At 38.7% G+C, this 144,179-nt stretch overlaps 4 protein-coding genes across 9 annotated transcripts; 3 read left to right on the top strand and 1 right to left on the bottom strand.

Annotated features, from left to right (window-relative positions):
• Window positions 1-31,255: 31,255 nt before the first annotated feature.
• On the top strand, window positions 31,256-40,342 carry six3b (SIX homeobox 3b). Of its 2 annotated transcripts, none has more exons than XM_057357912.1 (3): window positions 31,256-31,319; window positions 37,926-38,565; window positions 39,393-40,342. In XM_057357912.1, the coding sequence occupies exons 1-3, from the start codon at window positions 31,258-31,260 to the stop codon at window positions 39,519-39,521; spliced, it is 831 nt and encodes a 276-aa protein (XP_057213895.1). In that variant the 5' UTR covers window positions 31,256-31,257; the 3' UTR covers window positions 39,522-40,342. The 2 variants fall into 2 exon arrangements, with proteins under 2 accessions (XP_057213895.1, XP_057213894.1); XM_057357911.1 differs by having other exon boundaries at window positions 37,926-38,624; window positions 39,393-40,340.
• Window positions 40,343-45,702: 5,360 nt separating this feature from the next.
• six2b (SIX homeobox 2b) lies at window positions 45,703-47,880 on the bottom strand. Its single transcript, XM_057357916.1, has 2 exons — window positions 47,014-47,880; window positions 45,703-46,352 (listed from the first exon to the last, which is right to left on the bottom strand). The coding sequence occupies exons 1-2, from the start codon at window positions 47,571-47,573 to the stop codon at window positions 46,046-46,048; spliced, it is 867 nt and encodes a 288-aa protein (XP_057213899.1). The 5' UTR covers window positions 47,574-47,880; the 3' UTR covers window positions 45,703-46,045.
• Window positions 47,881-56,679: 8,799 nt separating this feature from the next.
• Window positions 56,680-119,638, top strand: prkcea (protein kinase C, epsilon a). 4 transcript variants are annotated; one of them, XM_057357888.1, is made up of 15 exons: window positions 56,680-57,788; window positions 75,405-75,468; window positions 92,309-92,474; window positions 92,937-92,971; window positions 93,091-93,179; window positions 93,928-94,057; window positions 94,167-94,309; window positions 95,042-95,132; window positions 95,359-95,564; window positions 95,671-95,844; window positions 100,976-101,130; window positions 112,700-112,838; window positions 112,978-113,166; window positions 114,829-114,975; window positions 117,355-119,638. In XM_057357888.1, the coding sequence occupies exons 1-15, from the start codon at window positions 57,441-57,443 to the stop codon at window positions 117,499-117,501; spliced, it is 2,223 nt and encodes a 740-aa protein (XP_057213871.1). In that variant the 5' UTR covers window positions 56,680-57,440; the 3' UTR covers window positions 117,502-119,638. The 4 variants fall into 4 exon arrangements, with proteins under 4 accessions (XP_057213871.1, XP_057213870.1, XP_057213868.1 ...); XM_057357887.1 differs by having other exon boundaries at window positions 95,042-95,141; window positions 95,362-95,564; XM_057357885.1 differs by having other exon boundaries at window positions 56,683-57,788; window positions 95,042-95,141.
• A 737-nt stretch (window positions 119,639-120,375) lies between these two features.
• On the top strand, window positions 120,376-139,277 carry epas1a (endothelial PAS domain protein 1a). Of its 2 annotated transcripts, none has more exons than XM_057357883.1 (16): window positions 120,376-120,744; window positions 125,017-125,207; window positions 127,529-127,671; window positions 127,790-127,874; window positions 128,984-129,102; window positions 129,215-129,417; window positions 131,572-131,678; window positions 133,551-133,698; window positions 133,914-134,131; window positions 134,963-135,180; window positions 135,625-135,726; window positions 135,851-136,263; window positions 136,824-136,950; window positions 137,034-137,148; window positions 137,245-137,397; window positions 137,522-139,277. In XM_057357883.1, the coding sequence occupies exons 1-16, from the start codon at window positions 120,719-120,721 to the stop codon at window positions 137,671-137,673; spliced, it is 2,520 nt and encodes an 839-aa protein (XP_057213866.1). In that variant the 5' UTR covers window positions 120,376-120,718; the 3' UTR covers window positions 137,674-139,277. The 2 variants fall into 2 exon arrangements, with proteins under 2 accessions (XP_057213866.1, XP_057213867.1); XM_057357884.1 differs by having other exon boundaries at window positions 120,377-120,744; window positions 137,037-137,148; window positions 137,522-139,276.
• Window positions 139,278-144,179: the final 4,902 nt, after the last annotated feature.

Raw genomic sequence — 144,179 nt, 5'->3', positions numbered from 1 at the left:
TTTAAGTGCCACGCTGTCTATCAAGCTGCCATTATGTTTAAAGGCTGTTCCTCTCGTGTGTGTTCATCTCATCACTTTTAGAGCAATTTCATAACAGAGCAATTTAATCCACTGTGTGCTTTCAATCCGTCGAATCCCACAGCGATATCGGTGAAGTATAGACGCGTGTGCTCACGGGCAGTGAAGCAGGAGAACACAGTGTTTTCCACAGTATGTTGATGGCCAGTGAGGTCACACGCTCTCTCTCTCTCTCTCTCTCTCTCTCTCTCTCTGATAGTGACGAGTGGAAGATGAGCAGGTCTCTGTGGAGTGAATAAATGTGTAAATGCAGGTCGTTCTTCTCTAATCCACAGAGGTGGAAAGGCACTGAGCCGTTAAATAAGCAGAGTGCTGAGCTGCTTTGCTCTTCGCCTGCATATTGACCAGAAACTTAAGATGATTAATGCAGCACTTTAGCACTGCAGAGGAGAAGGTGAGAGAGAGAAGAAAGAATAGAGACGTAGAGAATCTTAATTGTTTTGTTTTAATGAAAACGGATGCTTGAGGTGAGAGATGGTATAGATGCCAGGGTTAATAATGAACCGTAGTTTGGGGCAAAAATGCTTTGGATATTTAAACTCTGGGAGCAAAACATACTTGGCGTCATAAATTCTGCTTTTTTTGTCAGCTGTTATAGGGTTGCACAATTAGTCATAATTTTACCGTGATAACGATTTCTTTCTCCCACAATTAATAACGCAAAATCGCCCCACAAAACACCATCATGGTAAGGTCAGAAATTGTTCAATTTGGTGGTAGAATGTATGGAAGTGTGTGTGTTACAATTCAGTGTTGCAAAAGTGTAACTGTAATAAATATGCAGAAGTAAAATGAATAAAAGTTCCTTACTGACAGAATAATCTCGATTATTAATTGCGATTAAAGTTTTGAGCAAAATAATCGTAGTTATCATTTGAACCATTATCGTGTAGCCCTCATATTTATAATTTGATATAGGCCTACAGCCATTAAGAGACCATTCCAATTTTTAATCGTAATTTCTAGATGTATTGTGACCATTCCAGTCCAGTGTCTGTTGTATTTCAATGAAAATCAAACCATCAAACAGTAATGTGAAAGACTGACAGCATGACAAGACACATGAAAATTGTGAGGTTATCGAGGTTATCATATAAAATAATAGTTTAACTTTTCCTAAAAACATGTACAAATATTACTACTGTATTGCTTAAGAGTGAATATGAACTTGTTTTCCTTGCAGTATCTGAGGTCTGAAAAAATCTTTTCTGCTATTTTCACCTGTTTCTTCAGTTTTCATTTTCTGCAAATAAATGCAAATACAAACAATATTTTTATTTGAAATATGGTATAAATATTGTTAATTGTTCACAGAATGAAACAAAAATGACCATTGTACCTAAAATTTTTCTTTTAATTTTTATTTTCAGATAAACTGAAATGGTGCTTTGAAACTATCTATTAGTTTTTTCTGCGGCTGTATGTCAGAATATTCTGTTTTATAAATTTCTCCATTCATTCGTTTCTCCTCAGCAGGCCATTATAAAGAAACAGTCCCAACAGTTGACCCCACCATTCAGACTGGGTCTTTCTGCTGTGCCCATGCTGCCCCCATTGCTGTCTAACATGCCCTGCCTTTGCATCCTCAGTGCCCTATTCCTGATGGCTAGAAATGCGTCACCAATAGTGACCTGTAGTCAGTATATTCACTGTCACAGGTGAATTTTGTTAAATGTGGAGCGAATATGAAGTGGTTTTCGAAGTCCAATGTTTGCCCAAATATCTACCTTGGGAATCTACCATGATTCAATGAAATAAAGTTATTGCAAAGAGCTGTTTAATTTAACACTATTTATTTTTAATCTAACATTATATATTTTATGTTGGTCATAATTTGATTAATAACTATTGTTAATGATCAAATTGAATTATTTTAATTAATTTACAAATTTAAAATATTGATATTAACATCAGATTTGCCACCCTGTTTTTATGTGGTCAGAAGAAAATGCCCTTGAAAACGACACCAAAATTATTTTTAAATTATTAATAAATAATGATTAAAAAAAATCTCAAACACTGGTCAAACATTGCTCACAATAACCAATTTTGACACTGCTAGATAACAACATGGCCATCTGATGTGAATACAAGACCATTGGCGTAAAATTCACTGCTTGTTTGCACATAACCAAATAGTGAACTACTCCCAAGATCGTGAGATGAGAGAAATGACAACAGGCTAGTAAATTGCACAAAAGGGGACGAGAGGTTTTATGCTGCTTTATCTGAATTCAGGAAGTTGCTTTTTACGTCCCAATCCCAAGGTTGCTCCATATTCACAGAGAGGGGTTGTATTTGGCTACTGACAGCGGGGTGAGGGGTCAGATGCAATCGGGCCTCAGGTAATTTACTGGTGGAAGTGATTTATGTGTGTGTTTGTTTTTCATATTCACCACTCCAGAAATTGCATTTTTAACAGGGCAGGAGAGAATGCAGAACAGCTGGATGCTGATTGCAGATATTCTGTGTGTGTTTGCGTGTTTTCTATGTGCATATTTATGCGGTCGTTTTGCCAGGGTGTAGCTGCTAACACAGCCTCACGGACGCCTGTGACAAAGCGTTCGAGAAATGACTTTTGCACTGCATAAAAATCTGAATAAAGCGGTAAATCTAGCAATATGATGCTTTTTGAGGTGATAACGGTGGAATCGGAAATACTCAAAAGAGGGTAAAAGAATACCATGCAAAGCATTTGATAGCAAGCTTTTCATCGCTGCGCGCTCCGCTCTACAGTGCATATAGACAGACGCAGTTCTTTCAATGCGACTGCATGTCACAATAAGCTAAAAGGTGAATGCCAGCAGCTATAGACAGAACCATCCAGGCAACGTCAGATCTCGCAAAGCAATAAACCTTTTATAATAAGAGGTCATTTTTTCTGTCCCTAGATTACCTGTACAACTGCAGATCCATTAACCTTGCAGAGCACGTGACCATTCTCTGAGCCCTTCTGGTTTGGAAGCCAAATAAAACGTGTAAGAGAGAAAACTGGAGCGAATATCAAGCTGTGAAATATTGTAAAAGGTTGCTAATAGACCTTTTTTTTGTTTGCAAACAGTGTGACGCGATTCTGTGGGCGGAGCTGAACTGGTGGAAGAAAGCGCCAAGGGTCAGAGCTAAAATCAGCCTTACAACATAGGATTATGGATGGTCTGAATGCCTTCTTGAATAATTTTTATAGTTTACAAACAGAAAACCAATTGTCTTACATGAATAGGCCTAAGTTTACCAATAGCTACGGAAGTCGGTTGTCTTAATAAGCTAACTCTGAGCAACAGGTTTCCTGACGTTCTTACTCTCAGATCAACGGTTGAAGTTCATGTATGTTGTTTCTTTAGACTCTGCAACTTTATTAGTGATCATCTTATCTGTGCACGTTTTCTCTACAGTTTGTGGTTTTAAAAGCAGTCAATGTTGTTCCTAATACCTATAGATTTGGCTTGATGAAAACAAAACACTTAACAGTAGAGAATACCCAGTATACTTGATATGAATTTATTACATTTCCACCCTAAATGTTGTGTTTGTTTAACAAAATGGTTAGTAGACTAGAAACTGAAACATTGATTTGTGTTCATTTTAAAATTTTCTACATGAAGTCATTAAATTCAATGTTAAAGGGGTCATATGTCACGGCTAAAACAAATATTTTGCATCTGACTTTGGAGATCTTTTTGGGCGATGAGTTGGATAGATGGGTCTTGTTGTTTTAGTCAGGTGCATTGATTTGAACTGTTTTCATTTCAGAATTACTGTAATTGTGAGTTTGGATGGGTTTTAAAGGGGTCATATGACACGGCTTAAACTAATATTATCGTTTGTTTTAGATGTAATGCAATGTGTATACACGATTTAAGGTTCAAAAACGCTGTATTTTCCACATACAGTGCATGTTTGTATCTCCTCTTTGCTCCGCCTCTCTGAAACGCGCAGATTTTTTACAAAACTCATCACTCTGAAAAGCGAGGTGTTTTATGATTGGCCAGTTAACCAGTAGGTAGTGATTGGTCGAATGATGAGGTGAAGAGAAAAATATTTTTGAAGCTTTTGTGTTATATCGCAAAACTTTTGTGTTCCCCGAGAAACATTGCGTTCTCTCGTAAAACTTTTGCGTTCGCTCGCAAAACTTTTATGTTCTCTCGCAAATATATTTGCGTTATTTTGCAAAACTTTTGCATTCTCTCACAAATATATTTGCGTTATCTCGCTAAACATTTAGCTATTTCTGACAAACACTTCATGTTTAATGTCTCGCTGGCAGAATTTAAGACTAGCTCTGTACATAAACATTGGTCTATAGTCGCAGATTCCCTGACCAATAACTCGTAACAATAACTCGCTAAATGTTCTTAACACAAATGACACCTCATTCTATGTAACGTAAACAATGAACTTAATTTTCCACAAATCGAGCCTTGTATTGATCTCAGGCGGGAGCCGGCTGAGACAAGACCGAAGGGATCATCTGTAAAGTGCAAAACCCGAAGATCATTAGGCTACTAAAAATAGTCATTAACTTCAGTGCTACATACTGTAGCATAACTAAAACCAGTTTAAATTCAGCAGGAGAGCATTAATGTGTAAACTGAATTTGGTGAGACCACAGTGTGTAACATTTAAGTTATTAATGACTATTTTTGTAGTAACGCTTTTCGGATTTACAGTCACTTTGCAGACGGTTTCTTTGGACTTGTCCATGTCGCCTGCTCATATAGAGATCAATTTATATTCTCGTTTTGAGGAAGACTAGGTTGTAGATCATTGTCTAAGGAATTATGTGTTATTTGTGTTATAACAACGTTTAGCTCACGAGTTATTGGTCCGGGAATCTACTCTGAACCACTCCGTTGTTAATGTACGGAGCGGGACAACAGGACGTTTGAATGTTTTGCGAGATAACGCAAATATGTTTGCAAGAGAATGCAAAAGTTTTGCGAGATAACGCAAAAGCTTTAAAAAATATTTTTCTCTTCCCTTTCATATTTTTTTCCACCCCATGTCCCTAAAAGGGCTCCATAGAATACTGCAAGCATGTGACAGAAATGTAACGCCTCTTACCATATTTGAAGCATCAGGTTCCAAAGCAATTGTACTGACAGGTACGCCCACCTTTCTTGCGTATACATTTGGGCGGTCTTGGTCAAATCATACAACGAACTGACATAGATTTGTGAGGGTGTGGTTACACGAGGCGTTTCAGGCAGGTCTGGGTGAGCATTCGCTTTTAGATAGAATGTTTAAGGTAAAACTTTTTTATGAGGAACGTCCTCTCTACGCTTTATGTAACGCTACGTATTATTAACGTCACCAAATCAAAACTGACAATATTTGTTTTATTAATTGTATCTCTTCTCTGAATGGCGTGTATCTCACTGTGGGGGTGGGACGATTGTCAGTCCAATGGCCAGATTTCCAACTTCCAACGATGCAATCAAGTCCTACCCTACGTTTTTTCTCTTTCCAGAAGCCAGTTCACTATATAATATACTTCACAATACAGAAAAAACACCATCCAACTTTCTTTTCATGCTGACTTTAAAAGCACAACAATAATCATGCAAGTAATTTTTTTAATACTTTGCCCCTTTAAACTGTCTTTAAGACATTTTATGGGGTGTTTAAAGCAATCTTTCTTATATCTGTGACAACTGTTATACTAAAAGTTAGCTACACTTACAATCATGCAAGTTTCTGTGCCAATTGTGTCTCCTGTAATTAGGGGTGTAGGGAGGTGGAAAATTGTGAATGTTGAATCTGCCAGTCAGTGACGAGGAGCGTCTGTGGGGAATAGCTGGAAAGAAAAGGCAGGAAAATGCAAAGTGCTTGAGGGTCCCTGGGAGCCATTTCAGCACTCTCACAAAATCATTTCTGCAGATAAAATATTCAAAAAGGCAGTTTTGTTTTCATTTAAAACATCATGTCTCCTGTAAGTTCTGTTTAATGTCAAACCAGTGCTTGGGTTTATTTCAGAACTTCCATCATTTTTTTGTATCTCGCTGTTCACTATCCATTTTAACCAACTAACAATTGAATTGATGAATCCTTTGCATTTGTTTGGTTGTTTGATCTTAACACTACATAAAAACACTTTTGAGCGACACTAAATAAGTGTTTATGCTGTATTTAAAATGCATGCTCCATTATTACCATTCTGTGTTTAAAGAATTACAGTAGCTTTGCATGATGTTGTCTTATAGGCACTATCATTGAGAATCATTGTAAATACATTTCTACGCATATCCTTGTGGATGCAAAATATTTCATTATTTCCTTAACTTGAGAAGCAGGGATGCTTTACCTACCATAACTCTGTTATGAGTTTTTATTTGTTCATCATTTATCTTGAACGATTTTTGTAAGCTTGACGACAAGCAAATAGAATAAATAGATGAAACGCTTAAGAAACGAGACAAAAATAGTCGAATGTAGACAAAAATAACTCATATTCTCTCCCGGCCGTCATGCACTTCTGTCAAATGGTAATTGGGGCCAGTAATTACTGCAAGTGGAGGGTTAACAGGCAATTAACCTGAAAGAAACAGCAGAGAATGTAAAGGATCAAAAGAATGACAGACAATTGATGGCGAGTCCAAGTAGTGAAACACATTTTCTTTCAATATTCTGATCTTTGCCTCCCCTGTCAGCCAAAGGCCAGCTTTGTCATACAAAAAGAGAGCTCGTGATCATAAAGGCAGTCATCAGCGCTCAGGAAAATCTGGACAAGGTCATCACAGACAGGTCGGAGAATATGTGTTTACTGTGATTTTAAAGAGGCGAGTACAACCAGTGTCATCTGGCAGTCAGTGAATGTGCATCGTGTCAGAAAGCGATGTTTTGTCTGACCGTATATGAACATTAGATGTTTAATGAGCGGTCTGAGACCTTCTCAAAACCTTGCGGGTCAACTAGTAAAATGAAGTTCACTCTTGAGGAAGTAGAGACAGGCCTGTCTGTTTGTTAGCTATTGGCTGTAACATCTCAGAGAGAATTGTGGGATGTGTTCCCAAAGTGAGCCCTCGAGGTCCTTGACACACGGCAGAGCTATAAAAACCTTAACTTAAACTGATGTGAACGATCTCCCCTTGGCTCGATCCTGTGAGAATGTGTGTGTGTTGGAGTGGGGGTGGTTAGTTTATTGAAGCCGAAATGATTTTAGCCCAGCTCTATGTAAAGATGTGCTTTGCCAAGCAGACCGGCTGAATCTCAGCTTATTTTTATTCTTTATACATTTTCCAAACACTGAATTTAAAATCCCAGCACCTGCTTCGCTTATTTATTATTATTTTTCCACAGCCTCCCATCCACTTCATTAAACTCCGTGATTTGAATATGGAGAGCTGGAGATACTGTATATTGCTCTTCGAAAGCTCTCCCATAATCAGGATGTCTACAGACCTCTCCGGGCTTTGTGCGGTTTCATGAGGTTCTGTAATCGCGAGCATTCAGCGCCGAGCTCCTCACCTGTTCCCTCTCTCTGCTATCAGAAACTCATCCGTCAGTAACCTGGACAGTGTTAGACCTCCTTTAATGTATCTGCTGTGGCTTATTGTCCTTCCGGCTTTACCCCTCAAGTCCAGTGAAGTGTGGAGCAATCACGGGCCTCTGTGGAGAACGGATAGAGCAATTTTTTTGGAGGGGAGGGGGAATGGTTACAGTAGTTTGTGCATGCACATTTCCAGAGTAGCAATCTCCCTTCCCTTTTTCCGCTCTGAATAAAGGTGATGAAATCCCTCTCGCTGCCACTAATCTTGAACTGACAGAGAGGGGTGCTATACAAGACTCTCTCTATCTGTTGTGAGAAGCAGTGGACGCCTGCTTGTAAGCCGCTTATGATATTGACTGTCTGCTTCTTTTCCTTTTCACCGTGTGGCCAGGCCACTTTTGGGTATACACACACACACACATTCACATGCACACACACTCTCCAGCATATGTTGTCATGAGGAAATTCTTATTCGTCATGCACGCCTCAAACAGCTAAGCTACGGTACGAGAATGACTTTATTTGCTGTTGACTGGATTGCATTGGCTATTGATTAATACCATAGCTGAATGTCAGTCCATCGTTGCTTCTCTGATAATTCTGTTTGTTCGGATGAACTACGGTAAAAAGCCTTGAGTGGTGTTGTGTTATTGTAAGAGATGACTGTTGCTTCAAAGACAGTGATGACAAATAGGTAACTGTCACCCTGCTTCTCTCCTGAATGTCTTTCACGATGCTATTTCACAATGTCTGTGTTAAAGTGTCGGCTTTGGCATTGAATTGTTGAAATCATACTAAAAGAGCAAAAAGGACAAAGATGAAACCTTTTCTGCGATGATGACGGCTGGGGAGAGCGGGGGTTGGGGGGGGCAAATTGTCAGCGAAGAAGAGATGAGAAGAGGTGGGGGGAGTTAGAGAACAGGTTCATAAAACACAATCAATTCACTTTGGCCTGGGCTCAATTATCCCAATCAAGGTTAATTCTTTTGAACCTGGGCACTGCTAAAGGGCACGGAGACAAAGCGAGAAAGAGTGGAATGTAAAGAGGATTTGCTGGAGGAAGAGGGACACTGTGATAGAAGACCATAAATCAATGATTTCTTTTCAGAGGCACTCGGATCAACGTTCTGCTGAGGAGGGATGTCTAGAATTGTGACACCGATTGAGTCTGAACTATTGATGGGCACATTTACGTTTAATCTTTCAGTTTTTATGAGGATCCGCACATGCAGGAATAATTACTAAGCTAAAGATGAGACATTTGTTTTCATTGTAGACACTTTAAGAGGTGGCCACAAAGATTAAACAGTGAGGTCCAAATGTCTGAGATCTCAGTGAAATTTTTATGCACATGCAAGTGCTTTTTGTATGTACAATGAGAGATGTTAATGAGAACATTTGTGACATTGACCTTTGAACATAAGGTCAGATGTCCTTAATTCTATTCGAGCACACAATATGTTAACATTTCGAAGTCATGCTGTGATAATATGGATCATTAGGGAGTCAATGCCAGCTTAAGTGTGTGCAAAAGAACCAAAATAATAAAATGTTTGAACCTTTTTCAGTTCATTTTTTACTCAAATCTTTATTTTTGAATAATGATGTTGTTATGAATTTAGTTTTGCATTAAATGACAAATCTTTGACGTTTTCATCTGTTTCGTAAATTTGGCTTATCACATTGTGTTACCTTTTAAGTGACAAAATAATAATATAGTAAACAAATAGTGCACAAAAATACACTTTATTTAATTGCACTTAGTACACATCCATACGTTTACTTAAAGTGCTCTATTTTCACACGTTAAGTTTATACTTAAAGGTCCATTGTTTGAAATTTAGCGACATCTAGCGGTGAGGTTGCGAATTGCAACCAACGGCTCACACCCCCCTCCCTTTTAAAGCACTATGCTGGCTGACGCAAAACTAAGATGTCACGTTTTCGATTCTTTGCCCAAGGACATAACGTATTTACGAAACGCGCTCTGTAGAGAAGTTTGTCCATTTAGGGCTACTGTAGAAACAACATGGTGATTTACATGCAAGGGGACATGCAGTGTATGTAGAAATAGCTCATTCTAAGGTAATAAAAACATAACGCTTCATTATGTAGTCTTTATACACCTCTGAAGACATAGTTATGTATATTATATCGCATTTCTGTCAATAGATCCTCCTTTAAAAGGGTCATTTTACGCGGCTAAAACAAATATTATTGTTTGTTTTAGATGTAATGCAATGTGTATACACGATTTAAGGTTAAAAAACACTGTATTTTCCACATACCGTGCATGTTTGTATCTCCTCTTAGCCCCGCCTCTCTGAAACGCGAGGATATTTTACAAAGCTCATCGCTCTGAAAAGCGAGGTGTGCTATGATTGGCCAGTTCACTAGTGATTGGTGGAATACTGCAATTGTGTGACGGAAATGTAATGCCTCTTACCAGGCTGTGAATCTGAAGCGCTAGACTGTCCTCGCGGAGTTTTAACCGATGGAATTGCTCCACTTTTTAACAGAAGCTGCCGTGCATGGCCGGTCTTGATCGCTCCCATTTAGTGAAGCAATCGTCGTTAAAATGCTCTGCACAAACTAGCACTTTTTCATTGTACTTCTCTGGAACAGTGTTGAAAATAAAATGTAACCATTCGTTTTTTGTTGACTCATCTTTTGGCAGAGAAAACAAAGAGGCTTTCTTTTGGCAACGGAACACACAGCGTCTCCACGACATGGCTGCTCCGGCGGCGGTACAATGAGATTTACAAGACCGCCCACATTACTTGCGTGTAGATTTGGGCGGTTTTAGTCAATCACTCCATGAGCTGACGTCAAGTTGTGGGGGTGTGGTTACATGAGGCGTTTCAGGCAGGTCTGGGTGAGCATTCGCTTCTAGATAAAATGCATCTTTTGTTCCGACACTTAAATTTTTGCAATTTCACGTGTCTATTACATGCATGGGCAACTTATAACACACAAAAGACAAAGAAAATCATGTACTTCCGGCGAATGACTCCTTTAATATACAAAAATGAAGTCTTCAGTACTTCTATTGATGATGTCTCATAATAGCACAGTTGAGTACACTAAATGTTAGAGGTGTCTTGATCGAAAACAACTTGCACTGACATATCTTAAAATATATTGGTGTGATTGTTTTTTCTCAAGATGCACACCAGTAATGTTTTTAAAAACAACTTAAATATTCTAATTTAACTAAGGCCTAGTCCTGGCTTTAGGTAATCCTGTCCGTGAAACCTCCGCTTAGAGAAGTTTATCTTAAAAACAATTAACTTAGATAGAGCACTTTAAATACATTTATATATCGGGTAACACACTCAGTTTCTGCCAATCTCATATTAATCTTGAGTACATAGTAGTATTGCATATGTCGTATCTTTGAGGAGTATTTAGTTTGATCAAATTTATAAAAGAGAGATACAGCTGTATGATTATTTCCGTAAAAAACACGAGCTGCTGGAGGCAGGCAGTGGGACGGAACAACAGCACGAGTACACAATTATGCACGTACGCGCCGATTGTCAGCAAAACACAAACATATGACTTAATTTCACTTACCGTGTGCAGTTCATATCCGGCATCTTTTAGCACTGGGATACAGACTTTTAAAAAACTTTCCGAAACAAGTTGCAGTGCTGGGGGAGTGTATCAAGCACAGAAATGCTACGTCATACGTCCACCTCGTTTTTTAACAAGTTGACCATGTTAAATTATGAGAAGCCAGCACGTTCAACAATGTAAAGAAGTCAGAATGCATGACATAGCTTGTTACCTCCACTTTAAGTGTATTTTAGTGAATTTTTTTCACTTGGGTGCATTTGGCAGTGGACAGTCAAAAATTTCAGAAATTGCATCAGTGTTGGTATTAATCTGCCAACACACACACACACACACACACACACACATCTAGTATAAACACTGGTATATAAAGAGACCAAAATGAAAAAATTGCTGTCGCACAAAGTTACATGAAGGACATCAGGCTGTCCGAGCGAGCCGATGGCAGAGTGACAGCGCTGTGCGATGGCTCTAACTGATAAACGCTTACCTGCAAATAAAAGGCTCTTCAGTCCCCATCATCCCCTGTCACAATGCAATTACTCTACAGGGCGATAGCAAGATAGAGGCTCGCAGGCAACCAGATAATAAAGCTATTGACTGATGTGACTTAATGATTAGAATGTAAGAAAAAAAGAACATAAGGACAGAAAGTGCTGGGAGATTGACAGGATTGGTGACCGTTTTCCATACAGCTCTCTCTGACACAGATACAGTTTGGGCCAGTTGAACAATACTATCTCTGTACTATCTGAATATGTCCTGCCGTACTGAACTGGATGTATGAGACAGAGGCAGAGAGAAAATATGTGTAACTTGGTAGTGGTAGATATGTTGAGGGTCTGCGTTAGAGTGTCCTTCAGAAAGCTTTTGACTTTGAACTGTTGAGCGGTGCTCCGCCTCTTCTGCCACGCCCATCTTGTCATGTATTTACACTCAGAGGGGAGATTACAGACGTAAACGTGTAATTAGCCTCCATTGTTGTCTTTGCAGATTAGGAGTACTGTCGGAGCATGTAGTTTGAAGGGGGCCGTAAATTCGGAGTGTGATTGGCTGAAGGGGGGCTGGTAGGGGCACCCTGCCGCGGGCAGAAATAGTGTTTCCCCCAGGCGTAATTTTAGTGTAGTGAGTGTGAATAACGAGTGATTATTAATCAGAGCCTGGCCGCTTGATCACAGCTTCCCGTCTGAATGCTCAGGGATGATGTTTGAATTCCCTTTACTCTGTAAAGGACTATGATGGTACAGAGAAAGGGCCAATATAATTTGGGTGTGACGTCAGCCTGTAAATCAGGCCAAAATGAAGTTGAGTATTTTTTTATTATATAATAAGAAAGCCATTCAGACTTGTTTTATATTTAACATATTTACATAATACTTATTTATTTTATTGCACTGTTCAATTAAAAAAATTTGAAGTTACGTTTTAGAGAAACTTTCTGTTAAACTTTCTGGCTCTCATCTTGAACTTCTTTTCTGGTTACTTTTTACACCATGTTCATTGTATAATTCAATTTAAACCTCTTTTGTAGCTGCTTCGGGCAGTGTCAGCATGTTTACTCAATATACAGTAGTGGGCCAAAAGTGATGCCCAACTTTATATACAGGTACATCTCAAAAAATTTGAATATCGTGAAAAAGGTCAATATTTTTTGTCACTCATTTCAGAAAATGAAACCCATATATCGTCACGAATCGGGAAGGAAGAACCCAGATGCAGGCAGGCGGTGGTGCAGAAACAGTAATTTAATAAATAAACACAAAGCAAAAATCCACAAGGGGATAAAACAACACTGACAGATAAATAAATACACAAACTTGACAGGAACAATAAACTGGACTGGACTAAACTAACATAACACTTGACACTACTGACTGGACTATACTAAACTGAGACACGACTAAGAAAACAGGAACAAAGTATAACGCGTCGCAAGGTAACTTACACAGGTGAGCACACAGCAGGATATACGGACAGGTTAGCACAAAACGAACAAGCACAGAACAATGAACATGGGGGCATCTTATAGGGAAACAAACAAAGGAAGATAACGAGGGGCAGGTGAGGAACATGAGACACGGCAGGAAGGCAATACGGGAAACGAGAGGGGCGGGGCCAATGACGAGACACGAGAAAGCACATGGAATGTCAATGATAAACAAACCATGACTTTCTCACACAAAACATAAGGGATCTGTCACGATCCTGCCACAAGACTAGAAAACCATGAACAAGGCAGGACCATGACATATATTATATAGATTCATTACACATAGAGTGAAATATTTCAAGCCTTTATTTCTTGAAATTTTGATGATTATGGCTTACAGATAATAAAAACCCAAAATTCAGTGTCTCAGAAAATTAGAATAATACATAAGATCAATAAAGAAAAAGGATTCGAGAAAGCACATGGAATGTCAATGATAAACAAACCATGACTTTCTCACACAAAACATAAGGGATCTGTCACGATCCTGCCACAAGACTAGAAAACCATGAACAAGGCAGGACCATGACATATATTATATAGATTCATTACACATAGAGTGAAATATTTCAAGCCTTTATTTCTTGAAATTTTGATGATTATGGCTTACAGATAATAAAAACCCAAAATTCAGTGTCTCAGAAAATTAGAATAATACATAAGATCAATAAAGAAAAAGGATTTTTTAAACAGAAATGTAAGGCATCTGAAAAGTATGTTCATTTCTATGCACTCAATACTTGGTTGGGCCTCCTTTTGCATGAATTACTGCATCAATGCGACGTGGCATGGTGGCAATCAGCCTGTGGCACTGCTCAGGTGTAATGGAAGCCCAGGTTGCTTTGATAGCGGCCTTCAGGTCATCTGCATTGTTGGGTCTGGTGTCTCTCATCTTCCTCTTCTGTGGACTTCAGAAAACACAGTGGACCAACACCAGCAGATGACATGGCAGCCCAAATCATCACTGACTGTGGAAACTTCACACTGGACTTCAAGCAACATGGATTCTGTGCCTCTCCACTCTTCCTCCAGACTCTGGGACCTTGATTTCCAAATGAAATGCAAAATTTACTTTCATCTGAAAAGAGGACTTTGATCCACTGTGTTTTCTGAAGTCCACAGTCAACGCAGCCATCTACCAGGGAATTTTAGAGCACTTCATGCTTCCTTCTGCTGACAAGCTTTATGGAGATGCTGATTTCATTTTCCAGCAGGACTTGGCACCTGCCCACACTGCCAAAGGTACCAAAAGCTGGTTCAATGACCATGGTGGTACTGTGCTTGATTGGCCAGCAAACCCGCCTGACCTGAACCCCATAGAGAATCTATGGAGTATTGTCAAGAGGAAGATGAGAGACACCAGACCCAACAATGCAGATGACCTGAAGGCCGCTATCAAAGCAACCTGGGCTTCCATTACACCTGAGCAGTGCCACAGGCTGATTGCCACCATGCCACGTCGCATTGATGTAGTAATTCATGCAAAAGGAGGCCCAACCAAATATTGAGTGCATAGAAATGAACATACTTTTCAGAAGCCTGACATTTCTGTTTAATTATCCTTTTTCTTTATTGATCATCTGTAATATTCTAATTTTCTGAGACGCTGAATTTTGGGTTTTCATTATCTGTAAGCCATAATCATCAAAATTTCAAGAAATAAAGGCTTGAAATATTTCACTCCATGTGTAATGAATCTATATAATATATGGGTTTCACTTACTGAAATGAGTGACAAAAAATATTGACCTTTTTGACTATATTCTAATTGTTTGAGATGTAACTGTATATATATTTTTTTCCTAGCGTTTTAGTAATAGACCCATATTCCCTGAAATATAGTAGTTTTTCCAAATAATTTTGTCCAATAAATAACTTAAAAGATTAGTGTTTCGTCCCTGATGTACACTGTAAAAATACATTAAAACACTGTAAAATTCCGGCAGCTTGGGTGCCAAAAAATACAGTAAAATAACATTTTTGCAATCTCTTGAAAATCGTTTGTAAATTTTCTTGTAAATTTGTCTTTTTTTTCATTAGAATTTTTTTTGACCTTATTCAAAAAATATCAGTGTAAAAAATCCCTTACAAAATATAAATTTTCCCGCAGCTGGGGCGCAGGTTTTCTCACGTAAAATTAAATTCATGTTATTTTATACACCTATCTTGTAAATTTGCAGTCTGCTTCTGTAATGTTACATTTTATTACTGTATTTCAAAAATATGTGAAAAACAGTAAAATACCATAAAATTACAGTTTTGTACAGTATACGTGAAAAAATATACAAATTTAAATTTGTAATATTTTTTTGTGAATACTTGTTTACTGTTGTGAAACAGGCAGAATATCTTTGAAATAGTGCAAATCAGAACATTCCAAATAATTCAGAGCGGTATAGAATGATTGACAGACAGGCTGTGAATGTTTATTCACGTAAAAGGCTCGTCACTGTCAGTTTGTTACTTTGATGCCGTGTCGCTCTTATTCTTTGACACGTGCGGTGGCTGAAGGGCACTGTTGAACTGCCATCACTAGTTAAGACATGTTCTGCCACCTCCTCACTGCCTCGGGTGTCTCTCTAGCCCTGCATCTCTCGAGAAAGACATTTATCAGATGGTCCCTGTAACAAAATATATTGCATCACACCATTGCCCCTCTAGCTTGATATGCCATGAAAGTCATTCTTTCTTTTTTTATTCTTCATGCATCAGTAGGCTGGAAACAACCAGTGCGTATGGCAATATAAAACAGACGATTACGCAAAGGGGCATGAGGTCAACAGAGAAGCGAATGTGTTAATGGCGCGTAGAAAAATGTAGAGAAATCATTGAAACTATATTACTGAAGACCTCTCATGGGCACAAGTGCAAAGGAAATATTTATTATAACCTTCACAGAAACCTGTGACATTATTAGATTTAAAGCAAAACATGATTGGGCTGCTATATAAACCTTTTTAGTGGTGAAGACTATGACAAGTGTCCTTTTATACCTTTCATCTTTTGAATGGTTTAGATGTCCAGTTGTATAAGTAATGTCTTATGTGCTTCTTTCATGAAGCGAAGGACATTTTTACGCTCTTTGCTCAACACAAACCTTGGCTTTCCAGTGAAGACCCGGCCTTGTGGTGGTGTTCCAAGTATGAAAATGTGAAGCAATACTCACATTTAGAGCTTTTTAGACACTTAAGCTGTCTCTAGTAAATGCAAACAATTTTTTCTTGAGAGTGTGAGATTCATATCACAAAGCGTGTTAAATATGACACTATAATGGAATTGAATGTCAAAGCTTGGCTTTCTTTGGCAATGGAGCTACCTGAGAAGGGCCGGAGATTGAGAGTGTAATGGAAAAACAGAATGAACTGCAAGCTATTACTGTACTATCATAAAAGTTACTGTTGTCCACGTCTGCACACCGAGATGTAAACAAGAGACGATTATGCAAAGAAAAATGAGATCACTTGATTTATAATGTATTCAGTGTAAGTGAATGAACAAAACCAAACCTGTCAACCCAATTATTTCCACATGGCCACACATATCCATAAACGCCTAATCGCCCATAACATCAACTGGTAACGTAACTGACTGTCGTAAGTGTCTTTAAGCAGAACCATATGATTTTAGCTGAGTAATTTAGTAAATGCTCTTCTCGCCCATTGTTCCCGTCGATCACTCCGGTTTCATCGCTCTGATTAGGTGAGCAGAAGAGAGATTAGAACAGATTATGGGGAGATGTGCGACCAGCGTGGCATACATCAGAGATGACCTGACAGCGCCTCCTCTTCCCTGCTGAGACTCGACACGGTTGGTTTAGGGGTCCCTGGACGCTGGACCGGTCCCCCGCTTTCAAGGCTGTGGAGGTCAGAAGGTGTTCTAACACATTTAATGATTAGTTTTTAGTCTTTACAGTAGTTTAAAGATGTAGGGACTATATGTCGAGCAGCTGTGACTGGCAATAGAAGTAGGCGCTAATAGTGCCGGCGGTCTTTGATTCGTGTGGTGTAATTCCTCTCGAACCCATCACACGATGAGGTGTCCTTATTGTACCGAGCAGCTCGCTCACTGCCACTCTGTGATTAAGATAAATAATGCAACGACCAGATTAATACATCATAATGCTTTAATATTTTTCATATGCAATTTGGATTTATAGTCTTTATCTGTCTGATGCCTTTCGGCTAATCTACGCGGAGACCCTTGGCACCCAGGCGGCGAGATAAGAGAGGGCTGAGTTGGGTGCAGTGCAATGGGAAAACATTAAGCGCTGAATGAGATTATTGTTTATCTTTCCGAGGTTGGACTATTCACTTTGATAAAGAGACACATTTGTCTGAGAAAATAAGAAGCAAATTGAATACTCTCTGGGGGCCGGCTCTCTATTGTAACCCTTTTTTGAGGTACACACACACACAGAGTGAGAACAAGTTCAAATTTACCTCTCTCGTTTCTCATTTTTTGCACTCGAAAATCAAGATCACAAATTGAATCTGTATTTTTTTTCCTCAGCGAATGATTACATCCGTCATGTTTTTCACTTGGACATTCACATGGAAATTTGTGTAGATCGTGTTTGATGAAGGAGCAATCTGTTATCATGTCATGAATTTGACCGGCATAAAATAATTGTATTTTGATTGCTGGGGTTTATACTGCAGCCTGCGAGTGTGCTTGGTGAAAACATCAAGGTTTTGGAAACAGCTGTGTGTAGACAGATGTTTTTGAACATTTGTTTGTCAGTCTTAAGCCATCCTATAATTAAAAACAGCCACAATAACATAACGTATCATGCCAAATGTACATTATTTTTTAAACAAAATCATTTCAGAACTGAAAATGGTAAACATTTGCCCAATCCTCTTAAAGAAGAAAACATATCAGCATATAAGAGTGAAGGATTGGCTTTAACAATTTTGTCTTTTAATCTAATTGAATACAATGAAAAATGAAAATCTGTTTTAATCTCATTAGACTTGTAAATAAAAAATCATTATAGTTTGATTTTTAAATCATGTGGAAAAAATGTAAATTGCCTTATTATTTGCCTTATGGCAGTTTTAGTTTATTATACTATAGCCTAGCTATAAACACGTACATTTAATTCTTAATCATTAGTATTAATATTACTGCCATTGTCATTTAATACAATCATTTTTTATATTGTTGTTATAATTTATTGTTCCTGGGAAATTCTTTGCTTTATCATCATGTTGTTTTTGTTTTTCAGGCTGTCAGATTCTTTTTATCAGAGGTATCAATTCTTCTGATAAAAAAACTGATTTTAAAATGATCTTATTTAAAGTGAAAAGGAATTATTTATTTTATGCATTAAAAAAATTGCACCTGCATATGCAAATGCTATACAGTAAACTATTGTAAATTAAAATACATTTACAAATCTCTTTACAAAAGATTTTGGGAAAAAACTTTTCCGAAACTCTGACTGTTCTCATTTGAAAATCAGAACAGGATAAAGGTTTGCAGTGCATGTATGGACTTGCTTGGGTGTGAGAGAGTGTGGGGAAAAATCTGCACCTTTGAATAGAGTGACATAGAATACCGTCAGTCAGAGCACTGTTAGATATTTTTGTGACACATGGCACAATGTGTGACACTTAGAAATTCACATTAGTTCACCAGCTAGGGTTACCCGCCAATTAGAATGCAGGATTAATAAGTCAGGTGGAGTTACCCTCCAATTTGAGCACAGGATCAGGAAAACAGGTAGAGTTTCACTCCAATTAGAGCCTGGGATTAAGTACCACGGTAAGGTTACCTGCACTTCTCTTCAGATTTGAGAAGCTGTGGTGGGGTTATACTTCGGTCAACTAGTAGTCACACTGTCACGCCATTTTGTATGTTTGTTTGTTTTCTGTTTATTCTTTTTCAGATAAACACACAGATTCCCATATTTATGCATTTATTCACTCATTCCATCCATTTATTTACAAACATTGGAAACTGGAGCCGTACGGACAGGATGCTGAGGTGAAGTATGCAGATGAACCCGAGCAGTCTGGCGCGGGCAGGTGAGGATTAGCCTCTGATTGAATCGTTCCTCTTATCTGCTGTCAGACAGAGCAGAAGGCAATACTGAGTCTGTTAAGATGGGAGCTGATTCTGTTTGCCTTGGGAATACATGCACACATAATGGAGCAGCACCTCTCACCGGTCTCTGGAGAATTGACTAACAGCTCCATTTTGCAGAGGTCACTAATATCAGACCTTAAAATTCTGCTTTGTTTTTTCCCCCATTGCTGCATTTATACTTTTGCGGTAGCAAATATAAATATCTTTATCATAGGTGACCTTTGATTTTGCATTGCCTAAAACATGATCAAGAAAAAAATGACTATTGTGCTGCTCATGCTTTTAAAAATGCTATTTTATACATTACATTTTTACTAAATGCCTAAATGAACATATTTTAAAGGCAACAAATGTTGTAAAAATATGATGATTCTTTTTAGTTTTTAAGATGACGTACCACTGAAACAGTGATGAAGTTATCCAAATGCCACAGTGCATCAAACCAAATGCACTTCCCACCGGGCCACATCCACAATGACCGGCTTAAACATTGAGGTAATAGTGTTGTTGTTTTTCCTTTTTTGTAATACCACTCTTGTTTTGTCAGAATTTGTGCTCTTGAGTAAATATTTCATATCCCCAGGGAGTGATGCAATGTCTGTGAAGCATGGAGCGGGATATGAGTGCAGACAGAGACAGCTGTGTGGTGTCCACAGGCACACGGTTCACAAGGGCAGTTATCCTCTTAAAACTCCAGTCTCAGCACAGAAGCGAGCCGCTCGTGCAGGAGAGAAGCTGATAATGCTGCTTCTTTCTCCACCCGGGCCCCACTTAATCTTTTTCTTATACAAATGCTGCAGAGAGAGTCATGAATTTTAATATTGCACCACCCCTCCCCGTTCCCCCATGTTTCTCTGCATAGTTATACGACACATTTTCTCTCCCTTCTCCCTTTTGAAACTTTTGTCTGATGTTGTTTTTTTCTGATGTTGTTTCTGCTTCTCCTTCGATAAACAGATTGTGGGGTTTTATCAGTTTTTTTCCATTTGCTTAAGTCTTTAATTTTCTGGGTGGCTAATCTTTCTCCCTCGTAACCTACGATGGCAATGTTTTTTCCTCCTGCTTCAATAATAGCATATCGTTTCAGCCCTTGCCTTGATAATTACCAGAAACAGTTGCATAACAAAAGTTGCCTGTTATCATCTGGGGTTTGTGGGACACGCTGGGGGTTCCTGCGGCGACGGCGCTGAAGTGGCGGTGGTTCTGCTCGGGCCCCAGGGGTCCGCTCTCCGCGCCGAGACCTCGCTAATCACTACCTCTAACGAGGCTGCTAATTGAGCGTCCTCCCCGCCTTCTCTATCTCTGAAAAAAACATTCAGCTTGAACGCTTGAGTCACCAGTGAATCAACACAAGGGCCCGCATCGCTAAATAGCAAGGCCGTCCATGGTAACCGCGGCAAGTGCGAGGCGGGGACGACCGTTACGTTCACCTGTTGTTGTTTGTGGGTGAAGTATCTTTTGGAGAGGGGTTTGGTTATTGAGGTAGAGCCTGCATTGTGAATGCAGCGGTGTGTGTGACTGCGTGGTTTTGAGCGTGTGTGTGAGAGAGAGAGAGAGCTATATAGGAAAAAGAAATAGAGAGTGACACGTCCTTTCTGTTAGCCTCCATCTTGACACAGCACACTCAGCCTAATCACACATAATTGGATAGGAGGAGTTGAGGGCTGCTGTAGCCTTTGTGTGCAAAGGGCATGTGGTCAAGTTAATGGGGCCCTCACTCTGAGTAGATAGAGATCGCTCTCTCTCTCTCTCTCTCTCTCTCTCTCTCTCTCTCTCTCTCTCTCTCTCTCTCTCTCGCTCTGAGAGAGAGAGAGAGAGTTAGTCTCTTTTCCTCGGTTTCCCTTTTCCTGCTTTTCTAGTTTTACCTGTTTGTGTTTGGCATGCTTTCAAATATTCCATTCTATATGTCAGAGTTTGAACTTGTTCCCCTTTTTATCGTCTTTTTGTTCCCTTTACGCTGATTCGATCCCTTTCTCCTCGTATTCAGTCCTTCCTCATATTTTCTGTCTCAACAGAACAGCGATAAGAGTGTTTCAATAGTGGGATAATACGCGACCTGTAACGCAGTCGTTCAATCCAGCCGGTATAACTAGAGGAGTATAAACAGGACGATAACGCTGTCAGACTGTGTTATTTTCTTTGTCTTACGTCTGGGGTTTAATTCAAATGCCAAAATGCAGCTTGTCACACGATGTCCTCCCTCTTCATCCAGTTCCGTATCCTCTTGTTCCGCTCGCTTTTGCTTTCTTTCCCCGTTCCATTCATCAGAGGGAGGGAAGGGAAAATGTCAGTCTCTCCGCGCTGTCCTACGGCACTTGTCATCTTAACAGCATCGGAGTGACATCTGCCCCCGCCAGGAGAGTTCCCCGAGTGACAAGCAGCCATCACGACGACGACGCCTGATTGGATAATGAACTGTAAAATTCCCCATCAGTCAATCAGTCCGACTTTATTATTGTATGCGTGACACCTTCCACAATTGAATTGTCACTGATTGTGTTATGACTTACACAAAGGCACTTGATTTCAAATTCCTTAAACAGCCGAGTGTACAAAAAAAGGAGGGGTTTAAAGGTTTAATCGGGAGCCAGAGATACGCGTTTAACTACTTCCTGTACAGAAGTACTCATTACCGTGTCCAGCCTCTCCCTTGGAAAGTTATGGGTCATATCCTGGGCTGTGTCCTCGGGGTTCAGACCCATGCTGCTTCCAACAATCGGAACCACCTTAAAGGGTCATGTTATACAATGTCTCTCCCTCTCTCAGTCCCACTCGGCAACAATGCCCTAACTGAGCTTTTCAGTCTGACCAAACAGAGCACAAAAGCAAAGCGGAAATTGGGGTAACTTTTGGGGGGCTTAGAGGGCCACTCAATGGAGACTGGGGCCTCTTGGGTCAGAATGGTGGTTAATTTGGAAGCAGGAAGTCATTGTCCAAATGGCAGAAAGAGCTGGGATGGAGAGGGGCTAAAGGGTGGAGCAGGCATTTCTTCATATCTTAAAGAGATGCGTTCTTTTTCGGCATTGTTTGTATTCCGGGCGTATCAGGCTTCAGTTGTCTTTGAGAATGTGAGATGCGGTTTGCTTTATGTTAGTCACTTCCTCTGAACACACACGAGTTTAAGAACGTCAACCAAATACAGTCTCAGTACAATACTGCTGCTATTTACAGTAATTTTCTTTCTTCCATTAACAAATTTTTATTTGTTTGTGAAACTGGTCAAATTATGAGCTAAACGACTCCTTGCCATGGCTAATTTTATATCATACTTTTCTCAGCTTGTATTTATTTTTGTACATTGTTCTTCACTAAACATAACACGTCATGACGCATTGTTTAATTTCGCAAACCCTTTGCTCACCACGCCATTTGCGGATTACTCACGCTTGCTTCATACCTCTTTGTGCCCCTTGTGTTTTGCCCAGTATTTGTCACCCTTTTGTTCGAGCGGGTCAAATATTTAGCAGCACCTCAGTGTGGCTAAATTGGGGCAGATGAGTCCAGAGTGGGTTTGAGGGTTGCTGGTAGTAAACAGTGAGCGTGCAGGCTGTACTGTTTGCCTGGCAGGTGAGAGAGGTGCTCTTGTGTTAAGTGGCCCATTGCAGCGAGGGGCCCGCCAGGGGCCCTTAAACTCGGCTCTCCACCGTCAGGCTTTGTCGAGCCTGTCTTTCTCAGGGTCCCAAAATCAGCTCTCCCCCTTCCTCCCGACGTGCTCGCCGGTCTCTCTCGCCCCCTTTTTCCCTCTGCTCATAAATGCCCATGTGAAGTGGATCATTACCGATGGCTTTCTCTCTCTCTGTTTTGGCCCCTTTGGATTTCACCACTCCAGATCTGTAACGGGAGGTCTGCAAGAAAAAGAGAGGTGGAGCCTTGAAAGAAAAACATTGCGTTGAAAGGTCCCATCAGCGCTTCCTCTGGCAAATTAACAGTCTTCCGAGGGGAGAAGTACAACTTCATTGACCCCGCGATTGTGCGAACGTCCCCCCTTCAATCTTTTCCTTATTAATCAAGTTAGCAGCAGACGTTGAGGTATGTGAGCAGAAATGTGTCTTTTGACAAACTGTATCTGGCCTTCAAGCATTTGTGATTCATTCAGATTCATTCATTCAGATTTTCTAATTAGCCACTGCTTATTGTATATTTACCATTATTCAGGGACGGCTAATTGTTTAACGCTCCCGCCGTAAACAATTTGACCTCCTCCACCTCTCACTTGCCACTGGAAAGGCCTAATAAGGAATTATAAGGAATTATTAAATAGGAAAAATAAGGTGACGTGTTACGTTCGGTTTTAAGTTGCAATTTAATCTGTTTGATAATAGAGTTTTGTTGTACTTGTTTTTATTAAGAAAGGGAAAGACATCCGTTTTACAAGACGCTGTTGGGGGGCAGCAGACGTACCTTCACAATGACACCGCAACATGCTGAATGAAAGAGCGTTACATGTAAGACCGGGCTTATCCGATGGGGGGTTAGGAATTTGCATACACCAGAAAATGGGATTTCATACCACATTAAGAAACAATGGCTGATGAGTTTCAGATGTGTGTATTTGTGTGACCTCAGGAGAGAGTGAGCAGGGAAATTAGAGCGAAAGAGATTTTGTATACATTTGTCATTATAAGCTTTAAATTCTGCTTGCTTATGTAGAATCACATGCCAATTTTTGTTTAGCTGACTAGCCCGTGTTTGCTGGTCGGCTACTAAGTTGCGTCACAGAACTAGATAGTTTTCTGTTGTTCTGCTGATCCACACTTCAGGCAAGCTGCCAATATATCTTATCTTTTAACGCCTTCTCCTGATCTTCCAATTAGCTGTGCCCCCCCAATAGGCCCGTTTTGGGGGGCTGTGCTTGGGTGGGAAAATGGGGGTTGGATTCAGGCGGATTCTGCAGTGGAGGTTATGGTGTAAATGAGTACGGCCCGATGAGGGGTGGTTTTGGGGGTCAGGGTTTTGTGATAGTTCTGCTTGAGAGGCTGTCTGAGGGTTTTTTTGTGCTCAGGGCAGGGGCTGGGCTCTTTCCAGGTTGCCCTGTCTCAGGGCTTGCCGATAACAGAGCCTGAGCCCTTGAGCCCCCATTCTGCCTGTGTATTAACACTGCTTATCTGCGCTCAGATAGAGCCGTGTGCCATTTGCCTTTCGGAGGAATTAGCTTGTCTTCCCTGGCTAACCAGGCTGTGGTGATTAACCTTTCCACTGTTCAATATCCTCTCTGCTGTCTCTCTGTTCAGATTAGGCCAGACATCATTACTGTAGGTATGACTCTAGAAATGAGCAGCTGCAAGTTTGGAAAAAAACGAGGATTAGTAGAAGAGTCCATATTGACCAAACACTTATTCCGCATGGCGCATTGCTCAAGTAAACGCATATCTCAATGAAGCACATAGCCGAGGCTATAAATATTTAGCATCAGCTGAATTTCACCTCGGCGGAATAAGTAATCAAACAAGCTAAATTTGTCGACTTGACACAACTGTCAATCACTTTTCTCCATTAGTCAGTAATCCATTAACCAGCCCTCCCTCCCGCAAGTGATTATTTGCTATTATTCGACAAATATCATAATACGTTTTTTACACACCCCGAGGCACATCCGCAAATCAATTATTTCCTCACAAAGACTTGAAAGGACTTAGCGAGATGCCTGACGGAAAAGCCGCGGGTTATATCAAATTGAACCTCTCATTTGTTTCTCGCGCACACACAATCTCGCAGCACAATTAGCTAGCACCCGCCGCGTTTGTTTGGCCTACTTTAATTCTGGCTGGCATATCTGCATTACTACAGAATAAACCGTCGTGAAAATACCATTGTTAAGGGTTTTAGGAGAATCAATAGGACGTGGGCTGTGAGTAGACTGGGTCGGTTCACTCAATCTGCTGTTGGCAGGAGATAAAGACCCAGGTTCAAATGCACCATGAGCAGATGTTTCCATTATTAGCGCTGCGCAAACAAAACAACGAAACGTGACGCTGACATTTGACATGTGTGGCTAATTGGTAATATCATTATTGTCTTATTCTTGAGCTTGTGTTGGGAGGTACAGGAATTACCTTTTGTGTAGGTGGAAGTGACATCTCACTCGTCACTATTCACAGAGAAACACTTAACGTCTACATAACAATTGTGTGTGCGTTTCAAACTCCATTCACAGGAATAACTGCAGCAACACGTGCAGAAGTTTGAAAAATTGGAAAAGTAGACCCACCTCAAAAAGAACTACCATTTTACAGCTCGAATAATGGCATTAAAGGATTTTACTGATAAATTAGTGCAAACCCATTGATTGTCACATTTCTGCTTTTAAACCTTACTTCCATCGTGTGCCTTACTATAACCGCAATTTCTGCTTTTTTTTAATAAACTGATGGATAAGCCCAAATGTATTTCTCTGGTACTCGACATATGCCACAAATACTTATTGTTAATATAGGAATGTATTGTATGATGTTATGTGGAGTGGGCTCATACACTTAAATCCGGATCTCGTCATCTTGGCTACTTTTCATTTCTACTTTTGTCCTTCACCTCAACTTCTCTCTACTGATTAAACTTTTATACAATGTGTCAAAGCCTTCAGGATACCTGGCTATTTATAAACAGCTTCCCTTGCACTGCAGACCCAGGTGAGAGCTGCTTTGTGAGAGTATTTCAAGAAGTAGAGTGACCCCTTTTTTTGTATGTCTAGATGTCTGGGGTTTGTGTGAAAACAATGCGCTTTGTAGAGAAACGCATTATTTACACTACTCAGACGGGATTTGTTTGTGAATTTATTTTATTTAAGATTCTTCGATTCAATGTACTGGTTTTTAGGGGTGAAGGAGCCCTTTTTGGGGTGCAGTAATTCTCGAAGAGGACAGATTTCCAGACTTCCGTATTTACACATTATACATTGGAATGATTTTCCAAACCCGTCTGGTCAGTTGCATCCCTAACAATATTTTAAAAAAGCCCTTTTTTATGTGAATTCTTATCAGGAATGTGTTCAATGCGCTTCTTTAAAAAACATCTCTGACCCTTTCTCTCTCCCTCAACACATTGTCTAACATGGTTGAAGCCTGGTGACTTGTTATAGCACTTCCTATGATGAATCTCTTTTTTGTTTTCCTCACTTTTGTAAGTCATTTTGGATAAAAGCATCTGCTAAATGCTATCATTTAATAATATTTATCCAATCTATTTCTAGTCTTGTGGTTTTTAAAATCTCATCTTAAAACTCATTTGTTTAGTCAGCCTTTTTATTTAACTGTATTGTGTACTAGGCTGTACTGGGTGTTTCCTGTTTAAAGTTTATTGTTTTTTTGTACTTTGTAAAGTGTCCTTCAGTGTCATGAAAGGTGCCTATTAATCAAATGCATTTTTTGCATTAATTATTATTACTATTAATAATAATCCTGTCCAAACAATGGTTCACAACACCTCTCCACTATCTCTTTCCCTCTAAAACAATAAAAGTTCACCTGATTTTGTCACTTTGCACCTGATCAGTGTGTTTGAAGAACACAGAAAATCCATTAGACTCCATGTGCTTGAGAACGGCAAGATCACTTGCTAATGTAACCTGATTAATATTGAACATAATTTATGCGTTTTAGTGACATTGTTGGTGTTTGTAATGGAACGTTATGAACTAGCTACTCTGGGGTTGTGGGGAGGATATTCAGCATAACTCATGCATAATTCCAACATACTCTATACAACATATATTCTAATAGTCCTGCATATTATGGCCATAAAAATGTATTGTACACCTAAACTTGAAAAGGATCTCAGTAACATAAGTTGTCCTTGTACTGTAGATATAGAGATACTCTTTGAAATGTATAGTGTATGGCTGCAATGCACATTACACTTGATGTGGACGCTCGATTGTTCTGTTGTAAGGTTCTGGATGGCTTTACCAAGACTTGATGAAAGTGAAACACATCAGTTGTGGGGTCAAAGACCAGTTTCCTATTGGCCTCCCTTTACTACGCTGGCTTTGTGCTCTTACTGCTGTATCAGAACTTTCTACTGTAAATATTTTAATACCACTAGTTAAACGTATATGTATGTAGAGTAATTGTATGCTCTGTCTATTAGAATGTGATTGTATATAAGACGGTCAACTGGCAAGACTTCCTTTGTTTGCACACCAACGTAATAATGTGCTGCCTGTACGTACTGTATAAAAGATTCCTAAATAAATGGTGGTCAGCTAAAGTACTCGCAGGCTCCAGTGTTTGCTGCCACACAAGATGCGTGTCTCAAGTATCTGTGACAAGCGTAATTTGGCCGTCCATAACAAAGCACGATGGGACAAAAGTCTGGGAAGTTATTCTTGCTCCATCTGGAGGATTTGCTCAAGGGCTCTCAGGGTTCTCAGCCGAGACAAAAAGAGCCAACAAACATATGCGCAAACTTAAAATAGAATGGCAACATATCGCCTTGTCCACCTTCTCCCATGCTCACAGAAAGAGCTTGGGGAAATGATATAATGCTAGAAAAGTTTGTCACACAGATCGCCAATAGTAACATCTGAATTGTGTCCTTCTGGGTCCTCCAGCAAGAGGCACCTGCACCCAAGAGCTGCAGGGCTGCCCTCTAACAACACAGATAACACTGTGTCAATGAGTGTGCCATTAACATTACTAAAGGAGACTCATTCAGGACTAATTGATCCAGGGGCTTATTTGCATCAGCTGTAGGGCGTTGACTGCTGATATGTTTACGCTAGTTGGAAATAACAGGTCTTACAGTTAACATTTAGAGTACGTTTACACGATAAAAAACGGAAAAGTTTTTCCTTTGAGAGTTTCACGTACACACGACAAAGTTATCAAAACGATCTGCATTTACATGGATCCGCGGGAAAACGAATAAAAACGATGTATTATGCATGCCAGGCCAGTGGATGTGGTGTTGCGCTATAAAGAAACCTTACATGCTTGCGCACATCTGCATACACTGTTTGTCGGCGTTTATGTGTGTTTACAGTAAGTGTGCATATAAAAACTGTCTCCGCTGGTTGTAGTGGTGCAGTAAATCTACTTTTTGCTGCATGTTTGCGGCACAAACATGCAGCATGGAGACCGCAATTATTGTTTGGGTGATAATACTCGCGTCGAGCATGCCTACAGACTGAACGCGCAATACGTATGACGTCATCGTTTTTGGAAAACTCCGCCTTCAGAATTTACACGGAAACGATAATGCCGTCGTTGTCAAAAACGTATACTTTGAGACCCGTTTTCAAAGGTACCCGTTTTCAGTCCCCCAAAACGCTGTTTTCGTGTAAATGGACAGCCAATACGCATAAAAAGTTCAATTTTTAGTTGAAAACGGTCTTGTGTAAACGGCCTCTTAGGGTTCAGTCTTTGACAGTGTGTGTATTGTGCTTGTAGTACCATTAGGTCTCTTGTTCTCACGGGAGCTTTTTTGGCAAGGGTTAAAAATGACCTTTTTTTAACTACACACTAATCAGTTACTCGCTTATTCATATTTTCAATTTTATAATAATAGTAACCTCAAAAGTATTAATAACACACATTGGGCATTTTGTTGTCACTGTAAAAAATCTAAACTAAATCTAAGCTTGTTATATTTGATCATCTTCAGTGTGGTCACCTTAAAATTTGCAGAAATGTTCTCTTGACATTTTTTCAAGCAGCTTTTTGAGGTCTCACTTTAAGATGCTCTCTAAACAATGTTTCCATCTTATCTGAACAGCTATTGACTGCTTTTTCTTCATTATTCAAAGTTATCCATTTAAAATATTTTTTTATTTTAAATTAAAAAAAATGTTTTTGTAATGAATAAAGTGCATCTTTGACTCATTATATTTTTGTCTACAAATCTAATTTCAGATATTTAAGCATAGCTTTTTAAGACTTTAGACCGGCAGTGTATATCTTTGATATACAATACTGTTCAAAAGTATAGACACATTTTCATAGTTTTTCCATATTTTAGAATAAAAGTTAACTCACCTATGGAAAATCACATAGCTATGATAAATATGTTAACATCAGTTATGTGAAATGTTGTTCAGAGCAGTTCTACATATTTTTCTTTTTAAAATATTTTTCTTTTATTAAAAATATTTTTCTTTTATTAAACATATTTGAGTAAAACATTTTTATGTAAAAAATAATCAACATTTTATTACAATTTATTTTTATATTATAAAAATATCTAGTTTATTTATTTGTTGACACCGCTGACGTTTCACATTTATGTTTCTTAAAGGCACCTTACACGTACTGTCTTTCAGATCAGAGCTCCAATACCAACTCTGTTTTTATTGATTTATCTATATCTCGCCAGATTATATGTGGCATTCTTGCCTTGTGTTTCACTGCTGACAAGCTGTCCACTTTCTGCATCAGCTGCACAAAACAAACCTATACCGCAAACCCTGTGGGTCATTTTCCACCTTCCCCACCACCGACACTTTTAAGAGTTTACATTAGAATTGTGATTCACTGATTCGAACCTCGGGCTAAAGTCGGCCCCCCCTCACCCTGGCCAACTTTAGAGTACAGAGAGTGCGATGAACTGTGACTAGTAAGAGAAGACATGTCCCCTGTGAGTCGTCTGTTATCGTCTCTTTGTCCTGCAATAGTTCGACACGATGGGTCATTCCCTGACTTCGCGCTGCCCTTGACGAATTCCCTCGCGCTGCACTCCGCGGCCAATGTTCTCACTGAGATCGCTGGCTGTTCGTAGCTCTGCGTCGAGTCGACGACGGCATGATCCGGGAGAATAGACACATGTGGCTCTCTTCAGTCTAGAAATGTACCCAGTTGGTCACTGGTTAATTATTTACATTAGCCGAGCAGAACTTGGTGACCTAGAAGCTGGTGTAAAAGATGGTAATTAAAAGACTTGTTAGAGAAGGTTGTGGTGAGAGAGACTAAGACAGATGCAATGTTTTATTTTTTATTTCGGCCTACTGAAGCCAAATTGAACCTCGTTGTGCGGTTTAATATTTCATTATCTTCCCGCCTGCCCCTTGCTCCTATGTCATATCTCCAGCTTGTTCTTCTGCACTGTAAACTCACACCCAGATGTGGCAGGATAGCGGCAAAGTTCAGTTTAGCGAGAGAAGCTTTTCATCAAGAATGATTTAAACTGCCTCCTGCTATCTGAAGATCGGTCAGAGCAGCCCAGTGTGAAGGTTGAGTACTCTGGCACAACAAGGTCAGTCTTAAACTTCTACTCTCTGTGAAGCAGTTTGAAATAAAACACACTGGGTCATCAAAATAAGCAAGACAGCCTTCTGTCAAAACTTCTGAACTGGACGTCCACACCCCCCCCATCCTTTGTTTTCTTGTTTCCTTAAACATAATGATGCAATCAACCCTCGCTGCTTGGTTTTTCTCACAGGGAGGCTGAACCGGGGGTACTATTCTCATCAGATTTGAGGGAAAAAACAATTTAAGGGCGAATGCTGTTTAATACATAAAAGACCTTTTGCTTGATTTGGTAATGAATTTCAAATGTCTTTCTCTCTTCAGGAGCGAGAGGCTGCAGTGAGGGCCTTACAGCTGTTTTGCAGAGATAATTGATTTTGGAATAGGCCGACAAGAGATTGGTTGACTGTGTTGTACAGCGGGGTCCGAGCCAATTTCCGTAGGCCTCGTCCCTTTAATTACAGCGGTGCAGGAACGTGGGACATGGCAGCGCGACACACTGGGCAAATTAAACCCCCTCACTGGTCTTGTCTCTGCCCTCCCCCCGCCATGCAAAGGTCTGATGAATTTTTCATGGATCTGCCTTATTCTACGGGTCTGTCGGCATGGCTGCCGGCGGCTCTGCTGGCGTCACTTCCTGTGACCTCTTGGAGTTGTCAGAAAAGTGTATTCTGAGTTGTCACAGAGAGAAATGACTGAGCCAGTGTAGAAGTTCCCTCAAAGTACCCATAGTGTTAGGCTATAATGTTTTGACTGTCACAAATCAGCTCAATGTTGTCACTGTGTTACTTTTATTACTGATTTAAAAAATATATATTTTTCATTAGGCAGGCTTGCGGTGGTCTGCAATGACGATTTAAAGGATGTTAAAACCCGAAGATCAGAGAGAAGCTACACAGAGATTGATTCATGGGCCTCAGTTTAGGTAAGCAGATAATCTTCCATAATGGTTGTGTTAGCTTACCATATTCCATATTGATCTACACAGCATGCCTGAATATGAAGATGATGGGCTAACCCCCAAATCTCCACCCCAGACTGTGTATATCACAGGCCCCTTTTGTCCTGACTCTGCAGGCTTCGGTTTTACTCCTGTATGTCCTTCGAGACCCCACAACGAGGAATCTGAAATATTGTCATACTCAGTGTTAACCAGATGAGACACAAGAAGATCAAGTTTAGAATCTCTTTTCACTCACTGAGCATAGATGGTGTAACCAGTACTTAATGATGTGCCATTGGAGTTCCATAGACAATGACATCTGAAAACCTATAAGAGGCTATAAGAGGATTTACTATGGAGGGAATTTAAAATATAAACATTTAAAATATAAACGAACAGAGAATGTATTTATTACCAATATAATTTTACTCACCCTTATGTTAATTTAAACCTGTATGACTTTATTTCTTCTGCCGAACAAAAAAAGAAGAACACGGGCCCCCATTGACTTCCGTTGTACAGACACAAAACCATTGAGACATTTCTCAAAATATATTCTTTTGTGTTCCATAAAGAGTCATGTGTAGCTTTTGAATGACGCGAGGGTGAATAAATGATAGAAGATTGCTTTGGGGTGAACTATCCCAAAAATCAAAATAGCCCATGGTGTCAGTATACTCATACAATTGAAAAGGCTGTTGGGCCCAGAACTATCAGTTTTATAAGTTTGACTTCTTCAGACAATATAAAGATCTTTACATTTGTGGTCCTGTCCTGCAATATGACACATGTTGTTCACTAAAGACATGATTTGTTTTAAGTCACCTCCAGTTATAAGAGAAGGCTGAATAGGGACATATCATTATTTTATGAGATCCGGGACCGGACTGACAGATGGGTTGTGGTATTGGGGTGCGCTTGTCCTCAGTTCAACAGAATCAGCTTGTCTGAAAAGTGCATTTCCATGTAGATCCAGGCTGTGGTTTCCCCCAGCACTCCACCGGCCTGCCTGTCCTAAGCTATAGCTATAGCCGTCCTGTTGTCGTCTCTAGGCATGCCCCCAGTCTCAAGACTTCACCAGAAACATACTCTGATGCTGAACCTTGAGCAGTCTGTCAGACTTAGATGCGTATTACAATACATATTTTAACAGACCTTAAAGGGATAGTTCACCCCAAAATGAAAATTCTGTCATCATTTACTCACCATGCATTGGTTTTGTGTCTAAACAACAGAAGTCAGTGGGGACCCACAGTTTTACCAACATTTTACAAAATAGCTTCTTTTGTGTTTTGCAGAAGATAAAAAGGTTTGAAATGTCGAAAGGGGGAGTAAATGATGACAGAATTTTCATTTTGGGGTGAACTATCCCTTTAACTGATCCTGAACAGTGACCCCAAATCAAAAAGCTGCAAATTCTGGGGGATAGTTCATGCAAAAATAAAAATATAGTTCACTTATTTACCCTAATATTGTTTAAAACCTGTATGAATCTTTCTTTTTTGAAACACAAAAGAAGATATTTTGAGAAATGTCTCACCGTATGTCAATGGGGTCCAGTGTTTTTGGTTACCAACGTTCTTCAAAATATCTTCTTTTGTGTTCTGCAGAAGAAAGAAAGTCATATTAAAATGACAAGAGGATGAGTAAATGATGAAAGAATTTTGTTTTTTCAGGAAAACATTTATTTAAGTGGGTTCATGAATCAGTTTGCATAGCATTACTTATGTGCATTATTCTTATGTTAATCATAGACTGAGAAAGCCGTGAAGCACCACGGTAAAAACCGGTAAAAATATGCATGTCATTTGATTTAGAATTAGCAAACATTTAAATTTAAGGATAAATCTTTATGTAAGTAAGGGATAGAGCTGCACTTAAACCAAAACTGTCTTTTAAGATTAATTTCTTATGTGATACCTAATGAGGCTTGCTCTGCTGTGATCTGTTCACTGAATTGAGAATTATTACACTCCTTTTCTCTTTATTGCTGTTTTCTGAAACAGCACGAGACAGTTCACAGACACCCAATATGCTTTTCAACTTGCTTGCTAAACCAACACGCAGCAATAATATGAGATAATTGTCATTTTTAAAATGGAGGTTGGCTCATTCTGCCTGTCTCCGGCTCTTTAGTATGCGTGTGGCGTTTCCACCTGTGGAGTGGTTTATGAGTTCACCTTGATATGGGTCCATCACAACAAGCAAATTATTGACCGAGCTTCGCATATTTAATGCATTTATAATGAAGCAAGCGAATATTCGCTTAACTGTATATTTAGTGGGGAGATAGCAGTGATTGTCATTGGCTTTGCTTTGTGCACAGCTGGAGGCTTTTTGCAATATTGCCTTTAAAGTGACCATGTAAACATCCCATCTTTAATCACGACGTGCATAGATTTAGTGCTTTGCACGACGTGACATCTGCTGCCGCTGTAAATTGGCATTAACCCCTTTAGTCGGACTGCTGCGCTACCACTGGTAGATTTATTCCCCGGTTTGTGGTCAGCAGTGTTTATTTTGTTATGTTACATTGCTGAAAATTTTAAAACTTCAGATGAATTGAAAAGCAGTTTGTAATTGTTCCATTAGTTGTGAGCGCTTTACAGTTCTCCAGATTGTTCAAAACACTCAATTAGCCTCCTTGTTGGCATATCCCACTATACAATTAAGCACCAGTTATTTCTCGAATGGGTCTGCCAATTGGGTCCTTTTTCATTTCCCTCTGTGTCTGAGGTTTGTGTTTCTCTGTTTTTTCTCAAACAACAGGAATGCTTGGGTCCATCTCCATTATAAATTGTAAAGAGGTTCATTGTTCTCAGATTTCATAAGAATGGTGTTTCACAGCAAACCATTCAGGCTAAATTAGATCTTACATAATAAATAAATATATAAATCTATACATCAAAATTTCAAACCATGCTTTCTTAACAAACATTATTATATATTTAGGTAAAGCTGTTTTTTAACAGCAGGTACATTGCTTGTTTTCAACTACAACTTAAGTGCATTGTAATGGTAACCATCCAAAGTTCCCCGCACCATAAAAATATGCATATCAATACTAATCTATAAAATAATATATAAATCATTAAAAAGAGATTTGCAGTTGTCACTCCCAATAATTGTGCTAAATATCCGAAAACCTGGGGATGGCATCGGGAATTATTGCATTTTAAGTTTAGGCTCAAGTGTGTAAAGACACGACAGTCACAAGAAGTTGTTCTGAATGGCATAGATTTCTATTAAAGTTAAGAAATTACATATCATAATCCATGTCACAATGATGACCCCCTGTTTAAATATCAGTCTATGTTTTCCCTTAGATGGCCTTGACTACAAAGTGTGTGTTTGTTGGTGAGAGAAACTATAGGCTATTGCAGAGCAAGGACAGGCAGGCCTTTGGCTCTTTCATCACTGAGAAACAATGATGTCTGAAGCCTCAGTTTCAGGTGCAAAAAAAAAGGATATTCCATTATATTTACTTTACTCATTTAAAAAACAGATTTCAACAACATACAACAAAAACATCCTGATGCACATGTCTCCTTGTGGCCATTACCATTAATAAACAAATAAACAAATTATAACCACGCTCACATGGATCTAGGTAAACAACACTGTACCACTAAGCACCTTGTCCCAATGACGTACGCTTGTTTATAGGCCACTGTTGCAGAAAATCTCACTTCAGAAAGGATGAGCTATATGTTTCTGTAAGTGGCAGCCACAATTGACAGAGGGGGCTTTATTCAATATCATATACCTCATTATCGCTAATGCTTACTTTGCATAGCTGTTTTACACTAAGGCAGGCCTTAAGTAATGTGGCAACCGTTTTTGATCACGGTTTTACAACCGCGCGCACGCGCCTGGTAGTGCGCGGCAGACATATTTTGCAGACGTGAGTGGATTCTGGTAAAGCTAGCAGGGCAGATATAATTAAATTCAATAAATATTTTAAATACGGACTGATGAATATGGTTGGTGGCTGTAGACAGCTGTCCAATATGAATCATTAATTTAGTGCTCAGGTAATGTCTTCATATCCGGCACAGCAAGTCATTCAGACGGCTCCACATCTGCTCTGTGGAAGAGTATTAACACACTACCGTCGTTAATTAAATATGCATGAGGTATCTAAAATATGCTTGGACAAAAAAGGGGGACGTGAGTTTTGATATCCCTTGTAACTCATTTCTCCTCAATTTTAATACACTCACAAATACATACAAGTTATGTGTGCATTATAGTTTTGGTAGTATCTTACATTATTAAAAAACATATTTAAATGGTAGCCACTAAATATTACTGATCTTTTTTTAAAGGTAATGATTACAGTAATATGCGCATACTGTAAATAAAAATAATTTTATTACTGCGTTTGAATAAATAACAACCATTTAAATAGTTTAATTTAAAATTCGTAAGTAGGCCTATTTGTTATTATGGTTTACTGTAGATGTGATTTTGTTGAGCGGGAAAGCAATGGTTGCAGATTATTCTTGAATGACTGAATCTGGCTCAGCCTCCTCCCCGTCTTCAGAGCTAAAATCTCGGTGTAACGGAGGACTTGTTGCATGATGGAGGTTAGCCTCTCCAGACACTGCCGTATTGATCCGCAGAGAAAAAATACGCTTCAACGAAAATGGTATTCGACCGTCGCAACTCACTCATGATAGACAAGTTTTTTGGGAAATAGCTTTCGTTTTTATTTTTATTTTTTAATTTTGAATCAGAACCCACGCCCTAAACTGATGGATTGTTAAGATTTATCCAGCGTCAAAAATCCAAACGTAATCGCAGATTAATTTTGTATCCTGTTATCTGTAACTTTAATAAGTGATTTTGACTCTTGGACTAATGAGGATTTTAAGGTTTTAGTTTTCCTCTGATCCTAATGAAGTCAAATGTATCTGGCTGTCCCCTTGACCCCCCCTTGACCGCTATCAAGTCAAGGTCATTTAATTCAGCTCATGAATGATGTCGGTTTATCAGCAGATATGTTATTTTCAAATACAGAATAACATTTTGTTGCAATACTTTAATTTAGAATTTAGAATTATAGCGCATCATTGTTAAATATGTAAAATATTTAAAATAGCTATGCCTGCAGTTGTGTGTAAAACAGGTTTAAAATAACGTAAATGAAAATGATTACAGCTTTAATTATTTGGTAGGCTGCTTATTTAAGACATAGTCTATTACTATTGTAAAGTTGCAGTGATCATCTAAATTATCCGCCCCCGTGGATATTTTTTCTGCTCAGTTCTTGTGCAAATAAAGGTTCATATTTGCAGTGAACACGGTATTCAAACAATTAACTAATCCTGATTAACAAAGCCGCCTCGTTACTTGTCTACGGGAAGCAAGATTAGTGCTTTTGTTTGCATGCCAACACCTGTATGTTTAAATCTTGCCTTGGAGCAATGCCGTTTATTCAAACCGTTCCATGTTATTTTATAGTGACAGTTTTTGCAAATATCCAATTAATGACAAATAACAAATCCGAAGACATGGCCGCCTTTAACTGTACACATTAATCTTTAATCTTAGACAGTAGTGTATCCACTGGAGAGAAGGCCATTAAGCGCTAAGCCCCAGGATAAACAGACAATTAGGCCAAGTGAATTAACTTGTTTGTGGCATTAATTACACGCTTTGTGCAAACAAAGGGCTTTGTGAAAGAATGTTATTTGACTCAAGCCTAACAAGCCGATCTTGTTTCCTATTGACATTTTATCTTGCCTTTTAAAATGATAAGGAGGCAAAATAACAGTAATGATGATAATTACGCGGAATAAGCGTTGCCAAAAATATCGCATGTGTAAATGTTAAAGTATTATCTTAACAATTGCATGTTGAACAAAGGCATTCTTAGAGGGCTTAAAATTGTTTAATGCAAACGTCATTTTAGCATCAAGTAAAAATGTTCCTTTAGGCTACAATGCTATAATATTTAAAAACTTTTTGGCGTAAATAGTTTTTCATTTATCCAGTACGCCTTTGTCTGTCTTTGTCCGTGGGAAAAAGTGAATGACAGCTGCAATGTATCTTTTCCCTGCAAATGTATCTTTCATACGCAAATTTAATTCTCTCCCTCTTTACATTATAGAAATATTTAGTAAATAACCATACCACGTTTTCTTTATTTGTTGCCTAGCTCGCAAACTTTAACTTCCGCGTAGTTAAGATTTTCGCCTTCAGCAATATTAAGCCCTTCGCAGTAATAAAGCAATATTCCACCTATTAATCCTCCTACCGTCGAGTGAACCGGCGCACCATTCGCCTGCTTAAAAACATCCCGCAGTGAGTGGCCAGTTCTGATTGGAGCGACGATAAAGCTCTGCGCGAGGCGAATGTGCAGTGGGGCAGTGCGCACTCGCTAATGACGGGCATGCTTGACAGTGATTGGCAGGGCTGCCATGACAACCACAGCACGACACCAGGAAGACCAATAGAAAAGCGAAACAAAATGTTTCTACGTTGCACTCGAAGTTGATTAAGGGTAGATATTACTGGTTCAGTGGCACTGCACAGATCGCAGCGCAAACGCGCGACTTTTCCCATCTGTTTGTCTCTCTTCAGCTACTCCATGGTTTTCCGATCTCCTTTAGAGCTTTATCCCTCGCATCTTTTTTTGCCCAATTTCGCGGATCGCCCTCTGCTTCTGGCGGGCACCATTCCCAGAGCGAGGTCCCCGGAGGACTTACCAATGTTTCAACTACCCACCCTAAACTTCTCGGCGGAACAGGTGGCCAGCGTGTGCGAGACGCTGGAAGAAACAGGGGACATCGAGAGACTCGGACGTTTTCTTTGGTCCTTGCCCGTGGCGCCCGGAGCTTGCGATGCCATCAACAAGCACGAGTCGATCCAACGAGCAAGAGCGGTGGTCGCGTATCACACTGGAAGCTTTCGTGAATTGTATCACATCTTGGAAAATCACAAGTTCACCAAAGACTCTCATGGGAAGCTCCAAGCGATGTGGCTGGAAGCGCACTACCAAGAGGCCGAGAAGCTGCGCGGTCGCCCTCTCGGACCCGTTGATAAATACCGGGTCCGCAAGAAGTTTCCTTTGCCACGGACCATCTGGGATGGCGAACAGAAGACGCACTGTTTCAAGGAGCGAACTCGCGGCTTGTTGAGGGAGTGGTACCTACAGGATCCTTACCCAAATCCGAGCAAGAAAAGGGAACTGGCACAAGCTACTGGACTGACTCCCACTCAGGTGGGCAATTGGTTTAAAAATCGAAGGCAAAGAGACAGAGCAGCAGCTGCAAAAAACAGGTCAGTTTAATGATTTAAATTAAAATAGGGTGGATTTACAATAAAACACAAATCTATTTACACAAAGAATTTATAAATGCCTGTAATGAACAATTACTGGCACTATATCACAGAATATGTTTGTATTCGATTTTGTGAAAACAATTTTTAATTTATTTTATTCATTAGAAATGAATAAGAAAATGAATTTAGGTTTTGTAGTCTTAACAATTTCAGCCACTTCTTGGGCTTAAAGTAGTAAAAGCTTTCTACATAAAAAACATTCTGCCATATTTATAATAAGTCCGTAGTGTACAGTTTTATTTGTTGTCAAAGATGACAATGTTAGCTCACCGCTGCAAAAAATAACAAAAAAACCTCAAATATTTTCGTTAGAAGTATCCTAAAATTTATATCTTTATTTGACATACTTAATACGACGTAATTTTCTTTAAATCTAAAACATATTTACAAAATCCAACAATTATGTAATTTAGACTGATTAAATTAACTTGATTTATTAAATATTTACATTTTTCTGTTCTAGAGCTCACCAGAATACAAATTTATCAAGAAAAGAAACAACCACATTTAAAATAAAAGCCCCCGTTGTTCGATTTTATGTCTCCTAATTTACCATAATTCAGGTTTATATAGAAGCAGTAGAAGGGATGAATGTAAACGTTGTGTGCCGTTTAATTTGAAGAATAGCCTATATGTGATATAGGTATAGTTATTTTATTGTTGTATTGCAAAAATAATATTCTAATTAATATATTTGTATTTTAGGCTCCAGCATCACGGACTGGGTCAAAGCGGTCTGCGCTCCATGTCAGAGTCCGGGTGCACACCGCACAGCTCGGCCGAGTCTCCGTGTGCGGCCGCCAGCCCCACTACCAGCGTCTCCAGTATGAATGAACGAGGCGACGCCGGGACCATTCTTTCAGTTACAGACAGTGACTCTGATTTTGACGTATGATTCACCGTCAGGCATATGGAACATTTTTGCCCAGAGAAAAATGAACTTGTGATAAAATGGGCAACAAGGGGCCGGCCATTTTGCCACATAATGTTCAACAAAAGGAGAAAAGCATGCTGTTTTTCCAGCGCTTCAACGGACCTTTCCTTTCATTTCCCAGGCCTACGACCATTTTGCATGTTCATTTGTGAATATTTTACATTTTTATTGAGGCATTTATGAAGTGGAGTCTAAGAGAGTAGAACTCGTTGCCGTTTCCAATGAAATGAGTGAACCTGAGAGGCAATTTTGTTATTTTGTGTTTATCAGACAATCGTTGAAGTCAAAAGCACCTTTATTCCCCCCATCTTTTACTTGACAGCAGATGTTCATACTAATTTTATCTCGAGATTTATATTGAATTGTCCATGTCTTATTCGACGTTTTCCTTAGATCTAGGCTTGTCTAGATATATGCTTGTATAATATCGCAATTACGCCACTCTTTTTCCTGCAATTTTCTTTATGTTGTGTCCATAAATCGTGTGTAATTGTCTGTTAAGTGCTTCGAGATTTTAAGTGTCAATTCATTCTGCTCGTTTTTATACTGTAAATGGGTTAATGGCGCTGAAAACACAGTGTTATGGGTCACTTTTATGCAAATAAATATAATTTAATATAATGACTATCAGCGTATTATTTGGTTATTAAGTGAGTTAGCACTGTGACGCTTTGGGTTAAAAACGTTGAAAATCACATATTCTGTCCGTAGTTTCGTTGTTTCCGTCTGGTGTTTTTTCTATATTTTTAAAAAGTTTGTATATGCACAAGGTTTATTTGTCATGTTTACAGAGAAAGTACACATAAACACTAAAAACGGTAAAATATTATTTTCTATAACTCGTTGTCTTCTTTTTCTCTTTTATTGCTATTAGTAGTAGTGCTATAGTTGACAAAGTTATAGTGGTATTGTACTGACGGAATAATACATAAATCAAATTTCCAGAAAATCGAGTTATAGAGAAAGTAGCTTACAGTTTTTTATTTGAACGAGGCTGGTAATTTCCTCTTCTTTCTTTCTTTCTTTCTTTCTTTCTTTCTTTCTTTCTTTCTTTCTTTCTTTCTTTCTTTCTTTCTTTCTTTCTTTCTTTCTTTCAGAATAAAAATATACGGAAAACAAGAGGCCCAAAAGTACAATTCTTGTAGTAAAGATCGTATGTTATAGCCTACCTGACATCCAACCAACTCATAAAAAGTAAATTAAATAAAACTTGCGTATAAAAAGGTTAAAAAATAATACATAAAAGTAAAATAATAAACATCGCTAGCAAAATAAAAAAATATAAGCAAATTAGAAAACCTTAAGAAAGTAAGAAATAAGTTTCTTTGACATAATGAGAGAATAATTATGTTGTTGTAATGAGATCATTATTTGGAGCATACATGAAAGTCCGGCTTATAAATCGAGACAAAAATATCTGCACTTTTTTACATCAGAAAAAATAACTTTAAAAACGTTATTATAAAACATGCATGTTTATTATTAGCCACAAAAATTAACGCATATGTTTAGACTTCTGAACTAAACACTGCGAAATAATATAGGTCTAATTAACTTTATATTTTACATTTTTGTTAGCGTGCTCAAGGTAAAATACAAGTAATTTAACTAATTCCGCAATATTAGCCACGCCAAAATCTCAAGATTCAAACATTTATCTCGTTAATAATGCAACTGACATAATGTCAGTCTTTTCTTTCAATGCCACAATAGGTGATATGAGGATATCTTACATGGAGTTTTCTATTAACGTTCCATACAAGAGAGTGTTTGTGGTTTACTGGATTCCTCTTCCATCTTCTCCCTTATGATTTGATCGCTTAACTGAGCACTACTTTTTATTCGTGTTTATTCACGCGGCAGATCCCCTTGACCTGGATTCATTGCGCTATACGTGGAGCCGCGCAATGAAATAATTTAGACGCCACTCACCTTTGTTTTGCACTCTTCCTCGCAACTAAAAAACAGGTTTAACACAAAGCCACACGTGAGTATGCTATAAACTTAAACCAACAAGTCAATAGATCAATCACAATCAAAGGGCCTACCGAATCTTCAATTCTGGTTTTCTGATGGAATCACGCCCTCCTTCCACAGTGCAGTTGGTCGGCTTTAGGACGCTTTGATAGCAATAAAACATTTGATTGCATTTACTTTGATAATCCTTTAATTGTTTGTTGCCTGTTTTATAGCATTAATCCAAAGTAACCGATTTTCGCCCTTTTTTACTGTTTGTCCTGAACACACGTGCCATGACACTAACTCTTACACACCTGACATTTATTTTATATTATTATGCATTTGGAGACACTTTTATCCTGAACGATTTATAGTGGATTCAACTACAATGTAGGCTATACATTTTACCGGCACGTGCCTGTGTCTGTGTGTTAGCTATACCCACCCACGACATTTGATCTATTAGTTAAGCTATATGAACAATTACACAATTAAAACTGGCAGAAAACAAGTTATTCTGCTTGACTTCAAATTCGTAGCAAAACACAAAAGTGAACATTTAGCCTACTGAACATTTATTAAGTGCAAGTCGAAAAGGATGTCAAGAAGAACTTAAGTTGGAACAGCATTTCATTCATGTGCTTATGTCGCCATCATGTGGTGAATTCTACAGTAGATGAGAGAGACTTTAGGTAATGTGCATTAGGCCCATGCGTTATCATTCTTTCTAGTAATCCTTTCATTTTTGTCATCATCATCACTTTTTTTACAAACTCGAAGTCCAATAAAAGTTTTACAAACAAATGACATACTGTGGCATACAGTAAGATAGTTAACCAGGTAGGCTACTCAATAATAAGCCTATGACCAATAATAATGGGCAATTATGTTAGTAGGCTATAATATTTGTACATTGTACCTTTCAAAAGTGCACTGTTACTTACGCATTATTTTCCACGTATTCGAATGGTAAACTCATCAATACTATAAAATAATGAAAATGGAACTACTATGTTGCGTTTAAACAAATTTTAAAATAAATGACATTTTGTTGTGGAGTTATCATATTCAGTGGTCACCTTTTGCCTAGAAATTGTAGATACATTCACCATTACTACAAACCCGATTCCAAAAAAGTTGGGACACTGTACAAATTGTGAATAAAAAAGGAATGCAATAATTTACGAATCTCATAAACTTATATTTTATTCACAATAGAATATAGATAACATATCAAATGTTGAAAGTGAGACATTTTGAAATGTCATGCCAAATATTGGCTCATTTTGGATTTCATGAGAGCTACACATTCCAAAAAAGTTGGGACAGGTAGCAATAAGAGGCCGGAAAAGTTAAATGTACATATAAGGAACAGCTGGAGGACCAATTTGCAACTTATTAGGTCAATTGGCAACATGATTGGGTATAAAAAGAGCCTCTCAGAGTGGCAGTGTCTCTCAGAAGTCAAGATGGGCAGAGGATCACCAATTCCCCCAATGCTGCGGCGAAAAATAGTGGAGCAATATCAGAAAGGAGTTTCTCAGAGAAAAATTGCAAAGAGTTTGAAGTTATCATCATCTACAGTGCATAATATCATCCAAAGATTCAGAGAATCTGGAACAATCTCTGTGCGTAAGGGTCAAGGCCGGAAAACCATACTGGATGCCCGTGATCTTCGGGCCCTTAGACGGCACTGCATCACATACAGGAATGCTACTGTAATGGAAATCACAGCATGGGCTCAGGAATACTTCCAGAAAACATTGTCGGTGAACACAATCCACCGTGCCATTCGCCGTTGCCGGCTAAAACTCTATAGGTCAAAAAAGAAGCCATATCTAAACATGATCCAGAAGCGCAGGCGTTTTCTCTGGGCCAAGGCTCATTTAAAATGGACTGTGGCAAAGTGGAAAACTGTTCTGTGGTCAGACGAATCAAAATTTGAAGTTCTTTTTGGAAAACTGGGACGCCATGTCATCCGGACTAAAGAGGACAAGGACAACCCAAGTTGTTATCAGCGCTCAGTTCAGAAGCCTGCATCTCTGATGGTATGGGGTTGCATGAGTGCGTGTGGCATGGGCAGCTTACACATCTGGAAAGGCACCATCAATGCTGAAAGGTATATCCAAGTTCTAGAACAAACATATGCTCCACATCCAGACGTCGTCTCTTTCAGGGAAGACCTTGCATTTTCCAACATGTACAATGCCAGACCACATACTAGCATCAATTACAACATCATGGCTGCGTAGAAGAAGGATCCGGGTACTGAAATGGCCAGCCTGCAGTCCAGATCTTTCACCCATAGAAAACATTTGGCGCATCATAAAGAGGAAGATGCGACAAAGAAGACCAAGACAGTCGAGCAACTAGAAGCCTGTATTAGACAAGAATGGGACAACATTCCTATTCCTAAACTTGAGCAACTTGTCTCCTCAGTCCACAGACGTTTGCAGACTGTTATAAAAAGAAGAGGGGATGCCACACAGTGGTAAACATGGCCTTGTCCCAACTTTTTTGAGATGTGTTGATGCCATGAAATTTAAAATCAACTTATTTTTCCCTTAAAATGATACATTCTCTCAGTTTAAACATTTGATATGTCATCTATGTTGTATTCTGAATAAAATATTGAAATTTGAAACTTCCACATCATTGCATTCTGTTTTTATTCACAATTTGTACAGTGTCCCAACTTTTTTGGAATCGGGTTTGTAGAAATATTCTACAGATATTTTATTCCTCTTGAGGTCTCACCATCCTTTTTAACACAATCTTGAAAGACAGTGTTTTATTAAATACAAATTTGTAATGAAAACACTAATATGTTTTTACAATTATGTTTTGTAAAATCCATTTTCAGACATTTAAGCTTTCAGAACGTAAGACTTGTAAGGTCAAGAGAAACATTTGACTTAAGTGACAATCTTTGAACGGTTGTACATATACACTGTACACTCATACACTTTATCACCATAATTGGAATTATTGTGAACATTTGTCACATATCTAACTCGTTTTTAATCACTTAAACACAACAAAGGGATAACTAGGCCTAATATTGTCTGTATGAATTCTCCTGTCAACAGAGCTGAAATGGAGCATTTGAAAAATCATCCGAAAGCAAGTTTAACTCACATTTGGTTTGCATAATATTGTAAATACATGTGTTCTACATGGATTTAAAATATGTTTTTTGTTTATTGAATATCTTCAAACTTGCAGATATGTGGACACATGCAGACAGTGTTTACACACTGAGGCCTTCTGAATAAGACATCAATCAATTGATTGTTTGAATTAACTGTATTTAAATTAAAGTTCAATTTAGGTGTAATTTTGCTGTTGTCCTGCAGGTGGCTATATGAGTTTGTTTTCTGCATTTAACCAGCATACCAGATATTGAATAACGTGTGCAAGTCTAAATGAAAAGTAAACCTAACATTACCAGTAGGGGGCGATATAGGTTCATGATAGCAGTCTCTGCTAGACAAAACGTAAATAAATTGATAAAACAAAATGATACATTTTAAAAGTTAATTGCACTTTTTTAAATAAAAATGTATAATCCTTAATTATGTACAATTTAATGCTATATGTCTGTAAACAGATATTCTGTAAAAAAGGGTAAGCCCCTTTTCTTTTTTGAAAATCGTCTTGGACACACAGTTCTTTGTTGTGTGAGAACTTCAAGTATAAGAACTTCACGTATTACCCCATTTTCCAAATGCGCGTCTCGGGATTATTACACATATTCAGGCAGGCACATTCCAATTAAGACCAGGATAACACTTTGAGACCTGTTATATAGCCTACTGCAGACGCATTTAAGAAAAACTAAAAGAAGCTTTAGATTTAGTTATTCACCTGCAATTTTTTTCGTGTTTTATTTTTCACGACAGTAGACAGAAGTACAGTAGGCCGTTCAATCGCAACGTTTTGAGTAATATCTTGATAACTGTCTATTTTACAACAATAATTAAATCCTTTTATATACGAATATAGAAAATGCAATAAAACAACAAAATAATATTTGCAAGACAGATAACTGATGGAAATCTCACGATTACGCTCACAACAATTTTTTAAATGGCTTTATTAATATGATTTTGTTGATAACATTATTTTATTGTGGTTATAAACAAAAGTATTTTACCCACTCTTCATAATAAAAAAACAGAACTGTAAATTAACAAAAGAACCGCAAATTTTTGCAAGGAGACAACACATTTTGACTTCATTAAATAGATTTATTAGTTTGTTTTGTTGCTAGACATATCAAAAACTATTCCTTGGTTATACTGAATTTGTGGAATCAGTGGTCTTCACGTAAGCTGGGCTTTATAAAGTTGGATGTTGCCCGTCATACGTGATGCGTCCTTTAAGCTTGACTAATAAAATGTCTGGTATATATTAATGTAGCTATTTATTGGGCGGAGTACAAGCTCAGGTATTCTGTTTCTTATTATCCAAGTTCCACCAGGCTGGCCGTCATGGGGTTGAGAAGACCGTCGTGCATGCTGAAGTGATGGTGGCTCTGATTTTCGGAGCTGCTGACGGGGATGATGGAAGCGTTTGGGCCTGGAGGAGCGAAGCTGTGCAGCGGAGGTAGACCTGAACTGGAGGGCATGAGGATGGCTGGGCTCATGGAGGTGTGATCTGGGGTCGCAGAAGGAGATTTGTCGTCCTCTGAACTATCACATAGAGATTTATTTTCGTTTACGTGAGAGGTCAGTTGATTGTGGCAGTTTGGATTTGCGCCTTCGTTTTCCCTGTTGGAGGAGATTATACAAATTCATTGGTAAACCAGCAAAAACAACCACCGTTTGCTCTTGCACATACATACAAACAACTGGACCCTCTCAACAGAATATCGTAGTCCGAGTTGCATTATTTTACCGTTGGCATTCAAGAGTTTTAAGCAACAGCGGCATATCAATACCATTTTATTTATCTTAACAACATTTATGTCTGGAAGCTATATTTTATATATCTAATCAAATGTTTTATGATCAAGAGTTTGTCTTCCGCTTGTCCATCCTTTAGCCACGTTTATCGATATTTTTGTAAATAACACTATGGTTAAACAAATACTTCAAAAAATATTTTAGGCTATTGTTTATTATTTAATTATATTGTTTGGTCAAAGAATGACTTTGTCTTCATACCTGGACTATAAAAAAATACAAACTTCTTCAATTCCGATATTATTTGTCACTAAAGCAGATCATTCACAAAATGTGCCTCTACAGTGACAGCTATTTGTGATTTTTTATTTTGTGATTTCAAGAACACTAATGGATGTCATTGTTATAACTCTACATTTCTGACAGGACTACATTTAAAAATATAAATAAATACTGGATTTTCCCTCAGAGATTACAGATTTAAAAGAAGGCCTATTCAGGTGTTCAAATGAATGCTTTTCCCCACCTTTCTTTTGCCTCCGCTGCCCGGTCCCTCTGTCTCCTGTTCTTGAACCAGTTGCTGACCTGCGTCGTGGTGAGGCCCGTGGCCTCGGACAGTTCTCTCTTCTCTCTCGGGGAAGGGTACGGGTTGTGAGTATACCATTCTTTTAGTACACATCGGCTCTTCTCCTTAAAACAGTAACTCGTCTCCTCTCCATCCCAGATGGTGCGAGGAAGAGGGAACTTTCTGCGGACGCGGTATTTTCCCACTGCGCCCAGAGGACGACCGCGCAATTTCTCTGCTTCAACGTAGTGGGCTTTCAGCCAAAGTTGTTGCAGTTTTGGGTGGTTATGCGGTGAAAACTGGTGGCTCTCCAATACTTTGTAAAGCTCCCTGAAGTTTCCTCGGTGAAAAGCTACCACGGCTTTGGCTTTCAGTACACTCTCGTTTTTGTGGAGGTGATCGCAAGCAGGTAAAGACCACAGAAAACGTCCTAGACGTTCGATACTCCCACCTTGTTGAAGCACCTCACAGACGCAGGCAACCTGCTCTTGGGTAAATCCAAAGCTCGGAGGCATAGACATAGTTGACAGCAATGGTGCACCTCACGTCCTGCAAGTATTTTGCCCACTATTAGCTGTTGTTCTTATGGCGAAATCCACTTTGGAGATATAAAATAGTTTCCCCCCAATCTTAGAACTCGATGTACATTTTCCATGAAAAAATGGCATCAGTCCATGCAAAATAAATAAAAGAAAAAAAATAAGTTAATACTTTCAAAACAAAAGCAAACTAATAGACTATTTTGATTCTGTACTTTGCGCGTCAATTACAGCTGGACTATCACGAAGCGATAATCATTCAGTCTTACGCGCTTTTGTCGTACAATAGTCTTTCCTCGACCGTCCTCAGCTATCAGCCCGCCCTCTGGTTATCATATCGCTTACAGATTCGCCAGTGTGTAAGGACGATTAGCGCATCCTCTTGGGGAGTCATACGGGCAAGCGTGGAGAGAAGTTGTGTAGCAGAAACTGACCCTGCCTCTTTGAGTAGTGACACTTGGATGTCCTGCACCTCGGGGGAAGGCGTGCGCGCAACACACTTTGGCCATGATATCCAAAAGCAGACACCGCTTTATTATATTCACAAAAATAGAGAAAATCTATAGCTAACATTCAAGTGCATTTTTTTTTCTTATTTATTCTTATAAGCTATTATTATTTTAAAAAACCTAATGTTTACGCCTGTGCACTGTTTTAGAAAATAGTTTAAATAGAAAATAACCTAGCTTGCTGATTGTATTTACTAACTAATACAAAATAAAACTCAGAATTAGAAATGTTTGTATTATTATTTTTGTTGTTAGTATTATTATTATTCGTGTTATTATTATTATTATTATAAGAGAGTTACAATTTAACTATTTAAATATGGCTTTAAGTTAATCAGTTTAGAAATTATGGATGGTGGGCACCAGAGGTTTGCTGGATTGATGTTTGTGTCGAGAAGTCTCTGGTGTCGTGTATCTGACGAGTTATTTTGGAATGTAACACGACTCCAGCGTACTTTTTCATATGGACATTGTAATTCTAGCATTCGGTTCCAGAGGGAAATAGATATTTACCAATTTCGTTTTATGGACTGCTAATACATCATCAGCTCTCACCCAGTCACGAAGATAATTTGATTTTGGTTAGATGAAAGCAAAACGTTTCATTTAAGGTTAACAAAAAGTTATTTTATTTATGTGTTTTATATAGATTTAATATTTAAATATTTTCTTACAAGACGTATAGTGGCCTCAAAATATTCAAATAAAAGTAACAGACTTTGTTTATTTATGTCCTTAAACAAATAATCATATACCCAGTTTGTGTATCGTTTAATTCTCTTATTCCATCTTAGATCAAATATGCTTAAAGTAGCCCTTATTTGGTGCACTCGGAACAGAAACATTATTACAGAATTTGTGGTCGCCTGTTTCCCTAAAGTACCTTCACATTTGCATTGTGCGCTATAGTATTACATATTTTACTTGTCTTTTTGTAAAACGTCCACACCCATCCCCATAGCCTGCCAACACACATGCTCTTTCATTATCTCACACACACACACAACCTCACACAGACGTAAAGGGTTGAGTTTTCAGTAAAAGGACCTGATTGATTATACATGGCCAGTATCATTTTCCAGGGAAGGGGAGGATGTGTCTGAGCAGACTTTAGCCAGCCTGAGACCTCCTGAGGGCAGCCACAGCAGTAGCGCAGAAGGACGATGGTGGAGGTTTAGTGAGTGTGTTCAGCTTGCAGAAAGGCAGTCGGTTCGAGTCCATTTTAAAAGTCATTCTTTATTCAGGGGAGCAACTTCACGCTATAGCTTTGCTGTGTCATTCTAAACCCTGCGTCAGAGACAGTGAGCCCAGCTTGGCTGCTGTCTGGGGCTTCAGCCTCTGACCTTGACGATGGACGAGTGTGCTGTGGATGAAAAGATGATGGAGAGAGTTAAAGAGCTTATACTTCTAAACTAACTTTTTATAACTACTAACTATAATTAAATTATAATGCAGTTAATGCCAAATTCTGTTTAAAGTTAATAATCGCTAACTATAATTAAATTATAATGCAGTTAATGCTAAATTCTGTTTAAAGTTAATAATCTTAACTTTAAGCACTTTTTGTTGCAATGATACCAATGACAGTCTCTTTGTTTATCTTGTTAGGAGTTGTTTGATAAATCTACTTTGAAAGGTAACTGTAAACTTGCATTTTGCACTGTGGCATTTGGTATTCTGGGAAATATACAGTACATCACCACTTCTCTGCACACACCTGCACCTGTCAAATGTTTCGTGGGCCGTGAGTGTGGTCTGCTGATCCGCCCACGCGACCTGGCTGCGTTCATTTCTACTGTAGTCCTGTTGCTGACCATGCAGTGGCCTGAGTCTTTCTTTATTCAAATCAAGGCGGTTGTGTAGGGGGCTATAAGACACCCAACACCCGGCAATCACACTGTCCTCCACTCACAGCGCACACTCTAAATGATTAATGAAGCTGGCTGGCTCACCTTCTCTCTCTGGAGGGACGCGAAATCCGATAGCGCCGGGAGAGGTTGCGCTCAGCCGCGCGCGCGTGTTTGTGAGTTTGTATGTGAGGACACCAGGAGAATAAGTGTAGGGCCGTCGGTCCATATAATATGTGACCCTGGATGACAAAACCAGTCTTATGGGTCAATTTTTCGAAATTGAGATTTTTACATCACATGAAAGCTGAATAAAGAAGCTTTCTATTGGTGTATGGTTTATTAGGATAGGACAATATCTGACAGATACAACCGTTTAAAACTCTGGAATCTGAGGGTGCAAAAAATTTAAATTTTGAGAAAATTGCCTTTGAAGTTGTTAATTAGAGGCACTGTAGCAGGCCATCCACTCACAAAAATAATGTTTTTATATATTTAGGGTAGGAAATTTACAAAATATCTTCATGGAACATGATCTTTAATATCCTAATGACTTTTGGCATAAAAGAAAAATCGATAATTTTGACCCATACCATGTATTTTTGGCTTTTACTAAAAATGTTCCCGTGCTACTCAACACTGGTTTTGTGATCCAGGGTCACATATACGTTTCATTGTTGTCTGGCCATTGACGCAGACGGAAGTGACAGTAGCGTATTGATGACAATTTTGTAACAGATGATAGCGCTCTGGAACCAACAACTTACAGCAATTTGATCACGTCTATTGATAGGCTACATCATATGGCATGAGCGCATGTTCTAGCATGTGCAACGTTTTAGAATCTGAGTATTGCACCATTATCTAAGATGCTAAATCATGTCGTTGCTTGTTGTCTCTCCTTCTCTTGTCCTCCTGTGTTGGCCCCCTGGGTGATCAGGTTTCAGCCCTGTGTCCTCCTGGCAGGCAGAGGGATTAAATGTTCATGCACAGGGAAGTGACACCACCAGTGTCTGGGCAGGAACATGCTTCTCAGACTGTAATCAAAGCACTATCTTTCATTCTCTCTCTCTCTCTCTCTCTCTCTCTCTCTCTCTCTCTCTCTCTCTCTCTCTCTNCTCTCTCTCTCTCTCTCTCTCTCTCTCTCTCTCTCTTTCTCTCTCACTCTCTATTCATCTTTCTTCACTTGTCTCTCTCTCTTTCTATTTATACTCTTTTTGGTTGCTTCTGTGTTTTCTTACTATCTTGTATTTTATTTGTATAATAAAAGATTGTTAAAAATTGTGTGCAATACGTAAATACGTTTTTATTTATATAAGTGTTTCTCTAAAATGGCATAATCATCTGTGTGGACATATTTGCTAATCCTGTACCAATTACAGTAATGTGTAATGTGTCAAACACCTGTGACTTATAAATCTAACTTTGTCACAGATCTTATTAACAGCTGATCCTCTGCATTCTCAAGTGTTTTATTGGGTATGTTGGCTTATAGCAGATGAGTGGCCTGGTCAGGAAGTGACAAACTCCCACAATGTTTTATATACATTTGAGGAATGTGTCCATATGTGCAGTACAGAGTAAGCATTGTACATTTTCCAGAACTGTAAACCGAGTTTATGAGTGTCCATTTTCTATTTTTCTTTTAAATGTTTTTTTTGCCTTGTTTCTCACTAGCATTAAAATCCTTTTAAAATTAGATTTTTGGCTTTTAGTATGAATATGTTAGCCTTAAGGATATCTATAAACCCGTATCATCTACAACATTGACTTAAATTTTTCTTTAGCTCTCTAGAATCTAAAGAATAGTGTCCACTCCCGCTATTGGCTATTTTAAAAGGGCGGGAGCTACTTGGTACGTCCCGCCCTAATTTCCTGTTTCAGAGGAAATTACATCAATGCATCAAACAAAGCTGCAGATTTCGAGACATTTTGGAGAGTCTTTAATAGGCTGTCAAAAATACTTAGTGTAACAATGCTTGTCATTATTTATCATGCCATCAAATGATTGTAGCAGATCTTTTGCATATACAAACATTGCAAACTGTGATTACAGGAAACATATTCCTCAACCACAGATCCAAAGTTTGTTTTATAAAAGGTTTAATGTTTCAAAAGTGCAGGCAGCACCCAAAATCAACAAACTGATACCATACGCTGTGTCTTTCAGAGAAGTCTAGAAAACATTCACATTAAATTAAATGAAATATGAAAGAATGACTGATGTCACTTTTGATTCTGTTCCCGCAGTCATGGATAATCTGTTTACACATGTGACTGTGGCCTTCTTGTTTGTTCACTCGGGACGCTTCTGCTGGTTCTGGCGTTATAAAGAGTGTTCTGTAAATATTTTGTAACCGTCCACCGTTTAAGTGAAACCATACACTTGCTACAATGTGGAAAACATTCTGACTACATACTCATCTTCTGCTTGCCAGAGACTGAAAGCAGATCTTGGAACTCAGGAATCAGTCCAGTTGACTGGGTCATCTGACCTGAACTGGGGCAGCTGTCCCGCTCGCCAGCCCCTTTCACTGCGCCAAATGAGGGTCAACACATTTAACTGTGAAGTTATGGGAGCAATCTGAAGAATAAGCAGACAGAGGCTTTTGCGAAAGCCTTTACATGAGGCTTTTTCTCACCATCTGACCTTTCAATCGTGACACTTTAACTGACAATTCGAATTCCGCCAGCATTTGCGAACCCTGCACAAATCAGCTCCATCAGAATTTGCATGAGGGTTCATAAATCAACAGCAGGGGCCTGCTTTTGGAGTCTAAAGAGCTTGGTGTGTAAGATTTAGTCTGCATTTGATGCACGTGTATGTTTGAAGTTTCCCATGTCTAAACAAGGTTGTTAGACCCGTGCTGATAGGTCTAAATGTGCGCTAATGATGAAGTGTTAATGGAGGGTTGCGTTGCAATTGATACTCCAACCCTTTTCTTTTCCGATTGGCAGGGTTTGATTCTGTGTTGTGCTTGTACTAGTGTGAGGATAACCTGTGTGTGTTTGCTGGTTTTGTTTTCTCATTGTCACTATGTTACCCCTCATGTCCCCCAGTATCTTGTATTATAAAACGGCAGTAACCTCTGTTTTAATGCAAACCCCTTTATAGAAAAAGAGGTTGCTTTTATTATCAGAATTTACAATGAGACTTGTCTTGGTGACAGAAGCTTCCAATGCATAAAAACGTTCTGATATTGTAAGTCATGATAAAAAGTATAATAAAATTACAGTTACAATTATACGCACACACACATTATCATTAGAATGTATGGTATTTCTATTATTAATATGAAAGACAAATTGTTTTATGTGTTTGAAATGCCCTCTTTACTTTACCACTCATTTCCATTTTTTTACCTGAAGGGAGATTTCAATGCAAATACATTTGCATGCTTTGGTTCATGGTTTGTAGTTGTGTTAGTTTGTGTGTTTAACAAAAATAAAAAATCTTTCTGATATGTTTTTTTGCAAAGATTTTACTTCAATTCTGACTGTCTATTTCCTAAAACCATGCATGCCTTTGTAAGAGGTAAATCATGATAAATCATATACATACACCGGACACACCAAACACAAATATGTATACGTATACACACATTTATTCATATACTGTATACAAGCATATCATCGCTATCCATCAAACGTAGGATGTCCAAATTCACTGCTTTTCAGGAAACGGGAAAAAACAGTGCATTTGGTTAAATACTTTGTTGTCAAAGTTGAAAAGCACTTTTAATACTTTTTATTGGTTAGATATTTGCAAAACCCAGTGACAAACATAAAGGATGACTAATAATAATGATTTATGGCAACAACAAAAAAACACAAATGCTACGAGGTTAGAAGGACAGCAGCTATATATGCTTAAAGATAAGTGGGTTTTGAGAGACAAACATAAGCAAAGTTTTCACAGGTACCAGTCAAGTGATCAGTTATTTCATTCAGAATCCCTGAAACATTTGATTAAAATCACAGGCTTTTTGTGTACTCAAGCACCCATGATCGCACAAACCAGGTATTTTTGGCCCAGTCGGTTGGACTGAAATGAGCCCTCTGTGATTCTCTGGAAGAGTTTGGGGTGTATAGGTTTACAGTGTATGCCGCCGGCACATCCTCTCGCTAATGTTACAATGCAATGTTATACCCCCATTGTTCAGATCCAGAAAATGACACTTCCCTTAAGGGCACGCACATCAACTTACAAGCTCCATTCAGCTACACACCCCTAGTGAACCAACCAACCAATTTGGTTAAAGTACTTTATTTTATAATATCTGTCCAGAGGCAAAACTTGCACAGAGACAGAATTTATCTTTTAGTAAAGGTTCATGTCCATTGAATTGCAGTGTTAAACAGTTAACATTCTAACATCATTATAACTTGCATACTATCCTTGGCTTTGAATCCATGCCTTATGGCATTCACTATGAAATTCAAGTTAGTCTTTTATTGACTACCACACAGTGTGTGTCCCAGTGTGTGACCTCTGTCTCCTGACTCTTCCACAGTAGACACCTGTGTGGACAGACAGCAGTTTTGCTCACCTGAGAGGAGAAAGGAGTGTGCTGTTAAAGGACCACACAGTCCAGAGCAGCTGAATCTAAGAGCAAGAGTGGGAATTACCCAAATCAATACACCTTTGTGCACCTTAAGCAGAGAGGAACTAATCCCGGCTGAGGTTCTAATAATGTTCAGCCTGAGAGCTAAGGAGCAAGATCATTTAACCTTTTTAAAAAACTGCTATTCTATATAGAACGTCAACTTTCAGAGCAAATGTATCTTCTGTAAACAAACCCTAACTTAACATGACAGATTTTGTTAATCATGTTTTCAAAACATTCCTTTTGATCAAACATTCTTTTTTAGGACCACCACTCCTGATTGCACAACAACACGAAAATTAGTTTCAGTTTTCTTAAATATGAAGTGATGAGTACATGTTACCAAACCCAAGGAAGAACAATGAGGAACACTGCAGTGTAGTTTTGTACCGTTCATGGGTTTACTAATCAGCATGATGGTTGGCATGGGTATGATTATGGTAGAATATATAATTCAAACAAGCTTCTCCATCTTTTTTTCGAACATTTGAGTACTCTGACAGAAAACCTCAAGCTGCAGAATGCCTAAATTTCTGAGACGAGAAATAAAGACTAGTTTTTTAGCTTTCATTGAACTCAATGCACATATTTAACTCATTTTCTCAGTTATCATTTCAGGTATCTGATAAATGCTTTGTTGTGGCAAAATTAAAAACGTGGTCTGGATACATCCATGCAAAGAAAGCATTTCAAACCTGTATGCCGTTATTTTTCTTGCCTTTTAAAATATTAATGCATGCAGAACTTGACACAATAAAAAGTTCATATAGCCTACTATCCACAGATGTCCAGCCTCAAAAACGACAATAATTTTCGCAGACATCAAGCTCTCAGTTCATGGAAATCACACGTGACAGAGTGCCGTCCATTTCTCTATACATTTGTCTATCTGATCTACATGATTCCCTTTTTGGAGTCTTAGCCCCCAACCCAAATTTAAACACAAGACACCATAAAGGTACTGCAGAACTGTGATGGGGCGAAACAACCCAGGTGTAAGGATTTGACTCGTTAGCTTGGGCCAGTTTATCCATCAGAAATTGAAGTGGAGGGCTCTTAAATGTATTGAACTGTTCATTTCTACGTTAATTTATGACAGCTCGCTGTACACTTAGCCTACTTGACTTCCCCGGCACCACCTTGATCACATCTGCTCTCTTTTATAATCTCTTTTAATTCATTTAAATGGGCTGCTTTGATCGTCATATGACTATCATATCTAAAAAGAGAGAGAGATTTGGAGAGAATTGGTAAAATCCGATTTAGAAATATGACAGAGGTTCTGACGCTGAGCAAACAGTGCCACCAATTGGAATAACGCTCTCATTGCAGGTCTTAAAAGTGAATATAATCACTACTGTTTGATATCTGTGCTATGACTGTATGTGCACATTTCAAGTATTATCTTTATATTGATTTTGTTTGTTTTTTGTTTATAGCTCCCTTGCAGCTATCAACATGCATCTCACCCTGTTGGGCTGGTTAACAAAAAGTAAAGCAATGCTTCCTGTGTAGCAATATTTTCAACCACTAGGGTTCACCAAATAACAGAAGGATACAACTTTCTGTTTCAAACAACCGTCGGAACTGTTTAGAAGCTTATTTATTGAATACCATTGTGGCCTCGTGCTTTTAACGAAAATATAGGTAAGCAAAAATCTCGATTTAAGAAGGAAGCCACTCACTTTTCTCCCAGTCACGCTGTTTAATCGTTCTCAGACTTTAAACAAAAAAAATATTTTGTGGAACAATAATGAGACAACAAAAGAGTACACTCGGGCAAAGTCTGGTATTTTTTGCCTGGGAGAAGTATTCAGTTTGAAGGGTTGGAATGAGCCCGTGTCGAGTAGCATGTAACGCTTGGCGAAGAGAGAGAGAGAGAGAGAGAGAGAGAGAGAGAGAGCGCGAGAGAGATGCACACTGATGCACTTGGCACTTTACATTATTTAAACCCTGGACCTCATAGACAACGTTGATTTGACATTAATAAAATATATTCCCATACCCAACACATGCACTAAAACAAAACCCTCTGGTGTATTTCTGTCCCCTTTCTCTCTACAGTTTACGATGCTGTCTCTCGCTCCTCTTCTGTCTGTACGCACACGCTCCCCCATCCGGTGTAGAGTGGACGCGGCTCGGCTTAAATCATCTGACGTGTTTTGCGCATTTCCTGAACTGGCGCTCGGGAGCAGGAGGGAGAGAGAGAGCGCGAACAGGGAGGAAGCCTGCAGGAAACCAGTGTACCGCAAACCACTACATGAACGAGAGGCTTAAAGCTGTTGGAGTGTCTTTTACAAACTAACAAAGAAACGAAGCAGCGCAATATATCAGCGAGTGGATGGCAACAGTCTTCGTCGGCAGACTGAGAACGAGGATTCCCAAACGCCTCTCCCACTCAGCGCCCGTTGGAAAACGAAGACAAGTACAAGACGAGCCCCTCTGAGGACCATCACATTTGGGATATTTTCCTCTGTGTTATTGCTCATATTTTGCATTTTGGACTCAATCGCGCATTGTTTCCTCTTCAACCGAGCGCTATTCCAGACGTTGGGAGTCCGTTTGTTTACGTATGGTTCCCATCACAAGGAAAGACGGGTGGTAAACAAACAGGATCAACCTCTGTTTTTGCATATCTCTATTTTTGTATGCTATTTGATCGTTTGCTCCAATGAAAGATTCGTTGGTTTCCCCCATTGCAAGTCCAAATTTCATCTCGTCTAGTGGTCGGGGGATTAAGTCATCAGCATCCGTCTATACGTGCATGTATGCATATTGATGGCGTGATGATATCTACGGACGTAACGGCTCCCTGAATTGAAATCTGCATTCAAACCCGTTTGATCTCGCAAATATAAGTCATTTGCATTGCACTTGAGCGTCATCATGGTGGTTTTTAATGGAGTATTAAAGATCAAGGTTTGTGAGGCTCTGGACCTGAAGCCCACCCCATGGTCACTCCGGCACGCAGTCGGACCAAAGACCCAGACCTTCTTACTGGACACGTATATCGCCCTTAACGTGGACGATTCCCGTGTTGGCCAAACATCAACCAAGCAAAAGACTAATAGCCCAGCGTGGAACGACGAGTTCGTAACTGAGGTTTACGACGGGAAGAAAATTGAACTGTCGGTCTTTCATGATGCGCCAATTGGCTACGATGACTTTGTGGCCAACTGCATAATTCAGTTTGAAGACCTGCTGCAGAATGGAAGTAGACACTTTGAAGATTGGGTATGTTGACAAAAGTTTATCCTAGAAATCATTGTTTTATTTACCTCCTGAAAAAAAGCTATGCACATTTAAATGGTTTCCATTGCAAATTACGAACCAGGGGCTGTTTACCATTAAAACCATTACAAAATTCCTTTGTAGTGTGTGTTGGGCCTTATATTCCAATATGATTTAATGCTTTCAACAAGTGATGTACAAGTTGCTGAAAGGTGTTCTGTTGGTTCCTAAATGCCAGATAGAGGAACATCCCACAAATGTTACCAGAAAAGACCCACAGATATCAGTAAAGCTTCTATTACAATATCTCATGATTTTATTGTTTTTCTGGTTACTGTGTTTCAAGTCTGGGCCCACTGCTTTGGGAATCTTAACTAATATTACACAGCCTATTCATGTGAGCAGTCATATACCTATTAGATTATAAGTGAAATCAGATGTTGTTGATAAGAGAGACAGGCAGGTTTGAGAAACACTGGGATAATCAATTGTGCAGGCCGTGGGGGCTGGTTGGTTTGAATTTCTCCCCAGCAAAGCCTCTTGTTTCCCAGCCTTCATCTGTCTTCCTCATGGGTTCTCACGCCCTGGGGTTTTTCCCATTTCTCCACAAAACATATTCTGCTGCTGCTGTTGTTGTATCTAGAACAACATTAACCTCGTCTGTCAAGTGAAGCTGTTTTCAAATTCCCTCTATAAAATGTAGCACTGTAGCAAATGTAGCAGAAGGAAATAATCAATGTTTCATTATGCAAGCTGTAGAACCAGTTTGCCACCGAGTTTAGTATTTGTATACGTTTCAACTTGTTGTAAATCTAGCCATAATTCATTTTTATGATCATTTTATGTTTCATTTTTTAAATAATTGTCAATTCAGATTCAGGTGTGACCTACAGTGACCTCTTTAGAGAAATAGGAATCAATACACATATAAGGACATGTGATTCTCAGTTACTGCCCTAATCAGTTAGTGTTATTGTTACGTAATCTATTTAATCTAATAATGTCTCTTTTTGTACATGTCTAAAATTAATAGTAAACATGACAAATAGAAAAAAATAGGGTGTTTAGGATGTATAACACACATACAGATGATGTTGTGATTTATTTTTACTGTAGACAATGGGGGCAATGAGTTTTAATGTCATGAAAATAAACTGGTAAGAGATGGAACACTTGGCATTCAAATGATGGGATTATGGTTTGTTGTTATATAATCTTAGTCCAGCACAAATCTGCAGTGGAGAGAGTATTGCATGTTTGGTTGTTAGGCACCAAGGCAGAGGTCAGAATATATTGATTATGATGCTGAATTGGTCAATCTTCCTCTCATGTCACTGGCAGCTCACGCTGTAAATTTGTCAGGCCAGAGAGTGAGAAGGAAATCTATTTAATCTCTGCATTCCCCTTTCACTTGAGTTTACCAACCTGTCTAGTCATAACACAGTGCACACCCTGAGCCTCTCTCTCTCACCACTCCACACACACTACATTTGTACTTTTGTGGTACTGTAAATGGAAAATGTGCTTACGTAAAAATGCTAAACTATCACAGTTGGTCTGAAGGTGACAGGTGAGAGTAGCTGCCTAGCGTTTTGACCTAAAATGCTACAATTCCTACTTTAAATGTCCAAAGTCTATAGCTGTGTTTTATAGGGGTGTTAAAGGGGGGATTTAACGTTGCTTTACAATGTTAAACGTGCTGGCTTCTCATGCTTAACATGGTCAACTTGTCCAAAAACGAGTTGGACGTATTACGTAGTATTTCTGTGCTCGATACACTCCCCCAAGGTTCGTATAGGTTTCGGAAAGTTTTTTTCGAACATGAAAAACCGTTACTTAACAACTTTTCTTAGTCCTTTATTGGGCAATTCTCCCAGAAAAGCACACCCATGGCAAGGCCAAAGAAATAGCCTGCCCACACATCAACCGACGAGCGATAGGAAGACCCGCCTACCATTAAGATTGGCTGTGCTGTGAAGGTGCAGCTGCAGATGGTTACTCTTGTGATAGTGAGAGAAGTTGAGGTGTATTTGTTTGTTCACGGCATTTCAGTGATGGATGTTATATAAATTGATGTGGATATAACTCTGGATTTGAAGATCATTTGAAACTGATAGATGGAGCAGTCCCAGCGCTAAAAGATGTCGGACATGAACCGCACGCGGTAAGTGAAACTAAGTCATATGTCTGTGTTTTGTTGGCAATCGGCGCATACATGCATGATGTAAACAACACAAACTTATACTGAATCATAACAGTTATGCAGGGTTAATGCTATAATGTATTGTGTGTTCGTGATCTAGTTCCTCTACCCGAACACCCACAGATGTCGTATGTTTTCGGAAATAATCCTAGAGTTGTATCTATCTTTTATAAATGTGATCAAACTAAATACTTTCTTTAAAACTGAGCCTCAAGATGCAGAAGTGCTTGTGAGAGGTGCTAAGATCTTAAGAATGGATGTCTTGGTTCTGAAAATAGTTCATCAATAAGGATGCACAACAGCACAAGATATTGAAATGATCAAAACATCTCAAATGAGCATATCTCAATGTTTGCAAACACAAAATGTGTTCAAATTTCATGAGTGCATGTGCAAGATGTGCACATGATTGTTGATTGATTTTACAAACTTAAAGCATTTTTGTATTGTATATTGCATCACGCAGCAAGTTACCACATCAAATTTTTTCAATATTGTACAACCCAATTCAAAAGTCTGTATAACATTGATTTGAGGTAGACGAGTTGTATTGCATTCACTATCATGAAGAAGACAGCTGAACAAAACAGCGGAGATATGTTAATAATGGCAAATACATGCAACCTAATTGCAGCCGAGCATTTTTCCAGACTTAATAACCACAGATGCGCTTGCTAACAACGATTCAGACATAGACGCTCTTGCATGTCTAATTTCCCAGAGAGGCGGAGAACTACAAGCATCATCATCTGCCATGTCTCATTTACGCAAATTAATACTGGAGCTTTTTAGCAAGAGCTTGATGACCATAGAGGGTGAAGGTTTCTGGTAATGTGATGTTACAGTCACTGTTATTGGAACATTAGCAGTGATATACTACAGTTGTGAATTAATCATCTTTAAGATTGAAGAGACTTCTCAAAGCATCTAGTGTCTTGAATGAATGAACAGTTCCGGGTCTAAAAAAGCAACTATATAAAAGTTATTCTTAGGAAGATGGTTGATTCTAGGCACACCATTTAGTCTGGGGAGAAACCTGCATGGTTTAAGAAATGGCTAGAGATCCAATAAGCTACATGTGTAAAGACACTCACACTCTTACCCACACAGGTGAAGCCTTATTCTCCCCAAAACAAGGAGAGCATGCTTTCTAATTTAGATAACTGCCTCTTATTTAACAAACACAAATATAACCTTTGAGAAACAGTAGCACCACTGTTGCAATAGTGTTCAGAGGGGGAAAACACAACCAGGCCTTTAAGACTTTGGTTAGAGTGATTTCTGTAAAGAAGACATGTTTGTTGCTTACCACTTCTCTTTTGGGTTTCTGCCCTGTAATCTTTTGAAAACCACATGTTGTGGTTCCCCGTACAATGCAACAGAATTTTCAGAAATTGCACCACTGTTGGGCACGCACATCTTAACTGAGACTGAGTTTGCTTTGTTTTTGCGAAGAAGTTCCCTACCTCGCTTCACCCCGAGCTGATACCAGGTTCAAACAACATGTTTGTCATCCTTGTAGCATTTAGTGGAAGAGGTAATTGGAGCCGGTTGCTAGTCTTTGTGGATGTGTCTCAGACACTACTGAGACACGGCCTCCTGTCTTTGTTTTGTGAGGCAGGAACGGACTGAATAATTTACGAGCCTTCCATCAGCTTCTTTATGGAATGTCTGACCCCACAGAGATCATCCACAACACCCTTAGCTCAAGTTAGCAACACTCCCATTATCCCCAGAGAAAGTGGCTCTTATCTATAGGGATATCTCTCTCTCTCTTCTATTACTAGCCTTTTACCGTCAGGTCATCTATAAGGGGCATGACAGATAATGAGGCTTTGGTAAACAGTGGTGGAAGGATGGCCTGTGGCATGGGAACTTTTCTCAGCTGGTCGCTCGGTTTGTCTTTTTTCCTGGGTCAATCTTCCCTCGTATTGCCCTCCTCCAGCAGTCCTTTTGCTTCCTTCTCATTCCTCGGTTTCCTTTCCCTCCGGTTTGCATTCAGAACCGTCCTTGTACATTTTTCTTTGACATTTATGGTCCTGACATTATGTCCAGTGCATTACAAACCAGCTTTGCAAGATCAGTCCAAATGCTTAAACCCCATTTCACTCTGAGTGTTGCTTTAGCCACAGATATTGAGCTTTAAAGGCCTGCAGTTTCCTTAATGTCTTCCCACTGTATTACAGCTTACATTACAGTTATCGATCGCGCTCACTATTTTGCAGGGTTAGGCCCAGTAGCTCTTTTTCTGTTGTTTCCTCTTAAATGTTGGTGTTGGCACTTCATTGATACTGGACATTGACATCATCAGGACCCACTTCACCCAACTTCACCGGGCATGTTGCTTGTGTAACCAAGACAACAGCCGAAGAAGAAGCAGCTTGTTGTGTACATTGATGGAGAAGCATTTAGCACTGATAGTGGCAAGTAAACAGTTTTGTTACATGTTTGAAGAGATGCGCGTCAGGCTACGGCATAGGGTACGCGGCACTGCGTAGGTCTGACACAGAAGTAAAAATTGGCCTTAAGTCAGATTGTGGCTAAAACGTCAAACCGTCATGGCAAACTGTTGATTAAGGAACCCACATCAACCTACTGCATAGCTGTGTTGAATGTCATGAGATTCTTCATAATTTGCTTAAGGTTGGAAAAGTCTTTAAAATAATTTATATAGAATTATTTAATTTTACCGCATTATGGTAAGTGCACAACAAAGCCATTATCAGCTCAAATCTAAGGATGGGAGGGGAAGGGATAAAGCCACCCAGCAGCACTAATTTAATTTGTCTATTACATTTCATCCTTTATTATTATTATTATTATTATTATTACATTTAGTAGTGTGTGTCCTCAACTGTTCCTCTTGTATATATTTGTATGTGTGCTTTGCAGCTTTGTGGATTCAACCACCGGTTATATCGCTTTCACATGCCGCGTTGAGTTCTTGCCTGGGGCACATTGAGCATGCTTACAGTGAAAGGGAACAATGCAGGTGACATATGAGGTACTCCAGCAAATATGCCAGATCCGCACTGCTATCTGTATGACCTAGATACACGCTCTCATCTCCACAGCATAATACACAAACTCATTCACTACATGTGCAAAAGTAGACAGTTCTAATGCGTTTTAAAGTAGTGGATCTTTTGATTGGATAAAGATGAAGTGAGCATGATTTACTGAATCTCAACCTTTTTTTACTTCAAAGACCCTTATTGTCCATAACAATATTTGAAGGCTACTCCTATTCCCAATTTTACCCCAATAGAACTTTATAGAGCTTGGCCTAACAACAAAAAAAAGGGGTATGTGGTAAACATTTAACATTTTTAGATGTTTGAGGTTATTTTAATTCTTGTTTTGTCTTATTTAAAATGATTTTAAGTCATCTTGGGGTCCCCTAGTTGGCTGTGTGTCCATGGTCAAGAAACATTGATCTAGAGCAGTGGTCACCAACCCTGTTCCTGGAGATCAACCGTCCTGCAGACTGCAGCTCCAACCCTGCTTCAGCACACCTGTCTGTAATTATCAAGCAAACCTGAACACCTTGATTAGATAGTTCAGGTGTGTTTGATTGGGGTTAGAGCTGAAATCTTCAGGACGGTGGATCTCCAGGAGCAGGGTTGGTGACCACTGATCTAGAGGAACAAGGTAGGGAAACAGAAAGATGGAGGTATAGCAGATGGAGATAGGGTAACAGATTCATGGCAAGGATGCTGTAGACCCCCTTTGGGACAAGATCCTGATTGACCCTCGCTTGGTCCAGAATCTCTTCAGGGGCCACCAAAAAACTCGGAAGCTCTCAACACCCTGTTCACACTCTGCATGTTCACACACAGCCCAGCGCAGCACAACCATCTGTGTATGTGTGCGCGCTCATCTCATGCTGAGATTAAATCTAAGTAATTCACACCCCGTGATGTTTGCCACACAAAGGCCCGTAGTCCATCGGGCTATTTCTGTGTCCACTTTTCATCTACAGACGTCTGTTTTCGTTTTGTCTGGCCTTTTGTTGTGCTATTTACTAAATTAAAGCTGCGAATCCCTCTTCGGACTGAGTGTTTATTCAAACTGAATTCCAATCAGACCTTCAAAGGTTCTCATTATTAGTCTGTATCATGAATAATGCACAATGAGCTCCGGTGTGGTGTCTTATTAGTAATTCATGGAGCTCTGAAGGTTTTGCTCAGTGTTTTTGCGAGTGCAGTTTGCTCCTCGAACGGTCTCGTATGGCCGCGTCTGTGTGTGATGGGAGTGTGAATGGGAGCCGTGTTTGCAGCCCAGCCGCCATGCTGAGACTCCGCTGTTGACAGATGGATTGTAGGAGGACCGTTGCTGAGCTCAGAACGTCTTTTAGAGAATAAGAAATAGATGGTTGGGAGCATCAAGGAGTAGAGAGCGTAATTGAGGGAAAGGAGAGGTGGAAAGGAAGATTGAGCGAGAGAAAAAGTGTTCGTGTGTCATGTTTAATCATCACAGAGAGATTAATTTAGACATCAGTGGCACATGTGTTTAAACCTTCTTAGACCTACTTTTCGTTTCCCAAATGATTTTTCAATCACAGATGAGTTGTCTTTCATATGTCAGTGTTTACTCTTAAACTACAGTGAGATTCATTGGAGATATTCTCAGATTCTTCTCAAGAAAAGACCAAATGTCTCAAAATGTCTCCTGCAGAGTTTAAGAGATCTCAGAAATATATTAAATTGATTACAGAATGTGATGTTTTTGCAAATCTGAGCACAAAGTCAGAGATTTCAATATATAAGCATTTCTCAGAAATTTCTGTGAAAGCTATATTATCCCCACTTTTTTTGCTATCAGTATTTGTTTAACAGCTTAATTTTTTGATTGAATGTTAACAATTGTTTCATTTGTGTCCGTTTTTATTTTGTCCTGAAGTATTTAAAAAGAAACATCTGAGACTAAATTGATTCTTGAAGGGATAGTTTACTCAAAATGAAATGAAAATGATTTTTTTCATCATTGACATCATTGCCTTTTGTTATTCCAAACTTGTATGCCTGGCTTCTGTTAAAAATAATAGTTCTGTCATGACAACTCTCGGAGGGTTTAGCATGGTAGTGTACATGACATATAAATGTATTCGGTCTTGGCGGAATAGATCTGCTACGCTGCTGCTGCTTCGATTGCAAGGACACAAAACTACCGACACATTTCTCAAACTATCTTCTTTTGTGTTCCACAGAAGAAAGAGTCATATACAGGTTTTGAATGAGGATTCAACACTTATTTATTTAAATGTATTTGCTCAAAAACAGACTTTTTTCATTATGTTTCCTGAGTTATGAAAGAGCAATTTTTTAACTTTAAAATCTTTCCAGGAGACTGTCTTCAATCACAGTATTTATATGCCATGTATTTCTCTCTTTCTCCACCCATCCTTACAGAGAAGTCTCATCTCCATTCCTTGATCAAATCATCAGTTCTAATAGGCCTAACAGCTTAATAAAATATACCACTTTAACACGGCCTCACCCCTTTTCATTTTTGTTGTGCACACCCTTCTATTTTTAAAAAACAGGCAGCTCTGTTTGAGATAGAGATTGATGCCTTACTGTGCTTTTATATTTAGTCACTGGGACATGGATCCATAAATGATAACCACCTCCACACGTAGCGTTAATGCTGAATGTACAATGTTACACAGGCTGCCTTCTTATTTCCTTGCAGGGTGGCATGCAGCTCAACTGGTAGAGCTAACAATGCCAAGGTTTCAGGTTCGACAATATGTAGATATAGATGAAATGTGTATATTTAATTTCATCGTGAATTGATTTGCATGAAAATATCTGCCAAATGCGTAAACAGAATGCAAGATACAATGAGTAGACCTTCACCTCCACAGCATCACCAGACTTCATGTTTGCATTAAACTCATTTGTCACCGATGTAAAACATCAACCTGTTTTTAGACTGATGAGCATTGCCGAGCATTCATGTTCCTGCCAAAGGGTTGAGCTGATTTTTCCATGGAGACGCGTGTTCTTGTGCTCTCTGTGGCTTTTGGGTATCTGTTTGCACAGCGGTGATTAGAAATAGAGAAAGGGCGAGCGAGAGACTAAGGCCAATGACGGGTTCTCGTTCAGGAACTGGAGGACAGTAACCAGAGCAAGAGCTTGTTTTGTTTGTGTTGTACTTGATAGCCTGACCGCACGTTCGCCATATTAGCATAAGTGGGATAATTCAACCAAAAATAAAAATTCTGATATTATCTATTCACCCTCATATCAATTAAAACCTTCGAGACTGTTTCCTCTGTGGAACACAAAAGAAGATATTTTGAGAAATGTCTCACATGGTTTTGTGTCCATAAGTCAATGGGGTCCAGTGTTGTTCGTTACTGACATTCTTCGAAATATCTTCTTTTGGGTTCGGGAGAAAAAAGAAAGTCATACATTTTTTAAATGACATGAGGGTGAGTAAATGATGAATGAATGTTCATTTTTGAGTGAACTATCCCTTTAAGTCTTAAAAGTCTGAAATGCAAGATCACTAGACTAAAGCGAAAGTCTTCATTTGCCATTTGTGTTGTCTCATTGTCTAGGAAAATGAATTGAGATATTAAAGAGATCCCATTTGCGATTTCTCTTTCATATGGGGCGGGACAGTAGGACAGCAAGGCTCTTGAGCTGTGGGTGTGGATGAGGTTGAGCGGCGGGCTGTTGCATAAGAAAAGCTGATTATGTCCCTCAGCTTATCTGTGGGTTTTAACCTCATTTTCTTCTCTTTCTCTCTGTTTCTCTCCTATTTTTTATTGTCCCACGCTTCTTCCTCATAATATACATTTGAGGTAATTTGTTTGACCCATAGCATCACTGTGTATGTGTATTTAGCTACTTTTAAGGTAAAGTCTTCTGCTGGTTTGTTTTAACACTGTATATGTGCACGTATGTGTCTTTCTACATTCTGTGGGGGTGTATACAGTTAGTATGGTGGTACTTATTATGTGTCTGGGAAAAAGAAAGGCAAGGAAACTGTTCTCTTTGCAAGTAATGTGATCTAATGCACCACAGCACTGGTGTGTTGTACATTATTCAGATGCGACAAATCAGCATTGATTGATGGACTGCTGCTCTACATTTGGCTGTATGTGGGCACCTTGTGGTTCTCCTTGTGTTTCTTATTTCAGGAGAGCTGTTCTGTAGGGCAGAGAGATGCTGTTCTTCCTCATTGTTAACCTATGAGTAGTATATTCGAGTTAGATATTTATTTTCATATGCGTTTTAGCCAAAGCAACTTATTAGAATTATGCATTTTACTAGTCCGCAAGCATTTTTGGGGAATTGTTATTACATAATAAATAGGGATGTAACGGTATTGTAAATATCGAAGTATCGAGATAGCATTTTTTTCGATATTATCGGGGTCGCATGATGATAGATCTTCCAGGCAAAGTGTAGTTTTTTCAGCCGAATGGAGCGAGTTGAGGGAAGCGGGAACTACAATTCCCATCATCATCCTCTGCGCTCTGCTGCCGCCCGCTACAGATCAAGTTGAGCGAAAATGGCGGATGCCGCTAGTGGCATAGAAACGGATTTACAAATTGTTGAAGCTAAAGCGAATTATAAATCTGATGTGTGGAAGCATTTCGGTTTTCCTGTGACAAGAAACGAGAAAGGAGAAAAGGTGACGGACAGACAAAAAACAATATGCAGACACTGCCAGACAGCGGTGAAGTACAATTTGGGGAATACGACTAATATGAAGAGCCATTGTTACATCATCACCCCGAAAAGTTTCATGAAGATACGAGGAGCAAAAAAAATAGCAGTGAGTGAAGCAGTGAATGAGGTGAGTGTGTGAGTGAAGCAGTGAATGGGGTGAGTACCTGACTGGTTGTGAGTTGTTAAAAGTTGACAAACAACTCAAACTTTTTTCATGTTAATTTTTTCATGTTTCATGTTCTCAAAATTTTTATGTTATTATGTTAAATCCTGTTTCTTACTGACTTTACTGTTCTTTGCACTTTAAAATGACCTAATCTAAAAATACTAAATGTGATCTTTGTTCAGTCATTGTTTAATAAACACTTATGCCAAATTTTTCCAAGTCTTCATTTGTTTTGTTTTTTCCCTGCACAAAATTAAATACCGTACCGTAGTGTCCACACTGAGGTATTATCGTATCGTGAAATGTTGATACCGTTACATCCCTAGAAATAAATGAATATTCTGAATATAAAACATTCAATAAGCTAATTTGTGACATTGTTTACTGCTTGGTACAAAATTCTGATTTAAAGCACCACTAGGCAACACAAAAACAACTTTTGCTTATGGTTCCCCCATGTGGGTGATAAGCGCAATTGTCTGTTATCAGTGTCGTAAATACTGTTGCTGTATAAGCTTCCCCGTGGGCAGCGCAATACACCTGAATTCGTTGACTAAGCAGAAACCGCTGTTACATCATGTCACTTCATAAACTGTGCATGTACTAAAGCACTTTTTTGGCTCCTGTGGGTTATACTACTGGGCTATACTAATAGCTCAAACTAGATTCTGAAGTAGCAGCTGGTTGTTAGCCGTTAGCTCATAGCGTGCTAACTACATAGCAGCTAACGTTAGTAACGTTAAGTAATAGGTGCAATCCCTAATTTACACTCAACTCGCTATGGGAATAGTGCCTAGCATAGTAACTATAGATACCGATAACATTAGTCTACGTGCATGAATTAATGAATCAGACACTTTTGACCATAAAACATTTATTGTGGTTTGGTAGTCATAGTTTACAAGCATAACACTAAGCCCCGGTTTCACGAACAAGGCTTAAGACAAGACTAAAATGAATTTTGAGCTGTCTTAACTGAAAATAACTTGCCCTGACATATCTTAAAATATGTCAGTGTCATTGTTTTGTTTTGTTACAAGATGAACATCAGTAATATTTTTTTCTACGGCATTTAAATAAAAGTTACTTAAATAGCCTAAATTAACTAAGGCATAGTCCTGGCTTAGGCTAAGCCTTGTCTGTGAAACCGGGCCTAAATTCGTAACGACAACATTACATTATCTCTGGTCTACCTTACGGTTATAAATTGTGAACCAGTAACGTTAGTGCGCCAATAAACAACCTGAGCACAGCCTAATAACTAATAAGCTCAAAAGTACAGGACAGTAAGGTAAAAGTAAAATTGACATATAAGACTTTCAAATCCAGTAGCATGAAGGCTAGGTCTCCATCTGTTTTGCAACCAGTTGCCTCTTGCAGCTCGCGCCACCGAGTGTAAGGCCGTCAGATATTGATTTGTGTTTGGGCTTGTGTCCGATCACTCTCTTTCTTTTCCTCTTTGTTTTTTTTGCTGGCTCTGCCATGGTGATGGTTTGGAGCCTTGCGTTGAACTAGATTGTTTCGTCTTATAGTTAGCTGTTGGTTAACTTCACCCAGGCTATGAGTAAAATGTGACTTATGCTGTAAAGCAGGCAGAGGTGTGGACTCGAGTCACATGACTTGACTCGTGTGTGTGTGTGTGTGTGTGTGTGTGTGTGTGTGTGTGTGTGTGTGCGCGTGCGTGTGTGTGTGCGTGTGTGTGCGTGTGTGTGTGCGTGTGTGCGTGTGTGTGCTGTCGGCACAATATCCAATCAATTTAGATCCACGTTGTTTTGATCCGACAGCATCCATCCAATCAAATTGCAGGACAACCAATGAAGAATAACTGTCAAACAACGCGCCAGTTGGCAAAAATGATACCAAAGATAGTTTCGTTCGGGTATAAAAACTACGAGGTGGTCAACAAAAAACGAATTGCAATATGCAAAACATGCGGGTCGAAGATTACAGATGGAGACGCAACAACTTCTAACTTCGTTCGACATTTGAAGTTGCACAAAGAACGGTAAGTTTTGAATGACGCTAACGTTAGCTTATCGGCTAAGTAACTTTGCTTGCTGCATAGTTAAATCAATGAGACTGTAAACTCACTGTTAACGTTACATTGCAAACACGTTAAAAGGATCCCTGGGTATAGAGCGATGTATGGCTTAATATATGAACAATGGCATTGACTTTATAATTGTGAAATAAAAAAAACAGTGTAACTGTCACAGTATTCATAAACTTTTAAAAAATATTTTACTAGGAGGCCGCCATTTTTTTGCGTCAGAATCCGTGATGTCAAATGGTTGCGACCTAAACCTGTTCTCTTTCGCAACAGCGAAGCACACACTTTTTCCATATATAACAGTAAAATATGACACGTAAAACATAAGATCAGATATATAAACACACAGGGACAGTAGGTGGCGGTATGTCCTCTTGACACAAGCCAGCCTGCCAGCCATAAAAGAACGCGTTCAGTATTAGACGTCTGTTCAAGGTGAGCGTGCATTAAATCATAGATTTAAACTACCGCCTTTGAGACATTTAAGACTATTTAAGACATCAGCATCCACCATAATCGTATACTTTATACATTATGAGAATATACTGATAAACACAATAATAATGCTTGCGGTTTGGTTATTTATTCTGTATTAGAGCACACGTGAATATTAGCCCCCGTCAGCTAATGACCGAGGGAGAGAAGACAATAACGTTAGGCTACTGATGTTGATAAATCAACATCAAAAAGTCAAAATCTGGATAAAATGCATTGTATAATGGCTAAAACATCGTGTATATGATAAATTCGAAATGATTTTGGTTATTAATATGCATGTTTGTGTTGTTTCTGACAAACAATATTAAAATGTAGGAAAATACACCAAATAGCGTCTTTATTTTCTTTCTTTCTTCTTTTAGCATTATATAAAAGGAGGAGCGACAACAGTAAAGGACGAGAGAGAACCAGGCCTGGACTTTACGTTATGTTTTATTATGTGTGACCGGCAGTCGACCGTGAGGGAGCTGCCGGCATTTTACTTTCGTTTTGTTGTTTGTTTATTTTATTAAAGTTTTGTTGTTCAACGTTCGCCGGTTCCCTCCTCCTTCCTTGCTGTGAACATTGTTACACACACATATATATATATATATATATATTATCCTACAGAACCTTATATTTACTGAAGAACTGATTAGTGTGTCGGTGTTTAGTTTGGCTGCCTAGCTGTGCTTGCAACCAGTTTACGTCATCGAAAAAGAACATGGCGGCCTCCTTAGGTTAAAATGAGTATTACATTTAGTTTTTTTTTTAAGAACTGAAAATATTTGATGTGTTTCTAACGACAAATGCTAGTAGTGTAAGGCTATTACAACGCATTAAGCCATACATCTCTCTATACACCGGGTTCCCTTTAAAGGGACTCGAAAGGACTCGAAACTCAAACTGTAGGACTTGGGACTTGACTTGAGACTTGTCGGTCTTGACTTGGGACTTGACTCGGGACTTGTCTGTCTTGACTTGGGACTTGACTCGGGACTTGAGGGCAAAGACTTGAGACTTACTTGTGACTTGCAATACAATGACTTGGTCCCACCTCTGAAAGCAGGTGATGGGTGGGGCTTGTGTGCCTACCCACACACCAAAATTACAAGTGTGACTTCAGCCGATAGAGAGCTGCTTAGGTAGCAGCGGCAGTAAAAATTGTCCAGTTAAGAGTTGTCCTACCACTAAAATAATTTTTGAAAGATTATTTTAAGGTCGAAAAACTCCCTAGTGTTGCTTTAAGCAAACAGGATCATCTCTTAAATTGTGCTGTGATGGATCATGAGGTTTTGCACAGATTTGTCATCAGCTTGATCGTATTATGCTGTCAATAATGCATAATGTCTGAAACTGATTGTAAGTTAACATTTTCCTTATTTACTAAACCGATAACAAATATTTGTAGTTAAAGCATATTTTATATTAAAGCAATCTGTAACGTTTGCCTCTGACATTTTGACGTCAAATTAACATTTCCAAGAAAATAATTCTATAATTCTAAAGTAAATAATTATGGGGCGGTTTCCCAGACAGGGATAATATTAAGACAGGACTAGGCCTTAGTTTAAATAGGAAATTTAAGTCGTTTTTACAAGCATGCCTTAAAAAAATGGCACTGATGTGTTTTAAGATATGCAAGTCTTAAGGCTTGAATTGGAGACCAGCCCTACAAGTTAATACTGTTCTAAATGACATAAGGTAAAAGTCAATTTTAAGCACAGAGACAGGTTTAAGCAGTAGTTTTCAACTTAAAAAGTTACAGATGGCCAAAAGAAGTAAAACAGTAGTAGCGTTTTTCAGTATACATTACAAATGCATTTGGACACTACATTTACTGACTTAATTGCGCATGGACTCTATTTTTTCAACAACATAAGACCCGATTTTACACAAGTTCTCCTCTTCCAGTGTATCAAATGGTGCACGTGATGTGAACTTTGCGTGCCTTTGTTTGTGTGTCCCTGAGGACCATGAGATTGTTCCCTTTGTTGTTTTATGATTCAGAAGGGTTCACCTCATAGGCACCCTGTGCTGTCTCCATGTGCCCTTGATGCTGGCACAATGATGCTGAGCCCAACATACGGAACTGAGCTGAACTTCCCCAACATACTCTGGGTTGAGGGTCGTATGCGGCAATAGCTCACCAAATTTGGACTTGGAAGAGGACCACAAGGCAGTCATTTGGGGGAAAGCATTTTTTGCTGTTGTTGTATTTATCTACGTGTGGGGTTTCATAGTAAGTGATTGAAAAATTGACTTCTTGGTTGTTATTATTATTTTAACTTATAGCGGCTGTTGCATTTCTGCATAATATATGTTGTGTGCACATATTCTTTGCTGTCTGTAGTCTGATCAATGACAGCTTTTAACAAGCTTTCAAGTCGACGGCTGCACACGCTCGACAGACTTGCACGCACTACCTGCCAACATTGTTTAGCGTTATACTAGTTTCCTGAAGAGTATCATTGGGGATAAGAGAACACTCCAGTCCGTCCCTGCACATTCACACTCACACAGCGGCCTTTCCTTCCTCTGCTAAATTTAGTGCCTGTTGCACCTCAGAGACAAACACACTCAAGGAGGCTCTTGAATGGAATCTTGTGACATCACAGGAAGAGAGGGGTGTGGGGGAGGAGCCACGTGGCAAAATAACAGACATGTCATCACCCTGTTAGCATTTCAGATGACATCATCAAGTGCTCCCATACAATTCTGCTTTTCACCATAACGCAGCTGTTTTTTAAACTCGGAGTGAGACGTTGTACCACGATTTAGAGGAATCTCCCTCACATTATGAACCAGAGGAACCTTTTTTCATGGTGAATACATGAATTTTGAAGACCATCCTTCAAAATCTTTCTTTACATTCTGTTTTCTGTGTGATGCAGTGATCAAGGACTGAAGCGTTGGGCTATGTTCATATGACATGTGTTGTTTTTAAATGATTTGTGATTTCAATGATGTTCAAATGATTCATAGCCTTTGTTCATATGAATCATGGGCTAGTATTTAAGTCTTCTGAGTCCATTTATTAGCTTTCTGTGAGGAAAGGACTGGACACTAGCTCTCCTTGGTCCCCAGCCATGACAGTTTAAGAGAAGTTACCATTTCTGAATCTGATTGCGAAGGTAAAGTTGTTAGTAAATACATGCAATTTTGACCAAAATGTTTCTCTTATTGCATACCAGTCGTGATTGTGAATGTACATTTACTTACATTTACATTTATTCATTTGGCAGACGCTTTTATCCAAAGCGACTTACAAGTAGGAGAGCATATAAACATTTTGTCAACAAGCTAAACAGGACCGTTAATATAAAGTCATAAGTGATGTAAACCACTTTTCTGAAACGTTTGGGTTTCTTTTGCAGTTTAAAAGAAGTCTACAATCATTTCTTGGGTTGAAAAGGAAAGATAAGCACAGAATTTCTCCTTTTATGTTCCACAGAAAAAAGAAAGTCATACGGGTTTGTTGATGACTATATGATCAAGGCCCGGTTTCACAGACACGGCTTAACTTAAGCCAGGACTATATGCCTCAGTTGATTTAAAATATTTATGTCGCTTTTATAAAAATGCCTAGAATACATTACTGGTGTGCATTTCGAGACAAACCAATGGCACTGATATATTTTAAGATATTTCTGGGCAAGTTATATTCAGTTAAGATAGGGCAAACATTAATTTTAGTCTGGGACTAGCCTTTAGCCTTGTATGTGAAACCGGGCCATTGTGTTTTAATTTAATTTGAACCAACATTTGAAGCGCTCAGAAAGTAAGATATTACATTTTATTCAGAGCAGAAGACAGAGACAGACAGTCTAATGTAAGTGTGTTTCTATATGGACAGGAGAACTGAGGTAGGGCAGTTTTGTAACAGCGCGAAAGGCTCAATTTTGATAAGTGCAGCCGACTTCATCTAGAATCGACAGAATAAATCAGTTTTTCTCCCTGAGCTGCGAGGGCAAGTTAAACCTAGGGCGAAATGACAGAACCGCAATCTTCGCAGCACGGTCTGTGACTGAAATCTAGGCAAACAAAACCTCTCCTGCAGCAGAGCCCATTAGAAGAGCTTGTGCTGTTCCTCGTGTCCTAATTCCCGCGTTCAGGAAGAGAGTAAGATCGTGAGTGCTGATCTGGCATCAGTTCTACCGTGTCCCTGCTGATTTAGATCACTGTGAAGGGAAAAATAAAACAGGCCTCCTATTTTGAGAGGCTCTGTGAATGCAGCTCAATATCTCTCTCGGACACCTTCATCTACCTCCACATACACACTGCCGGGCCTATGCTCTCGCTTTCTCTGCATAATAGGATTAAGCAGTGGTTTCCTGACATTGTAGGTCTGGTGCCTCTACCAGCTCCTCTTTCCCCCATGCAGAGCTGATGGTAAGTGGGCGTCGAATCTCGGCTGCGCGCGGGGCCCGTGTGGGGTCTGCGTGGGTCGCTTAGGGATGGGCTTCGCTGGCAGGAAAATGATTTGAAAAGGAGTTATAAAACCGCAGCAGTTTCTCTGCCACCCTCCATCCACGGAGAAGAGGCAGGAAGTTATGAGGGGCCTGTTCCTGTAGAGAGAGAGAGATTCACAGAGGGAACTACTAAGATTCTGAACTTTGGCATGTCTAATAATAGTAAGGTGATGTGTAGAAGATAAAGTGGCTTTGCTTTCGGCGCCAGTGTCAAAGAGTTTCACGCTGGTTAAAGGTGCTGTATTGAAGAATCACAGCCAGGCTTTTTTACAGTATGACTGTAACGTTTGGCCATGTACGCTTTGCGTTATGTACTGCCTAAAACATTGGCATCTACAAAACTAAGTGTTTTTTTATGCTAAAAATTAATGAAAAAATAATAATATACATGTATACATTTTATAAATGCAAAAAAGTGTATTCTTTTTTCGTGTGTGTGTTGATGCTACTCAAGATATTGGCAGCAGGAAAAAAAACATATTAAGCTGTTGAATAATGGGTTTTGTTCTTTGTTTTTTATTGTGCTTTTCTCTGATTGGTTTCTCCTTGTTTCCTGTCTGCAGATTGACCTGGAGCCAGAGGGCAAAGTTTACGTCATCATTGATCTGTCAGGATCCTCCAGTGAAGGTAAGTGAATTACCACAAAACAACAGTGAAAACAAAGAGAAACAAAATGACACACATGCAGCACAGTGAGGTTCGACTGACGACCACTGCAGTGCTAATGGTTTTGTGAAGTCCTCTAGCTGTTGTGATGCATCATTAGTATAAGAGAAATGCCCTTATCAGTGCCTGCACCAGTATACTGGTGAGTGAGAGGAAGTGTGTGTGGCCGAGAAAACAGCAGTGTCCATTAGGGAAATCCAACTCTTTAACTCTCAAGCGCACGTGCGGGGGTTGAAGCTCTTCTTTCTTGGGTGTGTGTGCATGTGTGTACTAAAGCATATGTTCAGAGAGCCCACTCACTGCCGAGACCTGAGGCTGATGCGGGGAGAACCTACTGCAGCTGAACTGAAATAATGATGCAGAACCAAAGAAGAAATGCGGGATTGAGAGATTCAGAATTAGCTCCATTTAAATTCACTCTAGGGTTATAACTGACTGACTGCACTTGTGATCATGACAGACCATTTTGGAAAAAATAATCTAATTACGAAAATCAATTCATTCAATTCAAATCCAGACAAGGTCATCTTTGGATATGTCACAAAATGTACTCTTGTCACTCCAGTCCACTTTTCCAGGAAATAGGCAGCTGTCATAATTCACTTGCACACGTGTGTGTCATCCTTGTTTACCTTTTTAAATAGTACTAAATGTGCTTTTTGGTGGTTTGATTACCATTTGTATTACTATAGTCTTCCTACAAATGCATGGTTAAACTGCGATTATTGTGGTAACACCATAGTAAATTGATGGTTCTTCTGGTTATACTTCAAATAAAGTATGGTTACCATACACTGTACAAAGTTCAACTTAAGGTTAAAAGCTGCATTCCCAAAATGCACCCAAAAATGACAATTCTGACATCTTTACTTAACCTCAGGTTGTTCCAAATCTGTTTAAATGGCACTTTTGACTACCATTGTGGTGTTCCTACTATGGTAGTCAACTGTAGTAACTGTTTGGTTACAAGCCTTCTTCCAAACATCTTTCTCTGTGTTCATCAGAGCAAAGAAATATATACAGATTTGGGTAGGCTAAATGATGACAAATTTTGTATTTTTGGATGAACTGTCCCTTTAAATTAAATTGGCTTTACAAGTCACTTGTATTAAAATGGTTAAACTGACTAATAAAGCCAAGTTGAAATTGGTTAAATGAGATTTTTGTGATTTTAGTCAGTTTAATATCATTTAAATTCAAATGACTTGTAAAGCCAATTTGATTTAACTTAATATATAAATGCTTTACTAAAGTTAAGTTGAAACAGGTGAATTGTTTTGCAGTGTAGTTATTATTTTCTAAGTTTATAATAACTACGTTTTTTTTATACACTATTCAAATTAACAAATAAGCTCTGATTACAGGCCTACAAATTTGTATGTTTATGCACAAAGACAGTTCCCACAGAAAGACACAAACAGACACTTATTACAACAGGCAAAAAAGGCACACACACACACTGGCCCAATATGTCTAAATAACAGTTGTGTTGCCGGGATGTGGTGTTAATCACAGGTCTCTGTTTGGAGGTGTCAGTAAACTGAGGATGTGCTTGGCTGGAGAGACCACTTAATTCCAGTATCTCTACGCAAACAGTCAGTTACTGCTAATGTGTGACTTGCTCCGTGCATAAATGAGAGTGCAGAATCCTTTTGCTCCTGAGTTCAGGAGGTTTGTATCCAGTGACCTCAGCCATCCTTGTTACGTACAAATGTGTATCCACACATTTATTGATTTCTGGTTGATATTTCGTATTGATCCAAAGCACTCTGCCTGTTTTGACCTGTCTGAGTAGGGTGATTTGACATGGGTATATGTATCCCAACAACACCCTGTGGCCGGTTGCATAAACAGCTTAGACTAGTCTTAGAAGTTAGTCATCTATTTTTTTTCTCCAAGACTGGTCATACCTTCTTTAAATCAGTTACATAAAAATTGGGCTAATTGAAAAACTAATTGCTAGTCAATTGCTAGTCTGTTTTAGAGGCTACGTTTATGCAACTGGGCCCTGATTTCAGAGGGGGAAAATAGTTTAGGCTACGGTGCAATATTGGAACAGAGTGCTAAAATGTCAATCCCTTAATTTATCGAATTGTGCACAATAGCTTTCGTAATTTTGTTAGCAAAATGTTAAAAGAATGTTAGCAACTGACATTTCTGGGACATCATTGACAACCATAGTAGGACAAATTTAAAAGGTAGTCAAAGGTGCCCCAGAACTGTGTGTTTTCCTAAATTCTTCAAAAGATCCCATTTTGTGATCAACAGAAATAAAAATACAATAATTCTTTCTACTATGGTAGTCAATGATGTCCCACAAATATCAGTTGCTAACATTTTTCCAAATATCTTTCTTTGTGTTCAACAGAACAAAAAAAATGTATACAGGTTTGGAACAACTTGAGGGTGATTAAATGATGACAAAATGTTCTTTTTTGGGTGGAGTATCGCTTTAAATGTGGCACAACTTACCCCACTCCCCTTTGTAATAAATGTTCTAAATATCAATAGATGTGCACACACTCGGTCCAATTCACCAAAGAAGCACTTACTGTATTGAACAATACTGGGTCTTGCATGACCTTTTAGGTCACAACCTTTGATCTTTGCTGTCACGGTGGCCACACCACCACTAGAAGGTGAGAGCAGTTTTTGGTACCAGGAGAGTGTTTTGTTGTTTCCAATCAATCACACACACCAGAGGCCAGAGAATCTCTCAAGATATGAAGGGCAGTTGTTGAGTTATTTTCAGTCGCACCTCAAGCTACGCAGACCAGAATAGCTCAAGCACTGCAGCTTGTATGTACAATTACTCATGTTCGTACCTGCCTGACCCCATGTCTCACCAGGCTGTTTTCTGAGTTAAGACCAATTCAAAGCCAGAACCTCTCGGTTCATAGACAGATGATAAGAGCGACTTCTCACTCGAGCTGCGCTGGTCACAGATGGTTCATTCAGATAAACTAAATATATTTCTGCCTCTTGCGCTGCCTCCGTATGTTTATACGCACATAAATCTTGATGTCGAGGAATAGGGACCAATAAAGCATCACGTCTCCCACCTGCTTTGCGTGCATTTGTCCCTTATGCCGTTATCAGCGCAGCCTTCTGACAGAAGGGTGACAGACGCTGGGAGTCTATCTTTACCCCCCTCTATTTATAGTGATCCTCTCATCAGCCAAATGTATTCAGACTTATGACTCATCGCATCATTCAGTACATTATGCCATATTAAAGGATCTAAATAACACGGGTTGAAAAGGGATAAAGAGTATGATGTGTGTGTGCATGAGTGGAGGTGTTTTTGTCGGGTGAAGCAGGTCAGTTGTGCAGGATCTGCTGTCTCAAAATAGCAGGTGAGCCTGAGCCATGGCTTAAGAGATAGAGATCTTGTAGGTAACCTATAACAGTGGTGACGTATCAAAGGTGTCTCTATTGTATAATTGTATGTAAAAAAAAATGTATACGTTGGCAGAAATCACAAATTTATCTGAATCAAATGATCTGAGAAAGAATGACATGCCAAATTTAAAGTAACTTAAAGTATGTAAATACTGATTTATAAAAACAAATGGCTTTTTATCATGTTTCATCTCATGTACTGTATATACTATGCCAGACCAATGGTGACCCTTAAAAAAGGTGAATGGTATGCAGATTTTGGTCGACCAACCCTGGCTCACATTATTTATATTCTTAAAGGGATAGTTGACATAAAAATGAAAATCTTTCATGATTTACTCACCTTCTGTCATTCCAAACCTGTATGACTTTATTGCTTCTGCAAAACACGAAAGAAGATATTTTGAAGCACGTTGGTATCCAAACAACATTGAACCCCATTGACTTCCATTGTATGGACACAAAACCACTGATACATTTCTCAAAATATTTTCTTTTGTGTTCCATCATAATCAAGTTGTGAAAGACATGAGGGTAAATAATTGATGACATAATTTTTGGCTGAACTGTCTCATAACAGATAAACCCACTACATTATGAAACATGCTCTACTTTAGCTGTGTATTATAAACACCGTAGTATAAAGTACCCATAGTAAAACTGTTTTAACCCAGTTTCTACTCCTCCGTGCTCTTATTGGCTACCACCATCACTTAAAGAGCAGGTTTCATGAATCTCATAAAATTACCGGCATCTCAGTGTGTAACGTAGCTTTCCTTCAATTTTGACGATCTGCAATGTTGTTATTCCAAAAAGTCCATGATAAATTAAGATATTGGCTTCCAAAGTAAGGAGTCGACTCCGAACCGCCCAAACAAATCGTTAGGCTTTCGAATCTTTTGAGTGTAACATCGATACGTCACAGTGTAATGCATAAGCACAATCCCCGCCTTCCCGTGAAACAGGAACACTCTGACCTGCCCACTAGCACTTCAGGTAGTATTGCGTATACAACATGTCGAGGGGACGCTGTGTTTTGTGTTGTGAACGCAAATGTACTTTGTTTTCGCTGCCAAAGGATGACGATGTGAAGGATCAGTGGTTACTTTTTTTTCCCCACGATATCACTGCAGTACAATTCCAACCTTGTGTAATGTGCTCGTCATTTTACCGACGACTGCTTCTCAAATTTTGGCGAGTTCAACGTGGGATTTGCCAGCCGCTAGACCCTTAAAGAATAAGTCAATACCAACTTTATTTGGACTAACAAGCGTCTCAGAACCACAAGGTGTAAGTATGATAAATACGTTATCTGTACATGTTAAATTGAGTGCTTACAATATACGTTAAAGTAATTGTGCTAATCCGTGTTTTATATTTAGTACAGCTGTAGGTTTCCAGGTAAACAACATATAATTTAACAGTGTTACAGTTTTAATAATCCAACTCTTACCTAATAATGTGGCGGTTATTGTAGACTGTTGTCGTTCTACATGTCGTAGTATTGTACAAACTGTATCCCTTTATCGTTTAGTCACGGTAGCACTTTGCTAACGTGTCTCACATTATGGTTTTGTCAAGTGTGCAAAGTTTAGCTTTGGTCACGATCCCCTTCAAAACAAAACGGTTTGCTTGTCATTATTTTAAAAACGGACTGCAGCACTATATCATTTTATTATGTAAAGGTGTGTGCATTATCTTTGGAAGCTCTCGCTAACTTGCTCAGTTACTCCTCGCTGTATAATCAAAGTAATGATCAACTTTTGGATAGAGCCGTTGTTGTTCTCCCACAGCTATGACGAAAAAAGATCAACAGAAAACAATAGTCTGAATGGTTTATGAAGATAAGTTTATGAAGATAAAAACTTGTGATATGGTAATACTGATGCCATTTTTACACACAGCGTCTTTGTTTACAAAAACCTTCCTGAGATAAGAACTGTGGTAATGGGCGTTTCGTTTCTGACACGCAGTGTATGAAGAAAGACCAATCACAACTGATTGGGCCAGTTGGCCAATCGGAGCACACTAGACTCGCGGTAGGGAGGAGCTTAGAGAAGCGGAAAATTTGAACAGCTTCGGAGGAATCGTTTAGGGATCTTTGAGAAATGGATAGATACTAAGTGCTTATTTTAAGAAAATAGTACCGTTTTTTACCTTTGATGCATTTGAACATGTTGTTGGGGACTCTAATACAACATTAGGACACTTACAAAAACCTTGAAACCTGCTCTTTAAACTTCTAAAAGGGTTCATGTGCTTAGTGAGTTTCAGACTCTCGTCATTTACCATGCAAATGTATGCAGGGCTGAAAGGAGAGGTGGTATCGGCTATTTTTAGATTTTATATTTCTCTTTCGCTCTCTCTTTTATGCGTAATGAGTTCATGAATTGTCGACTGCAGTGCACTTAATCTCCTCTATCGATTAGATTTTTTTCCAAGGTTTCACCTTATCTCCTCACCTCACCATCTCCTGTCTCTTTCTTGACATCCATCTTTCTGCATGTAAAAAAAGAGGATCTTCTGTATTCGTTACGTAGTTGTTCAACGGAGCGGCTTAGGCACTGAGATGGTTTAGATTGCAAGGGTTGTCATGGAAACGAGCCTGTGAGCTCACACTTTTCGATGGATAGAGTGGGTGAGAGGTCTAAGAGCAAAAGAGAAAGAGAGATAGACGGGGAGATTGGGTGAAAGAGTGAACAAGGTCAAAGCCGAAACAATGACACTGCTATTGTGAAGCATATTCAGATTTGTTAGAGCTGCAGCCTTGCCAAAGATGTTTGTAATTCAAATCCAGCTGTAAAACACACACATAAACACTATGCGTATTGTATTATGTTGTATAAAATCTATTCTCTCAATACAGGGCCTTGATTTATTTGTGGTCTCAGTACATCTCTTTTCATGCAAAGAGCCTTAACAGAATAATCTGTGCTCATTTTGTAATTTACAAAGAGAGAGAGAGTCATGTGACAGATGGCTAGTTAGATAACATCTCAGATCTCGACACCACTGCAGTTCAGTAACATGACTGTGATATCACCTGCCAAGCCTGCCAGAAAGAGACATCAGTGCCTAACAACACCCGTGTGACTCAGCTTCATTACTGAAGGAATCCTTTCTTTCTTTCTTTCTTTCTTTCTTTCTTTCTTTCTTTCTTTCTTTCTTTCTTTCTTTCTTTCTTTCAAACTGGGGGGCCTCCAGGAGGTTGTAAGGGGTTACAAGAAAATTTCAGAGAAAAAAGTCAAAGCAAAAAGTTTACTGAACATTTATTATTGTTTCATTTCTAATTGTTAATCTCTTCTTTTGCTACATGCCTAGTTTTTCTTATATTTGTATTTTTCTAGTGGTTATTGAAGGGTTATCAGTTAAGTTATCAGTGTAGCCAACTATTTAAAGGCAGGATGGGTGATCCTGTCCAGAATTTTTTTTTGTCATTTTTATATTTTTATATTTATATATCATCTGTGAAAGGTGTATGACCAAAAAACGTTCGCCCAATCAAGCTATGACTGGTCATGTGTACATTTTCAGCCAACCTTGCTTACCACTGCGCACCCTGTTCACGCAGACAGCATATGTCATCAGTGCGCTCACATCCGCTGTGTCAATGTAGGGAGAATGGTGGACAATCAGCAACAATCAAACTTTTTTTTTTAAAAGCAGTGACGAAAAAACGTCTGGATCATGAAAGAGGAAAAACTCAAATTAACATCGGTTCAGCTTTTACACGATGGAGACATCTCTGGCAGGCAAATGGTCTGAAAGAAGATACCATGGTTGCTCTCTTTCTTTTGGACAGGTATGTACATGCTTCGAGAAGAATTTAATAGATTTAGTTTGTAATTCGTTACGTGGATTTACAAAATACATTCGTGTGTTTGGGGGAGGCGTGGTTTTGGACGGTGAATCGCATAGAGGGTGGGATTATAATTTCAGTGCTAGCAGGCTAAAGTTAGCACCTTTCCAAATCAACCACCCCACCTTTAAGATCGGAACCAATATATTTAATGTCTCATTTACAATCCAACAAGTTTTAATTGTTTCTTTATACATAAAATTTTATATAGGTATTTTAAGAAGGGGGTCCCTCAAAAAAGGTTCATCATATTTGGGGAGTCCTTGGCATCAAAGTTTGAAAACCCCTGGTCATAGCCGTATGATCATATGATAGATTTCGAGACAATATGATCGATTTTTGTACAAAAAACAAATTTAAGTTGCTTCCTAAACATTGATTTCAACCTTTGACATGGTCAGTTTTAAAGAAATCAAGATTATATTTTCACAGAATGTTCTTTACATTATGTAGAATTCTTTTATGTAGAAAACACACAGCCATTTTCTCACGCAGAGTCGTACCCACCATTTTTTTTCTGTGGAGTTTTGCCCATGCAGATTCCATGACCTACTGTTGGATTTAATTTTCCAGTAAACAACAGTAGCGAGCTGTGCTTTCCTCCCTCACTGCACCAAATGTGTCGTCTGCTCTGACTAAAGCATTGTCGAGTCTGGTCTAACTTCCTTTTTGCATGTTACTCAGTAGCATAAATAGTTTGATATCAAACGCGGTGTCTCGTTTGCAGCTCCGTCAGTTGGCAAATGCGAGACCCGAGATTGTGACATTGGCTGTTCCTGCCAACCATCGCAGCCATGTACCAGACCCTCTGACAGATGATGGCTATCCATGCCAAGCTGAAGGTTGCGTGGCTCATCTACAACTAGATGATCATTCTGAAGTTAAGGGCAGGACTGTCATTGATATATATAAGCCGAATTCCAGTCTCTTTCTCTCTGTCTGATTGATGCCATTTTAATTGGTCCCATGCTGTGCTCTGGCTGGATTGGAGAGTGCTTGTGGGTGGCGTGTCTGGGGCTGAAGTGGCATCGGCGTGGGCAGTGGCTGCCCTGAGCTTCTCATGGCTGTCTGACCGTGGGCGAAGTACAAACTCTCATCGGCTCAGCCGTCCGCAAGCCAGAAGGGCGAACTAGGGGTGAAATATAGACAAACAAAAAGAGAACAAAGGGAGGTGCGGAATGATGAGAACGGTGACGGTTGAAAGAAGAGATCGGGGTTTGATGGAGTACACATGTCGTCGTTCATGATCACCATGGACACTGTCAGTAGAGCACATGTAAGTCAGATGTCATGCATTCTCACCTGGTGCGTGACGTCAGACTCTGATCTAAAGGTCTTGGCTATGAGACTTGTGATTAATGTTAATGGTCAGAAGAACAGCTTTATTTACATGTATTAATTTAGCAAATGCTCTTAGCCAAAGAAGAAAAGGCCTGAGTTAGAGTGACTGCTCATTTAATTTAATGGAAACAATGAGGCCATGAAATACAGTATATTTAATATGTAAATAATATCTCATAGTCACAGGTTTCATCAAATCTTCACAACCCATGTTTTTCTTTCCATTTGTGGATGGATGTGTTAACTGTTTCTAAATCTTAGAATACTTACATACTTTATCTTAGAATACTTACATACTTTGTACATAACAAGCTAACAGTGTAAAACTCAAATACTGCAAGTATAAATGTATGTTGCACACATACATGTTAAGTAAAGTAAGCTATTTCTAGTCATAGTTCATTCAAGACAAAACTATTTCAAATTTTTTTGTATGAGCTAAAGGTGTATAAATGTGTTGCATATTGCGACAAAAAAATCTGTGTATAATAAGTGTATCTTAGAGCAGTAGTTCTCAAACTGGGGGCCCCCGAGATGGATCCAGGGGGCCACAGATTTTGTGGCATTTTATGAAATATAGAAATTGATCATATATTTTATGCAATCAAACATCAGAAAAATAAGACCACCAGACAAAAGAATTGATGTTTCTGCATTGTATAACCGAATATGTTTTTGTTTAAATAAAAATGTTAAATTTAAGATTATAAGTCTTTATTTGGGGGACTGCAAAGCTATGCACTCTACACAAAGGGGGCCTTACAACGAAAAAGTTTGAGAACCACTGTCTTAGAGTTATGGCGGTTGTTTTATGATATGACTTAACCAAAAGGTTTAATCCTATTGGTTAAGTTAATGTTAAAGGTATAGTTAGAAGTATACATAGTTAGTGTTTATAGAAAATTCTGTCATCATTTACTCACCCTTTTGTCATTTCAAACATGTTTGACTTTCTTTCTTCTGAAGAACACAAAAGAGGATATTTTGAAAAATGTTGGTAATCAGCATTGAATGCGGTCTCCATCATTTGAACATCACTCTTCATTTCTATCAAATCTAATAGGAAATCTACTCTAACTTTGCCTATTTAGAGAATACAGAGGGTATGGAGTTGATTGCTGTCATATCTGTGCCTATATGTGGTCCTCGTGTGTTGTGGTGGGAAATTGTTAAGCTCTGCATTTTAAGCAGATGGATAATGAATTATGTAAGCACATCTATCCCACTAATGGCGCTTTAAGCTGTTTCGCCTTTCTCCTAAGCAGCTACCCATTCAACAGAACACTATCAGACAAAGCACACACGTCGCCCCAGGAGCTCCCTGACATGAGACAGACAGCAGACACACAGAGATATTCACACACTTGCTGTGTTTCCCTCAGGAGCTTCACATAGGTAATTGTACCTAACCTAGTACCTCTATGTGGGCTGTGTGCCACCCTACGGGGAAATCTCAGTCGTCATAACACCTCTGCAGAAGCTCTCTCTTTACAGACAGCATTAAAATAATGCAACCCACACATACTGTACAGTACACTGCTACATAGAAAGACAAGAAGCGGAGGTGGAGTTGGATGATAAGTTTATTAGAACAAAACAAGAGGGGGAAAGTTGGTAGAAAGTTGGTAGACTCTCTCCTCTTGTCTGAACGGTGGATTGGCACATGAGGAGAGCAGAATGAAATGGAGAGATTATACGTGTTGATTGTGCAATCTGTGCCTCCATAATACTTAACTGTGTTGGGTAAATATATAATCGCGTTCCTAGCAACAGCAAGGTCATGGGTTTGAGTCCAAGGGAATGTACATACCTGGTGTCTTGGCATGTTTATTCAAATATACAGTATTAAAGTTTAAATGTAATAAAAACTTTATGCATGTTTCATAGTTGGGAGTGTAAAAAACTAAAGTTTAAGAATCGGGTATGAACAGGTATTAAAAACTGATCTAATTATAGTCATGCTTCATTTTAGCTTTTTTGCTTTTCTATGCATTTCTTTGTAAAGGGAATAAAACTCATATTCCATGATATGCAGTAGGTTCCTTTTTTCCCCAAATAATTTTGTCCAGTAAATAAAATAAGTATAATAAGTTTAGTGTTTGGTCCATTTTGTACCGTACAACTCATATTTTGATTGTTTAATCTAATCTGAGAGGGCATTTGTAGCAAAAATGTACTGATATGCCCCCATTCCCACTGGCCACAGTACCTTGAATGCACTTTAAAGGTCCAATGTGTAATTTTTTTGAAGGATCTATTGACAGAAATGCAATATAATATGCATAATAATGTTGTCTTCAGGGGTGTACAAGACCTTACATAATGAAGTTTTTATTACCTTAGAATGAGCTATTTCTATCCACATACACAGCGGGTCCCCTTGCATGGAATTCGCCATGTTGTTTCTAGGGCTGCAACTAACGATTATTTTAATTGTCGACTAATCTAATGATTATTATTTTTTATTAATATAATAAAGATTTTTTGGATTACTTTATTAATCCTTTGGCAAACTTTGCAAATAAACAATGATCTCTAGTATTTTCTTACATTATAAAGCATATCATACTTTTTACTCCACTACATCTTATAAATAAATATTGTTGTTTTAACATTTTAATCTGTGTTTACATTAAAATCATTATCTTCTTTTAATTAAGTAGTTTTAATTTTAAAAGTAAAAAAGACAGATTTTTTATGTACTTAAGTACTGTATTAAAGGTTAAAAAAAATAAAAAAATAAACTTGGCTCTGTATACTGTGGTAGGCTATATGAGACCAGTTTTTTTATTGCTCTTATGCTTTTTGTTGTCCTTATGTTGTTCCAATTGCTTCCATTGTTTCCCTCATCCGTAGGTCGCTTTGGATAAAAGCGTCTGCTAAATGACTAAATGTAAAAACATTTTAAAATGTGTTTATGAAATACTAGAGCAAATATATGCTCTGTATTTTTTTCCTCCAAGTAATATCCGACTCTATTTTCAGTCTCATAATGTAATTGTGTAAAAGTAAAAATACTACTATCTGTCTCTGTTTATTGTACAAAACTATCACAGAATAAAAGACTCTAATGCAGAGTGGCGTTAAAGCGAGCCCGTGCACCCTGAACTCAGAATGATGCTCTTAATGCATTCGCTTCGTTATTTACAGTTATGCGCATCCCGGACGCACAATGATGCGCTTAAAGCACCTACTCCTTCTGAAGTCCCGGGGATCATTTTGCTCCCCAAAGTAAATAATAGTTAGAACACAACGAGGACTTCTATGACTTCTGGTTGTAGTGACATGTTGTGGGATGGGAAGTGTTATTGTAGCCTGATGGGAAGTTCGAGTCATTTTTACGATTCGGATGTTTGAATCTCGTTCAGCAAAATGAACGAATCTTTTTTCGAGTCATTTCGTTCATCTGAGCAGAGTTAAATTAATGTTGCATGTTAATAGCCAAATTACCCCATAACGTTTATTTATGCTAGTTTTGATCAGATATATAATAAGAAATAACTTATATTGTAGTTAGGGACAAGTTATGAGAAACAGTTATTTAATTATTTCCTGACAGCATTTCTGTAAAGTTATGCATTTATAATTCATTAACAATTTTGGGTCACTCAGGTATGCAATAAACAGTTAAAGACTCGGACTCGAAGACTCCGGTACAGGCTGCAGGTTTGCCTGCGGAGCTACTCATTTGACAAAAGAACGAAAAGGGCTCGGACCCGATGACTCGAGAGACGAACTAATCATGTCTCTTTCTGGTATAAGGACTCGGACCCGATGACTCGAGAGACGAACTAATCATTTCTCTTTCCGGTATAAGGACTCGGACCCGATGACTCGAGAGACGAACTAATCATTTCTCTTTCTGGTATAAGGACTCGGACCCGATGACTCGAGAGACGAACTAATCATTTCTCTTTCCGGTATAAGGACTCGGACCCGATGACTCGAGAGACGAACTAATCATTTCTCTTTCCGGTATAAGGACTCGGACCCGATGACTCGAGAGACGAACTAATCATTTCTCTTTCCGGTATAAGGACTCGGACCCGATGACTCGAGAGACGAACTAATCATTTCTCTTTCCGGTATAAGGACTCGGACCCGATGACTCGAGAGACGAACTAATCATTTCTCTTTCCGGTATAAAAGAACGAAAGGACTCGGACTCGATGACTCGAGAGACGAACTTCATTACTGTTTCTGGTACAATGTTGCACATGCGCGGTCAACACAAAAACAACGAATCACTCGCTGAGACACTCGTTACTCCCGAGTCATTTGAAAGATTCGTTCAAAAAGAACGAATTGTTCATGAACGACCCATCACTAGTTGATTGTCGAGTGCCAGACATTGTTGTCAACTTGGCGACTTTGCCGCTAGATTTAGCGACTTTTCAAAACCCCTTTAGCGACTTATTTTTCAAAAAGCGACTAAGCCTTGGCGACTTAGCTAAACATTCTGCTTCACTTCTACTGCCCTGCGAGAGCGAGTTTTTGCCTCGGCAGGAAGAAGCAGCACATTCAGTTCAGACCACCCTGAAGCGTGAATGAGATAGGCATGTACAAACAGCGTTTCCAAGAACTAATCACTTATTGACATTGTTTTAGCATATATGATTTAAAATGTGAAAACTGTATGGACGCATAAACATGAGCACAGACGGATTTTAGCTTCTCAACGAAAGTGACTGCTGGTGTGTAGTTTTAAGTGGTCGAGTTCAATGCCAACAGAAACAGAAAAATAAGTAATTAAGAACCTATTTATTGTGCATTTGGGTGTATTGTTTAATATAATACTGTATACGACAGCTCAGAGAGTAGAGATATGAAGCAGACCTGAAGCGCTTAGCTTGCCTGATACTACGTGATGACGTCACTGGTATGCAAATTAGCACGTGACGTCATCTGGCGACTTTTCGGGCAGGCTTTAGCTACTTTCCATTGAAAATAGTTGGCAACATGGTGCCAGATAAACACAGTGACAGCGATGGAGAGAAAAAGGTTAAAGCCGTCAGGTGCCCAATTTAGGAAAAAAAGAAAAGAAGAAGAGGAAAAAAGAGCAAAAGATAAAGGTATGCAACTACGTTCTCTCTGTATGATGGTAACAATATCCATGTCATCAATGAAGGGCTAATGTTAATTGGTGGTATAACGTTGACTCTTATACGTTTGTTAGCCTTCTTGCTATGATGCTTGCTAAAGTTCACTAAAGTTGATCAAGTCGTACCTGAGGTCAACCGTGTCTCAGGAACGGCTCACTGGCCTTGCTATCATCAGTATCAATCACTCAATAGGGGAGCTGATTTCGCATGATGACATTATTGATGATTTTGCATCAAGGAAGGCCAGAAAGGTCAGGTTTTAGTTTTAGTTTGTGTTTTCTGTTCTTAGTGCAATAGTGTAATAATTAGATTTGCTTTAGTGTGTTTTGTGCTATTTAGAATATTTATTCTTTTTTTTATTTGTATATTATTCTTAATATTTTTATATTATTGTTGTTCTCTGCTTGTTACATCATGATTGTACATATTTTGCCACTTTTATGTTTATAGAGTATATTTATTTAAGTTCTGATAACATACTGTTTTGTGCAGAATTGTGTTTTTCAAATGTTCTGTTGAAGGATTTGTTCAATTGAGAAATATAAGCTTGTCTTACACTTATATTGTTATAGTAAAACATGGCTGTTTGTGCAAAATTTTGTGTTTTTTTTTTCTCGGATGGGTGGGTGGGGGGGCACCCATAGGGGATCTCGCCCGGAGAGTAATTCAATGTAGAACCGCCACTGCCGTCACCGTACACACGCATGCTGACTGGAGATTGACAGACAGCACCAGCGGAGGTCAGAGTTTCTTAATTATGCTATATTGGTTTATTCCTCGCATAAAGCTATCTAATGACATAAAAAGTGTGGTTTCATGATAGTTAGTCCTTTTTGAAGCCTAAGAGTAATTTAAGCAGGGTCACAATCTGCAAAGGTTCACATACACTAACTTACACTAGTACAATAGCTTTAATGTAAATCATTAATGTAAAGCGTAGTGTTAAAATAAAGTAATTTATTATGAAAGTCTACATCTACGTGCCCCTCTCCGTCTGTTTGTGATTGCGTGTCCATGCTGATCGCATTCCAGGGGTAACGTTAGGGGGAATTCCTACGTCCATTCACTAACTTACTGCGTCTGAGCGATCAAGGAAAACCAAATTTATGTCAAACCTTCCTTGTACTAAACACTTGCTGCTGTCAAAAGAACGAGCTCTTGGTCCGCGGATAAAGTGAATAATATCACATTAAGCGTTTTCTCCCCCATAGAAGTCCATTACAAGGAAACAGCTTAACGTGGCGTAACGTACCTAAACAGCGATCAAGGAAAACCAAATTTATGTCAAACCTTCCTTGTACTAAACACTTGCTGCTGTCAAAAGAACGAGCTCTTCTTCCGCGGATAAACGGCAACGTCAATTAGCCTACTGACGCAATAGGCCCTTTTCACAATGACGTCACTTAACTTCCGCCTTTTCGCGCAAAGCAGTGTATCATAACATCCGTCTTGCAACAAGCAAGAAGAAGAACTTCCGCTTTGCCGTCGCGCTGGAATTTAACAACAGTGGAAAAAAACTGACAGAACACGTATTCAAGTACTTATCCTAGCACCTTCGCTAACACAAAAAGAAAACAAAACACTTACCTTCATAATCAAACAGGTACTGTTCAACGAAGAATTTTTATCCTTTCTCTAGCTTTCATCTTGTCGTAGGCGAAAATTTGTCTGCAAGACGTTGTACATCATCTAGCCGAATTGGTGGCAGATGTGCAAGGGACTTGGTAAACTCCATTCTGAGGCGCTAGCGGTTAAGCTGTTTTCTCTTATAATGGACTTCTATGGTGAGAATGCTTAACGTGATATTATTCACTTTATCTGCGGAAGAAGAGCTCGTTCTTTTCACAGCAGCAAGTGTTTAGTACAAGGAAGGTTTGACAGAAACTTGGTTTTCCTTGATCGCTGTTTAGGTACGTTAAGCTACGTTAAGCATTTTTCACGTTAAGCTTTTTAGAATGTCCCAAACTGCTATTACAGCAGATAAACGTAAATAATACGTTGACGCATTTCACTCACATTTTAGTAGTCGACGTAATCGACGACGTCGACGTGTCGTTGCAGCCCTAGTTGTTTCTACAGTAGCCCTAAACAGACAAACTGCTCTACAGAGCGTGTTTCATAAATACGTTATCTTAGTCCTGTGTCAGCCACTGTAGTACTTCGAAAGGGAGGTGAGAGGGGTGTAGTGAGCCATTGGTTGCACATGATGCCAACAATGCCAGCATGAACTTGAGAAGTTTTACAACATAAAATAAGAGTGCATTGCAGGTTAGTTTTTAAGTTTGATCAATAGGTTGGTTGCATAATGATATATTTTAAAGAGAAAACTTAACATGTTTGAAAAAACTCACTATTACAATAAAAGAAAAACTGCAATCCAAAAACTACACTTTTTTTGTGTGTTTAAAACTTTCTGTCTATGCACTTGGCAAAAGAGGATGACTTTGCTGGCAGCCGCTAATCTAGAGTCAGATTTTACCTTCTCAGTCTTTATTAGTAAGGTTTCTAATTTGTTATTATGAGGCTGATCTTACATAATACTTACATAATACAGGTTCATCCTGCTATGTTATGCATATGTTATGCCCTTGGTCAGGAGAGTCCAAGCACACACACACCCACATTATGGGAACTGCCACAACACAGCGATATGAATTTCATTTCACAGTTCTTGTCTGATGAAAGAACACAGTCTCTCCCTCAAAGTCATCACCTGACTCCTGGAATGCATAGAGCTGCAGTGGTCACATGGAGGGTCAGGTGGTCCCTGGCCGCCAAATCCTCTCATGAGCAATGCACATATATACACAATTACTGCAGCCCTCAAAGGGGAAGAGTGCATGAGATCAATGATGTTTTTGTTCATGTTCTCTGCTGGTTGAGTTTGATTTTAGATCGTGAGGATGTTTGAGGACCTCTTTTTGGCACCAAGTGTCCTAAAAGATTATGTGTGAGACGAAAGATAGGTGGACCTCTGTATATGTATGTGTCACCATTCATGTTTGATGGAGAAGGTTTTTTTAAGCATCAGGTGATGGTAAAGGCCTACATTAAACACATGTTAGACCCATCTAACATCTGGAATTTTACATCACAGCTGCATCATCCAATGAAAATGAGGAGAGGGTGTTCCGTGAGCGGATGCGGCCGCGAAAACGGCAGGGGGCGGTCCGGAGGCGTGTCCATCAGGTTAACGGACACAAGTTCATGGCCACTTACCTGCGACAGCCCACCTACTGCTCCCATTGCAGAGATTTTATCTGGTAAGATGCTGTAACCCTTCACACACCTTGCCTGTAGTCCTCCACAATAGCTGCTTCTATACTATACAGGGCAACATTTATTATAAGAGCCCTTAACAAATAAAAGTCTTTGTTTATGTAATTTAAAATCATTAAACTCATATAAATGTTAATCACATCCATCCAAGTGTTTTGTGATCAAGTTGTTAAAAGCAAATTTGAACCTCTGTCCTCTCAGGCAGTATGTAGGGCTTAGTGATGCGTTCACAGATCAGACAAATGTTTTCTGTTTATTATTTGGTCTATGAACAGTTAGTTTCTCTAAGAACTCCTGTTAACTCTAGTTTTTGCATGCCTGGTGTTGTCTTCAATGGGTCATGTAGAATTTATTGTAGCAAACTGCCCCCTCTGTCGGTCATAGACAGAATTGCATATGTAAAGCGAAAACTTATCTAACACATTTGTTTTACTGTGGTTCTGCAGGGGTGTGTTGGGAAAACAGGGTTACCAGTGTCAGGGTGAGTGGACTCAATAACAAAAATAAAATAATACCATTTTATCCAATGATTTTTTTCAAATGCATTTTTCCTGCATTGAACTTTTTTTATACTGTTTTCATGTTCTCCAATTCTCTCAGTTTGTACCTGTGTGGTCCATAAAAGATGCCACGAACTCATCATAACAAAATGTGCTGGCTTGAAGAAACAGGAAGACACTCCGGAAGAGGTCTGTTTCTGTACCAATACTTACTCACAAAAGCACATACTACTTCTTGATTTTTTTCTGCAATATGCAGCATGTAAACTCTGCATTAAAAAGATTTTTATTTTGTAAAAAATGTTTTGTTGTTTATTATTATGTGAATGACTATGGATGCCCACCACATATATACCACCGCAAATATAAAATATGCAGCACACTAGAAGCAGTACTATTTTAAATGCAATTGATCCAACCGTCTATAAATTGTTTGTGAAATGTATCAAATTTAATATTAAGTATATTTTTTTCTATTTTCTTTTTTGATTCTCTGACATCTTTTTCATGACATTGTGACACAAATTTGCAATAAATTACCACAGAATTAAACGTAACACAGTTTAAACAGATCAAGTGATAAACATGGTACGATCTGAGTGTTAACGTGATAGTTCACCCAGAAGTTAAAATATTGTCATCATTTACTCAACCTTTAGTCATTTCAAAAGAAAGTCATACAAGTTCGAAATTGCAGGAGGGTGAGTAAATGATGACATAATTGTCATTTATGGGTGAACTATTACTATAAAAGTCAAGTTTTATAGCATCAAATCAAACAGCTTGTATAGTGTAGACTGTGCCCTATGTATGCAGTCTTGTATTCCTCACCGAAAATAACCTGTGTACCTAAACGACTGAAACTCCACATGATTTTCTCAACCATGCTCAGTTGAATTGTGGGTATTGTAGTTTAAATAATGTTTTGTTGTGACAGGTCGGCTCCCAGCGTTTCAGTGTAAACATTCCACACATGTTCAGCATTCACAATTACAAAGTCCCCACCTTCTGCGACCACTGCGGATCTTTACTTTGGGGACTGATGCGGCAGGGACTGCAATGCAAAGGTAAGCGAACTTCTGCCGACTAGCGAAGATTTTTTTTAGTCAATGACCTATTTTTATGTACAGTACACTGTAATATTCTATAGCCACTTACTATCTGGTTTGTTTTCAGCCTGTAAAATGAATGTCCATCGGCGTTGTGAAAGTAATGTAGCTCCTAGCTGTGGCGTTGATGCCAGAAAAATTGCCAAAGTGCTGTCTGATCTCGGGGTGACGCCAGACAAGATCTCCAGCAGTACCCAGCGCAGGAAAAAGGTGAGTGGTGTTAAAGATCTTGTGAGCCTGGCCAGGTTGATCATGGGTTGATGGAAGAATTTGTGATATAAGTGAGTTGTATAGTAGATTACAAATGTTGTTGAAAGGATTGTATGATTTTTTTAATAAGAGATCTATGAAGAGATCATTGTTCTATGAAAGCATACTGTAACTTTAGTTTGCTGTTTATGTGGAAATCGTAATAGTCTTTTTATTAAATAAAAAGTCGTTTTTGGCTGCAAAAAATATTACTTGAAAAGTTAAAACTGTAATAAAAACGACCTAATAAGTAATGCAATACAGTGAGACAAGATGATTAGACTTGAGATAAGTATCATTATTGTGATAATGATAAAAATGATGAGATGAAATATATATTATAAATATATATCATATTATATATTAAAATAAAATATAGAAATATATATTTATATATTTTAATTCCTCTTTAATATTTCAAAATATTGAAATATTATTTTTGAACATTGTAATTTCTCTCTGCAAATCCCTTTAACCATTATTCCAATAATCACTTTATTGCATGATTACTTAGAGAATTTTGAATCTAATTTTCGATTAGATTCAATTTCGATTTCAAAAGATTTAATCTTTTATTTTAGCTTCAAAAATAAAATAAACTTTACTAACATTGTTAGTTGTAATAAAATATTAAGTGAGAGATATTCAAATATGGAAATATTAGTATTGATAATAGAAATGTTCTTTCTTTAGTTGACACCAGGGCAGGACCCTCAACAACCCACATCAGAAGCCCCAGCATCGGAGGAAGCTGACCGCTGCAAATCGGCTCCGAATTCACCCTGTGAGCAGGGTACTGAATCCCTCCCTCACTCCCTTTCTCTCAGTCACTTAGTATTACACGTTCAAAATTTATTTCGACACAATAATTTTCCTTTTAATGAAAATAATCTTTCGTCATTAACGTGAACATATGAATCGTTCATACTTTTGTGAAAAATAAAGGGAAACATTTTGAGCTTTTTAGATTTTGCTTCGTCTCTCACCAAGTTCTGTGTTTGTATCTGTAGCAGAGCTCGCAGAACTGGAGAGCATTCGTAAAGCCCTGTCATTTGGCCAGGAGCACAAGTCTTCCTCCTCTTCCTCGTGCACCGGCGTTCAGAGCGCAGTGACCGAGGGCCAGGAGAATGGAGACGTGAAGCCTGTCCAGACCAAGAGGATGAGTTTGACAGACTTCATCTTTATCAAAGTGCTGGGGAAGGGCAGTTTCGGCAAGGTGAGGGACCTTCGAAGATAGTTATGTATTTGATTGTATATCCTCAGCTTTAGTACATGACAAAAGAAAAAATCAGGGTTCAAAAGCATTTGAAAACCTTTTCTAGGTGATGCTGGCCGAACTGAAGGGTACGGATGAAGTCTATGCTGTGAAGGTGCTGAAGAAAGATGTCATCCTGCAGGATGATGATGTGGACTGCACTTTGACAGAGAAACGCATTTTGGCCCTGGCTAGAAAGCATCCCTATCTTACTCAACTTTTCTGCTGCTTCCAGACAAAGGTATGAAAGCCACCAAATCTTCTCTACCTCTGTCTGTAGCTCAGACCCTCAGTCTTTTCTCATTAAGTTGAGAACTACAATGTCTTGATGAGAAATTAGTGAAATCATTTTCATATTGTTCTCATTCTCGTGTATGCAGATGATTTTAGCCTTTAGCCTTAAGTGACTTATAATGCATTTAATGGGCATGTTTATTTGTATGGATGTGAATCCATGATGTTGAGCTACAGAAACTGTACAGAGATTTCAAGTTAAAAATGTATTCGTCACATACACAACCGTACATAGTACGAAATGCTTTTTCGACTGTCCAAATAAGAATAAGAAAAGAGATAGGAAAGGAAGGAAGGTTAAACTATATATAAACTATATATAAATAGTGTAGGGGAGTGAGGAAGTGTCCATGTAAAGTGCAGGTGCTGTGCAATATTTATTTATGTACCAAACTATAAAATGAGCAATAAAAACAAGAAATATTCCAGGGTTATAGATGTGACATAAAACTTGAAATATGAGGTCTCAGAGAATGTATTAATAATGACTATATTATGAACATCTGTGTATATTTTCTTAAACCCCTTTAGATAGTTTAGACATCAGAAAAATATCAGTCTATACACTTTTGCCGTTTTAAAAGGGAAATAAACATGCTGTATGGATGTGATAAAAAGTACACCGTTTTTGAGAGAACATAGGTTGGATTTCTGTGAATTAAAATGTACAAACCAGAAGCAATAATACCCAACAAATGTAGACTGATGGCTCTTCAAAGAACATAAAATAGTTATATTTTATTTTCATGTGCCCATTTATGAGGAAGATGGACCGATATGGATGTGACACTTTTGAAAGTGACACTTACCTGACTATGGAAAATCTTTGGTATTTTTTGTAAATAAAAATGATTTAAAGTCTTTAGGAGATATTTTACAGGTACCACCAAATTCTGTCATCTGAACTATCAGTATGGTGAAAACCTTTGGTAAAAACGTCCTATTTTTCATGCATTTTCCAGCAGATGGCAGAGCCACACACAATAGATAAGTTCATCAGAACTGCACTTTCAGTTACAGGAGATCTCCAGCAGGTGGAGTCTTTTCCCCATGATTGTGAAAGACGTTTCTTAAGATAGCACTGTGGTTTTTAGGTGACAGTCTTGTGAATCATCGTTTCCAAAAGTGCAGGAGGTTACATGGGGTTTCTATGAAACTTTTTTTGAGCGCCTAAAATGCTTTTGGGAGTCCAAACTACATGTTTTATTTCTTTTTTTAAATGAATTTTTACTAAAATATATCCGCAAATGTTGTGTTGTTTGGCACCCAAACCTCCACACAAAGCTGTACATGTATTACATGAGGAAGGTGAAACTGAACGTATTCTATCAATAAACAGCACTTGTCCTTTATAAGCAGGGCTTTTATCGCCGCCACTGCCTCTTCACTCCGTCCTTCTCTATTTGACACTTTCACTTCTTTTAGACCTCTTGTTCTGCTTCCCCTCTCGTGCCCTAGTTACAATTACTTTGATATCTAGTGTTCTCATTTCTTTTTTTACTCTCCACCACGGTATCTCGTTCGCCCACATCTGAGAATGCAGGCCGTGTGCTGAGGGATGGCAACAAATAGATGCAAAAAAAGGAGAAGATGTTATGTGGGGGAGTTGTGTACTCTTTGTGAACTGGAAGCTCTGGCTTTAATCAGACCTCGGGATCAGGGCCATGTTCTTATCGTGCACAACTATGCGGCAGAAATGTTGGGACAGCGGGCAGACAAGCTCCTACAGATAGAAAGTGGCCGAAGGAGGAGGGCAGAGGGGCTGTGTTGAAGAACCGTGGGGAGGATGAACATCTGAAATCTGAATGATCGTCTAGAAAAAGAAAGCAGAAAGAACAGAGGCAGAGTAATGCTCGAGCTATTTAAAGGGACTTTTAAATTAAAGTTAAGCAAGTAAGGGTGACTGTTTAAAACACAGTGGTGGTCAGTAGTGGCCAAGAACTGTTTGGTTACACGCATTCTTCCAAATACCTCTCTCTGTGTTCATCAGAAAAAATAAATGAATACAGATTTGGAACAACTCATGGTGAGTAAATGATGACAGAATTTAGATTTTTGGGTGAACTGTCTCTCTATGCAGAAAAAAGGTATATTTGCACTTTTTGAGAGACATCCATGACATTGTAAAGCTAGTTTTTATGTGTCATTTTGCAGAACAGTAACTCATACCACTGCAGAGTAAAAAGAATCGGATGAGTCAGAGAAAATGTCTCTGATTTTATGGTTTGTTATGGTTATAGATAGTGATAAAGTGACATCACCATGCTTTTCATTATCCGCCAATCACAGATGAGGTCATTGTCACGGTCACAACCCAGAAGCCGTCATGTTCTGCTCTTCGCTGTTAAGCAACATATAGTTTAGTTGGGTTCAACGAGCTTGTGTCCTGATGTTCAATAAGATCTCCACACTCCAGTGATGTCAGCGCTTTCAGTGTCAAAGCCATCTGAAACATGCACCTTCATAGACGCCTTACACGAACACAAAAATCCTTTCTGCCGGTCTTTATCTCTGTTCAATCTGGTCTCTTTGTCTTCATTTCTCTCCTTGCTTACTTATTTTTAGATGGAATTCCCGGAAATACACAAAACGTGTGCTGTTCAGTGCATTGTATTTTTAATAGCATTGGAGTATATTGTTTGCCAAATGCATACAAGTGAATGTAAACCAGCAGGATATTTTTTTGCTTATTTCATAAAAACAATGAGTAACCCCGCAGAATGCACTGAAGGGTGGAGATGTGTGGGTTTTCATGTTCAAAGACCTAGATTATAGATTACAGGTGTAATTGTGCTTGGTGATGTCTTACAGACTTGTATGTTTTCAGCCCTAGGTTTGTCAGGTGTCTCGCACCTGCAGTCTATAGAACACAAGCTATTGAATATGCTATGTTATGTATCTTTCATAACATGTTACATTAGTATGGGTGAGACTAAACAGACGTTTCCTTACACCACCCGTCTGTTACAGCCCCCTTTCAGAAGAATGGAGAACACATGCGCGCACACACATGTTAGGTTTCTATACATTGTGGGGACTTTCCATAGGCATAATGATTTTTATACTGGACAAACTGTATATTCTATTGCCTTCCCCTAACCCAAAATCTAACCATCACAGAAAACTTTCTGCATTTTTATATTTTCAAATAAACATCATTTAGTATGTTTAATAATCATACTATACTAATAATTGGTCCCCACAATGTAAGTGTGTGAGACTTTTACTATCATTGTGGGGGCATTTGGACCCCACAATGTATAAAAACAATTACACACACAAACACACAGAGGAACATTTTATTATTTAGTGCTTTATCATAACTCGGAAAATGTGGTGGTGTTCTCAGTTGTGTTTCATTTAAGTATCAACTTAGTCTCAGATGTTTCTCTTAGAAATGCTTAGGGGACATTAAATAGAAACGTTGTTATAAATACATTAAGCGTGTGGGACTGTAAACTTTATGTAGGTTGTAAAGGTAAAATAATCTGGATTTGGGTCAATTTGATGATAAATGTTTCAGTTGACTTTGAAATCTTTACTAATATTGACTTCAGATTGCAGATTTGACAAATCTGAGCTCATTTTATGACATTGTTGAGATCTCTTCTGAAAGTCTTTTTTGAGGAGAAATATCTGAGATGCAGGAGACTTTAATAATTTCATCGATGTCTAGTAGAAATAATTGAGATATAGCTACACACATACACAGCAAGTATTATTCCAGATGTGTTGGTATACAGCTTTTTTCTGTCGTGACCCACATGTTTTAACATGTTCTGTTTTGAGCTTTATCAAAAATTCTTTTTTGGGGGGTTTTGTCTAAACCCAAATGGGGCTGTGCTCTGTCCGCTAAATTCAAATCACAGTCTTGCAGTCCAGCCGAAACGGAAGACTCTATTTGTCCATTTCTAATTAGGGGCAGGAAATGTTTGTTCATATTGGATTGGGTGGGCCTCCTTCAGATTTCTTGGCACATTTACACAAACTATTTAAGCATCCTGTTTAAATTCCTCCCTCTCTGAATAAAGAACAAAACACACAGAAGTCTGCTCTTGTATGCTGGAATAAAAGAGCCGTTCATCAAACGTCAAGGCTCACAAGAGTTTGTGTCAGATGAAGAATGTGAAGTAGAATGTGGTAATATTCGTGGTAGCACTACATTTGTATTGTGCGTTAAATACAGTCCACTTAGCTAAGAGCTTTTTATTTAAAGATCGCTGTGACGAGGGAGACGGGACGAGAGCCGTGAGAGAACGAAGCGAGGTCTCGCATCTCTCTCTCACGGCTCTCGTCCCGCCTCCCTCGTCACAATCGCGTAACGCACGCAGTTTCTGCCAATCTCGTATTAATCTTGAGTGCCTAATACAGTAGTATTGCATACGTCGTATCTTCGAAGAGTATTTAGTTTGATCAAATTTATAAAAGAGGGATGCAGTTGTACGATTATTTCCGGAAAACACGAGCTGCTAGAGGTGGGACTAGTGGGGAGAGTGGGATGGAACTACAGCACAAGCAAGCAACACATTAATCCCCTCGTGTTTTGTACATTATGCACGTACACGCCGATTGCCAACAAAACACAGATGTATGACTTAGTTTGACTTACCACGTGCATTTCATGTAAGTCTTTTAGCACTGGGACCGCGCCATCTATCAGTTTCAAGTGATCTCCAAATCCAGCGTTATATCCACCGTTTATATAACATCCATCACTGAAATGCCGTGAACAAACAGACACACCTATTGGCTTGTGGGCGGGCTCTTTCGCCTTCGCTTTGCCGTGCTTTTGGCTAATAAAAGAAATAGGATCCCTATGACGACACTTGGATCAAGAATTAGAAAAAACCTCCCGAAACAAGTTTGAGTGCTGGGGAAGTGTATCAAGTACAGAAATACTGTCATACGTTCAACTCGTTTTTTAACAAGTTCACCATGTAAAGCATGAGAAGCCAGCACGTTTAACAGTGTAAAGAAGTCAGAATGCATGACATAGCATGATAGCTCCACTTGACTGGTCTAATTGTTTAATAAAGGCTAATAGAAACGTACTACTCTCTTCCTCTCTCTGTCTTTAGGATCGGTTGTTCTTTGTTATGGAGTATGTGAATGGAGGAGACCTGATGTTTCAGATCCAGCGCTCGCGCAAGTTTGATGAAGCTCGCTCTCGCTTTTACGCAGCCGAGGTGACATCAGCACTTATGTTCCTGCATCAACACGGCGTCATATACAGGTAAATACACACAAACACCTAAATATGAAGGGAGTCGTTTCTGCACCAAGAGCTTCATCATACACAGCTACAAAAATAACAGTTTTCAAAGTTTCTATGAATCTTTACAAATATTTCAGAGACGTTTATGCATTTGGCAGATGCAGTTTAGGGACATTTTATTAGTTTATATTAGAGTATTAAACCCATGACATTGGTGTTGCCAATGATGCAGCATTAAGCTTCAGACAAACAAAGCAATGTTTTGATACCATCACAAAGCCTTTTCTGTGAAGTCAGCCTACAGATGGCTTTTTTATAGCGGTCTCTGCATACAGTAGTAACATGGGACAGAGAAAGTATTAACTTTTTAATAAATTACACACACCAGTCATGCCATGAGACTGCCGTGTGACTACAGATCCCACAGACCTTGGCAGTTGTGCAGTATCTAGGCATGATGTTAATAAAATGCCTGAGAGCCTTTAAGTGCTTGTTTTTCTTTCTGGGATATATTCAGGGAGGGTTAGTGAAAGATCACGCCATTGTCAGCGTAACATTTAGTTCAATGCTAGGTGTACCTTTTCAATTAAGTTCTTATTCAGGTTTACTCCCCTAGCAAAAGGGCTAAACATAAGTGTTTGTTTTGAGCAGACTGCAAAAAAAAGATTTTCTGACTGTTTCTTGTTTTGCAATAGAAATATTGTCGCTGTCGGGCGGAAACCTCCTATGTCCAAGTTTGGTCAATTTCATATTTTTTCACAAATCGATGCTATTGGTCAGTCCACATGTGGGTCTGTTATTTTTACAAATTATTAACCAATCTAAAGTGTTGAAAATAGCTTGAGAGCAAATCTCTTAACTCCATTGGACACTTCAACTGTCTGATAAGTCTCGTAACTCCACGTCTTCTTCACTCCGTGGGAGCCTCTCGGCATTACGTCTCCTGATTGAAAGTCTTTTAGACAATAACGAGTGAAAATAGTTAGGTAGGTACATTTGAGTAGGCCTGTTTTGTTAAAAATCGATAGCTGTAATGCTTCGGTGCAGACGGAAGCCCGTGAGCCACGAAGGTAAGTTTGCGAGCAGATTCGGCTAATTTCCGCCTATTAGACAGCCTAGTCAGCTCATCGTTTTTTGTATTACATCACTTATAGTTCTTAAACCTTTAAAATAGAGTTTAGGAAGATGTATGTAACCACAGTCGTTAGCTTTGGTTAACGATTGAAGCCTTTTCTCTTGTCAAGAGGCTCAACGTGACCGCCGACTTTATTTGCGTGCAGATTAATTTCTGCCTATATTAGACAGCCTGTTTAACATTTTATTTTGGTATTGCATCACTCATAGCTCTAACGTTTAATATAGAGTTTAGGAAGATGTATGTAACCACAATCATTAGCTTTCATTAGCTTTTAAAGCCTCGTCTCTTGTCAAAAGGCTCAACGCGACAGCAGACTTTGATGAACACTGCTGGCAGCAGCGACGTCTGTGTCCGTACCATTCTATCAATGACAGCGTAATCTCGTATCTCCCTGCTCCCAAGTCATAAACCTTGTATCTCCGATTAAACATGGTTTTGGGGAAATGTTGTGTTAATGTTGGTACACAACAGTATATGATAGCAATATAAGGTATAATACCAACTTTAACGATACAATGTTTAATAACTCAGTTTTTTTAATTTCCTGAAAAATAATGGTTTTGGAGATACGAGGATTCCTCCCGACAGCGACGATATGTAAAAATTCTTCAAATCAAAACACTTTTTTCAGATGCAAAATGACCTCTAGTTTAGTTTTCTGAAAAAAATAAAAATGAAGTAACTTTATGCTTAAAACAAGTGAAAATATGTCTCAAAGAAATTAAAAAAATTAAGTTGAATTTTGATTTACGGTACCTCTTCATTTATTAGTTAACTCAAGTTTATCTTTCAAACCCCATTGGCAGATATTTTGCTTGTTTTAAGCATAAATGAACTTAATTTTATATTTAACTTTGTCTTGTTTTCAGAAGCAAAGTGACCTAAGCAAGAAATACAGCTCTTGAGGTATTTCAAAGTTGATGAGATGAAACAATTGCACCAGTTCTCAAGGGTCTTACCCGCACCCTTGTTTGAAGGGTTGCCATGACAGCGGCTAAAGCAGGCCTTTTCCTGTCTGTAAGAAACTACGAGAGAAGCCCCTTCACCTGTTTTGAACTTCCTTATTCGTACACACCCATTTAAACAGCCATTGACACACAGACACAATACAAACTGTTGTATTTCTGAAACTTGCATGATTATGCATAAATGCACTATTTAATCTCACACTCTTGCGGTCTCTAACACACACACACACACACACACACACAATTAAACGTATCCTAAAAACTGAATACTGGAGCTGCAGGGGGTCACATGACCGCAGAAATGCACGAAAAGCAGTTAATACTTATCCAGACCTTGAGTATAGTGTAGCACTGTCATAATCATCCAAAGTTCTGCTGAGTCCTTCAAGATACAAGAGGTCAAACTACACACGACCAGCCATCATGTATGCATTTTTAAAGCCCTTATCTCTCCTCCGGTGTGTTATTACGTCAGAAATTCTCACCTAATCACTGTCCTGATGTTGAAATATTGATCATTCTAATTCAAAAAAGTGTATAAAGGTTCATTAATAGTAGTGAGCTTTCCAAATTATGTAGTCTGTTCCAGGCTTTGTCTTTGGATAATAATAGTTACTCAAAGAGAGATTATTCAGATTTATGTATTGATATTTTATTCTGTGTAAGTGCAAATGTGTGGATTTGTTTTACATAGCAGATCTGGCCTAAGACAGACCTGTGGAATGTAAATGGAGGTGTCGGGTGTATTGGTAAATTAGAGTTACAGTCAGTGAAATGAGAGGCTCGTCCCCCTGCAATTACCAAAATATCCACTAGTTTAAGTTTTCTTTGGGAGGAACATGAAAGAAAAATTGTTAAAATGTACTACAAGCGTTGTTGGGTGTACTATTCTACAATATCAGATTTCCAGATCTGTGCCAAGACCTGTCTGAGAAAGTTTATGAATGCCAGTATTTATGTCAAATATCCATTTACAGTACATTTTTATTGCATATATGATGTGTTATTGGTAGAAGCTACTACATATTGTATATAATGTTACAAAAACATTGCATCCAAATGACAAACAATCTGACCATTTAGACTAAAGCACAATTTTTAATCACATTTCAATCTGAATACCAAGGTAGTTTGGATCAGCTTTGTAAAAATCGTAGTATGAAGCCCTGTCATGACTATCAGACTTAAAGCTTGTATCTCCAAAACTGCCATTTTGCAGAAAATGAGAAAACACTTTTAATAATTGAACACTTGTTTTCTCAAAGTTGATAATCTCTCTTTATTACTTATTGGTTAAGCAAAACACACAGACAAACATGAAGGGTGACCAACAAGAAAATGCAAATCATGAAAAATGGAGATACAAGGTTTCAGTCCAACAGCTATGTTGTGTAACCTGTTTGTTGTAAAATGTATAACTATTATGGTAGATTGTCTTCATGTTTTCTCTACCCTTTTGGACGTGTGTGGTCAAAGCACTGTGTTTTTCCTCTTCTTGGGAAGAGGGAAGAGAAAGATTCAAAGAAGGAGAATATATATGATTGGTTTGTGTAGGTCAGCACTTGACCTGGACGTACATCCAGTACAACTCTGATTCCTTTCTCAATGTTCATGTGTGTTAAACTGAGATTTTATTTTGTCAAGGGTCGATCAGTGTCAGAGCTTCATCTTAAAGTGATGAGGGACTGAATGGAAAATCACTCCACACACAAAAGGAACACAGGAAAGGGTTTCAATAGGGCCTAATTATGTGTGTACACGTGCATGTGTTTGTGTGCGGGTGTCCATGCAAGGTGCCACCATGTGTACGTGTTTACTGTGGGGAAACCACACTCAAAGATCTATCTAGGGGATGTGTGCAAGTTATATTTAAGTGTGCTGAGAAATTGTCAGTTTTGATCAGTTTCAGTGACATCCAAGGCCCCTGAACTCGAAAGTTGAAGAGATGAGACTGCATGTATTGAAAGTGCTGTTTATTTGCATGCTCTGTCTGTATTGTTTTGGCGTCTGGTTTACTAAAGAAATTATGCAAATCGGCTAAACACAGTTTTTACAGCCCAGTTCTCTAGCATGCAGGTTTGTTTTTTTGTGCCGGGTTGTGAATGATTCAGCAGAGTACTGTGAACTAGCATATTTTACTGTACATCACTTCAGCATTGTGATCCAAGCACCTGAATTGGCTCTTGAAAACTGAGCTCGACTATACTGCATGCTCAGTTGTAAGTCTCAATACTCCATCATTTCATCAACATTAAATGAATAACTGATGCAACAATCAATAGATAAAACACACAGCCAATGCTTCTAATTGCAGTTCTGTTTACTGCGTGAATATTGCGTGAGTTAAAAGAAAAGCGAGTTATGTGAATAAGATGCTATTCAGAAAGAGCTTGGAATAGGTTAAATTGGGAATGGTGAGAATAAATTTGCCTCTAAAGATTTTGTGACCTTGTAGACCTGTGAGCAGAATAGGCGCAAAAGAAGTTCAACACAGTCCACTTTAATTCAGCTCTTACTGTGCAGTGGACAGATGAAAGCTACAGTATTTTTGGTTCTGTCTAAAAATGAGTTCATCTGATGTCATGTTAAACGGATCACTTGACAATACCATCCACGGTCACTGACATAAATGGAACAGTTACATAAACCCGGGTCCCGCCCTCTTGTCGGAACAGTACCTCACAAAAAGATCTTCTCTTAACTTATGCCAGCAATGAAATGTTGACATTTGTTTGCCAATCAACCATCAAAGACCAAGCCTGTTTGGCTAACTTGTGCTCCTTTTGTCCTGGTTTTCTCACACCATGGACACGTGTTCAAAAACACAGAGACCTTGTGAGTGAATAAATTTATGGAAGAAATTAAACAGTGAGGAGAAAATGTAAGGTTTAATTTGACTGTGTAGCGAATATCCATGTGATACATACTGTATTTTTTCCTACCATTCAAATTTTGCGTTTTTGCGCTGAATTGATATTTTTCTAACATTCTGGTTAGGTTTATTTTAACCGTAATTATTGCACTTTTGCAAAAAATTCAGACATTGTAGACTAAATATGAAATAAGGTTTACAGATATCTAAAGATAAAAAATATTGTGAGAGGCTTTTTTGATGTTTTACATGAATTTGCATTCAAATTTATTTGCATATTTTTATTACTGTAGATTCACATTAATTGTTCGTTTTGTTTACATAACACTCATGTCATTCCCTTGCTGCCTACCTACCCACACAGGATCTTTAGTCATGTGATTTAGTCAGGAATAGCATTATAAACAGAATCGCTTTGCCTGTAATACAATATGATTGACAGGTTATACAAGAGTGGTGTTCTTATCTGAAGAAGTGTGTAAATAGCTTCTGTATTCCTCAATATAACACAAACACACAGATACACGCAGACCATCAGATTTCCGACCTGCCATGGCACCATTAGCTAGCACTGTGTTTGCTTTTATCTTTTCCAAGGTGAGAAATGATGGTTGTCTCGTACTCCCCTGACTCTTCCTACCCTCCGTCATTAAAAATTATATGTTTTAGAGCATGATAGGAGCCTGGAGGCATTACATGTCACTGACCAAGTTGCTCTGATGGTCAACCATTAGGAAAACATGCTTCATGTGGTATAATCTGCCTCTGAACCAGGTGGAGCACACGAGCAAGGCTTTGAATAACATTACATGTACACATTCCTTAGACACATGCCAGAGCTTTTCAGGTGTGTGATATACGGATACAGGAGTGATCTATGGCTTATTTCCTGAGTATGCGCTTCTGCCTTCAGGAAGACGGTGTAGAGTGCCCAAATGTCAACTTTACCGATTTAAAAATTCCTTTGTGCCTGTCTCTATTAGAATATTGAATGGTAAGGATAAAGGCCAATGACTGTCCCTGTTAGCACTTATTTCCCTAGAGGATTACTGTTTTTACTATTTATTCTATTGTTGGTCATTGTTATTTATTGCTAGTTTTATGATATTCGCAGCAGTACGTGCAACAGTACTGGCCGGTTGAACTGTGCAGTATGATGTCTGTCCGCATGTTCTGTCTGGATTGTTAAGGCGAGTTTATGTGACTGATTAATTTATTGACTTATTTACCTACTGTGTATTTATTTACTTACATATTGTGTCATTGTGATTTGGAAATGCAGTATTCACTAATTTCAAGACAAATTTCCCCAAGGGGACAATAAAGTATATTGTATTGTATTGTATTTACTCAGGAGGTCACCGGTCACACGACGATACATTTGAAGATATTTCAGCATTCTATATCAGTGCAGTCTTGATGACCTTATTTAGATGATCGTAGAAAGCAGGGGGTAAATAGGACAGGGAAATTAAGAAGCAGTTCATACAAAATGAAAATGACCATTTTTAGGCTTCTTTTCTTCAGTTGAACAAAAAATGTGGAATAATTGGAATTGTACCCATTGCCTTTTCCATTGCATTATAAATATTTTCTGTGTTATGATTTTGCTCAAAGGTCTAAGTATCTTGCTACAAACATACTTAAAGGGACAGCTCACCCACAAATGAAAACCTCTCATCATTTACTCATCTTCATGTCATTTTAAACCTGCATGACCTGCATGACTTTCTTTATTCTGCAGAACACAAAAGAAGATATTTGAAAGAATGTTGGTAACCAAACAAGCATTGTATGGACACATACAATGGAACATTTTTCAAAATATAACACAAAACACAAAAGAAGAGTCATATACAGGTTTTGGACAACATGAGGGTTATTAAACAATGTCACATTTTACAATTTAGAGTGAACTATTCCTTTAAGTGAATGGAAAAACATTTTAACATTTGCTTGCACAAAGTAAATGTGTTTCTTACTTGTATAAATTGACAGATGAAGTCTGTCAGACTCTGTATTTTTTTAAAGCAACTGCTTTTTCTTAATGTCCTGACAAAGTATGTGCAAAATGACTTTTAAGATTTCTTTAAATGAGCAAATAACCACAGCTGTGATAACTTACACTTTTAATTACAGTTACACAATTTGCAACCTGTGTTTTGTACATGACATTTATCAATTTGGCAGAGGCTTTTATCCAAATCGACTTTCAGTGCATTATCAGTATGTGTGGTCATCCTTGTTTTTTTAGACAAAAGCTCAGGGAGGCAGTTCACTCGAGAGACTGACCTGAGCACACGGTCATCAAACTCAACCTTCATTGAAGGAGTAGTTCACATTAAAATAAGCCCCCATTGACTTTCCATAGTAATAAAAAATACTATGGAAAGTCAATGGGGGCTTATTTTAAAGGGAACTACTCCTTTGAGTTGTCCTCTCTCTTTTTTAGTGCTTGTCTTTTATCTTGCTCTGACATACTGAGAAAACAGGACTTATCATGCATAACAATCAGATTAGCTCCTCTGAACATTCCTGCCAGTTACAGGTTCCAGACAGTTTGTCCAGGTGTACCTGCGCAACACACAAGCACATGAAGTTTGCATATAACAACAGTGTTCTAAATATATTCAAATAATCTGTTTGATTACTTATAATGTATCCCTAATGCTTGAAATTTGATCATCTGAACCATAGAGATGCACTACACCATTTTGACTGACATGGCTGGTATTTCTGATATGAACACGTGTTGACCCCACTAAGCCCTTTTAATTTTTCTACATGTTTGAAAGGTCCGGCCACTGATGTGTCCTCTTGTGTCCTGGCTGACTCATATTGGGGTCTTATCCTTTAGCCTTTAAAATGGCATGAGAATGATTCTTTTTTGTCTCTCAGTGCTGTTTTTGAACTCTGTGTTTTTTTTACATTGTTTGTTTGTTGGTTATGAAATGATGATTCCATTGCATAAAATATGGAAAGGAAAGATTTTAGGAAGGGGAGGGTAGTGCTGTGAAATGAGATGACATCTGAAATTCTGGGTGGTCTGTTGGGTAAGGCCTCTTCAGACACAGCAAGAGAAATATCCAGCATTGTGTCCATTGTTGCTGTTGCTTACCTTCTTTTAAACATATGGACCCATATGTCTTAAAACAGTCATAAACCACATTAATATCTGTGACTGTGTTCATGTAAAAAATCTATTTCTCATATACACTTAAAAATGTTGGGTTATTTTCAGCCCAGTGTTGGGTCAAAAAGGGACGAACCTAACCGTTGGGTAATAAATAAATTTATGTTGGGTTGTTTCATTCCAAAATTATGGGTTGTTTTAACCCATTGTTGTCAAATATTTAACCCAACGGCTAGGTTCATCCTTTTTCAACACAACGCTGCGTTGAAAATAACCCAGCATTTTTTAGTGTGTCAAAAACAATCAACTTGAGATTTGTGAAGGTCAAGCTGTCCAGTAACTGACTGAAGGCTTAATGGCGCTTTGCATGTCAACAAACTTATTGTGAAACATAGCCCCCCTAAAACTGCTGCTGTTTTCATCTACACAAATGTTCAGCCCTGAGCACTCACAAAACCAAAGCTAACGGAGAGCAGGTTGAGTTATGAGGAACGGTGTTGTGTGTTATTGTTGTAAAGGTCTAGACCAGGAGTCTTCAACAAAAATTGCTTGAGGTCCAGTAAACGAACCCTCCTTACCAGCCGAGGTCCGGACAATTAAATATCTAAAAATATGAATAGATGGTTTTTGGCAGACCAAAGAAATAAACATGTCTTTTCATATCTATAAGACGGCATTACAATGTCTGCAACAATATAATGAAGGAAAATGTGCAAAATGCCCTAATCTCTAAACCTGCACTGAACATACATTCATTTCAACATGAACAACTTTAAAAGAAAACTAAAGTGTTGTTTTCTGCTGAACTGAGATGAACAAATAGCATCATCAAGTTGTGACTGATCATCCTTTGATAACATTTCAGCTCTTCTTGTGGCTGTTGCAGCTGAAAGGGGAGTTTGTTTAATATTTTATTTTAGTTCATGTCTTTATTTTCCTTCTAAAAGTGTTTCACACGCAGCCTCCATGCACTCTTTTACTATTTCCCCATCAGTAAAGGTCTTTATGTTTTCCTAAGATCCACTGTATTCTTAGGGAACATTCATATCCCCTCTGTCAAGCTCCTGAAGCTTGCAGACGACACCACACTGATCGGCCTCATTCAGGACGGTGACGAGTCTGCTTACAGACAGGTGGGGTCAAGGAGCTGGCTGTCTGGTGCAGTCTTAACAACCTGGAGCTTAACACGCTTAAAACTGTGGAGATGATCGTGGACTTCAGGAGAAAGCCCCCTGTTCTCCCCAAACTCACCATCATGAACAGCACTGTGACTGCAGTGGGGTCATTCAGATTCCTGGGCACCACAATTTCTCAGGATCTGAAGTGGGACACTCACATTGACTCTATTGTTAAAAAGGCCCAGCAGAGGTACTTCCTTCGCCAGCTGAGGAAGTTCAACCTGCCACAGGAGTTGCTGAAACCGTTCTACTCTGTCATCATCGAATCCATCCTCTGCACTTCTAGAACTGTCTGGTTCAGCTCAGCTACCAAATCTGATCTCAGAAGACTACGGAGGGTAGTCCGGACTGCTGAGCGTATCATTGGTACAACCATCCCCACTCTCCAAGAACTGTACTCATCCAGAATGAGCAAAAGGGCTGGTAAAATCACTCTGGACCCCTCACACCCAGCACACTCCCTTTTTGAACTGTTACCGTCTGGTCGACGCTACAGAGCACTGAGCACCAGAACGACCAGACACAGGAACAGTTTCTTCCCTCAGGCAATCCATTTTATGAACACTTGACATTAAACGCAGAACACACAACTCTGTTTTACATTATTTATTCACCAAATTTGCACATATCAGACCTGTACATACATAATTGTCTATATTGTATATTGTGTTTTTGCTGTTTTGTACATTGCCTATTTCTATATTATTGTATATTATATATATATTTTTTTTATCATCTGTGTTCTGTCTTTCTGTTGCACTGTGGAGCTTCTGTCACTATAACAAATTCCTCGTATGTGGAAACATACTTGGCCAATAAAGCGCATTCTATTCTATTCTATATGCTGGTTGTTGGGTGGTAAGTGAGTGAGGGAGGACCCGTATAGATCGCTCCTACTGGGCTTTGAGCTAATATATGTCCGTGTCCTTACCTCGGACTGCTGCGTGTAAGTTTCTTCATAGTGTCTATGTCTAGTTTCATAATGCCGTTTAAGGTTTCCACTTTTGACAACCGCAACAGACTCCGAGCAAATGAGACAAACCGGCCTCGTGCATGTCGATGCAGGAAGAATAAATGCAAATCTCTCGAGCCATTCATCTCGGAAAACATGGTTTTCAGCGTTAACTTTTCTAACTTTTGAAAAGGACGTTGTTTTTCAGTCACTGACAGTTACATCTGTCTGCGCGCTGTGCAGCGAGTCTGTCTCGACTCTCTTCACTCATCGACGTCTGTACGTAGTAACAGTGCGCGCCGCATGTGTTAACTGTCTGTGGCGCCTTAAGGTCAGTTTATGGTTCTGCGTAGGACCTACGCCGTAACCTACGCCGTAGCCTACGCAGAGCCGCGTACCCTGTGCGTACCCTACGCCGTAGCCTGACGCGCACCTCTCCAAAAATGTAACAACGCGTCAACTCAACGCGGACCCTACGCGGACCGCAAGCGCTGTGATTGGTCGGTTTGGCAGCATCGTACTTCCTTCTACGCATTTCCGGCATCTTCTTCTCTGGTGTCTTCTTCCGGCAAGTTCAGAGTCCACAAAAGAACAACATGGTGAGCATCGACATCGACCAAGTTACTGAGCGTCTGATTGAAGAGGTTCGGAAATACACGCATCTGTATGACTCCTCTTCGGCGGACTATAAAGACTGTCAGATGGCGGCGAATTCTTGGAGAGAGATTTCCTCTAACGTCGGTTTGGCTTCCATTGTCGTTTGCAAACACTAGCATACAGTACACACACACAAAACATCGGCGAAGAAGAGCAAACCCATGAAAACACAAAGAGCCAACTAGCGTTTCGGCGGTGTAATTGCAGTATGACGCATACTCTCAACGCAGAACCATAAATGTTCACGACGGCGTCGTCTACGTACGTAGGCTACGCCGTATGTTACGACGTAGGTCCTACGCAGAACCATAAACTGACCTTAAGGACCCAAACTGCTACTGAGCGGACCTTGATGTGCCTGCTATAAATTTGATTGCATTAGAAAATAATGTTAGGCGTTCATTTATTTATGACGTCAAAAGGCTTTGAGGTCCGGACGGACGCATCTCGCGGTCCGCATTCGGACCGGAGTCCGCTAGTTGGTGACCCCTGGTCTAGACTCTAGAGAACGGTCAGGCCCTCAAGGCCCCGTAGATAAATTGTCAGCTTACTGTCTCACAGGCCCCAATTCACACCACTGTTTGAAACCGCATAAACTGTTTTAGTAATTCATTAAGTTCGCACACCAAATATCGTTCACAAATATGTGAAAAATGGCTAATTTTGGTTATTTTTTCTTGTCACTGTAGAGACCTGAAACTGGATAACATTCTGTTAGATGCTGAGGGACATTGTAAACTCGCAGACTTCGGCATGTGCAAGGAGGGCATATTGAACGGGCTCACAACCACCACCTTCTGTGGGACTCCTGACTACATCGCCCCTGAGGTACAACCTACTCACCTGTACATGATACAGAATATCATACTGTACTAACCACACTAACCATGCACACTTTTTTCATGTTAAATATTACGAACTTATTAGACATTATCTCGACAAAGATCCCCACTTTCTTCTCTTTCAGATCCTGCAGGAGTTAGAGTACGGGCCGTCGGTGGATTGGTGGGCTCTGGGTGTGCTCATGTACGAGATGATGGCCGGTCAGCCCCCATTTGAAGCAGACAATGAAGATGACCTGTTTGAATCCATCCTACACGATGACGTGCTTTATCCCGTGTGGCTCAGTAAAGAAGCAGTCAGCATTCTGAAAGCCGTAAGTGGCTCGTTTCTTTTTTGTCGACGTGATTTTTCTATTTGCGTGGTTTGCGGGTGACCCATTTGTCGTTTTATTCGCTTCCTTTTTGTAATGTTCTTTCTTCCTGCAGTGCTGTATTGAGCTCCACTGTATGGTCATGTGCCCGGCTACACTTTCCCTTTGACTTCTCCAACCTTCCTCTGTTCATTTTCTCCTTTACCTGTTACCCATCCTCCTTCCATCCTTTTTTTCTGGTATATTTTCCTCTGATTTACAAGAATACTAATTTTGCACGTTTATTTAGCATGACAGGATATAATGTGATTTTTCCCTGTAATGTTTAAGTTTTGTGCATCAAAATTCATAAAAGTGGTTTCCACCAGTGGCGGCGTTTCACCAAAACCTAGGGTATGGCAAAATTTCCTTTGGCCATACAACAACGACATTCCAAAGTAACGGAACTATAAATTATGCCACATCATATCTAAACAAAACGTGTTCAAGAATCCACGAAACTGAATGAAAGCACAAACATGCACAAAGACTTACAGATAACAAACCCTACCCTCATATCGTTTAAAATGTGTTTTTTAAAGCTCTAATTTCTGCAGCAAAAGGGCGACTCCAACAAAATATCTACTAAACCATCTGCCATTTATACTGTGTGTGACGATCGCTTCAAACCCACAGCCAGATGTTGTCATAACAACCACCAACGACAACGTTAATCGGAAACGAGTCTAAAATATAGGCCAAACATGAATTTTAAAGCAAACTGAATTACCTTGTCGCAGTGCAGTTCATTGCATAATTAGCGGCGAGGTTGAAGCAGTGCAGAATCTCAAAGTTCGTGCAAAATCTCAAAGTTCATCCAAATGAAAACACAGGTAACGTTAATCCAAAAGACGCGTGGATATTTAGTGCAATGCGACTGCGCAACACCGGCACATGGAGTCAATTTTTTAATTATTCACAGATAATACAACAAATATTATTCATCTTGCAATATTTATACATCTGGCTTTGGCAGATAAGATTGTTATGTGACTGTTAAAATAAAAAATTATAATTGCCAATTTATTGGCATATGTCGATAATAAAGACGTCCCTACTTACCGTACCATACACTTTATTATTAAACATCTCTTAGGCGTTTTTTAAATAATTTCTTCATTTTGTTGAAAATAAATGCCTGTATGATTTAATATGTGATGTGAAAATGAAGACAAGTTAAAGGTGGATTCGAATCTGCAACGCGATAGTGTCAAAAATGACTAGTCAGGCATCTTACCCACTGCACCATTGAAGCTGTTGATGATCAGTTATCGTTTTTACATTACTTTGTTTCCACTGTTTTGTCTGAATGCTAGGGTATGGCAACTGCCATACTCTGCCATTCGCAAACGCCACCCCTGGTTTCCACAGCCTTGACACCTGAACTGGACCGCCCCACCACTTAAACCACACCTTTACCATGAATAAAAATGATTGACAGTCAAAGTGCATTTCTGATTGGCCAATTATTTAATTGACTTTAAAAAGGGGCGTGGCTGTTTAGAAAGCCCACAAAAATAGGTGTGATTTCTCAGGGCACCTAAAAATATCACTTACAGCCTCTTCTAAGATTGTTTATACTTCTGAATTATGATGAATATTACAAAATATTTTCTCTTTTTTCAGTTCATGACAAAGAGCCCAAGTAAGCGTCTTGGCTGTGTGGTGTCCCAGGGGCTGGAGGAAGCCATCAAAATCCACCCCTTCTTCAGAGAGATCGACTGGGTCCTGCTGGAGCAGAGGAAGATCAAACCTCCGTTTAAACCTCGCATTGTAAGCGTACCTGCTTTCTCACACACAGAAACCAACACACACAGTCACGCGTACATTTTACGATAACACACATTGCAGTCACCCAGTTCACACACTTTTGCCTGCAAAACACATGAACAGTACACGTTCGTACTCTCAGACACTTTATCTGTCATGTTCCTCTGAGTTTAGCGTTTGCGGTCTAGACTGAAAGTCGGATGCCACAACGGCACTTCTCAACTTCTGCTTTCCCATGACGGGGGAGAGCTGAGGGTGTGTGTGTGTGTGTGTGTGTGCGTGTGTGTGTGTGTGTGTGTGTCTACATGTACACACGTGGGTGCACTTTAGGTGGAAAGGTCACAGAGAGGTTAAGAGAAAATGTGGCTGCCGCTTGCTCTCTTGCCCTCTGAGTAACTTTGAGCTGGTGTCCTGTCACCACTGTGGCTTACCAGCAAACTCTCTACATTTTTAGATACGCACCTGTGGTACTTAACTGAAGCCTTTCCTGTTTCTCAGAACAGAACTTGAGAGAAATTTTAAATGTAAGCCAGCAGGTTTAACCTGTTTTTTTTATTATTGTACAATTAGACAGATTTCAGGTTTACCTGATCGTGATTGCAATGGTATTTCAGGCGAATATTTCAAGTAAATGAAAGAGAACTCAGAATCTCAACACGCTGTTATATTTTATCATCATTGGCAGCTGCTAGGCTGTTTGGCTAGCTTCAAAACAGAGTATCCTAACAACCGGTTGGCATCATAGAGACATGATTTGGTTCTTTCGACTCATGTTAGCAAACAGGACTTCAGTGAACACCTGTTGCTGCATGCTAATAGACGGATTCTTCAGACGCACATGCATGGCCCAAAGTTATCTTCCGGTCTGTGTTTGGTTATCTGTCTGGCTAGTGGCTAGTAATAGGTTGTTTGCGCATGATGTCACGGCACTGCGCGAAGTGCCGATGGAGGGCAGCAAGTGATTTTCTCCAGGAATTCACTAGAACAAATACAAAATACCTATGTTTTGCATCGTTTTTGATTGTTCAAATCAACCAAACCATGAAAGGTGTTTTTATTGTGTATAGTTGATGTTCATGAAGGTTACAATGAAACAGCTTAACGTACTGAAACAACGACCACTTAAAACTAAATTTCTATTAAACCTTAATTGTAATAAACACTAGCTAGCTACTGTTAAAAGAACAAGCACTTATTCCAGGGATAAGGATATTCGTTAAACTTGTTCTTCATAGAAGTTCATTATAAAGAAGCCACATGGCTCAAGGCAGCGACAAACTGAGAAATTGTAAACATAAAACTGTTCTGTTATCATGTTTATGTTTGATATCAGTGAAAAAAAGTATTTCTTTTGATTTTCCGTGGTTGTTGTTTTGGTACGCTGTTTCCTTATAATGGACTTCTATGGGGAAGAAACGCTTAATGCGAGATTTTTCACTTCATCCATTTAATAAGGGCTCGTTCTTTTAACGGAAGCTAGTGTTTATTACAAGTGAGGTTTGACAGAAATTTGGGCTTACCTGGTCATTGTTTAGCTGGTTAAACACAATGGAGAAAATCACTTGCTGCCCTCCAGCCGCTCCTAGCGCGTCATGAAAACCACTTGATTGCAAACAACCTACAACAACAATTTATTTTATATTGAATTTATATTTATTTATATTAATATTTTATTGTATATTAATTGTATTAAATTTAATTACAACTACTGATTCTTTGTGAAGGTCTACCGGAAGTTAGGTTTGGGCCACATAACATTTGTTTATGTTGTTTCCGTTGAAACCGGCTATAGCGATTAGTTAAGTGTTCAAAGATGTCAAAAATGATGACTAGAACATACTAGCACTAACAAGTTAATCATGTTATAATTATGTTAGCATCATTTTAAATTATGCTAGCATCATGCAAAATCATGCTAACATCATGCTGAAACATGCTAAATAATATTAGCATCATATTAAAACATGCTAGCATAATTTTAACTACATGGTTATCGTAGAAAAAACTAATTCGTGATTTTGATATTATTGCAATATTTATTTAAATGTTTTTTTTTAAATAAATAATACTATTAGCCAGTTTCATCTTTAATTTTGTTTACTTTTATTATTTTTTTGGCCAATGTCATGCTCAAAATATTAGTATAGGAAGGCAGCGACTTTGTAACAATTCTGGCTATTAAGGCAAACATTTAAATGGGTGTTGAATAGTTTAAGACATCGCAATATTAACACAATAGCGTTAAGCATGGTTTTTAATATCACGGTTGTTGTCAATACCAGTATAGTGTACCAGTATATTGTGAAACCTAGATAAACTTGTTGACCTCAATAAAAAACAACCATCCGTAATACAAACATGTTTCTCTCTCTCATGCTGCAGAAAACCAAGCGTGACGTAAATAACTTTGACCAGGACTTCACTCGCGAGGATCCCGTGCTCACGCCGGTGGACGACGCCATCATCAAACAAATCAACCAGGATGAATTCAAGGGCTTCTCCTATTTCGGAGAGGAGGCTTTGTCTTAAATCCCAACTTGGCACCATTCAGTTCAATTCCAAAACGTCAATCATACCCACAGACACTCAGCAACCCACATCGTCATGCAATACATTAACACACTTACACAGAGAAGAAGGCCCAGAGTTCTGTTCACCTTTACTGCTGTTTTTGTCCTGTATTTTTCTCTGTTACCCCAAAATTTGTACTGCATAATCTCATTACAGTGGATCTCATGCCAGGCCTCTACCGTAACATAGTTGAGTGTTATTGCAAACCAATCAAAAAAGAATGTTCTCCAGAACCCCAGAAGCAAGGGTCGGAACGCACTACCTTAAACCAAATTGATGATGAAGATGATTGTACTACCGGTTGGATACCAATCGGCCGTCGTACTCCCTGATGGAAAGGAAGTTTCAGAGGATGTGCCCTTGGGGAAGAATATACACTGCATATGTGACAAAGAGACATGTTGTGCTATGCAGTCAAATGCCTTTTTGTGTATTCAGGTGACATTTTGGGAGCAATTTTATAAATCATACAAATATGTTTGTAGTATATAATGTATATGCATAGATAAATATTCCATAACAGTGTTATGAAGGTCCATTAGGAATGATAACCTGCTGTATATGGGTTGTGTAATGAGGTGTTCTGTCGGCCTGAGTAGGTGTGTGCATGACATGTATGTGTACGTGTGCATGTGTCTGCATGAATGAGAGTCGGAGGTCTTGCCCTCCCGAAGCTCTACAGTTCTTGTTGTTTTAATGCTGTTTCGCAATGGCTTTTCTTTTGGCGCTTGATCGTGTTAAAATTGCAGCGTGCGTATGTGTGTGCGTGTGTCGTGCTCGCCGCTATGCAGAAGAAGGTGTAGTTATAGAGATCAGACCAGCACCCTTGGCTCATGAATCTTTTTTGTACAGAACTTATAGTATTCGCTCCAAAGCCCGTGAAAGCTTTTTAGAGTAGGCAATTGTTGCATGGTTGCAAATTGTGGTGTTATTGAGTAGCATCAGTCTTATGTTTTTGACATCTATGTGCAATACCCTAAACACATTTTCCCCATAATTCTTTATTTTCTTGATGTTTTTGTTAACAGTTTCTCTCATGTGGGCTGATATACCTGCTGGTCTTAAAGAGTGAAGATAGGTTTAAGCTTCACCAAAGGCTCTCTCTCATGCTGTCTCTGTTGCTGGTTACATCTCTCTATGCCACTCTCATGTACATAGTTTGCTGAAGTACATAAGCTGTGGAATGTTGTGGAACAATGTGTGAGCTGTTAATTTATTCAATATACATGTTGCTATATGCTTGTGTCAGTAGGTCATTTCTCAGTGTCTCTCAGTGTATTTCAGACCTCCATAGTTCATTTAATATTCAGATTTGTTTATCGAATCATGGTATTTGTTCTTGTAAATTCCCTGTCGTTGAACAATTCATGTGAAAAATGTGAAAGATTTTAAAGAAGAGGTAAACTATGAGAAAAGGGTACATTTCAGGCGTACTAATTAAAAACCTTCTGGAATGTGATGACTTTTGTTTTAACAATTGAGTGGAAATTTGAAGAACTTGTGTTAGTTTGTTTTTTAAAAAAGGTGTTCTTTTAGATTTTTTCCTTGACTGATTTTTTTATGTTTATTGCTGTCTAAAATTTCATTTCGTTTTGTTCAACGTTGTACTGTTTTGTTGCTTTTTTATCTGTGTCTGTGGGGTGATCACGGTAGCTAGCATGTTGCTATGAAGCCTTTTCTCCCGCAGGCATCTACCTGTAGCAGTCTCAGCACCACCCTTTTGTTTTCTTTTTATTTGTAAAGGAATGAACTTGATATATAGAAAACATCCATGGTCTGTCTTTAAAGTCAAAGTAAATAAACAAAACAAAGAATTACCTCTTAAATTAAGTGCAAATTCTCTTGCTGAATATTGAATATTTGCGCATACAGTATTAAAGTACATAAATGTTTCATATGTATGATAGTGCTGTATTATATACATCTGGTATTGGATTTTTAGTTTCTGTAAAGTGAAGCTTTATGTGCACAGAGGTATTTTGTTCCTGATACATTAGCGTTATCGCATTGTAAGCATTTTACTATGTGCCAAATGTACTGTCATCTAAAGGATGTGAATGTTTTGTTTAACCTATTAAACCCCAAGATGTATGAAAACTAACATGCTTGGTGATATGTTTATTATCTTACATGAACACACGAGCACCCATTCGGAGGAATTTTTCAAATTGCATAGGAAATTGTGGGGGAAAGTGAAACAAGCTACTTCAACAGTCATTTGAAGTAAAGCTCTGAATGGAAAAGGTGGGCAGAAGCAAATTTTGGTTGTCACCATCTCAGAAACAGTTCTTACCATTCTGGTAAGCATACAAATGTGAGTTTTTTTCATCACCTGCACATTTTGTCTTTTTAAGGCATGCATGCATGCAACTAGCTTTTCATAATTATTATGTTTGTGGGGATCTATCTATCTACATTTTTTTGCATAGATAAAGTAGTCGGATTAAGCTTCTGATCTGTTTTATAAATGGGAACTGGCTTGAGGTCATTTCCAAAGCAATTATGGACAAGATTTACTATTGTAATATTTTCCCATGGCCAATGATCTGTTGTGTTTTCTCGTCCACGTTCAAAGATTAATATTCAACCCTGATCTTTATTCGCGCATCCGCCTTTCCACTTTCTCTAATTTGGCTCACTCTCGGTCCCTTCACGTGAGTTTTGCGATGTTTGTTTGTCATCGGACTTCTAGCCTTAAATGATGTTAAAAAGCGCACAGACCTCGAAGCGCGCTCGCGTCATGAAACCGGAGGTCCCGAGCGCGCGCCGAGAGACTAGGCAGGCGCGAGCGTGAAGCGCACCAATCAGTGAGCACAGATTTGTCAGACTCACACCAGCGTCTCAGATGAGGTTGCTGGAGAGGCGTGAACTAGCGCAGAGATCGGTGTTCTGGAGTGTTTAACCTATACTGTCACAAAGCAAAGCGCATCCGAGCTTCGCGTTATCTGCGTCACTTTGGAGAGGTAGTGCAATCCTCAGCAGTGTTCTGAGACTGCACTAACTGCTCCGGCCAGCACTGGAGACGTCCGGAGAATGGACATTACGGAGAGGAGATCATAAATAAAACCATCGTACATGTGCGCAAACTTTTAAAGATACAAAGCTTTTTCGTTCGGAAGGTGAATTCTTTTTTACGCAGGAAAAACTCAACGGTTGTCGTCTGCGTTGACCCATAATGACAGCCGAGAGAGAGAAAAAGAGGTATGGCAAACTTCTATTTGGACTTTGTTTATTTATTTATTCGCGCTGTTTACACTCAATTTCAAAGTCTCAATTTACTTTTGATGTGTTGCGCAAATTACTATAAAAATAAGACGCGCTGTAAACTTGCACGTTATCCAAACAAATAGAAACAAATCCTTCATAAGCGGCTTGATGTGTGTATTTGTAACTGATCGCTGTTTTTGCCTTTTTATAAAGTATTAACAGTTGTCTCTTTGACTTAGCAATTTTACTATGTTCATATTTTGATATTGGCGTTGAGAGTTGACCTGCATTTTGGCCTGTTTGTTAATGGACTAAAGAATGAATAACAGCGATTTAGAAATAAAAACATTATTAGGGGCAAAACAAATGCAATATTAATGTAATGCATGTTCGTAAATATGTGGCTTGTATCTTGCGCAATGGTTTTGTAGAGTCTGGAAATAAAAAAGCAACTAGGCTACCTGTTGAATCCAGTTACGATAACTGGATTTAAAGTTTCAGATGAATTGTGACATGCACGTTATAGCAATGCTGTATTTTTTTGCAATATGTAACTTTTTTCAACACAGCTAAAGCAATTATTCGTTTAAAAAATTATATTTATATATTTTTCTGATAAAATAGATTACAATTATTTTGCAGTACTTTTACATTTTTAAATCTCTTTATTTTAAACGTGGGTAGTAAAAACATGCAATAGCATTTTGCATTTTAATCCTTTGAAAGTACCCCACAATAGTACATTATACTTTCATTTTGTATTTGTTTCAATGTTGTTGCAATTGCATATATTTCTGTCAGTTTGTCTCAAACTACTATTTATTTATTGTGCAGTCATCATACATTCACATTTGTTTCATGGTGTGATGATGTGTGACTTGGTGGTCTGCATGTTTAAGTCAGATAATTTGCCATTACTAAAAGTGTATTGATTTGTTGGTAAAGTACACCAACACTGACTCTTTGGTTCTTATGGGGATATAGAAGAGGGGTCAAACGATCCTCCATGTCTTGTTCTCCATGTGGTTCTTGGTTGCTTGTTAATGTTAACAGGAACAATATGTTCCAATTGAAACTGGGGTTATTATTAGATCATGCTTAATTTCTCCATTTGAACCATGAAAAGCTAGTACAAACAGGCCATACTGAAATGTTACTTCCTGGTAACTTCTAGTATCCATTTGTTTTATCTTATGTACAAAAGTTTGTTTAACTCACCGTAGTGTTTTATTAGCATTGTATTTAATAAGTATGATGTCATTTAAGTGATTATAGTGACATTGCTTTAATGTAATCATACAAGTGTACTACTCGTCAAATCTTTATTTTTCCCTCTGTTTACTCTCTTTTTCACAACAGGTATATTTAATATGTCTAGTCCGACACCCTGTGTTCAGTTATCATTGTCTGGATTATTAGTTGGGGGAGTAAAGGTTGACCATCTCTTTAAGGATGGGAAAATAGGATTATCTGGACTGAATGGGCGCTCTGTGCAGCCTGGTTTTTGGCTCTTTGCGAACTCTGTGTTCTAATCTGGTTGTGAAGAGAGATGCAGAGGGAGATAAAGGGAGGAATAGGTTTACTAATCACATGATCTACGGCTTTCACAGCCTTCCCTTAGCGTGATGTAGCCTCAGGCAGTAGGTGATAGGTACAGCCGACTCGCTGTTGTGGTTGCTAGGCTAGTATGCACGCTTTAGGAATCGTGTCAGCTCTGTTTCAAGCAAATCTTCCTTGAGATCTGTCTGAAATACTGGCTATCCCCATGTCAGGTACTTGTTGAGTACCTGATTGACATTTTAATAAAAAAACAGCATGCCGAGAACAGGTGGGAGTGGCCAAATAGCTGTTGGTCTTATCCCCCAGCGATATTTTGCTTAATGCCATAAAAGAGAAAAAGATTGCAAGAGAGATCTATGATTGACAAAGGAGGTAAAACTGTTAACAGAACACTTTCCTCAGGCTATCTTGACCTGTAGCACAGGTCATTATGTAGATCTCACAGAAGTTCCAGAAGTTGTTTAGCGATAATGTTAAAGTTCTCTGGGGGGTGGTGAGGGTTGTGTTGGAACAGATCTCAGTAGCCTAGTAAAGGGCAGAGGACACATCTTCCCTTCATTTGACGGATTCAAGCCAAAGGGTTTGTAAGAACAACGTTTCAGCAGAGAGATAAACCTTCACGGTCAGCTCGGATCAAAACATGTAGGCATCCAATGGTGTTTGGGCAGTTTAGATCTAGTTTAAGTTACTGAGAAAATAAGCTGGTTGGAGGTCAGGCATCGGGTGATGGTTACTCATTCCAGCTGGCTGTGTGAGATTAACGTGTGTGGTATTTTTTTCAAAACTGTCTGTGTTCAACAGAATTAGTGTAATCACTATTTTTATTATAATAACAAGTTTTAGAATATTGTAGTATTTAGTTATGCCCTCCTGATATGCAAACTAGCAGCTGATGGACTCGAGTTTGGACTTAAAGGGATAGTTTACCCCAAAATGAAAATGTTGTCATGAATTACTCAACCTCAAGTTGTTTCAGACCTGTATACATTTCTTTGTTCTGTTGAACACAAAGAAAGATATTTGGGAAAATGCAACTGAGATTTCTGGAGCATCATTGACTACCATTAAAATGCTTGTCAAAGGTGCCATGGAATTGTTTGTTTTCCTAAATTTCCTAAATAAAATATTTTCAAAATGATTTTTTTCTATTATTGTAGTCAATGGTGCCCCAGAAATCTTAGTTGCTAACATTCTTCCAAATATCTTTCTTTGTGTTCAACCAAGCAAACACATTTATACAGGTTCGGAACAACTTGAGGGTGAGTAATTCATGACAGAATTTTCATTTTGGGGTGAACTATCCCTTTAAGACACATTTGTCCAAAACCTGATGATCCATGTTATCGCAGAATGATTTAAGAACGTTCCAAATCACATCCTGTGTGCTTTAGAGTAAGCAAGGGAATTTAACCTTTCGTACAAAAGAGCTAACATTGTCGATTGTACAAATTTGCTTTTGGGGGTTCAAATGGCTCTCATTTAGCCCTGAGGAAAAGCCTAAAGTAAATTCAAGATTTACTCCCATGGGTTTGACTTCTATCAGCTATTTCCTGTGAGAAAAGCCCTTACTGTTACAATGACCTTTTTTTTTTTAAATTGGGGTAGTAGAAGGGCAGAGAGGGGACATTTTGAGGTTGCCAAATATGCAGTGGTATAATAGAGGGCCGATTATCACATTCCTGCACCCTCGCTGTGCAGTGTGCACATTTAACAATCACTCCCAAAGCTGGGCCAGCCTGAACCAGGGAGTAGGAAAAACCACACTGTCTGGGACACGGCTACTGGAAGATTAGAAGCATCATCCTCTCAAAGACACTGAGACACAGCACTGTTCCCAAGCCACATGTGTTGGTATCTGTGTTAATGTGCACAGTGATATAAAACGCGGTTGTTTCATCTTTCACATTACGTGTGACTTGTTTTTTTTGTCAAGGTGGCACACCGCACGCTAGGGCCACGGAGAGTTCACTTCTCTCTGCCACGGGCCCTTAACTTTCTGTCTTCACACACTGGCAGGCCACAAACCGCAGAATTTCTTCAACTGGCAAGATAGCGTTTCTGCGTGGGGAGATAAATGAGGGCACATTAATCAGAAGATCTATGCTTTCGTGAACATTTTACTATGTTTTGTGCATGTCACCAAATTTTATTTTTGTACTGTACTGTACTGCTATGGATAGAACGTAGTACACTTGCTTTTGTATTTGATCAGCTGTGATATATAACTGAAGATGATATATAAATCAAATTAATGTCCATCAATGATCATACAAGACTTTTAAACACTCTGTGACTTGTCTTCAAAGATCATCATTTGTTTCTATTTAACTACTTTCAAGTAGACCTACTGTGGAAAGATACCCAGATACCCAGATTTTGGATGGTGTGTGAAAAACGTATTTTCAGACGTAAACGTCGCAATTAAATTATATTTACAATAAATTATAATTAAAATCTGATCAAACTTGAGCTGAGACCTTTGATAGCTCTTGGAAAGCCCCTTAACCTTACATATCCAGTGCCCAGTATCAAAGTCCTTTACATGTGGTTCAAATAATAGCGTGTCACTAAAAATACCAAAGTCAGGGGATTGCATGAATTCAAATAAAGGTCTTAAATGCACTGTTTTAAATTTCTTTAAATACAAACGTTGGCTAAGTGTATAACCTCAGGCTTTGTGTCATTTTGATCATATTCCTGTTACAGGCATCCTTCGGAAAGGCGCAAGGAAAAGTCTCGAGATGCTGCCCGCTGCAGGCGCAGTAAAGAGACAGAGGTGTTCTACGAACTAGCCCACCAGCTCCCATTACACCACAGCGTCAGCTCACACCTGGATAAAGCCTCCATCATGAGACTAGCCATCAGTTTCCTGCGAACACGCAAACTCTTTAACTCAGGTACACAAAAGATGCATATTTAGCGTATGTGTGATTATTCATTTGTATGTGTGATTTCGTGTGTGTGTGTTTTAAAATGCCAATTATGACTATTGTAGAACAATCTTAAGAATTTTTCGTCATTTTTAGAATGTCAGTCAGATGCATTATAGGAGCAATATTTTTTCACAATTTAGGGAAATCATACTGTACAGTAAATTAGTTACTTTAATTCAACAGCTAAATAACTTATCAAACAATGTCCTCGTGAAAATATAAAAATGCCAAAACATTTGACTGGGGTTTATGTTTAGCAGTAATGGATGGGATAGAAAATATTTATTAGCTAAAAATAAAAACAATAGAATTCAATGAAAAGTGCTTGTAATAATAGGAACACAGATATGTGTGTGTGTGTGTGCGTGTGTGTGTGTGTCTGTAAGGTTGGGGCGGGTATAACCACAAGATGTCCTGTTCTGCTCGGTGTACAATAAGAACTGCAGGAAGACGGACAAAAAACACAGAACATTGTTTCCAGACTCCATTCCTGACGCACATACATGTGTGTTTGCGTGTGTGTGCTTGTGTGTGTCTGAAAGCGGGAAAAGGGGAGAGAGGAGGGGATAAAACAATGAAAATGGGAAGTGATGGAATCTATTGATGAAAATGTGTGTGGGTGGTGTCTGGTGTGGAAGTCGGGTGGGCGTCCACTGATGGAGAGAAATGAGAACGGAGGGAGATGATGAGGTGTGAGGGAATTACGGGCTGCTAGTGGTATTGTTGTCTTTGAATGGTGAATTATGATTTCTGCTCTTTTCTTAGCCACAACACTCTCGGTCTTGGCGCCATGCAGGCCTGCTTGTATGATTCCGTACTGTATTGGTTTCTGGTTGTTGCGCTTTGATCGAAGAGACAGGACCTCAAATAGGTGAAACCAATTCAAGGTTATGAATCTCATCTGATGTAAATCTCAGGTCTTTTTTGTGTCTATTTTTACTTTTGACACTTTAATTCACTTAGACATCTAAGACAAAGTTGATCCTGACAGAGCAATAAATGCTGGGCAATAAAATTCGCCTTTTGGCCCTCCAGAGTACCTTCAGTTAGATTGACAGAAAGATGAGAAAAAAATGTTGTGAATTTTTCGGCTTGGCAGAAAACTATAGGATTTAGACATCACAGTTATGTAAGTTAAGTACAGCCGGCTGCTTGTACATTATCGCGCTTATTACACGGCTACTTGCCACATGAGAAAAAAACTGGACATAAAATGTGAATTTGAAATATTTCATTAGCTCATGTTTACCGAATGCAGACCTTCCGCGAGGAAAAGTTTAGTTTAGTTTCGGTTTTAAAGTAAGAAACGACATTCAAACGTCACGAGCAGGCAAATTGGTTTAATCATTTGTAAATATAATGTCATATATGCTATTAAAAGACATATTTATAATACATGTTTGTGTAATATTAAACTGCCCCTCTCAAAATGATTTGCTGCATCCGGGTTACAGGGTGTTATTAGTTTTGAGCGGTTGTTATTTGAAAATAACAACCCTTGGTATGTCGCGACTGGCCAATCAGAATCAAGCAATCAAATGAGCCGTGTAATAAGTATTTATAGCACGCAGGACAAATGCGGACACTGACCACCTTCAGGTCGCCCAAACTCACAATGAAGACGCACGATGACGACGTCTAAACAGGGTCAAAGCCTCAGTGCTTGGGTTCTTCTTTCTCTCTCTCAGTAAGCAAGGGAGGAGGCTCTTATCTGCAGGGAAACAGGCCTGAACTTCACAGCATGGAGTCTGGCTGTAGTTATTATGTCAAGCATTATGTAACTCAAACATCCCCTGAAGCTCAAGTTTTTTTGGGGGGGTGTGACTTATTATTCTGTTAAATTGACTTTTTTGCTTTCTTTGTCATGCTGAATGGTCAACATGACATAAATGAAAGGACTTGAATCTGTTTTTGTTTGAGTGTGTGATGACGTGCCTTTGTCTGTGTCCCATGAGAATGTGTAAACCAAAGGAAACCATTTCTCCATAATTTTGTGGACCGTTTATATCGTTTTTATTTTGTCAGACAGTACAGTGTAGAGAGACAGGAAATGAAGGAATGAGAGAGAGGGGTACAGGAGCCGGAAAAGGACCACGAGCTGGGATTCAAACTTGGGTTGCCCGCAGCGCTTTTTGTCGGCGCACTATCCATTTGACCACCGGTGCTGACATTTGGCCATATTTGCCAGATTTTTATAACCCAAAATATAAATTTGGCAATGCACAAGCATATACACACTGCACACATACTAAAATGCCTATTTCTTTTTGTCCCGGGCTGCACAGTTCAACAAACTCGGTCACAAAATGACAGCCATATGGACAGTCTATATTTGAAGTCTCTGGAAGGCTTTGTTGCCGTGGTAACGTCAGATGGGGACATTATATTCCTCTCAGAGAATGTCAGTAAATATATGGGCCTCACACAGGTGAGTTTTATCTGCGTCTGTTCAGAATAATTACTGCCCAGAGAAACACAAAACAGGTTTTTGTTGTTTTATCTAAGGTGATTAAACAGTCGTCTTTACTTCTCCATAAATGCATCAGGTGGAACTGACAGGTCACAGCATCTTTGACTTCACACACCCTTGCGATCATGAAGAGATCAGAGAAAATCTAAGCGTCAAATGCGGTAAGTGTCCGCTCAAAACTAGTTACATTTGTACAATACATGGTTCCGACAACCTCCTAGACATCTTTATCTTTCGGTAAGGTTTATCTCTGTGTACTTATCACAATCATGATGTTACATTTTGAACATTCTTGAGGTGGTTTCACTGAGGACACAGCTTTTTTTAACAACCATCAGCCCAAAGACGGCCGTCCACGCCTATTCTAGGAATCCTCATTTTCAGAACGCATAACATGGTCAAACTGATTTAAAAAATGAAAATGTGCATCAACAAAGGTTGTAAACTTCACAGTATTCATTTTTTATTCATACTTTTTTTTTATTCAGGAATCAGTCTGCTTTTCCACATTGTTATTGAACGAAATAGTTTGTAAATATTTTATAATTCTGTTTATTATGCCGATGTAGCCTTTGTAATGAACAATTTCTGTTGCCATCATGTAGTCTGTGTGTGTTAAAAACACAAACAGGATAAGAGTGGGGATGCCGCACCCAGACAGCATGTTCCTCCTGTATATTCCTGTCTCTGTCTATCAGTGTTTCTTTCATCAGCTCTGTCACCTGACATGTTAAAAAGAAGAGCTCTTGAGCCAGTGGTGTAATTTTCTTGCTGTTTCATTGGTCCACTAGAGATTATCCGTGCGCAGTAGTACAGAGAGCTCGATATACTGTAGTTGAACTGACTGATTCTGTTACACTTTGTACCTTCCCTCCACGACCCACTGACAAAGCAAAGATCAAAGTCTGACTGTGGACAGCTAGAAAGAAAGTGTTTATTGTCAACATAAAACTCAAGTCTAGTCAAGTTAATTTTATTTGTTATATAAAAGAAAATAGATTTAATGAAAAATTGCCATGACACCTCTTTATAAACATTTGTAAGTTTTGCAGACTCGTAATGTATTAAGAGAAGACACATATTACAATTAATGTACATTTGCAAAGTTACATAATACGTGCAATACTTTTTTAATGCAGTAAATTTGCAGTAAAACATATAATTCAGTGTGTTCGTGAAAATTAGAATTACTTTGTAATCTTTTGTACGTCCAAAATGATTGAATACAATTACTTTTAAGCACATGACTTATAAGGTGCTTGATTTGCAGGTCCTGTGTATGGCAAGAAGGGTAAAGAAATGAGCACAGGAAGAGATTTCTTTATGAGGATGAAGTGTACGGTCACCAACAGAGGTCGCACTGTCAACCTCAAATCAGCCAGCTGGAAGGTACGAACACATACATAAAATGCTGCATTCACACAAAGCATAAAAAAATCTAAATACAATTTTTTATTCTTTAAAAATATGCAGTCAAGTAATATACAGCTCTGTCTGTCAGGTGCTGCATTGCACAGGGCAACTGCAAGTGTGCAACAGCCGCCCACCTCAAGTCCTGTGTGGGTTTTCCGAACCGCCCCTCACATGCGTTACTATGCTGTGTGCACCAATCCCACACCCCTCCACCGTGGACACACCCCTCGACAGCAAGTCGTTTATGAGCAGACACAGTATGGACATGAGGTTTATCTACTGCGATGAGAGGCAAGGACGCATTGAAATAAAGTATATTGAATATAGTATATGTGTGTGTGCATGTACAGTGGTCCCTTAAGACTTAAGCCACATTGAAAAAATTTGAATTTAATTAACTATGTTAACAACACACTATATGCCATCTACAAATAATTGATGCTAAATGTTTTTCTCAGGAAATTTTACATACTTATCAATTGCTCCCAAGTCATTTTTAGCAGATATATGAAGTCAGTTACCCCACAGAACCATATGAGTTTACACACTTAGATAAACAACCATTAAAGATGAGATATCTTTTAGATATTTGAAATTAGAAAAGTAACCATATGTGTAATTTATTGCATTAACTGTAGACATTCAAGAACCAAAAAGTGTCAAATATATGCATTTAGAACCTTATATATGTATATTTTATTGCTTGAAAAATCGGCTTGTCATTATTAAAAATTAACGTGAAAATGAATCTCTGGTTCTATATATTTCATTGATTTGTTAATGCAGTCCATTTTTGGTGCAAATACTTTTTGTGTGAACCATTGTTACTTGACAGGTTTTTTTCAATACAAAACAGTTTTTTTTATTTCTTGCAATTTATTTGCAAACATCTATATCTAAAACTGAATGCATGAGTTGGTATGTGTATGTTACAAAGGTCATTATTGGCGACGCTTATCATAATCCTTTTGTGCTACTGCCTGTGTTGTTATCAGTGTTTGTTGCAAGGGAGAGTGATTATGAGCTTTTCTCTTAGATTAGTTCAGTTTCTTAAGAGCTTCTAAGGGGCAGCAATGTACTGTATTTCTTCTACATAACTTTCATAACAAGCCAGTTGAGTTAATTTGTCTCCTGAGGATATGTGACCAGAGGATCTCTGAGTGGCTGGTCACCCTTAGGCTCTGCCATATGTACATTAATGCAAGCGGGTCACTGATTCAAATGAATGTGCGCTGAGAGGCATGCCAGCAGCTGAGGTCAGATTAGTTTTCATCATATGTGCTACCATGCATAGATTCATTATTTTCCGAGCAGATTTAATTAAAAAGTCCGCCCGTGTGAGGTGGATCCTGTCTGTGCACCCTTTGGCATTTGAAATTTCCTCATTTGCATTAAAGGTCCAGTGTATGAAATTTAGCAGCATCTAGCGGTGAGGTTTCAAATTCCAACCAATGGCTCACTCCACCGCTCGCCCCTCCCTTTCGAAGCACTACGGTGGCTGACACAGGACAAAAATGTTGTGACATTTTCGCTTCTTTGGCAAAGGAGATGTATTATTATTAGGCTACTATATTGCATTTCTGTCAATAGATCCTCCAAAAAATACACTTGGACCTTTAAGCTGTGCTCAACTTTTTTTTAACAAAATACTTTAATCGGCTAATTGTGTGTATTCAACACCACAAAAATCAGCACAAAGACAATATTCTTGCACTCCTTATAAAACATGTGTGCAGCCAACAGCTTTCAGAGACAGTGGCCCAGTTTCACAGACAAGGCTTAGCTTAAGCCAGGACTATGCCTTAGTGGAATTAGGATATTTAAGTCGCTTTTATAAAAATGCCTCAGTAAAAACATTACTGGTGTACATCTTGAGACATGGCAATGGTATATTTTAAGGTATGTCAGTGCACATTCATTTCAGTTAAGACAACTCAAACTTTCATTTTTGTCTGGGACTAGTCTTAAACCTTGTCTGTGAAACCGGGCAAGTGTGTTGATGCATTAAAGCTACTCTCTGTCTTTTAAGTCAGCAAGTTGGAAAACAAACATTCAAGATAACTATCGAACAGAGCAAATACAACTCTCTTGTGTGCCAGAGATTTATAACTTCAATTAACAAGGGCCCTGCTTGTAATCATTTGTTTTCACTAAGCTAAGGACACAGTTTACATTGGCTCCCAGCAGCACACGTTTGCCTGTTAAGAGGATTGATTGTTTTGAGCAGATGTAATCAAGAGTCATGAATCACAGTTAATGAAGTCTTGACTTTAGCTACACAATGGCTTAATGCAATCGGGACAAATAACACATTGGCCTAAGGAATATGGCAGTCTTCATTTAATAACGTCACCACACGTTTATATAACACACACCTCCTGACTGTTTCGTATTTGGGGTCTTTATTCATTTAAAAAATTCTCTTCATATCTATCTGTTTTGCAGAGTAAGCAGTTTGATTGGCTATAGAGCAGAGGAACTTCTCGGCCGTTCTGTGTATGAGTTCTGCCATGCTCTGGACTCTGAAAACATGACGAGGAGCCACCAAAATCGTGAGTTCTTGCATTCAGTGAACACAAATCCAAGAGACAGACACACACACACAAAAACATTGAAACAAACATGATTTTGCTTTATCCATTAAAGACCCATAGTATATCTCATACATTAGAACACACTTGAAAAGCGCAGTAGCTCATTGTATGTGCTTCAAATTCCCAATCGTTTTGGTTCATTTAAAGAAACAGTTTACCAAAATAAAAACTCTGTCTTCATTTACTCACCCTCAAGTTGTTTCGAATCTGTATAAATAAAAATTCTGTCAAATCATTTACTCACCCTCGAGTTGCTATAAATACAAAATACTATAGTATTTTGTATGCAAATATCTTTCTCTGTGTTCATCAGAACAAAGAAATGTATACAGAACAATCAAGTGAGTAAATTTAAATGTTTTATTTATTTGTTTGTTCACAGAGGCGGTGCACATTAATAAACATAACTGTAAATGTGCCAGAATTAGCCAAAAAGCTATTTTTCATCTGTTGACCCTTGACAGAATGTGAAAATGTCACCCTAAAAACAAAAGCAAAGTATCACATATACAGTAATATACACACAAAAACATTGTAAAACACATAATAAAAATACAAATGCATGATTCTACATGGAAATCGTATTAAAGGTCAAATAACAAACAATTTATTAAATGATGACAGAATTTTTATTTTTGGGTGAATTATCCCTTTAAATATCTCAATATGCATCTTGACTTTGTCCTGAAATGACCCACGCCCTGGAACAGACCCTTGCCTCTCATCTCTGTCAGTGGATAAACTCAAAACCCTCTAGATCTGAGGCTGTTCCCATGGGCCCTATGATGGATGGAAACAGATGTCCCACTGGGCTCCAGGAATTGTTAGGGATATTTATAAACTCAATGCTTGTTGCATTGCTTTATTTATTTGCCTAACAGATGCCGTAGACAGCCTATAATGTTTTTCTTCAGCTTTTTAAATAATGGCCTCTGAAGTTAATCCTAGTGTATAGTCCTAACTTTACAAAGGCCAGTTTGAAAAATAAATCTTTATCTTCACTATTTATGAAATAGAAAGATACTTTCCTATTGTGTATTTCTAATGTATCACCTCATACTATTAGAAATCAGGGGGTGCATCAGTCTTGCAGTTCTGTCCACAGATGACCCACCGGCTGTACCATAAATTTTATAATTCATTCCTCTTTACAGGTGCAATGCGATTAGCTCTCTCACATGAAAAAATGGACAACTTTATTGTAAATCAGAAAATGATCCCGCTGTACCCAAAGACTCCTGTCAGATGTTGTTTTGAACGTTCAAAACTGGTTTGGTTGTTATTGCCACACGAGGCATTAAAGCAGTGAGTAGGTCTGAATCCCATTATACATGTCCTCTGTCATCTATAACAGACCCAGAGCTCTCAGATTTGCTCTCAGATTAGAAGGTTCCCTGATTAGCTGTGCATTAGCGGCTAACAAGCCTTTGAAGTAAGCAGCACCTCTGATCTGGTTCGTCTGATGTCTTTTCTGAACTCTGATCCAGATCAGCGCTCTGGTTTGCTTCATTGGGTTCAAACACGTCAAGCTCGATATCTGCGGTATTACCTAATACTGTAGTTAGATCCTTTGATTTGAAATACAGTACGTCAACACTTACTCTTTGTTGTACTGCAACTGTGGCTGTTTTTCAAGGACAATATTAGGTCTACATAAATTGCTTCCTCTAGTTATGTTTGCATTTGAACCAATTACCATTTAAGTCATAAAATGCTGTAAAAATGCAGGTTTATGGTTCTTTTCCCATATCATGCATGTGTCATTCAGTTTAATAGTATCAGAATGTGCTGTTTGTTTACCTTTCCCCCATTTTTGCTTTTGTTCTGCAGTTTGTAATAAGGGTCAAGTGGTGAGTGGCCAGTACAGAATATTAGCCAAACACGGAGGCTATGTTTGGGTGGAGACCCAGGCAACCGTCATCTACAACAATCGCAACTCCAAACCACAGTGCATCATCTGCATCAACTACATCCTGAGGTATGCCAACGAAACATTCACAGGCTCCACATTGCGTTAATGCTGTGGCACATTTGCCAGTCACTTTAATCCAAATCATTGACAAACTACTTTTAAGATATACGTCTCATAAGTGTGCTCCACCCGAGAGTCGAACCCATGACGTTGCGTCACGCTTTTCCAGTTGAGATATAGGTTGTCTTGTTGTTATATATTATTTTGATCTTGTATTTCAGTTCTGTTGAAGAGCAATCGTTGATTCTCTCCCTGGATCAAACCGAGTCTCTGTTCAAGCCGTACCACATGCCTAACACAGGAGAACTGTTCAGCCAGGGTGGAGCAGGCTCAGTTTTAGAACCCGAGGACCTTCCTTTCACTAAGCTCAAGGCAGACCCTGAGGAGCTAGCCCAGTTAGCACCTATGCCGGGAGACACCATCATTGCCCTGGACTTTGGTCAGAGCTCCACTTGCCACTTCTTCAACCATTCCCCCTGCAACTCCTTCACCCTCTTCACCTCCTCAACCCCTGATTACAAGGCCACTCCCATCCTGCATGCATGAACTCTTACTCCTTCCCTTGGTTCTCCTTATTCTACCTCAGAATCACAACTGTTCACACACACAAACAAACACATACGTACTGCCCAGGTCATAAGCTTTGATGTTGCGGCAGACGTTTTGTACTGTAGCTCAGCGGCAATAACATGGGTACGCCATATGTGACGATAAAAGGAAGTTAAATCTCTCTGCTCTAAAGCAAATGAGCATTTTATGGCTTAGCATTGGCTTTGCCATTTTTCAAGTTATTTTTAGATGTGTTTTTTCAGAATAAAGTAAAATGTTATTTCTGTATTACCTCTGTTTTCTAGTGTCTTAATATTGCAATACATTGCTGAAAGGTTTACCGATGGCATTAGGCGGGGTTTGTGTGTTTAACCAATACAGGGCTATAATGGGTTTACTAATTTCTCTTTTCATCACAATGCATGCCTTCATCTAAAATCACTGCATGGGATGGAAATCAATGCACTCATCAATGCTTTCGGTGGTTCAACAATTGTTTTCAGGGATGTCTAAGGTTGTTTTTAACACCTTTTATATAATCCTATTATGTTTATGTAACCCTCACTCAAGAACGACACCCACTCAGATCTGAGTGAGAACTAAACTATTGTTTGTTGTGTTTGATTTTCTTTGGTTCTTTATGTAGTAATTCTAATTCAGTTGCTTTGAATCGTGACGTAAGAGACATTGTTTGACCGTTTTGTAAATTCTTAATTTGCAGAGAGTCCACAGTTTGAAGAGTCGGCTTTCTTCCCCGAGTCTACCAAGATGCCCGTGGTCAGCCAGTCATGGGTTGAGGACATGCCTCCTGAAAGCAGTCCTGATTGTAGCCTGTCTAAAATGTCCTCTGCCTTCACTGTGCTCCAGGTGCCTCCTCAAGGCAAGGCCACGCCCTGTACCACGCTCTGCTTGAGTCGATGCAGCAGCAGTTGCTCCACAGTATGTTCCTTCCCTGTATTTTTTCTCTTCCTTTGTATCTGTGATACTTTTTATGTTCATCAACAACAAACAGCCTTTCCAACCCCATGTTTTTAAAGTGAAACAAAATGTAGGGTAAAAAAGTGAGTAAACTGTATTTTATACATTAATTATATGAATGGCGGGAATTGATTGGCTTGTCTCTTGAAATCTGTGACATGGTTTGGAGGGGAGGGGTTGAACAATAAGGCCTTGGTGATGTCATCCCAGACCCAAGGTCATTGCACAGGCAGCGCAGGTTATTGTATTTGGAAAAACATTACAAAGACGATGTTTTTAGTAGTACTAGATACAGTACATGTATAAAGAAAGTAAATGATCCTTTTTGATTTCATGTTGACTTTATGTGATCATAAGACATTTAACTGATTTACTGTAATGTGTTGTGATGTTCACTGTGTGCAGCCTAGCAGCCCAATAGATTACTACGGCAAGGATCTGAAGGTGGAGCTGACAGAGAAGTTATTTGGCCCTGAAAATGTGGCAACAAATCCCACAGACACCCAGGTCAGTGTGATATAAACCTTACAAGCATTGTATGTGAAATTGTTTTAGTTATAAATTGAGCATGATATTTCAATTTCCTACCCTACTAAAACTAAAACCAGGCTTACATTCTTTTTGTGTCTAGTTGGACTTGAGCGAACTGGACCTGGAAACTCTCGCTCCCTACATTCCCATGGACGGTGAGGACTTCCAGCTGCACCCAATCTGTCAGGATGAGCCTGTGCCTGACACAGGTCCAGACCTTAGCACAGCCCTCCAGCACAGTTTTAGCAGCGTAGCTGAACTCTTTCAGCCCTTGGGCTTATTCCCTTCTGACAACAAGAGCAGTTATAACACATGGCCAAACATAGTTCATGTGCAACATTACCAAACTACACCCAACATCCAACTCCCCTCTGAGAAGGGCAGGCAGGTTCTTCGGTGGCCTCCCGACCCTCCCTCACAGTATGAACATACAGAGATTAGATGCATGGATGAACACAACACAGAAGACCCAGGCCAAACGTGTAGTTTCTCTGCTGGGCTGCCAGAGCAAAGGTAATCTGAGTTTCCTTATGTAAACAGTTTATTTTGCAATTTGTGAATCAGGAACCATTAAGTAGATTTGCATTTTCAGAAGGAAACAGCAGTGATTGTAAGGCAGTTAAAGAGCTTTTAGGTATTTAGGTTTAGGGCTTTGGTTCTGCGTAAATCAAACTGTAATGACAATCATCTTGTTTGTTGCAGCTGTGTTCCAGAAAATGACGTAACACCATCTTTGCATTTTAAATAAGCTGTTTACTGTACTCCATTGTACAATAAACAGCAAAAATTCCTAAAATAATGTTAAATTAAGCTTTTCACTTAAAATGTAAACATCAGTGTTTAATAGTGTCACAGGGCTACAATGTTTGTATTTTTTTGGAAGGAAAACAAATACTTTTCGACACTCACAAATGACCATAATTACAGTAAATAACTGTTCTGAAATATAGCTATTTAATACTTAGGGTTAGTGTTTTAGAACAATCCAGGTATTTTAGGAATGATCCCAGGCATTGTAACAAGGATCACTATATCGTTAATTCTAGGATTTGACAAATGCTGATTTTTTTAAGGTATTTTGAGAACTTTGGCCTTGTACCGAAAGAGATGAGCCTGGGGCAGGTTGCCCTCATCAACAGCTTTAAACGGAAGAGACAGTCTGAGTTTGGTTCCTCGTGCTCCTTCTCTGATATCTCGAAGGTAAAATGCCATGACTTACTGTATCAGTCATCATCACATTGTACTGTTCCAAAAATACAAAGTTAAAGTATGTGTGAATTCAGCAGGAGATGAGCCTGTATTCAGCTCACAATGAGCCTGTAGATGTTAAGAGGATGAAGACCGTTGACAGCTGTGCCTTCTCTGTCAGGAAGTCTCTCAGCACGAGTGTGCTCACAGGTACTAATATTTACTTCTCAAATGTTGATCTTCCATGGTTGTGTCATTGTTCTGGACTCAAATCCATGCTCTCTTACACTTGTTACCTTACGACAGATAAATTTCCATGTATGCAAAGAGTTGTGGCTCCTGGCGGCTTCATACACTCTCTCGAAGGGAGCTCGGAAGATCTCAGACAGCATTTTACAGATACGTTCTGCCCACCCAATAACAGGCAGTATCACATGCCGCCTTCACCTAGACACAGAGGTCAGTTTCTAGCCTGCAAATCACAGTACTTTTTGTGTTTTTCATTATCACAAATGCAGCAATACTGTTCTTTAGACCTTTATCTGATAACATTACGGAGTTATTGTTCTTGTGTTTTTGACAGGGATGATAAGTCAGCTACTGGGCCCATCTTTCGACACGTATTGCCTTCCGGAGCTCACACGGTATGACTGTGAGGTAAATGTGCCTCTACATGGGAACCTGCATCTGCTGCAGGGCTGTGACCTTCTGAGAGCCCTGGACCAGACAACGTAGAGCTTCTGTAGCAATCATCCTCTCTCTGCTTGTTCCTTTCATCTTTGTCAATATGTCTCTGTGCTGTTGTCTTGTATGCATGTATTATCATGCTTTGTATATTTTCCTCTAAGACGTGTAATATTTTAATATATTTTAAAAATTGTATTGTTATTTGTTCCAAATGTTTTCTCTGCTTGTAATCTAAACTTTCCACAACATTCCTCTTTAACATAATTGTTATGTCAGGGATGCTATATGGAGTCTATAGGTTCTCTGCCATCATAAGCACTTTATTTTATAGATCCAAATGGAACTTCAATGCTTTCAGTAGACCAAAAGGGGAAAGGACAGGGGTTTCTCTGGTGTATTGTTATCTCATATCTCGGCAATCCCACACTAACCTGTTCTTTAAAGTATTTCTTATTCTCAGACTTAATATCACAACTGTAACTGTAAACGCGTATGTATTTTTTGTCATACAAACATATCTATTGTGTCTGTAATCAGAGTTCTATGCTCCGATGTCTGTAACACATAACAAATGTTTGTATTTGGTGTTCAGAAGTGCCTTGGTACTTGTCTACCTAGCAGTAGACAGAGATTAATCTATAGCTTTCTTCTTTACATGCCTAATATACTGTACATGGTAGTTTAAGTTTGTTATATTTTGTAGTATATTTTTTGATGTGTATCACCTTCTTGTGATACTCTGGGGTTTATTTGTGTCAATAACAAAATCTATAAGCTAATTTCAGTTTTATTTTTGAGAGAGTCTGTAATTGTTCTCATAGTGCCTTAAAGTAACAACCATTGGTATCTTGGTTTCACTCTTTCTTGGTAGCATTAAAGCATAAATGTTTGCACCACTAAAACAAAAGCTGTTTTTCAAAATAATGCTACTTTTAAATCATTCTCAGAAAATGCATTTTTTCCATGATTCTGTCAGTGTTACATGGGTAATTATTTTTAATTTTATAGTTTTTTTTTTCATTTTTTAAAAGTGTAACTGTAGCCCTTATGCTGATATATTATTTAAGAAATAACTGCTCAGTTTTCCAACTGCTGCAGTTCATATAGACTTTCACTAGCTGACAGCACGCACAAACACACAAAAATGCACATTACTGTTTGCAGTGCCAGATTATGGGGTTAGTGGCTCGAGGTCTATAAATCCAGCACTGACAGTGTATACAGAAACAAATTTTTGCATAGAATTTTAGCATCACCCCCTTCAAATGTGAGGACATTTGCAAGGAACTATAATGCTTAATGCAGATAATGTTACCCCGAAACATATACTACTTTTTGGCTTTAAAACGACCACAAACCAATCTGTTTGTATCACTGAAATTTGAGTAATATTTACAACAATCATGACGCAGAGAGAGGTGCAATATATTATTTTAGGTCAAAAGCCTTAAAGACAAGAGCTGCAGTTGGTTGAGATATGTTTGTTTCTGCATTTGATTCACCTTAAAAGCCTTTTTCGTCTAATGTCTAATACAAGTATAGATGTGATTTGTGTATGGGTTGTTCCTCTGTATGGGATCTTTGCCTGGTATAAGATTGTTACAGTGATTATTAAAGCATTAATAATATGAATACGTTGGTGTTTATCAGTGCATTAAGGCTGTTAATGCCAGAAACCTTCTCTCCAATACAAGATCCAACTCAGCAATTTTTATTTAATAATTAATTATAGCACCTGTTTAAAATGAATAACTATGGATAATCAGAGTTTGTGAGCATTCAAGCAACCCAAAAGAAATGGCCGGATATACAGAATTAGTTTGTTTTGTTTATTTAATTACAATAATTAGGCTACAGGAACATTCCGATCCTGTCCTCTGTGTCCCGGAAGACCATGATACTGTTGACCACAAACAAATACATAGTGCCAAAACACACAAATGACCATATAAGGAATAAATATTTAAACACTAAACATGCAAACACAAGTTGTGGTAAAGGGAAAGCAAAGAGCATCAATAAAATACAAATATATGCAGTAGTTGGCTGTTTTACGTGGATTGGGGACACAGGAAGGAACCCAAAGGGTTACTTGAGGAAGAGATTTGAATGTCTTCTTGTATCGATGCAAATGGCCTCAGAAAGATACTCTAGCGTTGATAGTAAAAGGCTGCAGCCATAAAAAAGATCCTGTTTTTACAATAGCTGTGTTTACAATAGTTTCTACAATATTGGGGAAAAAATTACAATATTTTTACTATCATTTCGGATGTGAGGAGTTGGATAAATGCTGCTTGTAGACTCGAGCTGAGCTGAGCTTTCACTGAGCTTTTATCTCTGCTGCACCCACGTAACAGTCATTCTCTTTCGAATTCAAAACATCGTGTTGATTTGTAAACAAGGAAGAAAAGAGAATATTAGATAATTTTATGATCAGAGATGTTGTTTATTAAATCAACCAGCTATGCTGCACCCACAAAAATAGGAGTTATTGTTTTTAGCATACAAAACATTGCATTCATTTGTATTTTAGCAGAGGAACAAATAAAGAATGGAAATATTGTCATCATTTTGGAGCCGAGAAACTAATTGCATCTACATAGGTACATTGTCACAGAGGAAGTTTCTGCAGTGTGATTTAGATAAATGTTGTGATTTTGTTATATTGTATTATAGTAATTGTTCTGGCATGACAGTAGATGTTTCATCATTTAAACTAGGTCATAGACTGATGTACACTGTCAGTAAATTGAGGTCAAACTAATATATTATGTAATGTTCCATGGTTCCCAGAAATATCTTTCTATTCATTAATCATAATAATCTGAGCAAATCCAACAAAATCTCTGAATGCATAAGATTATACCACTAGGTTTACAGATCTGTAAAGAGTTCTATACATGGCAAGTTGACAAACAAACAGCACCGTGTGTTATGGCATGACAGCAAAAATTAAAGGGATAGCTCACCCAAAAATGAACCTCAAGTTGATCTAAACCGGTAAACATTTCTTCGTTCTGTTAAACACAAAAGAAAGATATTTAGAAAGAAAGTTGGCTACTGAGATTTCTGAGGCACTAATTACTACCATAGCAGGAAAAAATATTGTATCTTTATTTTTTGTTCTGTTGAACACAAAATGAGATGTTTTGAATTTAGCAAAGCAAACAGTTCTGGGGCATTCAAGAAATCTCCAAGCCTTATGATTCAATAACTAAATGTTTAATGGAGTAGAAGAAATTAAGATTACAGTAGGCTATAGGACATAATGTACAGTGGGAATTGTGTTAATATTGCATAGAAAGACTATTTTACACAAATGTCAATGTGCTCCTTATGCTTTTATTGGCCTTGTCTTGCAAAAGACAGATTTTCAATTAATGTTTACTGCTGAAAAATGTTGCTATTAGTATTTGCTTATTATACAATACACTGGAGAATTGTGAGTTAGTAACAAACAGTATTAGCTGTATAAGTAATTGTGGGGTTGCAAGAGGTTTTTAGTGGTTGTGGTTGGGCACGATTCTCAGACGGATTTTGACTTTTACCTTGACCGAATGATGACGTTGTGAGCTGCGGCGGTGAAACAGTTCAAACCAAGTTCAAACGCATGTGCTAGATTTCTGGAACTAGAGGAACGAGACAATGTAAATGTGTTATCCAACTGCATAGCAAACATTGCAATTTATCATTATCTGATGGTAAGGCAGTGACTGGTTCCAGATCAGCGAGTCTGAGTATTGTCAGCGTGTCCGCCCGTCAGATGCAAAGAGCTTTACGCAAAAACTCAAACCACAATAACCATCATTTCCGGCAGCAAGGCACACGACTGGAGCTTTCTCGTGGGAACTTGTTTGACACTTTACATCTTTGCTTTCTCACACGCGTATGTAAGATGTGTGTGCATTAGTGCCGTGAAACATTTAGGCCTATTAGCGGTGCATTGCGTAATATAAAACGTCACAAACGTTAAAATGAATGTGAATTTAATTAAAATAATTTCCTGTCAGTTAAAAAATATCATATAGCATGATTTGAGATGGTATGACTTTAGTCATCATTCATTTTTTGACATGAGCACACCATCTAGTGGCGAACAAAGCAAAAACACAAGAGCATTATTTACGGGATCAGTTCCACGAGAGAAATTTTACACACTAAGGCTAAGCTTTCAATTTTTTGGTCTTGCCCAAATATTTTCACCACGTTGAATTTACTTTGACAATAACTAATTCTAACCACAGATCTGTATGGTTGCGTAGTTTTTGTTGTATTAATATTTTGGCATCCAACGAAATATTTAGTATTCATGTAGCCTATAAAAACTTGCATAATAAACACACATCTGAAGTAATGTGGTAAATCACAAACAAACCAATACTGCGACTGCTGAAAAATAGATATAGTGAATACAAATTTCACTATTGTAAAAAAAACTCATTTTGGCCAAGAGATGTCAGTATTGCAGTATTTATGTAAGGCAAGGAATGGCGCGCCTACAAACATGCCAGACAACAAAACATATTGCAGGCTGTTGGAAAAAAAGATCCACCCTTTAATCGACCCTTTGCATTGTAAAGGGAGTGCATGTTGTTCCTGTGACCTTGAAGGGCCTGCAGTTCAAAAGACCACTGTCAGATCAGTCTGAAAATACTGAAGAATTATTGATTCATTATTTAAACAATTTTTTAGTTTTGTAGATTAGAAACTCTAAATTTCTTTAACATGACAAGCTCTACAATGCAATAAGGGGTTGCACATTCCTTCTAATGTAAAGAGGAAGCCTTCTTGGAACAACACGTAAAAGGACATTTTAATTTACAACCACTACCCGCCCCCACCGCACCCTCCTCCCCCTTAATCCAATCACACAGTGGGTGTTGTCTCTGTGTGAGCCAATAACGGCCAAGTGCTTGGCCTTTGAAACATGACCATGATAAATTATTGCATGTCAGTAGTGTGTGTGAAGAGGAAACATGTGAGGGGGAGAAACAGACAGGGAGTGTTGAGAGAGAACCAGCAAAACAGGGATCAGGGATCATATCTCAGACATCAGTGAATTATAACCAACATATTACTGATAAAAAATAGTAAAGATTTATCCACAGCAACATATGTAAAAAATGCATGGATTGAAAAAAAATGCTATACTGATGTTGTCACCCATTTGCTATTAATTGATTTAACTGCTGATCATTTTTTATATATAAGATTTGTAACGTGTCGTGCAAAACCATATGTCAAAAATACCATGTTCTTGGATTCATTTTGTCACAAAATATGTTTGTATTAAACATATGATGGCATTAAGAAGTGCTGCCTCTAAATGTTTAAGTACATCTGTTTCACATACAGTACATCAAAAGCAAGCACGTCTTCACATTACTACAGATACTATGTAGTTTAACATCTAGTTCTTTTTTCCTTATCTTTACAACTTAGTATTTATCAGACACTGACTGTGAATGAGATTGTTAACTGAAAATTGCGAAACATATGCTGCCTCTTTGAAATACAGTTTTATCTTTCTCTCTTACCAGTCTGCCTCTATTGTCTAAGGAGAAACTTCAGCTATCCATTGATCCCTCTATCATCACTATGGCAATCATTGTAAAATAAAGCCTCATAGACCGACCCTGGACACATGGACAGCGCCAAAAAGCATAAAAATGGCCATTTACAGCTGTATTGCAAGCATTGTGTTTGCCATGACACACATTTGCAGTTTGCTAGTAGTGTGTATTTTATGTGGAGGTTGGTGCATCAGTTGTGTCTTACTGTTGTGTCATGTGTCATTGAACCAAACAGAACAAAGATACAAGTGACACAGATCATCATTTACACACTCTCTAAAACAGCTAACAATCAAATATTCTTATGTGGAGCTTAGAACAGTAAACAACCATGTTTTTGCAGATCGGTACTGATGACACAAGTTATGCACAGAGACGCTCTCTGATGACATGATTTTAGCAAATACAGGCTTGTAACTTGTTGTTAATATTTGCTTGTTTTCTTAACCAGACTTGGTGCCATTTGTACCAGGGTCCATGGGGATCATTCCTAATCTTATCTTCTGTGCAGAGTCCATGTGGGCAATGTAACCTCAGCATAAAGGTTACTCTGCAGTGTATTCAGCAAAACACTGCCCCCATATTGTATGCATTGTAATGCTACAGAGAGAACTCGAAAGCATATGGTGATGGATTTTTAAAGTGCTATACTGTAGATAACATGCTCTTAAGTTGTGAAAGCACAGAAAAATAAACAGCTTGTTAGAAAGTCTTTGAGCAGTTTTGGTTTTAAATGATTCCTTGACAATATTGGTCTTCAAATGAGGGTAAATAGGAGAGGGACCTAAAATGAAAGAAAGTCTGTGCTCCCTGGGACAGAAAACAATGACCTCCTTGTTTTGTTAGAGAACATTTTTTTTATGATAAACATTAAATCCCAAATCAACTAACTCTTGAGTGCTTTGGTTTTAAAAACCATATTAACAATATCATAGCAGTAATTCAACAATGTTTGGTTTGTAAGTCATATGTCTGTTTAAT

Source organism: Triplophysa rosa, linkage group LG18, assembly GCF_024868665.1.
Source record: "Triplophysa rosa linkage group LG18, Trosa_1v2, whole genome shotgun sequence".
Taxonomy (NCBI): Eukaryota; Metazoa; Chordata; class Actinopteri; order Cypriniformes; family Nemacheilidae; genus Triplophysa; species Triplophysa rosa.
Note: the sequence above shows the minus strand (reverse complement) of the source record. Positions and strands in the feature narration are given on the sequence as shown.

Coding starts and splice junctions, on each gene's coding strand:
- six3b (XM_057357911.1), top strand. CDS start 31,258: ATGTTAAAACCCGAAGATCAGAGAGAAGCTACACAGAGATTGATTCAT. Junction 31,320..37,925: donor ATTCATGGGCCTCAGTTTAG/GTAAGCAGATAA, acceptor GTCTCTCTTCAG/CTACTCCATGGTTTTCCGAT. Junction 38,625..39,392: donor GCAGCAGCTGCAAAAAACAG/GTCAGTTTAATG, acceptor TTTGTATTTTAG/GCTCCAGCATCACGGACTGG.
- prkcea (XM_057357885.1), top strand. CDS start 57,441: ATGGTGGTTTTTAATGGAGTATTAAAGATCAAGGTTTGTGAGGCTCTG. Junction 92,972..93,090: donor ACAGGGTTACCAGTGTCAGG/GTGAGTGGACTC, acceptor CAATTCTCTCAG/TTTGTACCTGTGTGGTCCAT. Junction 101,131..112,699: donor CAACACGGCGTCATATACAG/GTAAATACACAC, acceptor TTGTCACTGTAG/AGACCTGAAACTGGATAACA.
- six2b (XM_057357916.1), bottom strand. CDS start 47,573: ATGTCTATGCCTCCGAGCTTTGGATTTACCCAAGAGCAGGTTGCCTGC. Junction 46,353..47,013: donor GCAGCGGAGGCAAAAGAAAG/GTGGGGAAAAGC, acceptor CTCCTCCAACAG/GGAAAACGAAGGCGCAAATC.
- epas1a (XM_057357883.1), top strand. CDS start 120,719: ATGACAGCCGAGAGAGAGAAAAAGAG. Junction 120,745..125,016: donor GCCGAGAGAGAGAAAAAGAG/GTATGGCAAACT, acceptor TTCCTGTTACAG/GCATCCTTCGGAAAGGCGCA. Junction 129,418..131,571: donor TTTATCTACTGCGATGAGAG/GCAAGGACGCAT, acceptor TCTGTTTTGCAG/AGTAAGCAGTTTGATTGGCT.